The sequence below is a fragment of the Trematomus bernacchii genome, unplaced genomic scaffold, assembly GCF_902827165.1.
Source record: "Trematomus bernacchii unplaced genomic scaffold, fTreBer1.1, whole genome shotgun sequence".
Lineage (NCBI taxonomy): Eukaryota > Metazoa > Chordata > Actinopteri > Perciformes > Nototheniidae > Trematomus > Trematomus bernacchii.
In genome coordinates, this window is record NW_022987614.1 from 2,116,430 (window position 1) to 2,218,179 (window position 101,750).

The following is a 101,750-nucleotide window of genomic DNA, read 5'->3' on the forward strand; positions in this document are numbered from 1 at the left end:
TTCAGAAGCAGATATGTACTATTTTTCCTCCAGTACATTGATTTTACTTTGTGCATAAACACATGACATGATGATAGGGTATAAGGAAATACTTGACTACTAATCCACACAGTATGCAAATGTTGTCCAACTTGACCAAAGACTAAATGTTCTTACATGTATAAATAACTGGATTATATAATAACCATCATGTGTCTGTATTTGTGTATATGTACTGTAGTGTATGTAATGTTATGCAACTGTCTGTGTGTTTTATAATTTGTATATTTATGTTTTAGGACATCCTAGAGAATGAGATGCTACATCTCAACGGGCTATCCTTCGAAAAATAAATAAATAATAATAAAATACTTTGAAAAGATCCATTCTGCATATCGAGTGATATACCTGATGGTACTTTTGTACTACCATTGTGCAGAATGAGTATTTTTACTTAAACTATAAGTATATTTTGATGCTAATACTTTGTACTTTCCCTTAACCCTCCTGTTGTGTTCGGGTCAAATCTGACCGATTTACTACTTTCATCAATCATAACTTTTTTATGATATCCTTCACAGTAGACATTTGAACATATACAATTGCTGATCACCACTTTCATTGAATTTTGGATGATTTAGTCAACTTTGTAACACCCATGGTGTTCCCGGTCAAAAATGACCGCCATAAAGAAAAGGAATTAGTAACCATCCGGATCAGATACAACACACACACAAACATACACACACATACTCTAGATGTGTCCCCCCCACCTTTATGTGCCCATCCCCCCACATGGATCACACCTGGCACATACAAACACACACACACACCCACACACACAAACTCTCTCACACACACACACATACACTAGATGTGTTCCCCCCCCTTATGTGCCCAATCCCCCTACGTGAATCACACCTGGCACACACAAACACACACAGAACAATTTGATACATTTCCCGCTCTTATGTGCCCATCCCCCCACATGGATCACACCTGGCAAACGCAATATATGTTCAGTGTCTATTCTTTGCATATTTACTGCAGATACATGCTTTTATTTTGGAAATCTGACAGATACATGCTTTTATTTTGAAAATCTGACAGATACATGCTTTTATTTTGGAAATCTGTCAGATATATGCTTTTATTTTGGAAATCGGAAATTAATTCTGTCTTTTCCCCGCTCAGAGACCCAGGTCGTTGCACGCATCTCTGCTTGTCTAGCTGACATCTCTCAGTGGATGTCTGCTCACCACCTCAAGCTCAACCTTGACAAGACTGAGCTACTTTTCCTTCCGGGAAAAGATTGTCCCACTCTTGACCTAACAATCAACATCGGCACCTCTGTTGTTTCCCCAACTCAGACTGCAAGGAATCTGGGTGTGACCCTAGATAACAAACTGTCCTTCACTGCAAACATTTTTAGATTAGAAGATTAGAATCTTTAATGACCACACAGCCAGGCTGGTGGAATTTGTGTTCAGTGCAGAGTATTACAGCTTGTTCGATACAATTCAACAGACAATAAACAAACAATAAAAAGTACAACACACAGCACAGGGCAAAGACATACATCATGACATATATACATAAAGTTCAAGGTGTGGTGGATTGTGATTGTTCATTGGGGTTATTTAGAGTCCATTTAGTGTCCGTATTGCAAAGGGGAAGAAGCTGTTTTTGAAGCGGGTGGTTTTGGTGGACAGTGACCTGTAGCGCCTCCCTGAGGGCAGAAGTTCGAAGACATGGTGAGCTGGGTGGGAGGGGTCAGAAATGATTTTCTTTGCCCTTGTGACAGTTTGTTGGTGGTGAAGTGATTCGAGTGATGGAAGGGGACTGCAGGTGATTTTTGATGCTTTATAGATGATACATCGCTGCTACAACCCGCTGCTGCAGATACACTATTTACAACATCAGGAGGATACGTCCCCTCCTGACCCAGAAAGCGACACAACTTGGGATCAATAAAGTACTTCTTCTTATCTTACCCTCAGAGCCATCTTCATCTTCAGCGTGCAGCTCGAGCCGGAGTTCTTCAGGGGGAAACGCTGATTTAACGTCATTTCCTCGGCCTCCAGTAGGCAAAACACAAACTGAAAACACACGGAGGGGAAGTCATTAGGCTTGTTTGAGACGAGCTGCGGCTCGCCTCGAAAGTAGACGAGAATAGCCGATCGCAGCCGGGGGAGGTCTCAAAAAGCTCGCCTGAAGTCGGACAGCTCGGAGTCGGCTTCTTCCTCTTCTTCTTCTTCTCTCGGTTTTTTGGCGGATTGCAAACAACTTTAAGGTGCATACCACCACCTCCGGAGTCGGCTTGACTCGGTTTGCATTTATAAAGAATGCACAAATGTGTTTAATCGTTAATGTCAGATATGTACTAAGTAAATACATTTGTTACTGCTCAAGATTAGATTCAACTTTATTGTTATTGCACATATTACAGGTACTGAGACAACGAAATGCAGTTTAGCTTCTAACCAGGAGTGCAAAAAGCAGTAGTGAAAAATAATGTACACAATCTACAGAATAAAATATAGAATGAATTGAATGATGAATAAACAGTGAGGGGTATAAATACACTATACACAGTAGCCTAGCCTAGTATGAACAGTGTGTTGTATGAATATGCTAAGATATATAAAGTATCACAACGGTAAGCAGTGCAAGTATTGTATAAAAATATAGATATTAATTTAATGATGATAAACATTGTGGAACAATGATGAAAAATGTGAATGGAAGTGGCGACGTAAAACTGACACAAAACAACAACACACTTTTGCCGAGCCAATGGAGAGTTTCATCACCAGCACGGGGTAAAACCCACCAATGAGCGCTCAGCTCGAGATACCAGCAAGTCGTTTCCCATCAAGCATTTCGCTTCCGCAGCCCGTGGAGAGAAACTGCGCCGCCTCGCCGCGCCTCGCTCTCAAGTCTGCGGGCGTCTTTGTCCCGCGAGAATTCAACGTCTCATGTAGGCGAGCCTTCAGAGCAAGTCGGACAAAATGACTAACCATCATGCAACGCACTAGCAAGACGTTGATCGCAATTGCGCAGGTCTGCGTCGGTCTCGCTTGTCTCAAACAAGCCTATTGTTTTTGTTTTGAGTCTCTCGCCTTTACTGCGAATAAAGTTTAGACTAAAGTAGCAAAAGAAATATTTTAAAAAGACTCACAGAGAGAGGCTTTTTGGAGACAGTTTGCAGAATCAAACCATTAAATTATAGCAATGTTGATTAAATCTTTATGAATAAGTATAACAGTTTCCTGCTCTCTCTCGCTTTATATAAAGTGGGGTTTTAGATAATTTAATCTTTAATTTGGAAAGAGTTCGACATCTTCTTTCTTCACTGAATCGTCAAAATTAAGATCCAGAGTCTCTCCACAGACTGTCTCGCCTCTACTGCTTATATATTTAAGAAGCAAAGAAAATATAAAAAAAGACTAAGATTAGCCTCCGTACCTCGACCTCCAGCTCCTGGCTGCGGGGGTTATGGATCAGGAAGGTGAACGCCTCGTCCCACACCGGCTCATTGGTCTTATATCGGGTCTGAAGGATGAAACAACAGAGAGGAGGTAGAGGGGCATTTGGGTAAACTGGTCACAAAAATGTATAATATTTTTCTAGTTCTCTACCTGTGTTTTTAATTCTTGTTGTTATGCACCATGACACCAAGTCAAATTCCTCGTACGTGTAAACCTACCTGGTAATAAACCTGTTTCTGATTCTGATTCTGATTCTGATTAACTACTACAACTAATGGTGAGCTGACATATTGTACGTTTATCTAAACTAAAACTATTATTTAGAAACCAGATCATTCATTTCTCTAAGGTCCATGTCTTTTTATTCTGCTGCAACGCAAACATTTCCCAAAATTAGTATCAATAAAGTCCTTCTTATCTTATCGTATCTTTATCTCTGAATATTCTGTTGTGCAAATAGTCTTCAAGTGAAAGTCTTTTGACAATAAAAGCACCGTCCAATTACAATCACTGCACCAGTTTTTACATATCTATGAATATGTTGACATACATACAGTGTAGGTAAGTGGATTGTGTTTATATTTAAAGGTCACCTATTATGCTAAAATGTCCCTGCATGATGAAAAGTGTGTGAAATGAAAGCAATGAGCTGTTTCACAGGTGACTACCTCCCTCTAGTGGTACAGAACAATAAAGGGATGTTCTTACTCCAGGAAAACATCAGCTGATCATAAATCATGTCCACACAGGTTACAAAAATACACATTTAAATAGAATTTGAACAATATTTCACATTTATTCAACGCTCAATGCTCACTAAGGCTAATGGTGTTGCTTCTGTGTTAACCACCATGCACTCTGACATTACTGTGCATACTTTTCTACATTATATGCAAACCACCACCTGTTCATGTTTTTATGAACCACACTCTGTGATTATGGAGCTGTTTATATTGAATATGCAGCTTTTGTTATGATTGCATCATAGACTTTTATATGCAGTCTCTGTACTTTTTTTATTGAAAATTCGGTAAGGCGATTTCTCCAGAAAAACTCTCATCTTATATTCCTCTAATTCAGCCATTTGTGGGATAGATTACGGGGGGGGGGGGGTTTATGTAAATTGTAGTGGTTTATAAGAAGAGGTAAACCGTGCATAAAAAGGTGAAGTTTGTCTTAAAAGTAAAACATATCACTGATATAAAATAATCTCTTCATACTTAGGGTCAATTTGGTACAAACTCATGCTTAGCAGCCACACATTAGTCATATTTACAAGATACTAAGGTGAAATGTGAACAATTTAAGATGTAATTTGGATTTTAAAAGGGTAAAAGCACTCTGAATTTATTTTAAATAAACCTGGATTACCCTGGTAACATCAGCAGGAGAGGACTCTTTAAAGTAGAGACACTACATACTGATATACACATGAACATTAGCAGGAGAGGACTCTTTAAAGTAGAGACACTACATACTGATATACACCTGAACATCAGCAGGAGAGGACTCTTTAAAGTAGAGACACTACATACTGATATACACCTGAACATCAGCAGGAGAGGACTCTTTAAAGTAGAGACACTACATACTGATATACACTTGGACATCAGCAGGAGAGGACTCTTTAAAGTAGAGACACTACATACTGATATACACATTCATTTATTATCATTTTCTTAATCCTAAAAATAAATAAAAAATGCAAATATCTTGTTTCAGAAAAATAATTTTGAGATATTTTTCAAATTAAAAAAACAACACTGAGATTTTTTCCTCTTAGCTTTTTTATTAACAAGAAAAACCCAAACATTTTATTTTGTACAGACATGTAAATGTGGCGCTCATCTCACATCTTGAAAATAGAAACACAATTTATTACAAACTCAACCTGTTAGCTTTTCTTTTAATGTGTTTTATTTCCTTCTTCAAACTTTCCTTTATGCATTCAACACATTGAGACTTAGAAACACATTGAAGACATTTAGAATAAAATATCTACAATGAAAGAAGCTCTGGTGCTTTCTCTCTCTCATGCTTTACAAGAGAAACAACAACATACAAATAAATCAATATCAATATTCAACAAATATTTAGAGCAAAGTTTACATTTCCATGCAGAGAAATATGAGTTGAGGTTAACAGAAATCCTCCTGAGCAGTGACAGCCTCCATGGCTAAACAGACACAGGAAGGAGCGCCGCCTAAAGAAACTCCAACATCTACAGAACAACTCATGAGAAGATGTTCAATTGTTAACATAGGTTCAGGAGCATGGCCACGCCTAAAACTCCGCCTCGAACCACGGCCACCCCTATTTATATCCGGCAAAACTTCCGGCCACTGCTTGTCTCCATCCTTTCAACCCACCCTCCCTCTCCCTTCTACCCATACAGTTCCCCTTCCGACTCACACCGAGCGATACATCCATCCATCCCTTCTTCCCTCCCTCCCCTCAACATCCCTCCATCCCTCCATCCCTCATCCCTTCATCCCTCATCCCTACATCCCTACATCCCTCCATCCCTACATCCCTCATCCCTACATCCTCTGCCGACACACTTATATTTAAACATATTTATATACTGTGTATATTAACATTTTAATTCCAGGTATCGTCTGGAGGCCCGTAATCAGCCCACGCAGATCATGCCGGAGACGGAACCCCCACTCTGAGTCTCCCACTGCACGGACCACAGCTCGTCCTCCCAGAACATCCCTTCACCCCTCTCATATCATTCACATGTTACTTCAATAAACTTACAAACATCACACTGTTTTGGTTCCTGCTAGTGAGAAGATGTTAAAGCACATCCCATAATGTTTGATTGACAGCTGATCTCTGTGCAGTGAAGACATGAACAATCAGCTCTCAGCAACAATGATGGACACACAATGAGTTTAAGGAGTAGAAGAGTTCCTCAAATGACTTCAGGCTATTTCAGTTTACAAAACTCAGCTGTGGTTCCTTTACCATAAAGATAAAGTCCAGCATGTAGCGGCTGAGTGAATGTGGTCTGGACTCTGTGGAGGAGAGTCATGGTTTCAGAGATGCTGTAGAAGGACAGAATACCTGCTCTGTGATCCAGGTACACTCCTACTCTGGAGGACTGAGGACCTGAGACGGGAGTTTTGATAGTGTTGTAAAGAAATGAATAACTGTTTTGGTTATAAACTAACGCCCAGGATTTGTCATTGTATCCAAATAAACATTCTTCCCCCCCCCCTGCTCTGATGATATTCTTGTATGCGACTGCTACATGAACTCTTACCCCTCTCCACTCCACCTCCCAGTAACAACGTCCAGTCAGACTCTCTCTACTCAGGACCTGCTCATAACGAGTGAATCTGTCTGGATGACTAGAATAAGACTGATGTTGTCCCATGACTGTTGCTTTTCTGCTCCCCTCAGATAATACCAGCAGTGTGTTTGCTGTGTTTGGATCCAGAGTGATCTCCTGTGAATATTTTAAGAACCCAGCTCTGGTGGTGGGCTCTGCTGCTGACAGTAAAACATCCACTTCAGTCGGTGAGACGTTTGTCCATTCCTCTCTCAGGACGTCCTGTAGTTTGTCTCTGACTGCTGACAGGGCCGCCGTCACGTCCTCAAAGTAGCTCAGAGGACGGATGTTGATGCTGGATGAGTGTGTAGGTTCACTGAGGGCTGACAGTGAGGGGTAGCTGTGCAGAAACTGGTTGTGATCCTCTGTGTGAGACAGCAGCTTCAGCTCAGCGTCTCTCCTCTTCAGCTCAGCCATCTCCTGCTCCAGCTTCTCCTGAAGCTCTTTGACTCGACTCACTTCTCTCTTCTGCTGGGATCTGAGCTGCTGCTTCACATCAGAGCTTCTTTTCTCCATGAGACGGATCAGCTCAGTGAACATCTTCTCACTGTCCTCCACTGCTTTATCAGCAGAGCCATTGACGGCCTCCACCTCCTGCTGAAGCAGCTTTACCTCCTTCTCTCTGTCCTGGATTCTCTGCTGGATGTTTTGTTGACTCCCCTCCAGCTCTCTCTGCCTCTCAGTCCTCTCTGCTGCAGCTGACACCGTGTCGTGGCCTTTGTGTTCGTCCACAGAGCAGAGATAACAGATACACTGCTGATCAGTGCGGCAGAACAGCTTCATCACCTCGTCGTGACGAGAGCAGATGTTCTCCTGGAGCTTCTTGGAGGGCTCCACCAGCTTGTGTTTTTTAAACGTAGCTGCGTCATAATGAGGCTGGAGGTGTTTGTCACAATAAGAGGCCAAACACTGCATACAGGACTTACAGGCTCTCAGTTTTCTCCCAGTGCAGAAATCACAGGCCACATCTTCAGCTCCAGCATAGCAGTGATCAGCAGGAGCAGCTTGGAGTCCAGTCTTCTTCAGCTCCTCCACTAAATCTGCTAACATGGTGCTTTTCAGCAGGACAGGCCTCGGTTTGAAGATCTTTCTACACTGAGGGCAGCTGTGGATTAGCTCTCCATCCCAGTGGTGTTTGATACAGTCCATGCAGTAGCTGTGTCCACAGGGAATAGTGACCGGATCCTTCAGTAGATCCAGACAGATCGAACAAGAGAAGGTTTCCCGGTCCAGCTGAACTCCTCCATGTGCCATCTCACTTCTCAGTGATAGTTACGGACTGCAGACAGAAGGTAAAATATCCACTTTCTCTGAACAGAAACAATCTCTGACGGACGACAAATCTCCTCTCCTTCTGCTTTTGCTCACTCAATGCAGAGAATGAGGAAACAGCTTTCTCATTTAACATGTTGCTTGTTGCAACCTGTGAAGGGGAGGGAACATTCAAATACCTTGATAGGGTGTAGCTCACTGTGTTTGGGAGCAGGAAGCAAGGCGAACGGGTTTAACTCCATTCAACAAATATTTGTGTGACAGGCAGGGTGTGTTATCTGTCATTAACTTTACAATACATTACATTTCATTTAGCTGACGCTTTTATCCAAAGCGACTTACAATAAGTGCATTCGACCAAGAAGATACAAACTTGAAGAAAACAGGGTACCACTTTACAATGAGACTACCCTTATAAAGGATTCATAAAGGGTTTATACTTAGGTTATTAATTAGGTTGTAAACACTTTATTAATCATTAAGAACCATTTATAAACCAGTTCTAACATAGTTTTCATACATCAACACAGGCTCACTATTTGGCAAGATGACTAAGCCTTATATTGGCTACCTAGCTTACTTCGTCTTCTTCATCAGCCAGCATCCTTTGTATCTGTCGTTCACTGAGTTGATTCCCCCCCCATCCATCTTGATGTTTCTTGGCATCTCTGTATGACCATTTATTAATGAGTTACTAACATTTATAATTTTGTTAAGTTATATTAAAGGTGGGGTAGGTCATTTTGGAGAAACCAGCTCGAGTGCGCTATAGAGTTTGAAAATACACAGCCGGGAAAAATCTGCCACTTCCTTACAGAGCCCCTCCTCTAACACACGAACGCGCACATGACCAATGAGGGCACGAGATAAGTTTGTGCACAGATGGAAGGCTGACAGGCAGGTAGGCCATCCAGTTATTTTAGCAGGGCCGGCTCAAATGATTGGTCGTGCTTTTTACAGTACTACGGCTTCCACAGATGACATTTTTTATGGATCTTTTGTCAAAGCACTTGAGATATTCATTGCTATCGGGATGTTAAGAGCATTCCATGGAATATAACAAAAAGTGTATCTCGAGCCGGTTTCTCAAATGTACCTACCCCACCTTTAAGCCTTAAAGTTATGCATACATTAGGGCGTGGTCACATTGAACTTAGTGACAGGACTGTCCAGTGACTCCTGCTGTTAGCTTCCTGTCTCTCTGCTAGCAGCTCTGTTATGCTACAGGGGCTCAGCCTGCTCAACTCATCCGGGGAACATAACTTGAACTCGGCCGTGTTTGTTGGGCTGGTGACTTGTGGACTATTCTTCATGGTTATATTTGACTATTGTGACTCGCTCTGCGGTTAAAACATACGGTGCATGAATGCGGTTTTGCGGTGAGTGAAATTTGAGTACTTTATTTATCTGTTGCTTATGTTTTTAGTCAGCTAACGTTAATGAATGTTAAGGCTTGGGTTAGCACAGGGCTGGACTGGGACAGCAAATCGGCCCTGGCATTTAGACCCAGACCGGCCCAAATCCATAAAACAAACGAATAGTAGCGGTTCCTGACAAGAAGAATAACTCAGTATAATTTAAAAAAACGCTATTATTATCCTTTTTACGTACCAGGGGCAAACAAAACTAATACATACCACAAGTATGTGTAACTATCAATCATTAGAAATTAGACCTTCAAACCCTCTCACAAAGCGAACAGTGACCGAGCACTAATAGGGGGGTCTGGTGGGGTATGCCCCCCCCAGAAGATTTTTTTTTTAAATAACCCCTTAAATGATGACTTCTAGTGAATTTAGGGGGGGGGGACCCTATAGTGCCCTGCCTCCCCTTTCTATGACAACACAATAGAGATAGGACCAGATGAGTCTACAGGATGAGTCGACGTCATCTTTTTTATATACATTGACGCTTTCATTTAATTTTTCCATCCTTTTTTTTTAATCGCTGTAATTGTATTGCCTTTTTCATCTGTACACACGACACCTATTGCACGTCTGTCCGTCCTGGGAGAGGGATCCCTCTTCTGTTGCTCTCACAGAGGTTTCTTCCTACTTCCCACTGTTAATTGTGAGGTCTGTTTTGGGGAGTTTTTCCTTGAGCGCTGCAAGGGTCTAAGGACAGAGGATGTCGTACCTGTACACACTGTGAAGCCCTCTGAGACAAATTGTAATTTGTGATATTGGGCTATATAAATAAAATGTGATTGATTGACGCACGCAAGGGGCTATAGTGCAAGTCTTAGGCGGCTGGTTTCTCAGAACCTCACAGAGCACACAGAACTGAAGGAACACAGGCTTAACCAAAAATACTATCCACTGTCTTTATTTTTTTTCCTGAGAATAGGTTTGAAAGAGACAGATTTAAATTTACAAAGAGAGTTGAAGCAACATTTGACAGAAATCCCACATAAATTACAAAAGTACACAACTAGCAAGATATATATACTGTATATATATACTGTACACACAAAGTAACTTATATACTAGACTGAAATAACTAAAATGAATGCTTGTTGTGGAGAGGGGCACTTTGTCCAGCGTCCATTCCTCGGGGTAGGAGTTAGTGTGTGTGTGTGTGTCTGTCTGTCTGTCTGTCTGTCTGTCTGTCTGTCTGTCTGGCTGTGTGTCTGTTTGCATGTGTGAGTGTAGTTGGGGGGCTTTGGGAGAGTCAAAAAGGATGCAGGTGACCTCTTTGGTCCCTGATAGAGGTCCATACAAATAGGCATTGACATAACAATACCACACAGTTAATGGTCAAAGCTACATGTGTGCCTCAATTTTTTTTATCTATTTCTATATTATTCATTCTATATATTGTCAATCAAAACTACCACAAAAAGCTGACTATAAACATTTTTTTCAGGTCCCAAAAGACCACTTATACCTTATAAACACATAAGTAAATAAACTAAACAAAACAAGCTGCCAGCTGACAGTAATTGTTCATGAATGGTGGTTAACAAAATAATGACATTCTTTCAATGAGACAACGTATCAGAGTCCCATTAAGCTATATTTTAACTTGCCTAAAACCTAAAAAAGCCAGCTTACTAGCTTGTAGGCTAACGAATGTTTCTCTTATAATATTTGTCTTATTAGTGCTTCATCAAGGGGATATTAATGGTTCCAGAACTACAGAGTATCATAACCTTAATAATAATCTTTTCCTAATTTTCTTAGCTTCTACTTACCGCGAGTTCTCCTCCCTCTCCCCACTCGCGCTGATCTCTCTCCCTCTCATCATCTTCCTCACCACCAATATCGGCCACGGGTGCTGAAGATGGACCTGCACCTGTACTAAACATGTCGGTTATTTTGACACAAGCGGCAGCATCAGCACGAAGGGCCTGCTTTTTTCTTGAGGTCCAAAAGGTGGGATCAGTTTATTTGAAGAAAAATTGGTCCACACTTATACAGGGTTTCTACCTTCTCTCGTTACAACATGACAATCCTACAAAACATATCATGCTGTGGTCATGTTCTAATATGAAACCTCAATTCACAGTTTTACATTTATTACACTAAATTGTAACTTCAACTGCTCAATTCAGTTGTGACATTTAAAATCGTCCGACAGAATTTAGAGGCATCTCCTCATAAATGGCCGGTGATAATAAAAAGCACATTCAAACTTTCATTCAACAAATACATTCATTCCGCTCATTCCGCATTCGTATACTTCAACTAGTCCCGCATGAATTCGGAGGTCCTTTCCTCACAGGTGGCAGGGTACTAAACTTTCAACACACATCAACAATTCATTCCGCTCATTCAACAAAAAAATTCACTCCGCATTCAACAAAGAAATTCGAGAGATTTTTACCAAGTTTTAGAGAACCTTTACCGAGAGCAAAAACCCAGCTCTCCAGGGAGAGAGCTACCAGGGGACCCCCCCCCCCCCTCTCTCGAGTTTGCTCCCTCTCTGCCAGTGTCTTTATGCTCAAAAACAGGACAGAAAAACCTAAAGACACCTCCTCCATACCCATATTTGTGGAAACTGGAATTGGCCTCTGGTGTGCAGGACTTGCAAAATATTATTCTCGGCTATGGCACAAACACCTTTTTGGGGCCTCAGTCTTTCTCCAAAAAGTCAGGAGCCCCCTTCCTTGTGCACCGCTGTGAGGGAAGAAACTTTCTCTTCTCTCTTATCACTGACACCCACAAATCATAATAGGCCTCAATCTCAATTTAGAAAACCACTTGTGTTTTGTTTATACTGTAAATATAGAAAATCATAAAATATGAAGCATTTTCATTGTGGGGTTTATACAAGAATATAATTGATTATATTTGATTATAACTAACTTTCGTTTTAAGTATTCAACCTAATATGGAGATCTCAACAACAGAGGAAAGAGGAGGGGACTGATGGACAGAGCCCTGAGGGACCCAGATAATTGACAAGGGTCGGACTCGGACCCTCTCCAAGTTACCCTGTAGGTGCGGTCCTTGAGGTATGAGGTGAGGAGGGAAAGTGCAGAGCCTGAAACTCCAAGTTCTTGGAGAGTGCGAAGGAGGATCTGATGGTTCACCGTGTCGAATGCAGCAGACAGGTCCAAAAGGATGATGACAGAGGAGAGGGAGGCTGCTTTAGCCGTGTGCAGTTCCTCAGAGACAGCGAGGAGGGCAGTTTCTGTGGAGTGACCTGCCTTGAAACCAGACTGGTGCGGATCCAGAAGGTTGTTCTGATGGAGATAACAGGAGAGTTGTTTAAAGACAGCACGTTCAAGTGTTTTGGACAGGAATGGGAGGAGAGAGACAGGCCTGTAGTTTATAACATCAGACGGGTTGAGAGTGGGTTTCTTTAGGAGAGGGTTTACTCTTGCCTCCTTGAGACTGTTTGGACAGTGACCAGAAGTTAGAGAAGTGTTGATGAAATGGGTGAGAAACGGTACAATATTAGGAGCGATAGTCTGAAGGAGGTTTGAGGGGATAGGGTCCAGAGGACAGGTGGTAGGACGGGCAGAGGTAATGAGGTGGGAAAAGGAGGTTAGTGTGTGGGGACTGACGAGGCCGCCGAGATGTAAGAGGACAGAGAGAGTCCAGAGAGGATGAAAGAGTGGAGAGGAGAGTTTCTGTAGCAGGAGTTGGAACGAGTCAGAGGAAGGGAGGGCTGAGAGCACCGATGAGGTAAGAGCAGAGGGGGAGAGGGAACGAAGGTTACGGCGGACAGGTGCAGAATGAGAAGAGATTAGTTTGTTATGTTTGGAAAGGGGTAGAGAGAATGAAATGAAAAAGTGATCCGAGGTGTGGAGCAGGTTTACAGAGAGGTTAGAAGTAGTGCAGTTCCTTGAGAATATGAGATCAAGGACATTGCCAGCTTTATGAGTTGGTGGGGATGGAGACAGTGAGAAAGCAAAGGTGGTTAAAAGAGATGTTAGTTCAAATATCTTCCCTGTCTGGAGGTTGAAGTCTCCGAGAAGTACAGCGGGAGGGCCAGTTTCAGGGATGTGTGAGAGGAGATTATCTAATTCCTCCAAGAAGTCCCCCAAGGCGCCTGGTGGACGGTAACCCAACAATGGTTAATTGTATGGGATGGGTTACTGTGACGGCATGGAATTCAAAGGTGGAAGGAGTGAAGTTATGTAGCTTGAAGAGGGAAAAGCTCCATTTGGGAGAGAGCATGAGACCAGTGCCACCTCCTCTGCCAGTGGGTCTGGGTGTATGGGTGAAGGAATATGCTGTGGAGAGAGCTGCTGGTGTGGATGTGTTGGATGGAGTAATCCAGGTCTCAGTGAGACCAAGGAAATCCAGAGACTGCAGGGAAGCGTGGCCAGAAATGAAGTCAGCCTTAGGAACAGCTGACTGGCAGTTCCACAGGCCACCTGAAACTAGATGTTGGATCTCAGTGGAGCATGTGGGATAGACGAGAGCAGGCCGGTTACAACGATTAGGAGATGCACAGGGCCAGTAATAATTGCGAAAGGACACATGAACAGGAATGGAGAATATATACACATGTTTTAGCATGAGGGGCTGTTTTAGCATGAGGGGCTAAAAAACACCAGCGATACTTAGCTCAATCAAAGTAGGATTTGCCTCCCTCGTGACTCCTGCAGGACTCTATTGTCTTTGTCTGTCTGACGCTCCAGGAAAGTGCTGCCTAAAATGGACACCAGTCCTGATTGCTGAGTTGTCACAGCTGTGGGCCCACGCCCCTTTAATTAGTTAACTCTCTGCAGCTGATGGGCACCAGTTTTAATGTTCAAAAAGCTCTTTATTTTTCTCATACTGTGCTGCAGCACCTCTTTTCACCCTCTGTCTGAAACCAGAGCCCAGTCTGCTCTGATTGGTTAGCTGGCCGGCTCTGTTGTGATCGGTCAACCAGCTTAGAGATGTCCCGCCCCTTAGCCTATCACGTACAATGTGTGGGAGCGCTAGCCAATAGGAGTGCAATGATAAATACAGAAATGATGAGAAACACAGTGCTGTACAGCTCCATGCTGCTATAGCCAGCTAAAGCTCTTTATTTGTTTTTAAAAGACATTTAGGAGACATTGTGACACATGAGGAAAAACCGTTGAAGCATCTTCTTATTTCTTTATACACGTAAATATCTCTTAAGGCACAAGATAAATTAAGAAGACGGGGAACAACAAAACCGCCTTTCAGAGAAGCTCTCGCATCCAAAAGAGAAAACAGTTTGATCCTTTCAAAATAAAACAGGAACAAGGAAGAGAAATGGGTGACAGCTGCAAAATACACGTAATAAAACATTACATACATAACAGAGCGTTCATACATGTGCGTAAAATACTTTCTTGATGGCAAGAGAGTGTATTTGAAAAGAAAAGCGATATTATTTACTGTTTTAAATACAAACATTTATGTTGTAGTTTGATATAAATCCCTTTTGAGCAAGTGCTGTGAAATCAATGCAGTTTTTAAACATGATATGCGTGGTAACAAATATATGTACACCAAATAAAATAATAAGTAAACGTGAATTTCAACAATTTCAAGACCTAAAAATGACACGTATTATTGACACGTTAAGACTCATGTTGATTCATAAACAACATGTGGAAAACTTGATTATAGCGGAACTTATGACGATATAAACCCAGACTGAAATGGTGACTAACTAAAGAAAAAAGCACATTTTAGACCTTATTTCTCATTTTAGGAGATGTCAATTAATTGCAATTTTCTCAATTTTAAAAGCCGTTATTTTTGGGATTTATTTGTAATTATTTGATATTTCTCAGAAGAAAATTGGCGACAAACAACATAAAGAAAAGCACATTTTTTAGACCTTTATTCTAATTTTAGGAGATGTCGATTCATTTCATTTTTCTCAATTTTAAAAGTCGTTATTTGTGGATTTATTTGTAATTATTTGATATTTGTCAGAAGATTTTGTCGTCATCTTACTTATTTTCTTTATTTTTAAAGCCATTATTTTCAGTAAATAAAGCTTATTTTTCGCATATTTTTGACAAAGTTACAAAAAGGTGACATTTTTTTGTGTTGCAGATAATTTCTCTTAGTTTGGCTTAGTTTAAATGTCACTATTTGTACTTTTTTGTGTATTAAAAAGCTTTTTAAAATAAATAAAAAAGCAATCAGAAGTGTTTTTATTAAAGGTATAGGTAAGTTTGAGAAACCGGCTCGAGATACACTTTTTGTTATATTCCATGGAATGCTCTTAACATCCTGATAGCAATGAATATCAAAGTGCTTTGACAAAAAATCCATAAATAAATATCATCTGTGGAAGCCGTAGTACTGTAAAAAGCACGACCAATCATTTTAGCCGGCCCAGCTAAAATAACTGGATGGCCTACCTGCCTGTCAGCCTTCCATCTGTGCACAAACTTATCTCGTGCCCTCATTGGTCATGTGCACGTTTGTGTGTGTTGGAGGAGGGGCTCTATAAGGAAGTGGCAGATTTTTCCCGTCTGTGTATTTTCAAATTCTAGCGATCTCGAGCCGGTTTCTCAAACTTACCTACCCTACCTTTAATGTGAAAAGTGGTGCAAACATATATTTGTACTAGGAATATTTTTGGTGTAAATTTATAGTGTAAACTGTTAATGTGTACATTTTGTTAATATCATTTTTCCCCAATTGTATCAGTGTTTAAAGCCACTTTTATTAGATGTCTTCTATAATTTAAACATCACAAACACTGTCTTTATTCACTGGTTTATTCCTGTATTTTCAAAATAAAAGATTTTCAAATGAACAAAAAACTGGATATCTTTTATTGTGAAAAACCGACAGGAAGTGATGTTTTATTTAGGATAGCTACACATCAATCACATCACAAACACTGTCTTTATTTACTGGTTATTCCTGTATTTTCAAAATAAAAGACAAAATAAACTGGAGATATTTTATTGTGAAAAACCGACAGGAAGTGATGTTTTCTTGATGATACACATTAATCGGGGAACATGACAATACTATAAATGTGTATAAAATGTGTTTTTATACATAGTGGCTTTAGATAAATGAAGAAAATATGAGTGATAATTGCAATACTAGTATTTGGGGAAATACGGATAAATCTGTCTGTTTTCAACTTCTAACTTTCATATTTAACAGAAAAAATAGGTCTTTTCTCATAAAGGAAGGGAACACTACTCCATAAATATGTTATTTATATAATTGCAATACATGACTCTTTAATTTGGCATTTCTTTTATTATAAATACTCTTAATTTGAGATAAGAACTACTCGCTAAAACCGACTGATGATCCCAGATAGATACAAAATATATATTCAGCTTTAAAAACAATAACAATGGCCTTATTCTAGAATAACAACAGGTGTATTACCGGATACAAAAACTGTGGATTTAACACACCTTTTGTGTACTCAGTGGCGATTCTAGAGTCTGTGGGGGCCCCGGGCAAAAATTCACTGGGGGCCCCTTGAAACCAGCCATCAGTGGCGCCCCAACACACTCTTCCCCCCCCCCTCCCAACATTACAATGCCATGTCTTTTTATTCTGTTGCAACGCAAACATTTCCCAAAATTAGTATCAATAAAGTCCTTCTTATCTTATCGTATCTTTATCTCTGAATATTCTGTTGTGCAAATAGTCTTCAAGTGAAAGTCTTTTGACAATAAAAGCACCGTCCAATTACAATCATTGCACCAGTTTTTACATATCTATGAATATGTTGACATACATACAGTGTAGGTAAGTGGATTGTGTTTATATTTAAAGGTCACCTATTATGCTAAAATGTCCCTGCATGATGAAAAGTGTGTGAAATGAAAGCAATGAGCTGTTTCACAGGTGACTGCCTCCCTCTAGTGGTACAGAACAATAAAGGGATGTTCTTACTCCAGCAAAACATCAGCTGATCATAAATCATGTCCACACAGGTTACAAAAATACACATTTAAATACATTTCGAACAATATTTCACATTTATTCCACGCTCAATGCTCACTAAGGCTAATGGTGTTGCTTCTGTGTTAACCACCATGCACTCTGACATTACTGTGCATACTTTTCTACATTATATGCAAACCACCACCTGTTCATGTTTTTATGAACCACACTCTGTGATTATGGAGCTGTTTATATTGAATATGCAGCTTTTGTTATGATTGCATCATAGACTTTTATATGCAGTCTCTGTACTTTTTTTATTGCAAATTCTGTAAGGCGATTTCTCCAGAAAAACTCTCATTTTATATTCCTCTAATTCAGCAATTTGTGGGATAGATTACGGGGGGGGGGGGTTTATGTAAATTGTAGTGGTTTATAAGAAGAAGTAAACCGTGCATAAAAAGGTGAAGTTTGTCGCAAAAGTAAAACATATCACTGATATAAAATAATCTCTTCATACTTAGGGTCAATTTGGTACAAACTCATGCTTAGCAGCCACACATTAGTCATATTTACAAGATACTAAGGTGAAATGTGAACAATTTAAGATGTTATTTGGATTTTAAAAGGGTAAAAGCACTGGGAATGTATTTTAAATAAACCTGAATTACCCTGGTAACATCAGCAGGAGAGGACTCTTTAAAGTAGAGACACTACATACTGATATACACCTGAACATCAGCAGGAGAGGACTCTTTAAAGTAGAGACACTACATACTGATATACACCTGAACATCAGCAGGAGAGGACTCTTTAAAGTAGAGACACTACATACTGATATACACCTGAACATCAGCAGGAGAGGACTCTTTAAAGTAGAGACACTACATACTGATATACACCTGAACATCAGCAGGAGAGGACTCTTTAAAGTAGAGACACTACATACTAATATACACCTGAACATCAGCAGGAGAGGACTCTTTAAAGTAGAGACACTACATACTGATATACACCTGAACATCAGCAGGAGAGGACTCTTTAAAGTAGAGACACTACATACTAATATACACCTGAACATCAGCAAGAGAGGACTCTTTAAAGTAGAGACACTACATACTGATATACACATTCATTTATTATTATTTTCTTAATCCTAAAAATAAATAAAAAATGCAAATATCTTGTTTCAGAAAAATTATTTACCAATATTTTTTTCATTAAAAAAACAACACTGAGATTTTGTCCTCTTAGCTTTTTTATTAACAAGAAAAACACCAACATTTTATTTTGTACAGACATGTAAATGTGGCGCTCATCTCACATCTTGAAAATAGAAACACAATTTATTACAAACTCAACCTGTTAGCTTTTCTTTTAATGTGTTTTATTTCCTTCTTCAAACTTTCATTTATGCATTCAACACATTGAGACTTAGAAACACATTGAAGACATTTAGAATAAAATATCTACAATGAAAGAAGCTCTGGTGCTTTCTCTCTCTCATGCTTTACAAGAGAAACAACAACATACAAATAAATCAATAACGATATTCAACAAATATTTAGAGCAAAGTTTACATTTCCATGCAGAGAAATATGAGTTGAGGTTAACAGAAATCCTCCTGAGCAGTGACAGCCTCCATGGCTAAACAGACACAGGAAGGAGCGCCGCCTAAAGAAACTCCAACATCTACAGAACAACTCATGAGAAGATGTTAAAGCACATCCCATAATGTTTGATTGACAGCTGATCTCTGTGCAGTGAAGACATGAACAATCAGCTCTCAGCAACAATGATGGACACACAATGAGTTTAAGAAGTAGAAGAGTTCCTCAAATGACTTCAGGCTATTTCAGTTTACAAAACTCAGCTGTGTCTCCATGACCATCAAGATAAACTCCAGCATGTAGCGGCTGAGTGAATGTGGTCTGGACTCTGTGGAGGAGAGTCATGGTTTCAGAGACGCTGTAGAAGGACAGAATACCTGCTCTGTGATCCAGGTACACTCCTACTCTGGAGGACAGAGGACCTGAGACGGGAGTGAGGATACTGTTGTAACTAAATGAATATCTGTTTTGGTCACACTCTAAGGACAAGGATTTGTCATTGTATCCAAATACACGTTCAAGCCCACTCCCTGCTCTTCTGATATTCTTGTATGCGACTGCTACATGAACTCTTACCCCTCTCCACTCCACCTCCCAGTAACAACGTCCAGTCAGACTCTCTCTACTCAGGACCTGAGAATATACAGTGAATCTGTCTGGGTGACTAGAATAAGACTGATGTTGTTTCATGAATGTTGCTTTTCTGCTCCGCTCAGATAATAACAGCTCTGTGTATGTTGTGTTTGGATCCAGTGTGATTCCCTGTGAATATTGTAAGAACCCAGCTCTGGTGGTGGGCTCTGCAGCTGACACCGTGTCGTGGCCTTTGTGTTCCTCCACAGAGCAGAGATAACAGATACACTGCTGATCAGTGCGGCAGAACATCATCACCTCGTCGTGACGAGAGCAGATGTTCTCCTGGAGCTTCTTGGAGGGCTCCACCAGCTTGTGTTTTTTAAACGTAGCTGCGTCATAATGAGGCTGAAGGTGTTCGTCACAATAAGAGGCCAGACACTGCAGACAGGACTTACAGGCTCTCAGTTTCCTCCCAGTGCAGACATCACAGGCCACATCTTCAGCTCCAGCATAGCAGTGATCAGCAGGAGCAGCTTGGAGTCCAGTCTTCTTCAGCTCCTCCATTAAATCTGCTAACATGGTGCTTTTCAGCAGGAGAGGCCTCGGTTTGAAGATCTTTCTACACTGAGGGCAGCTGTGGCTTAGCTCTCCATCCCAGTGGTGTTTGATACAGTCCATGCAGTAGCTGTGTCCACAGGGAATAGTGACCGGATCCTTCAGTAGATCCAGACAGATCGAACAAGAGAAGGTTTCACGGTCCAGCTGAACTCCTCCATGTGCCATCTCACCTCTCAGTGATAGTTACGGACTGCAGACAGAAGGTAAAATATCCACTTTCTCTGAACAGAAACAATCTCTGACGGACGACAAATCTCCTCTCCTCCTGCTTTTGCTCACTCAATGCAGAGAATGAGGAAACAGCTTTCTCATTTAACCTGTTACTTGTTGCAACCTGAGAAGGGGAGGTGTTAGAAATTACACCTACAAGCTTTGTCATAGCAGCTGATACCCCCTCTGTCACTGTATGCAAAACCATCTCACCCTAAAAAAGCATCTGTTGATCACACATACATTTAAGATTCACTCAGAGAGATGATCTAATCAGAGAAACTAAGACAATGAGAAAGAGGAGGGAAGTTCCCTCCCTACGTCACCGCCCACCATCAATGAGGAGGGGTCACCACTGAGATATGTTTTATAAGTTTAAATATGCATGAGAGCAGGAAGAAGACGGATAGCTCATCAGGGTTTTATAGTGGCAACGTGGCAGAGGACTATTACCCTGTTCCAAAGTCCTTATAATAAGTTAGTGAGGCTACAAGGCAATCCCACTGAGGGAAAACAAAGTGTTGGGGGCTGTTTTGCTGACTTCTTTAACCCTTTGTTAACCCTTTCATGCACACTTCTTGCAAGTAACATAGTTGATGAAATAACACAGTTACCTGCACACAGCAGCAAGAACTTTGTCCAGTTCTTCATTCAGCGACTTTTTAATATACTAAAACACCATCTTTTACATTCATACAGCCATGAAAGTTGTTCTACATTACATATAATATAGCCTACTTGAATTCTTATCTGTGTTATCTGGGAGTGTGCAGGGTTTCTGTCAAGCATTGTAAGTCGTAAAACAGAGCTACTCTACCTCTATTATCAGCCCCAAACAGTACATTGTGCTATTGCATTTCTGTGTACTGTATTCTGTATTCCCTTACGGATAAGTAGTCTGCAATACAAATATGCCAAGTTGTAATATGAAATGTAGTGGGCCTAAAAACATCAGTGTCTAAACATGGGTCTGGTGTAATGAGAGCAGAGTGTGATACTTAAGGTGAAATATGAATTATTTAAGATGTAATTTGGACTTTTAATGGTTAAAAAAAAGGGACATTATTTTAAATAAACCTGAATTACCCTTAAATCTTTTATAAACACAATTAAGATTGTGTCATGAATGCATTTTTGCTGTGAGAGCAACATAAGTGATGAAGTCTAGCTGCCAAAAAAAAACAACACCTCAGAAATTAAATTGAGCATTTTTCTGATTTCTGAGATTTTATTTCAAAAGGTTAAAAATAAAGTAAACTGCAGCTGTTTTTCAAATGGAGGTTTCCTGCTGTTGTTTTTGTGCTCCTTTGGATTTTTGATATGAATATCAGGTGTATATCAGTATGTAGTGTCTCTACTTTAAAGAGTCCTCTCCTGCTGATGTTCAGGTGTATATCAGTATGTAGTGTCTCTACTTTAAAGAGTCCTCTCCTGCTGATGTTCAGGTGTATATCAGTATGTAGTGTCTCTACTTTAAAGAGTCCTCTCCTGCTGATGTTCAGGTGTATATCAGTATGTAGTGTCTCTACTTTAAAGAGTCCTCTCCTGCTGATGTTCAGGTGTATATCAGTATGTAGTGTCTCTACTTTAAAGAGTCCTCTCCTGCTGATGTTCAGGTGTATATCAGTATGTAGTGTCTCTACTTTAAAGAGTTCTCTCCTGCTGATGTTCAGGTGTATATCAGTATGTAGCGTCTCTACTTTAAAAAGTCCTCTCCTGCTGATGTTCAGGTGTATATCAGTATGTAGTGTCTCTACTTTAAAGAGTCCTCTCCTGCTGATGTTCAGGTGTATATCAGTATGTAGTGTCTCTACTTTAAAGAGTCCTCTCCTGCTGATGTTCAGGTGTATATCAGTATGTAGTGTCTCTACTTTAAAGAGTCCTCTCCTGCTGATGTTCAGGTGTATATCAGTATGTAGTGTCTCTACTTTAAAGAGTCCTCTCCTGCTGATGTTCAGGTGTATATCAGTATGTAGTGTCTCTACTTTAAAGAGTCCTCTCCTGCTGATGTTCAGGTGTATATCAGTATGTAGTGTCTCTACTTTAAAGAGTTCTCTCCTGCTGATGTTCAGGTGTATATCAGTATGTAGCGTCTCTACTTTAAAAAGTCCTCTCCTGCTGATGTTCAGGTGTATATCAGTATGTAGTGTCTCTACTTTAAAGAGTCCTCTCCTGCTGATGTTCAGGTGTATATCAGTATGTAGTGTCTCTACTTTAAAGAGTCCTCTCCTGCTGATGTTCAGGTGTATATCAGTATGTAGTGTCTCTACTGGGACATGTCTCCATGCTTTAATGATCAGTTGTGATTGGTCGACCGCTTAGAGATGTCCCGCCCCTTAGCCTATCACGTACAATGTGTTGGAGCGCTAGCCAATAGCAGTGCAATGATAAATACAGAAATGATGAGAAACACAGTGCTGTACAGCTCCATGCTGCTATAGCCAGCTAAAGCTCTTTATTTGTTTTTAAAAGACATTTAGGAGACATTGTGACACATGAGGAAAAACCGTTGAAGCATCTTCTTATTTTTTTATACACGTAAATATCTCTTAAGGCACAAGATAAATTAAGAAGACGGGGAACAACAAAACCGCCTTTCAGAGAAGCTCTCGCATCCAAAAGAGAAAACAGTTTGATCCTTTCAAAATAAAAAAGGAACAAGGAAGAGAAATGGGTGACAGCTGCAAAATACACGTAATAAAACATTACATACATAACAGAGCGTTCATACATGTGCGTAAAATACTTTCTTGATGGCAAGAGAGTGTATTTGAAAAGAAACGATATTATTTACTGTTTTAAATACTAACATTTATGTTGTAGTTTGATATAAATCCCTTTTGAGCAAGTGCTGTGAAATCAATGCAGTTTTTAAACATGATATGCGCGGTAACAAATATATGTACACCAAATAAAATAATAAGTAAACGTGAATTTCAACAATTTCAAGACCTAAAAATGACACGTATTATTGACACGTTAAGACTCATGTTGATTCATAAACATGTGGAAAACTTGATTATAGCGGAACTCTTGACGATATAAACCCAGACTGAAATGGTGACAAACTAAAGAAAAAAAAAAAAAAAAGCACATTTTTTTAGACCTTATTTCTAATTTTAGGAGATGTCAATTAATTCCAATTTTCTCAATTTTAAAAGTAGTTATTTGTGGATTTATTTGTAATTATTTGATATTTTTCAGAAGATTTTGTCGTCATCTTACTCCAATTTTCTTTATTTTTAAAGCCATTATTTGTCCATATTTATTGGCCAGTAAATAAAGCTTATCTTTCGCATATTTTTGACAATGTTACAAAAAGGGGACATTTTTTTGTGTTGCAGATAATTTCTCTTAGTTTGGGTACCAATGTGAATTTTTTTAATGTACTTTTTAAAAATAAAAAAGCAATCAGAAGTGTTTTTATTAATGTGAAAAGTGGTGCAAACATATATTTGTACTAGGAATATTTTTGGTGTAAATTTAAAGTGTAAACTGTTAATGTGTACATTTTGTTAATGTCTTTTTTTCCCAATTGTATCAGTTTTTCAAGCCACTTTTATTAGATTTCTTCTGTAATTTAAACATCACGAACACTGTCTTTATTCACTGGTTTATTCCTGTATTTTCAAAATAAAAGATATTCAAATAAACAAAAAACTGGATATCTTTTATTGTGAAAAACCGACAGGAAGTGATGTTTTCTTTAGGATAGCTACACATTAATCACATCACAAGCAGTGTCTTTATTCACTGATTTATTCCTGTATTTTCAAAATAAAAGACAAAAAACTGGAGATATCTTATTGTGAAAAGCCGACAGGAAGTGATGGTTTCTTTATGATACACATTAATCGGGGAACATGACAATACTATAAATGTGTATAAAATGTGTTTTTATACATAGTGGCTTTAGATAAATGAAGAAAATATGCGTGATAATTGCAATACTAATATTTGGGTTAATACGGATAAATCTGTCTGTTTTCAACTTCTAACTTTCATATTTAACAGAAAAAATAGGTCTTTTCTCATAAAGGAAGGGATCACTACTCCATAAATATGTTATTTATATAATTGCAATACATGACTCTCTAATTTGGCATTTTTTCAATTATAAATACTCTTAATTTGAGATAAGAACTACTCGCTAAAACCGACTGATGATCCCAGATAGATGCAAAATATATATTCAGCTTTAAAAACAATAACAATGGCCTTATTCTAGAATAACAACAGGTGTATTACCGGATACAAAAACTGTGGATTCAACACACCTTTTGTGTACTCAGTGGCGATTCTAGAGTCTGTGGGGGCCCTAGGCAAAAATTCACTGGGGGCCCCACGAAACCAGCCATCAGTGGCGCCCCAACACACTCTTCTCCCCCCCCCCCCCCCCAGAGCGGAGCAAGGCAACGAAACTTAAAATAAGAAGCAGCATTTTACGGCGCGCTATGCATGGGGCCGCCTTGAGGGGGTTTCCCGACATGTCCTTGCAGTAAATGAAAGGGTGTTTCATGTTGTGGACCTTCTTAATCTACCTTCTTTGGGGGCCCCCTTCTGGTCCGGGGCCCCAAGCCCTGCCTTGCCTCTTTGCAAGCGGCGCCCCTGTGTGTACTTATACTTATCTTTAAGATGTTTTAAACACATGTTATCAAAGTGGAATTAAACCAGAGGAAAGCAAACGAGGGAAGAGAATACAAAAAATGACTTCTCGTCTCTTTGGTGGCGTCTAGAATGTTTTCAAAGAAATCAAAGAAAACGACAAACAATCATTTGGCCTGAATCTCTCTCAAACACGGCGCCCTCTTTAGTCGAGCGTCATCGTTTATATATTTACAAACTTTTACATATTTTACCGCAAAAAAATAGATTGTCTTCATCTACAGCTGGTATATATATTCTCCTATAAATATGGAATATATTTTCCACAGCAGTACATAGTAGTATTGGTGATATATTGAATATTCTACATGTGGAATACTCCCTTTAAAGCCTGGCTCTTCTTAAAGGGGAGGTCTGCCTTGCGACTGATGTGGTTAAATGGATCAAAGCTGCTTCTTCTTTACTTTGTACACTTAGTAAAAATAATAGATGTCTCGTATCATTGTGGTGATAATGATGATGATGATGATGATGGTTGTGGTGATGATGATTGTGATGATGATGATGATGGTGATTGTGATGGTTGTTTCGCTCTATAGTTGTTGAGGTTTCGTCAGACCATCTTCACTCAGCTCATACCTGCAGGAGGAGAAAGAGAAGCTTTTATTTTGAAAATCGGACAGATCCACGCTTTTATTTTGGAAATCTGACAGATACATGCTTTTATTTTGGAAGTCTGACAGATACATGCTTTTATTTTGAAAATCTGACAGATCCATGCTTTTATTTTGGAAATCTGACAGATACATGCTTTTATTTTGGAAATCTGACAGATACATGCTTTTATTTTGGAAGTCTGACAGATACATGCTTTTATTTAGAAAATCTGACAGATCCATGCTTTTATTTTGGAAATCTGACAGATACATGCTTTTATTTTTATTCAAAGATTTCTTAACAACATACATGAAACTGAGCTGTTTGTTGGTCTTCATATTTGTATGATCAGAGTTATATAAATAATAAGTGAGATATCAATCACTCACCATTGTGTCCAACCCTTAGACGTGTCCTCGTACGTCAAATCCACCAGAACCTGAGGAGAAAAGACAACAGAGCTTATTTAAAAATGCTAAATCAAGTGTTTAAAAGACTGCAAACAGTTGAAATATGACATGAGCAGAATAATCTACCATCCTTGAAGATACTCTTGTAACACTATTTCAGGTAGATGAACACACTGGAATATTGTCAAAACTCAAGATTTAAATCCATAATCCTCAAACAAAGACTGCTTTATAGATAATTGGATTGATTTCAAGACATTTCTGTATTTAATGAAGTGTGTAGAATCTGTAGTGAGAGAGCGTACCTTTCCCAGAAGGCCTTTGTGTTTGGAGAGCAGTCCTCCTCCGTTCTTCACTGCGACGTCCAGAGTGCGTCTGTGGAGCTCCACGAGAGACACACTGAACTCATAGCTGAGGAGGAGAGGAAACATTACCAATCATCAGCTGCTAAAATACTACGTTTAAAAGCACAAGGCGCTTTCACACCGGAGTACTTTTCCCAGGAATAGTTCTGAAAAAAAAATTGCGAACCTTTTCACCCCTTTTTAGTCCCTGCTAGAGAGCAGGTACTTTCCTGGGGAGGAAAAGGTTCCAATTTCTGATTGGCTGGGCGAATTGCAAACCACGCCCCGTAAAACTCTGAAAAGTTTTTGTGAAGCCGCCATTTTATTTGCTCGCATTAGCATTATTAGCATTAGCATTAGCCCAGCGCACAAACGGAGAGAGACTAACTTATGGCAACACAAAAGAAAGCGGAGCGGTGGAGTGATGAGGAGGTGTCTGCGCTTCTGGCGATTTACTCGGAAGGCTTCAGTAGAAGCTGCTGGGAGTCCCAGCAGCTTCTACTGAAGCCTTCCCCAACTCCGGGGACTTCCGGCCGGGGACTTCGGGTGGCAGTATACGCCGTGAAGTTGTTTGCGGCCTGCCAGTAAACCCAAAGCAGAAGAAGAAGTGACGTCAGCGGCTCCCTCAGGGACTTATTCCGGTGTGAACACGATTTACTAGATAGTTCCAGGAAATAACAGTTCCGGGAACTATTCCTGGGAAAAGTACTTGGTGTGAAAACGCCTATAGTATTTATTTTCCTGCCACTCCAGACTATAAGGCAAGGCAAGTTTATTTATATAGCACTTTTCAACACAAGGCAATTCAAAGTGCTTTACAAAAATCAAAAACATTAAGAGCATAAAACACATTAGAAACATTAAAAAGCAAAGATAATTAAACATAAATAAAAGTTACAAAGTCTTCAGCCTGGATTTAAAAGTAGTCAGAGTTGCAGCGGACCTGCAGGTTTCTGGGAGTTTGTTCCAGATATCTGACAATATCCCTCACCAAATGCTCACTGTTAGGGAATAATTTGCTTAGTTGTTCAACCTTCGACCCAGTTCATCATGTTCTCTTTTCACATTCTCCTTTCCCACGGCATAGGTCTGCGGCCTTGGGTATTGCTGCTATCTCTCGTAAGGAGGGGCAGCTTGGGCGCATTGTTGTTGCCAGTCTATGACAGAGCACAAGCCGCCATGAGGTAGTTTACTGTTCAGGGACGTAGGTTCCCTGGCGCACATTCTTTCCTATGGACGAGAGCTCTAGTTAGATTCAGGGTCCATAATTGTTTAATCTCGCTGATGAAGAATGTTGATTATTACACTCCGAACTAGTTAAAACCTCGAGCTGCAGAAAGAGTTCTTCAGAATTGGTTTGGCAACCGCTGTGTCAACTCGTGACACACCACCTGTCTTGTCAATTCTCCGGCCGAAGCTCCAAATAAACCGTCAGTGTTTGCCATCAAAGCTCCAGCTCTCCTCGTGTCTCTTTGAGTCCTGACTCTCCATTGCTACAGAAGTTTCCCCCACCACACCCTCTGTGGGACTAATAAAGGGATTCTGATTCTGATTCTTGTCAATCAACAAATTAACTAAAGACAGCGTTTGGTGATATAATTTGCTCTCACCATCCCATCAAGTCACTGTTTTTTTATCTACAAATCTACAAAGTGTATTGTAAATATGTGGCTTGAAGGTTTCTGACAGTAAAATATGGGGGTAAAATGCCATTAGAGGAGGCCAAATGCAACGCTACCTTGTTAACAGACGACAACACCCCTTGTTGTTAAATACCAACCAACTACAGATGAAGCGTCTTATTTTGGACAGTTTAAAATGCGAGGGTCGTGATCGGTTCGTGCACGTTCCGTGATGGCCGGCCGGCCCCCAGTCTGACTTGATACCGCCCCCGTGATAAATAAATTTAATTATTGTGAAGCCAGCTGCAATGGATCATTGATCCACCAGGGGGTGCAGTGGGGTTCCACACTGGAGTCATGTGTGGAGTCTTGTACAGTATGTCTGGTACTAATGTATAGCGGATCTTTGTTAAGATCCATATGTCACGGATAGGATCATAGTCTGTGCTAAATAAGACATGTAATCATTTACAAAACATCACCATGTTGTTATTTAACAAAATAATGTTGTTTAGTCGAAAAAAAACGAACAGCAGCCGGCTCTCGATTTTTAATCCTAATTTAATCGTTTATGTTCGCCGAATTGACATGAAATCACTGACAAATATGAATATACTGTATTCAACTTCATTAAAATGTTATTAACGTGCCTAAACTCAGTAATTCACTAAAAATTACTGATCCCTCCGCGTCGCGGAGGGATCTTGATCCCTGGGTGTTCTTTTTCCCCATAATGACCAAGTCGCTGCAAATTATCCCGCTTATTACATGGCCACATTCTCAACAAAGTAACGACATGACTCCCAATATTAATTAAAATGCTTTTATGGATTTAGAAAATATTTTTATTGATTTAAAAAATAGTTGTATGTATTGATTTAAATTTACATGCATCCGCTAAGAAAAATAGTCCGTTGTTACCGATTTTTAAACAGTCAGAATGAAACGGCAGCTCTCAGCTGTGTGTGTACACTCCTAATGGCCCATCACAGCTCTCTCCCCCCCTGATCTTTCTTTTCCAACAGTTAAGTTAACTGTAGGTTACTCTGAGTGACAAGCTTACAGTTAGTGAAGTAACACTTTTTTTTGTGAGTCACGACCTCGCTGTTTCATTCTAACATAACGCTCCAAATATGACTGTTTCCACTCGGACTTCAATACAGCAACACCATTGTTTGGTTTCCATGGTAGCGTGTCTCTTTAGTAGCGTGCACTCCTTTCCTGTAAATTACAGGTCCAGCCAGGCAAAACAGTAATATGAAATATGAACGTTAGTTTTTAACTGAAATGATCAAATAAAGTCAAAATGTCACAGTGTTTACAAACATTGACCATACCGTTCACCAGCCCCCACCCCACTATGTTGAGTATAGCCTACTCTTTGTTTAAAACGAATTGGCCATCGGAATGTGTGTGTCCCAACCCCCCCCCTGTGATATCTCTTCTCCAGCAGTCTGTAGTTTGTGTTCGCAGATCATCACCCTTAGCTATTTCAATTACCTCTCAAACAACCTAAACTAGTTATAATGTTTATTTTAAATAAAGTATGTTTCTTCACATGTTAGGTCTATATTGAAGGTTCATTGAAAGTAAAGCTTACTTTGGTTCTTGTGCTCTAGTTCTTCAAGGAATCTTACTGAGAACGTTATGTTTCCTCTGACTGCTTATGCCAAAAGCAACGACAAATGATCTGTTTTAAATACCTTTTTAGACCGTAAACTTTAGAATGAAATGTAATACCGGTTAGTTTTTTGTGTTCATACTGACAGAAGAAGAAATAAATTAAGTATGAATGAGAATAAGACTTATGTAATGTATTGACATTTGATCAGTATAAATGTATTACTAACTTTATCCACTGTGGTACCGAAGCTTGGATCACCGCCAAAGACATGGCCGAGGGCAGCTGGCAGCTTTCAATATTTTTCATGTGCGATTCTAACGCTTTCAGAAAGTGAAACATACAGCATCATTTGAGAAAAATAAATCAAAATAAGCGTTATAAATGAACCCTGACTACTTGTGTTTAGGACTCACTGTATTTTGGTACTCTCTAGGTCTGTGGGCCAAATCCGTGTGTGTGTGTGTGTGTGTGTGTGTGTCTTTATGACTCAGAATATGAATAAATTGGGATTTGATATGGGGGGGGGGTTCTGTTAGAAGGTGCGACGGGGGAGGGGGGAGAGAGTTAGACGCTCGTGAATTGTCAACGGGGGGGGGCCTCTCTGCACGGAGGAGCCGCGGAGAAGTGAATCACAGTGATCTGCTATTTTAAAGTAAATTCAACACATATCGACCCTAAATATAGCATATATTAAGAACGAGAAAGTGTTAACATCGTTTTTTGTAAACATATGACCAAGGTGATGACATCAGAGCATCGTCCTATGGGCTTAGCCCCGGACAGGTACAACAGGTATTCACTCAGAGGGGGGTAGTTACCCATTTACATGTCAAAAAGCAACATACAGTAGGCGGGTGGGGGATGGTGAACGTTTACATTTCTCTACAGAATACATTTAATTTAAGGGGAGCAGTTACTGAGAAGTATATAATGAGAACTGCTACCAATGGTGGCCTATTTAGTTTATTAAGAAATACATATTTGTAGCTTTTTTTTTATCTGCAGTAGGAAATGCAGAGAGTAGCGACAGGGCTGGTCCAACCTGATCTGTAAAGTGATCTAACTAACTGCTATTCATTTTCTTGACGGGAAGTGCAGTGTAAATGGGGGGCTTATATGCATTTGAAAAGCAATATAAATCACACAGTTCATATACAATAGGCATTAAAAGCACCATCGATAACCATTGCCCTTCTCCTATTCAAACCAAAAGAGAAAATGCAGATATTACACTCTGAAAAGAAAGGGTAGACATATCTGTACTCTTAGTGTTTATTTGAAATCAGATGAAAACAAACTGTAACGGACCCATATTATTCATATTCCGAGTCATAAAGACTTTATTTAAAATAAACATTTATAACTAGTTTAGGTTGTTTGAGAGGTACAGCTACCATTCTTTAATTAGATGTTTGATAAGTGCAGATCACATAGTAAAACACGTATACAGATACATTATTTTGTATTTTTATTAAATTCGACAATGTCAATTTCACTTTCCACTATGTCCACCGTTGTTTTTCACAACCAATGGCAGAACTTTATTGAGGCCTGTAATTAGTCAACTACAGGTCTCTTGGGTCAGTCTTTTTCTTCCAAAAAGCTTGTGACAAGATGTTATTGCTCTTGGGGCATTAAAAACAAGATTTTAACTTTAGTTTTTTATATAATATCTGCATTTTCTATTGTGAAAAACTAAGTCTTAGTTATTTAATATATAGCGCCATCTCCTGGTTAAACCCTGAAATTGGAGAATAGTGGGAGGGCCTAACATTCCTGGATACTGGTCTTTGGCAGGTCTTAGGCAGGTAACTGGCTGGCAGTAGGCAGGAAGCTGTATGCTGGCGTCCAAAATAAGAGGCTCCATCTGTATGTGCAATATGTGTAATATATATATGCCGTTAATAACTGTGCAATATATACCTGGCTGCTAAATCCTCAGAACTGTTACAGGATGTGCATTTTGTAAATTATTCAACTTTTTTTACTGTTATTTTTTTTTATGCATGCTTCTTAGATAACATTACGCTGTCTTTGGCTCTTTTCTGCTGTAACAAATGTACATTTCCCCTCTGTGGGACTAATAAAGGGATTCTGATTCTGATTAATAACGACAGATTTCTCTGGTTTGACAATTGTTGGAAAGATGTGGGATAACTCCACACACTACATATCATAGATCTAGTTCTTTTTTGACATTTTAATGAAAATAAGTTGTCCAAAAAGGCCAGTGAAGGTGGGACTCACGTCTGGTCGTAAACGGGGTTGAGGGTCTTCTTGAAGGTGTGAGTTTTCCTCCTCCCTGACCTCCGTTTGTCGGGAAGCAGGTAGAGGCGGACGTACGGGTCCGAGCCGTGGTCCGTGAACGCTATCAGGTTTCTGAGGGAAGGGAAACAACAGAATATAATGTAAGACTTAAAAAACCCTCTCCTGATATATAGAGTCAGTAAAACTCCTGGTTCTGTGTTGTTCGTACCTGCAGCCGTGCACCACCACGATGAGTTTGTTCCTCTGGGAGGAGTGTCTGATAGTGAGCTGGATCTCACCCAGAGGGGAGTGACCAGGACCAGAACCACTGCAGAAAGAGAGAGAGAGAGAGGGTTAAACCATGGATGTAGAATAAGAACTGGATACAGCGAGGGAGGCGGGGTCTCGTTCTTTCCTATGAGAGCTGCTCATTGGCGCATGAGGACAAAATGGCCTGACATTCTCGAGAGCAAAACGTCACAAATTACCCATCATGCCTTGCTGTCAGAGCAGAAGTACCCGTATGTAGCTCATAGAGCGTAGTTGCGTTTTCCCGTAAGCCCCGCCCCCTGTCATTAAGCCCTGCCCACCTTCGGCTCAGTAGAATGAATGGAGAGAAAAAATAAATCTAGATTCAGCTTTTAGTGCATTTTACAACTTTAAGGACCGAATGATTCTAATAAGGGATGTAATAGTGTTCGTGCTGGGTAGTTTATTTTGTTTAAAAAAAATGATAAGCTGATTTACAGACTACTCTTTCCCGATGTTAGTCAATGGGGAAAAGTCTTTCTGGGCCGGGTGACGTCACGGACTGATACGGGAGTTGTAGTACCGCCGTTTGGCCACAACGAATCCGGGGCACTTCCCTGGGGCTTGGTACACACAAACTGAAAGATTGACAATAAAGTTGACTTGACTTGAGATAAATTGATATTTGATAGTTTGATAGTTACTTCTGCAGCTGCGCGAGTCTCTGCTGGAGCTCCTGAGTGGCGTAAGGGTTGGAGATATCAGAAGCGATGCTTGGAGTCAGCTCTTTTCCGCCCGCCAGATATTGCTGCGACCCGGAAATGGCGAGATTAGAGGAGCTCCTCCCACTCAGAGCTAAACCTCCTCCTCTTCCCCCCTGCCCCAAATCAGTGCTCCCTACAGAGCGGTTCGGATCGTTGGCTTCTTTCCTTCGATTCATGACGTCCTGCGCCGACACTGAGGCGGAGCGAGGGATATCGAAGGTGGAGGAGGGAGGAACGGGGGAGTCGGAGGAAGAGGCGGCAGGTTGAGGGTTTGTTTTCTTGTTCTTGTTGACCTGCACTGAAGAGGGGGAGGAGGGTTCGGAGGAAGAGGGAGGGGTTTTGTCCAAGCTCAGCACCTGAAATTAAAACAGAATCAGAATCAGTGTAGAATCTGTGTTATATAATAATGTGCAATGCCTTGTGCCAAACATTTCCCAAATTGGGATCAATAAAGTACTTCTTCTCTTATCTTACCCTCAGAGCCATCTTCATCTTCAGCGTGCAGCTCGGGCCGGAGTTCTTGAGGGGGAAACGTTCATTTAAGGTCATTTCCTCGGCCTCCAGAAGGCGAGTCAGCGGCACCGTCAAAACGCCCAACGTACACTCGTGTTTCTCGTCTTTAATCTGGAAACACACGGAGGGGAAGTCATTGTTTTTGTCTTGAGTGTGTCTCGCCTTTACTGCGAATAATGTTTAGACTAGAGCAGCAAAGAAAATATTCAAAAAGACCCACAGAGAGAGGCTTTTTGGAGACAGTTTGCAGAATCAAACCATTAAATGATAGCAATTTTGTTTAAATCTTTATGAATAATTGGTCAAAGTACAATAACGAGCAGTTTCTCTATATAAAGTGGGGGTTTTAGGTAATTTCATCTTTAATTTGGACAGAGTTCGACATCTTCATTCTTCACTGAATCGTCAAAATTAAGATCCAGAGTCTCTCCACAGACTGTCTCGCCTTTATTGCTTATATATTTTAGACTAAATTAGCAAGGAAAATATTTAAAAAGGCCCAAAGAGAGAGTCTTTTTTGAGACCGTTTGCAGAATTAAACCATTAAGTTATAGCAATTTTGATTAAATGTTGATGAATAAGTCAAACGTCAAAGTACAAAGTGGGGGTTATAGATAATTTAAAGGTCCCATGTCATGGCCATTTCTACTGATCATAATTCCATTGTTGAGGTCTACTAGAATAGATTTACATTGTTCAATGTTCCAAACTCACATTGGTTTCTCATACAGCATCTCTGTATAGTATGAACACTCTGTCCTACACGCCTTGTTGGAGCTCCTGCCCCCCCCCCCCCCTCCCTGTGAGCCCAGTGTGCTCTGATTGGTCAGCTCGCTGCTACAAGGAGCTGACAGTGGCTGCATCTCAGGTCGGTTAAATGGATTCCTTGCGTCCCTCACTTGCGTCGTTTCCCTGCGACTAGTCCCTCCCACCAGGGAAGCATGGAGAGACGCAAGGAAACCACGAGAAGCAGGGAAATTAGTTTTAAGAGCAATGGGACATCCTTTCCTCCGGAGCGTCACGTGAAGCGACGTCCGTTTGTGATGACGCCGCACAGTTGATCGTCTGACAGCAGCTCTGTCCCCGTTGTTTTCACAAACACCCCCGCCTCTGTTAGTACACATTTACTGACATAATCTGTTGTAGACCCAAATACATTAAATAAAATAAGAACTAATTCTCAAAAAATATAAACGTGGGGGGGGGGGGGGGGGGGGGGGGGATGCTGAGGGGGCATGCCACAGTTTTTGCCGCGCTGCATTTAATCTTTAATTTGGACAAAGTACGACATCTTCTTTCTTCACTGAATCGTCAAAATTAAGATCCAGAGTCTCTCCATAGACCAGGGGTACTCAAATCTTTTTATTAAAGGTCCACTTGTGAATTGTATACAAGGTCACTGGTCCGGATCAATGCCAGTAGAAATGGCACTGTTTGTCTGTAGCCGATGCCTTCAACCTCGGCAAAAAAGGCATTAGAAGCATTAAGAAAGTCAAGGTAAACTTGCGGTTAACTTGCGGTCATGGTAATGGAACACAGGGTTCGGTACGGATCGGGACCTTGGTCCGGAGTTTGAGAAGCCCTGCCATAGACTGTCTCGCCTTTACTGCTTATAAAGTTTAGACTACAGTAGCAAAGAAAATATTAAAAAAAGACTAAGATTAGCCTCCGTACCTCAACTTCCAGCTCCTGGCTGCGGGGGTTATGGATCAGGAAGGTGAACGCCTCCTCCCACACCGGCTCATTGGTCTTATATCGGGTCTGAAGGAGGAAACAACAGAGAGGAGTTAGAGGGACATTTGGGTAAACTGGTCACAAACTCCATTAAATACAAAATAATATGTTTTTTTGTATTTAATAAGATAGAACAAGTCTGAAAATGGCATTTTGTCCATTAAAATGTGTGAAGATTCAGCCAATTGCAAACGTATTGTACTGTTAGTTGCTCGCTAAATGTGCTAAGTTTAGCAGCTACAGTAGAGAATAGCTATCTTAGCATCGTTGGTGACATTATATTAAAACACATTAACAGACTTATTGCATGAAAATTGTCTCCTAAATTACCACAGCGTATTTCTAAGGGAAAGTGCGCTGATAAGATATGATGATTTGTGTTTTACTTACAGAGCTGAATTCACCACACGGTTAGCCTAGCTTAGCATAAAGACTCGAAACTAGCCTGAAACATACAGTATCAAGGCGAAACTAGCTTTCCAGTCTTTATGCTAAGCTAGGCTAACAACACCCTGACTATCTTTGTACTTAATGAACGGACACAAGAAAGTAAGTTAACAACTTAAATTCACACAATGTTACAGCATCTGCTAACTAAGAGGCAAAGTTACCCCCAATCCATTTATTCCTATGATGTATTTCAAGTATTACTTTAGATAAAACTTACATAACTCTGTTGCGTTTTGAAATGAGGAGGATACATAAGATTATTACATTACATTACATGTTACTTGTTAGACGCTTTTATCCAAAGCGACTTACATACTCAATTTGGGGTGAAGTGTCTCAGGGACACAACGACATGCTGACTGCAGTGGGGTTTGAACCTGTGCTCCCCTGATCCGAACACCAACGCACTAACCCACTGCGCCACACACCTCCCATTAAGGAGTATACTTCCTAAAATAACACCGTGTTTTGGTCTCACCTTGCTATCGTAGGACTTGTGTCCCACTCTGAACTGGACGAATGGATTTGGATCGCTGGTCACTTTTTTACCGGACTGCAGGAGAGGAAGAAAAACGTTTTACAAGCAAATAAATACACAAATATGAAGTCTTCAACTCTACAAGCTTTGGTAAAGATTGATCTCATATATAGCATATTCTTAACATAAAGAAATACAAGTAAACATCTGAAATTAAATCTAAAATTAAGTTGAATATGTATGTTTTTATATATTAAAGTGTAAAATACGTTTTGCCAACATGAGATGGCGCTAACTGTATGTTTAAAGCTTTCAAAATGTGGATTTTGAACTCATACAGTGTCATTTTGGGCTTTGGTATCTTATATGTTTACCAAGATACCAAACTACCCGGAGCTACTCTTCACATTTCAGTAAAACGTGAATCTTTTTAAGGAGAGGAGTTAGGAGGGAAAGTACATTGACATTAAATCAGTTTTTAACAAGATCAGAATCAGACGTATGAGTGTAAATGTAACTTTGGGAAACAATGTTGTTATTTACTACACACATTGTTAGACACAGTTTTAGTAAACAAACATGATTAGTGGAGTTCGTTAATGATTCCACAACAACAGTCAGTAAGTAGGTTCACTTCCTGTTAGGAACATCTCATTATATTATGATGTAATGAGCTTAGAAACATCACTCCCTGATATTTACAGAGCACTAATCTGTCCCAAAATCCTTACATTTGACTCCATTAAGAGTTTAGGATGTAAGGTGCTGTTAGCTCCTTAATTAGAGAGTTGAACTCACACTGTACATTTGGTATTTATATTCCATTTAATATTTCATTCCTTACACATTCGCTTTATATTTTGTTACTGTACATTTGTATTTCAACATGTATATTCTCTATTTTATTTCTATTTGTGACGTTTGCATTTTGGATTGATTACTTCTAGTCTTTTAATTTCTGTAATGTACAACGCCTTGGCTTTTTTAGGTAGGTAGGTAGGTAGGTAGGTAGGTAGGTAGGTAGGTAGGTAGGTAGGTAGGTAGGTAGGTAGGTAGGTAGGTAGGTAGGTAGGTAGGTAGGTAGGTAGGTAGGTAGGTAGGTAGGTAGGTAGGTAGGTAGGTAGGTAGGTAGGTAGAATTATGCTGCTGGAACCCAAAATCAGGATCAATAAAGTATTTTCATCTAAAGCAACAGACAGAGAATCAGCACTTTTGAAACAGGGCTGAAACAGAGGGGATTATGGGATGCTGCAATGATCAGTTTGGTGTTTCAGCCAATCAGAGACAGGCTCTGTATATATCTGAGACCTATAATATATTGATGAAAAACAGTATAATAGGGGACCTTTAAAGATAATAAACTGTGTTGCTCGGTGTCTCGTTGATACGGGAGTGCTTGTTTACCTTCAGAGCTTTACTGACCGAGGTCTTCCTCAGCCCCGACTGGTTGAACTCTAACGGATTGCGCTTTGATTTTCCCCAGGAGAGAGCACACACACACGGAAACACACACACCAGGAGGTTATTAGGGGAAAGAGGGGCATGCAGGGATGAGGATGAGGAGGAAGACACCAATGGGACAAAAAGAGAGACAACACAGATGATCACATGGTTAATTTCATTCCCCAATTAAAACCTGGACATGAGGAAAAACTAGAGTCCGACCAATACTGGATTTATCAGGCCGAAATTAATATATATATATATTTGTTTTAATATATATATATATATTTAAGGATACAATTCAAGATTTATTGCAAAGGAGGGGTTTTTCATTTAAATATAATTATATTTACGTTTTTTTTAAATCATGAACAAATTGAAATGTAATAATAAATGTATAATATTAAATAATAATACATAATAATAGTAATAAATAATATATAGTACAAAATAAAAATATAAAAATGAAATGTCTTATTATTTATATTATTTTAATTGTTGATTTTAATTATTATAGTTAAAAAAATCCACTAAAGTTTAAAATAAAATAAAAAAATGCCAGAAGAAATAAAACATTACAATTTAATTTGTCTTGAATTATGTTAATACAAACATATTTGCCATAAACCAAATTAAAGCATATTAGTTGGACTCTAGTTAAGACAGCATTAGATGAGAGTCATTGATTAACATGGAAAGAGATTGATGAATGAGGATCAGAGGAAAGAGACACCGGGTGACATTTATATGTGTATGTAGGCGGGAAATCCATTCATTTCAACGATAGTGTCAGATGGTTATCATCTCATCACAGGAACACACAGTGCAGTTTGAAATCAATGTATCTCAGAAAGGGTTAAAAATGCAAAATTAAACGTTCAAATCAAATGTATTTAAGAGGATATTGTTGTCATTTTTTAAATATTGGATTTCCCTCATTATCCCCAAGGTTAGCTTTGAAGTAACATGGATACATGTGAAGTTAGGGTTATTATAGGGTTAGATTTTAAAGTAAAACACAGACTTGTTGACAGGTAAACAGTAAAGGGACATATCATCAAAGCAGTGCTCATTAGAGACACCTAGTGGCAAACAGTGAGAACTACATCATGTGTTTCAGTGTTAAGGTCGTTTCTTGTCAACAGGTCTGTGCATTACTTTAAAATGAATGAAATAAAATAGCCACAGTTCTTCATGGAGGGGTTACAATGTGCTACTAAAGAGAATGGGTGTCTTCAGGGAGGATGGAGGGAAAGCAATCCAGAGAGAATTCAGCCTCCCTGCTCTCAGAGTCTCAAAGATAACAAGAAACTAATTTTCAAGAGAAACACAAAGGAATTGATGAAATCCTCTGCTTTATTGTATGCTATGCCTCTTAGGATGCACGCTTTTTCTTTGTATGTGACATCTCTAAGCGGTTGACCAATCACAACAGAGCCGGTCAGCTAACCAATCAGAGCAGAATGGGCTCTGGTTTCAGACAGAGGGTGAAAAGAGGTGCTGCAGCACAGGCAGTATGAGAAAAATAAAGAGCTTTTTGAACATTAAAGCATGGAGACATGTCCCAGTAGAGACACTACATACTGATATACACCTGAACATCAGCAGGAGAGGACTCTTTAAAGTAGAGACACTACATACTGATATACACCTGAACATCAGCAGGAGAGGACTCTTTAAAGTAGAGACACTACATACTGATATACACCTGAACATCAGCAGGAGAGGACTCTTTAAAGTAGAGACACTACATACTGATATACACCTGAACATCAGCAGGAGAGGACTCTTTAAAGTAGAGACACTACATACTGATATACACCTGAACATCAGCAGGAGAGGACTCTTTAAAGTAGAGACACTACATACTGATATACACCTGAACATCAGCAGGAGAGGACTCTTTAAAGTAGAGACACTACATACTGATATACACCTGAACATCAGCAGGAGAGGACTCTTTAAAGTAGAGACACTACATACTGATATACACCTGAACATCAGCAGGAGAGGACTCTTTAAAGTAGAGACACTCCATACTGATATACACCTGAACATCAGCAGGAGAGGACTCTTTAAAGTAGAGGCACTACATACTGATATACACCTGAACATCAGCAGGAGAGGACTCTTTAAAGTAGAGACACTACATACTGATATACACCTGAACATCAGCAGGAGAGGACTCTTTAAAGTAGAGACACTTCATACTGATATACATGAGCATAGTATGACCCCTTTAAGCTAGAAAACGGTTCATTAACTTATGTAATTACTCGCTTGGATCACGAGTAAACAAAACGAAAGTGTTCCTTAGAGTGTGTTGAACCCCCTCTAGGTCATGAGGTATTTTTTAAGCAATCTGTGGGTGATAAGTCTTTTTGACCAACTGCTGCTTAGCTAGCGCTGTATTTAGCATGATTAGCATGTTGCTTCCGCCCACCACTGCTATGGTTTTCAAACACGGGTTATTCCTAAAACAAATAATGAATAAAATGATTGAATGAATTCTCATGCACGAGTCGGGATTCATGCTCATCAGGCAAACACTCCAAACGATTTCTTTTTTTAACAAACGTAACAAAAAGGGTAGCATGACGTCGAGCAGATGTTATCTATCAGTGATCAAACCCACTCACAAATAACGTCCTATAGAGAGAAGCCGTGTTCTCGCAAAACACGAGGCCCGCCGCCCGCCTCTCTTTTAAGTATCCCGAACCCAAGTTCCCCTCGAAGACGCTCTTCAGAGATGAGGAAGAGGAAGAGGAGGAAGAAGAAGGGGCTGAAAAGAGGAAGGTAAGCCTGCACTACGGAGGTTAAAGCTAACAAATAAAAGGTATTTCAATCAGGAAATACTGCGTGATAGAATTGTGAACAGCTACAACTACTGCCAGATGAAATAATAATAATAATGTTTTATTTTAGGCAAATCCATTTCAAGAGGTTTATTTCAAATGTGGTTTTACGTTATAATAATATTTAATAAAAAAGACTACATTTTTTGACATAATGAGTATATATTTTTTACCGTTTTATACAATTTCTATTATTTTATTTAGGAAACAAATGTAGACTTACTTGACTGATAGAACTGCTGCACCAGTACTAGTTCATACATGAGTAAAATATTTAATGTATTATGTTATTTTATCAAACAGAAGAATATTTAGCATTGAAGCAAATATTGATTTTAGCATATTTAAAAAAATAAATAAACTTTCAAAAAAGTTCATAAGAACACACACTAATAATAACTTTGATTTGTAAAGATATCCGAATAAAGCACTATGACAACATGAATCACTATTATTTGGTAGGCTTTAGCTTATTCTATGGTATATTTGAGAGGAAATGGAGTGAAGAACAGAAAATAAGTTCAGAAAAGAAAATGAGTGAAAGACTGAAGTCAACAAGCTAAAACTGGATGTCAAAAACTCTTCATCTGTTCCCAACAATGTGTGTTTTTAAACTCCGGCAGCATCTCATGGTTGGGAAATTAGGAAATACTCATTAAGAGTATTCAACCACACAGCAACAAAGACAGCAACCTACAGCAATAATTAAAAAAAATGATGTAAAAATACATCAACAGTGTTACGGAGAGTCTCGTAAAAACTAAATAACACAAAATAAGCAGAGAAATCAACATGTTAAGTTAAAAAGTTCAGAAAGAGTCAGATTTATAACAGACAGGGCACAACAGTCCCTATATCTTAAAAACAAGTTGCTTTCCAAAACACAATCAACAACAAACCCCCTTTTTCTCTCCTTAGCCGCTTTCACACCAAGTACTTTGCGGTACTTAGTTCCCGGTACTTAGTCCCCCCAAACTCTTTAGTCCCTGTAACTGTCTAGCAGATCGCATTCTCACCGGAATAAGTTCCTGAGGGAGGATTACGCAAATGAAGCCGCTGACATCACTTCTTCTTCTTCTGCTTCTGCTTTGGGTTTACTGGCAGGCCGCAAACAACTTCACGGCGTATACTGCCACCCGAAGTCCCGGAGTCCCCCGGAGTTGGGGACTGGCTTCAGTAGAAGCTGCTGGGACTCCCAGCAGCTTCTACTGAAGCCTTCCGAGTAAATCGCCAGAAGCGCCGACACCTCCTCATCTCTCCACCGCTCCCATGTTTTCTTTTGTGTTGCCATAAGTTAGTCTCTCTCCGTTGGTGCGCGGGGCTAATGCTAATGCTAATAATGCTAATGCCAGCAAATAAAATGGCGGCTTCACAAAACTTTTTGGTGTTTTACGGGGCGTGGTTTGCAATTCGCCCAGCCAATCAGAAATTGTTAGTGTGGCCGACACACCCACGAACCATTTCCTCCCCAGGAAAGTACCCCCTCTCTAGCAGGAACTATCTGGGGGTGAAAAGGTTTGCGTGAACTAGGGACTAGTTCCAGATCTTTTTGGTGTGAAACCAAATCTCCCCCCCCTATCGGCCTAGTTCTTGGGAAAAGTACTCCGGTGTGAAAGCGCCTCTTGACTTGAGGGTTAAAACTGGAAATCATTAGCCCAGGTGCATGCTGGGAAGTTGGATCAGACTGACTTACCGGCAGATTTCTTGCTGAATCCAGGAAGACGACGAGCAACGCCGACGAGAGGCCGTCGTTCGCCTGATTGCGATCAGCTTTAATGCTCGTTAGCGCCTGAGAGGAAGAGGAAGAGACACTGGTTAGTTTTGGGGGTCAATTTCTCCTGCAAGGCCTCATTGGAAGAGCTTAAATGTCCATGTTTGTATTGTATGGAAAACACTGAATGTACTCTTCCTCTTCCTCTTCCTATGGAGATAGACATATGTTCAGAAAAAGTCAGAATCTTGAGAAAAAAAGTCAGGATTTTGAGATTTTTTGCAAAAAGTCAGAATTTTGAGAAACAAAGTCAGAATTTTGAGATTTTGAACAAAAGTCAGATTTTTGAGATTTTGAGAAAAAACGTCAGAATTCAAGTAAATTCTACTCGCTTATACTAATTGTGTTCGTTTTTCGTACCTGGTCCAGTTTCTCCGGTGAGGGCAGCAGAGATAACCACTCCAGTTTCAGGTGAATCTTCCCTGTCGCCACGTCTTCTATCACAAACCACTGCAGACACAGAAAAAAGGTCTTATTGTTAATATCAGAATACTTTTTATAGACAATGTCCACCCTCTTGCATTCAATTATATCTCATAAATAACAATATATGGATTTTAGAAGTGAAGGCGATTGTTTTTGCAATATTTTTACAGATCAAAATAACTGTTCTTGCTACTCTTCACCACAAATTATTTTAATGACACTTTTTAAAATGATGGTTATAACATTAAAGTCTGATAATCCCCTTTATCAGATGATGTTATATAAGAAGCCGACAATCTTTGGTCATCATACCTCGGTTATTGTTTGTTTTACCTTCTTTATTAAACATCATAAACGTGTCTTCACTACGGACGCTTTGTTGAATCGCAATGAGTCAAGTTTAGTCTCTCTAGCGTCTCAATTCATCGGGAGTGTCGTCACTATAATGCTGATTATGCATCATGGCTAACAGGAGGGAACAACTGAATTTAACTTGCAAAAATGCAACTTTTATCAACATAAAATGCAATACTAATGGGTTTTCCACACAAGGTTTGAGTGACAGGTAACCTCTTGTACGTGTAAAGAAAATAAATGACAGTAATGAGCGCAGAGGAGCAAATATTTCACTAAAAGTGTCCTATTTAAATTTGAGAGTAAAATCTGCAGATTACCTCGTCCACCTTCTGCTCCTTCTGCAGCTCGGCCACGTCGATCATCAGACTGAAAAACAAAACACACCGAACTTTCTATAAGTGCCGACTCATCACACACACATTACATGTTACTTGTTAGACGCTTTCATCCAAAGCGACTAACATACTCAGTACTGTGGACAATCCCCACAGGAGCAATTTGGGGTGAAGTGTCTCAGGGACACAACGACATGCTGACTGCAGTGGGGTTTGAACTTGCTATCCTCTAATTCGAAGATCTGCACCACACACACACACACACACACACACACACACACACACACACACACACACACACACACACACACACACACACACACACACACACACACACACACACACACCCACACACACAGCACACACACACACACGCACACACACACACACACACACACACTACACACACACACACAACACACACACACACACCACACACCACACACACACACACACACACACACACACACACCACACACACACACACACACACACAGTCACACACACCACACACACACACACACACAACACACACACACACACACACACACACACACACCCACACACACACACTACACACACACACACACACACACACACACACACACACACACACACACACACACACACACACACACACACACTAAACCCCAGTAAGAGTCGCTGTGAGGGAGCTTCAGGTTAATAGAGTGTGAAATCCTATTAGTGTGACAAATATGATTAGTATAAGACAAGAGAAAAACACAATGATACTCTAGAAACTATTATCATTATTATTTCCTCTCTGCTGCACACATTAGAGTCGTGTCAGCACTTTTAAATCTTGCCTTAATTCATGCAAAGTATTTAAATATCATAACGTTTTCAGAGACAGAATATATAAGGCTTGTGTTTTGAGTTTAACAAAGATCAGAGGTTGTAAAGAGAGAGAAACAGAGCAGGGGGAAAGAGAGGGGTTTCACTTTCCAATACGTTTTTTAATAAGTTTGAACATTTACCTCCCGAGGAAGTCGTCCTTATCCGTGTCTTCATCGAACAGCTCGAGCTCCAGCATGTTTGGTCCAGCGTGTTCGTACATCAAGGCCTGAAAATACAAATAAAACTCCATTTAAAACGGACAATTATGGACAATACTTAGGCTGTATAACCTGGATTGTTTCTGTAGATCCATAGGAATGATCTGGAGCATTAATAATGTCTTTATAAATATTAATACACATATTTATTATTTAGTCTTGTTCTCGAGTGAGGGAACAATGGAGCGTGAGATGGGCCGGAGAATCGGAGCAGCGGGAGCGGTACTGCAGTCGCTTTACCGCACCGTGGTGACGAAAAGAGAGCTGAGCCAGAAGGCAAAGCTCTCTGTCTACCGGGCCATTTTCCTTCCTACCCTCACCTAAGGTCATGAAGGATGGGTCATGACCCAAAGAACGAGATCGCGGATACAAGCGGCCGAGATGGGTTTCCTCCGCAGGGTGGCGGGCGTCTCCCTTAGGGATAAGGTGAGAAGTTCAGTCATCTGGGAGGGACTCGGAGTTGAACCGCTCCTCCTTCGCGTCAAAAGGAGCCAGTTGAGGTGGTTCGGGCACCTAGTAAGGATGCCACCTGGGCGCCTCTCTAGGGAGGTGTTCCAGGCACGTCCAGCTGGGAAGAGACCGAGGGGTAGACCTAGGACCAGGTGGAGGGATTATATCTCTTCGCTGGCCCAGGAGCGCCTTGGGACCCCCCAGTCAGAGCTGGTTGATGAGGGGAAAGGAACGTTTGGGGCTCTCTGCTGGAACTGATACCTCCAAGACCCGACCACGGATAAGCGGGAGAAGATGGATGGATGAATATTTATTATTGTTAAATACTGTCGTACAATGTGCTCTTTTTTACTTTCACTTCTTATGTTTATATACTGTAAATATATATTTATTTTCAATTTCATTTTTTCCTTGTATTCTATTTTAAAATTACAAAAAATGACCCAAAGATGAATAAAATACATATTTAAATCAAATACCTATTTATACCCAACACTACACAATAACTTAAGCATGTTATACCTGTCTTATTCCATTTCATATTGTTTTAATTAGTAATTTCTTGTCTTTTTGATGATAGTTTGCACTATGGCTTTTAATGTTTTAATTGCCTTGTGCTGTAAAAATAGACTCGTCTTGCCTCAACAATAAAGTATAACATCATTTCCCCCCCCCATTTTAACTCTAATAGAGCGGTGCAGGGGTGACGTATTTACCCGGAAGTAAGCTGCTGGTTCCCTCGACAAAAAAGCAACAGGATTTCTCCATAGGATTTTGGAAAATAGCTGGAAATAAGGTCTGTGGAAAACAAACCTGTTTGATAAATGCACGTTTTGTTCAGCCGGATAATCTCCACATGTCTACACTGCTTTTATAATGTTCGAATCATAAATCTAGTCGCCAGAAGCAAAATGCTAACGTTATGCTATAAACGAACAGGGTCCCACGACTTCAACGTCACGCCAACTTCAGATCCATATTCAAACATACAGATTCTAAATGGTACGAGTTGAAGCGTTTGTTTGAACAGTCTGCAGGAGGCAGGGACTTGCTTTCAAGCAGAACAGGGCAAACAAACTTAGAGGAGTGTTTACGTGTTCGGCGTAATGACGTACAACGGCCTCCACAACTTCTGTAGTCCTATTCAGCCACTTGGTAACAACCATCGTTTTTCAGACACGTCAACTCTTCAGAAATCACCAGTGGGGTCACTGCTGATGGATTTAATGTCGTAGAACAAAACGTGATCCGTCTCTTACATTTGTCTCAACCACAGACCTTATTTCCAGATATTTTCCTAAATCCTATGGAGAAATCTCATTGGCTGTGAGACGAGGGAACAGGAAGTGGTGAAATGCTGACTCACTTCCTGGTTTTAGGACGCGTCACTGCACCACTCTACAGTACGGATCCTCTGTCAGACTTTACCTCATACACTTCGTTCCACTTGGGGTTGACGGTCTCGTGGATGACTTTGCTTTGGAAGAGCTGCGTTCCCACCTTGATGACACCGTATGGGTCGGACTTCCCTTTGATCAGCCCGCCCAAAAACTTGTCTTTACCCAGCAGTTCCTGCGCCTCGATGAAGTGGATCCTCAGCACGCCCTGAGGATTAGAGAATCAAAAGCTTTATTGGCAATTGCACAATGGTTACAGAGGAGTTGTTGGCAATCCAAATCTGAAGTTCGAGGCGCCTCCAAATCAACAAGAATACTTCATATTAAAAGAACAGTGCAAGAAAATAGTGCAAGTGACACAATGGTAGTAGTAAAATGCAGGAATAAGTACACATTTTTTGTAATTTAGCAGTTTTTCTGCTTGCTTCTTGAGACAGGATGAGCAATTCACTCAAAAAATAGGAAGTTTGATACATTTGGTTTAGTTTATTTTGATTTTTTCGACCCATATGCGAACATTTAAATGTAAATACACAGAATACAGATAACAGAAGATGATATAAAACAACCAATTGTTTTGTGAAATAATTCTCTGCCAATTAACAGATTCATTAATTTACTTATTGTCTGAAAACTATGACACTGTAAAATGTCTGTTGTGAGTGTGTGTGTGTGTGTGTGTGTGTGTGTGAGAGTTTGTGTGTGTGAGTCAAACTTAAATGTGCCTAAATGTATTGATATTATGAGCATACGACTGTGTGTGAGTGAGTGAGTGTGAGTGTGAGTGTGAGTGTGAGTGAGTGAGTGAGTGTGAGTGAGTGAGTGAGTGTGTGAGTGAGTGAGTGAGTGAGTGAGTGAGTGAGTGAGTGAGTGTGAGTGAGTGAGTGTGAGTGTGAGTGAGTGAGTGAGTGAGTGTGTGAGTGAGTGAGTGAGTGAGTGAGTGAGTGAGTGAGTGAGTGAGTGAGTGAGTGAGTGAGTGAGTGAGTGAGTGAGTGAGTGAGTGAGTGAGTGAGTGAGTGTGAGTGAGTGAGTGTGAGTGTGAGTGAGTGTGAGTGAGTGAGTGTGAGTGAGTGTGTTACCTGGGGAATGGGGAAGCGGAGCTGGGCCAGCTGGGCCTCTCCCACCAGAGGAATGGTGATCCGGTTGGGAAGAACGAGGAAGCTGTAGATGACGTCCTGGATGATGTTATCACACAAACCACTGAGGGAGGAGGAGGAGGAGGAGGAGGAGGAGGAGGAGGAGGAGGAGGAGGAGGAGGAGGAGGAGGAGGAGCACAATTATAAAGAGTAACAAGATATTTAAAACAAAACAAAAATGATTAATTCAAAGTTCAAAGTACTTTTTCATAAAGGGCAGACATTGCTGTTTTTTTGGGACTCAAATATTGAGATTTCCAGTTTATTTTTTACATTTCAAAGAAGTGCATTTCTTTGGGTTCGAGACAGACAAGATATAAGATTAAGAAACCTAAATGTTCCAAAATGTTCTGATATTTTAAAGACAAAACGAAAGTTAATGACTTTTATCAAATGTATTTTCACTTCAAACCATGTTTTAAATCCACAGGTTTTGTGATGTTTTATACTTTCACTTGAAATACTGCAATATTTTGTGATTTTATTTAATGTGATTTTACTAACATGTGCTTGTCTCTCTGTTGTAACAATGTACAATTCCCCGTTGTGGATATAATAAAGAATATCTGTTTTCATATGTAAGTATGCATTGATGTTAACCCTAATTTCCTCTAGAGGGCAGCAGCATCGTGTATTAAAACACAGCTGCTCTGCCTCACTACTGTAATAAATCCCCCCTGAAAGAGCTGATCCTGGGTCTGTGTATCAGACTCTAAAGTTGATCTCAGTTAATTCCTGGTCTGCTGACTCACTAAACACATCAGGATTTCCTGCTGCATCAGAACGAAAAACGCAAATCCTCACTGAGGAAATAATGAGGGCTCTCACAGGAAGGGAGGGAGAGAGAGAGGAGGGTGGGGCAAGGGCAGGGCTTCAGCAGACAGACACACACACACACACACACACACACACACACACACACACACTGGTGATTTCACACAAACTCGTCAAACAAGGAAAGCTACATTTCACAGGGCGGAGTCTTTTGGAAACCGCAGTGTTTCTCTGCTGAAAACAAACAGTGAATCAGCAGGATACAGCAACAGGTCAACACAGAGGAAACCAGCTAGCAGTGTGTTAGCAGCACTCTGTGTTATTATAGGATGTCTCCTGTTGCATGTACAACAATATGGGGAAAAGTCAGGTTTAAAAAATACACACTGTTGTTATTAGCCGAGCTAGCTTCTTGGCTAAATAATTGGCAAAAGAGTGATGGATGATGATGTATTTTTGTAGGCCGACATGGAAGTTAGCATCTCCCTGACAAAAAGCTTGGGATTATTCCATTGGCTTTTGGAATATAGCAGAAAATAAGATCTGTTGCAAATGAATGATTCGATACTCAGCAGGATTATTTTAAAATCAATTCATGGTTTTAGAAGTAAAAAGCTAAAGGAACTACAGCACGGTCACATGACTTCACGTCACCACCGCTAAGCTAATGGTGGCTAAAGTTGGCCTATAAAGGAACTACAGCATGGTCACATGACTTCACGTCACCACCGCTAAGCTAAAGGTGGCTAATGTTGGGCTATAAAGGAACTACAGCATGGTCACATGACTTCACGTCACCACTGCTAAGCTAAAGGTGGCTAATGTTGGGCTATAAAGGAACTACATCACGGTCACATGACTTCATGTCACCACCGCTAAGCTAAAGGTGGCTAATGTTGGGCTATAAAGGAACTACAGCATGGTCACATGACTTCACGTCACCACCGCTAAGCTAAAGGTGGCTAATGTTGGGCTATAAAGGAACTACAGCATGGTCACATGACTTCACGTCACCACTGCTAAGCTAAAGGTGGCTAATGTTGGGCTATAAAGGAACTACAGCATGGTCACATGACTTCACGTCACCACTGCTAAGCTAAAGGTGGCTAATGTTGGGCTATAAAGGAACTCCATCACGGTCACATGACTTCATGTCACCACCGCTAAGCTAAAGGCGGCTAATGTTGGGCTATAAATGAACTACATCACGGTCACATGACTTCATGTCACCACCGCTAAGCTAAAGGTGGCTAATGTTGGGCTATAAATGAACTACAGCACGGTCACATGACTTCACGTCACCACCGCTAAGCTAAAGCCGGCTAATGTTGGGCTATAAAGGAACTACAGCACGGTCACATGACTTCATGTCACCACCGCTAAGCTAAAGGCGGCTAATGTTGGTCGTGATGACGTTTAGTCGTCTCATTTAGACACTTGATAGCAACCACCGTTTTTAAAATTCAGCAGTGGGGTATTTACTGATGTATTTGATGTCGTCTGGAATTGCATAATCTATCCAACATCACAACTCAGTCTGCGGCGGCTCCACTTTTATAATCACGTTACTATAAATAGTAAATACCGATACTTAGTGGGGAAATCCATTCTGTGATCCGCTGGTAAACGTAATATAATTTCAGCAGCAGTAAGAGAGTGGGTCCACTGGGAACGTCTCTTCAAAGCACCAGCTTTATTCTGTCAGGAAAGATTTTCTCTTCTACACGCTGCAAAAAATACTAAAGAGTGTGTGTGCACCTTTGTTCTTTACAACAAAGTAAACTGAGTAATTCAAGGTAAAATCAATGGATGCAGCGACCAGCAAATGACACACAGACATGCAAATGGTTATACACTTTCAAAAGGATGCACACACACACACCATGTATACATCACTTCAGGGGACATTACATTGACTTTCATGCATTTCCTGGAGACTTGTCCTAACCTTAACCATAACCAACACATGCCTAACCCTTAACCTTAACCTAACCCTAACCAAGTCTTCACCCTAAAATTAATGATTCCCCTTATGGGGACCTCCATTATGTCCCCATAAGGAAGGCGAGTCCCCACACGTGACTGTGTAAACAGATTTAGGTCCCCACAAGTATAGTAATACACACACACACACACACACACACCTGACACCAGGAATATCCAGCATGTTTGTGAGTCCCGACCAATTGATGTCCAGCAACTGAAAAAGAGAAGAAATATGATTAAGATTTTGATAATAGATGAAGAAAAAAGGAAAATAAGTAAATACATAAAGTGTTTAACATGTATATTACATGACCTCTCTCATTGTTAAACATATTAATGGAAATCACAATTACATAAACACACTTTTAGACTTTTGTTTTGACACCAGATGAGTCTTTAATGTGACGATCAAATAGGTTTATTAAGAAGTTGCAGAAAAATTATTCACAAATGTTTAAGGTTTCTGGTGACTATTTTTGAGATTTTTTTGTAGGAAAGAAACATCACATTTGCATATTTGAGGATTTGTATGAATCATTTCACTACCTATCAAATGGTGGATTTTCCCCTGATAGCAACTTAGGTTTTAAAGTATTCATAACACATTTAATGGCCTGTAATATTTTTGTTTGTGTGTGCAATATTCTGTTAAGTAAAATAGTTACATTTACAGTATTTCAATTATAAAACGTCAGGATTTAATATGGACAATTAATCTAATCGGATCAATCAGATAAAAAAAAGCTTAATATATTCCAACATAATTATAAGGAACTATTTTTAAATCTACTTCAATAAATAAATAAATACAACAACTCTCAGCTGCAGCAGAAACATTAAGAAAAGTGATTTTAAGTTTTAGCTTTTGAACTAAATCTCAATGATTTTTCTTCTACATATTCTCAGCTCCTCAGTGCCGGCACCATGACTCTGCAGATCCGACTGTAACTCAATCGACCCGTTAATCAATAGAGCTGATTGGGTTAGCTCTCAAACAAACAGGAAGTCTGTGCTGAGGTACTTTGTAAATGACATTGCATAAACAAATTAACAGCTATTAGATACAACAGTGGATAAGGAGAAGTCAAAATAAGAAAAGTGTTTCTTATCAAACGAAAGTTAGGTCTCCTTATATTACTTGAAATAGATGGAGGTGATATGGATTCCTTTTTTTAGCAACACACACTTTGCAGGAAAGTGGGAAAGACTTGCAGTAAGAAGACTGGAAAAAAACCAAATTGAAAAACCCAGTAAACACAGAAAACGTAACCTGTCTGTATAAAATAAGGTTCCAGATGTTGTTAAAGTAATATATCCTAACATTTCAGGAGAGAAATGTCAGAATTCTGCGATTTTCTGAAGAAAATTGGAATTATTTGTTTCTCAGAATTCTCATTTTAATCTCAAATCTCCAAAATAATCTTCACATAGTTTTTAAACTGACTAATAAAAAAGGTATTATAGTTGAATGTAATTTCTCCCATTGTTCCAGGTGTTGTAATCTTCATCACACCAACTGTAAGGTCCATATCACCAGACTCATGTTGGGAATCTTAAAATAACAGCAGGCACCATGAGAGGAGCGCGGGCCTCGTGCCAGCTGTCAGGGTTAGCATATATGTGAACTTAAGGTGGAATGGCACGCGTCTCTCTGTGTGTGTGTGTGTGTGTGTGTGTGTGTGTGTGTGTGTGTGTGTGTGTGTGTGTGTGTGTGTGTGTGTGTGTGTGTGTCTGTGTGTGTGTGTGTGTGTGTAAGGGTTAGGCATGTGTTGGTTATGGTTAGGGTTAGGATAAGTCTCCAGGAAATACATGTAAGTCAATGTAATGTCCCCTGAAGTGATGTAAACATGGTGTGTGTGTGTGTGTGTGTGTGTGTGTGTGTGTGTGTGTGTGTGTGTGTGTGTGTTACAGATTAAGAGTGACTGCAATGTTGAATGAAAAAGGGTTTTGAAAGAGGCTTAAATTGTGAAGTACTGGGAGCAGTTGTACAGCTGATGAGGAAAAGTGACGCATGAAACTGCAGAAATGAAGACAGCTTCCCAAAGATCCCTTCATTCAGATCCTTAGAAGTAAAAGTACTAGTACAACACTGTAGAAATACTCTATTAGAAGGAAGTACTGTGTTGCAAAAGGTATTTAGGTAAGTGGGATCATATGTACTTATAGTTTATGGAGTAAGAATACTCATTTATTAGACAAGTTATCAAAAATAAACAAAAACTTAAAATAATTTCAGAAGCTGACAATGTGAAATAAATGACAAAAAAACAAACTAAATTGCATCCAATAGTGTGCTGTTAGTTCATACATTATTTAGGGTACTTAAAAATGTGTTAATCCACATCAAAACATCCTGTTTTTTAGTGGTACAATATTTCCCTTCTTAGAATGGTAGTGTGTGTGTGTGTGTGTGTGTGTGTGTGTGTGTGTGTGTGTGTGTGTGTGTGTGTGTGTCTTTCTGTGGCCTAGTTAGCGCTCTAGATGTAGACCACGGTTACCCACAATGCCGTTCTGCCACGCTGGCACAGGAAGACAAAGAAAGCAGCGCGGGGGATTTCTCAGAACAACTCATATTGGAAAAAACGATGACTCAAAAATGTCACCTTAAATAATAATCTTCTTGTAGAGAAATAATAACCCTCTCTCTTTGTTAACGTGTGCTTTATCCTAAGACCTGTGCACAGACGTCTACTCGGGCCATATGCAAATGACAGATCAAAATATAGAATATGCTAATTTTCTGAGGAGAGGAAACTATTTCACATGTCTGTTTAAAGATCTTGATGGCACACACACACACACACACACACACACACACACACACACACACACACACACACACACACACACACACACACACACACACACACACACACACACACACACACACACACAACACACACACCACACACACACACACACACACACACACACACACACACACACACACACACACACACACACACACACACACACACGACACACACACACACACACACACACACACACATCACACACACACACACACACACACACACACACACACACACACACACACACACACACACACACACCACACACACACACAGCACACACACACACACACACACCACACACACACACACACACACACACACACACACACACACACACACACACACACACACACACACACACACACACGGGAACCGGTTAGGGCTGCAACATTCATTGAAATGGAATCAAAATGGCGATCTGGGCTAGTGCAATATTCAAATGTTTGTGAATTAACTGCATAGATATCCCAGTCTACAAATCGTATTCTACAGACTTTATAAAATATCTTTGTTCAATACAGATCCTCTTAAACAAGTGAGAATAATGATGCAAAAAATGACCATAAGGACCTAAGGACTGCAGATGGAAATGAGCTACTAGCTAAACATCTGGCATAATTCATGTCTTCTCTTTGCTGAGATTAATGTATCTGTATGCATGGTCCTTGTTGAAATAAATACATAATACATCAATCCCTCCAATGGCAAAACCAGTCAAGATAATAATCGCAAAGTAGTTTCGTGCATAACCGTGTAATCGTGCAGCCCTAGTGTTCCCGTATCAAAGGCTGCATCTGGAAGACGTGCAGAATCAGAGGAAGGAAGAGAGCAGTGAGCGAGGAATGCACTGATAAAGAAGACCAGAGAAAAGAGGTCAAAGATACTCACTGGTGCAACCATTTTTAACGTACATGAAAAGTTTGAAACTGTGTACTCTTCCCTAACTGATTCATCATTGTTAAGCTGAATTAGAACACAGATTTACTAAAGTCAACCATGATGACTAACATGTTTTTTTTGTTGTTTTAGTTTTTTGTGCTGTGGTTTCAACCATAGTCTTTTTTTACTACAGTGTTAAAATAGTTCTCTATCTGTGTTCTTTGATAAGTCAAATTCCTCGTACGTCTCAACCTACCTGGTAATAAACCTGTTTCTGATTCTGATATGTTTGTCTATCATTTTAAATGTTTTTGTACCATTAATCTTGTCTTATTCTGTAGGGGGGGGGGGGGGGGGGGGGGGTTAAAACAAAAAATGGACAACCTGCACACCTGTTTTTTTGTCTTTAAAGGTCACCTATCATGCTATTTTTAGGCAATAGCATAGGTCTCAGATATATACAAATATATTAAAAAACATGTCTATGAAGTGTTTTGCTCAAAACACCAAACAGATCACCCATTCTAGCCATGCCTCATATCCCTCTATTTCACTTCCTGTTTCAAAAGTGCTGATTTGGGGCATAAAGCTTTAAAAAAAAAAAAGGGGGGCTGAGCTCATGCGGGACCCGGCAGCTACTGTCTAAACTAAATACTGCGGTGATGAAACGCCATATCATGGATTATCAAGGATTGTTTCTGAAACAGTATGGAGCTCAAAGGCTTTCTCTCTTGCCGGTTATACCACAAGGTGAGTTCCTTTTTATTTCCTGCTTCTTCACACACATGCTCTCCAGTACAGGTTAGCTCTGAGTGTTAGCGATGCTAATGTAAACACCGACCATATTACGTCCAAAACAGTCGGGCATTGTTTCTGATAGCAACGTTTCTGATAGGGCCGTGGGTCCACATTTCAGATATTACGTCATATCGGACGCAAATCTGTATCAGCTCCGTTGTAGCCCCGTTTTTAGAGATTTGGGTACGGAGGAAAAGAGAGAGGGTTTTATTTTCTGATGCTGCGTGAGTTCCCAGGGACACATATTTATGTATAAAAGACATCACAAAGTGCATTTTGCATGATAGGTCCCCTTTAAGACTAAAAAGATACTCACTGGTTTCTTGAGGAAGAAGACGGACAGCGCTCCGATCAGAGGCATGTCTCCCAGCAGAGGCTCCATCACCACTCTCAGCGTCCCATGGAGCTGCAGAGGACATAATACAACACATTATGAATTAGTCAGTTAGTCCTTAGTGATGTTTAATATCTCACTGAAACGTATTTATGTTCATTGTCTTTTTAAAAAGTCCCATAACATATCATGTAAGGCCATTTATCATCTTTTTCTAAGCTGCTATTCCTTATGTATTACACACACACACACACACACACACACACACACACACACACACACACACACACACACACCACACACACACACACACACACACACACACACACATCACACACACACACACAACACACACACACACACACACCACACACACACACACACACACACACACACACACACACACACACACACACACACACACACACACACACACACACACACACACCACACACACACACACCACACACACACACACACACACACACACACACACACACACACACACCACAACACACACACACACACACACACACACACACACACACACACACACACACACCACACACACACACACACACACACACACACACACACACACACAACACACACACACACACACACACCCCCCCCCCCCTCTGTGGGAATAATAAAAGGTATTCTGATTCTGAAGTAACATCAGTGAATGTTTTCCACTTGAAGACGTCTCTGTCAGTGACTCAGAGCTCAGATATGCAGCCTGCCCGTCTGCAGCACCAAATTTGGTCGTAACTCACTGTGAGTAATCAAATACCAACATTAAGATCATCAAAATGGGCGCAGTGGAGAGATTTAAGATAGCCTTTCATTTTGTTTATACACACCAACCTCCTTCCTGAAGGTTTATAAATCATGGGCAGGAGATTGTGTGTGTCAGGATGCATTTTAACCCGAGGTAGAAGAAATTAGATTAGGAAAAGTAGTAATATTAAAATGTAAGAAAAATAAAATAAATGCATAAATAAAAACATAATAATAAATACTTTAAAATAATAAAATACATGAATAAATAGATAATAAAAATAAATACAATAAATTAAATTAATTAATATTAAGTAAATAGAGTAAAACAAATGTGAAGTAAAGGTATCATTAAATTGAACTTAGTACAATAAAAATAATAAAATGATGGACTTTGGAGATCGTTTCAGCGGCAGAAAATCTTAAATAAGGCAAGATAAATAAAATGTCTAAACAAAACGAGGGGAGTAAGTTCATATCTACTAATAAAAGCTATATATTTAACTACATGAGAAAGCTGATTTTCATATCCTGCTAAAATTAATATAAATTAAAGCTGCAAGCAGCGTTGAGCGGGTCTTCGACGCTCCGCAGGCTGTTGTCCGCACGTCGAGGTATCATGCAGGAGTTTTCCGGACTCGGCCGTTGGCAAACGTGGGAAGTTTCAGGCCGATCGGACAACGTAAATGGGAGTTACAGCAGTATCATACAGTAAACATTGTGTTTGATGGCGAGTGATCTACTGCCATGGCAACGGCATATGATGACATCCCAGAATTGGCGTAGAGCTGTTGAGGGGCGGACTAGTAGTCGTCATCTGAAGTCTGGTGCAGTTTGGAAGCTTTTCCATTGACTTAAGACAACATCGTGTTTTACGGCGAGTGATTCGTTGCCATGGAAACGGCATATGATGACATCCCATAATTGGCATAGTGCTGTTGAGGGCCGGACTAGTAGCCATGATCTGAAGTCTTGTGCCGTTTGGAAGCTTTTCCATTGAATTAAGACAACATCGTGTTTTACGGCGTGGGATGCGTTGCCATGGAAACGGCATACGGTGAGATCTCAAATTTCGCGTAGAGCTGTTGAGTCATGGACCAGTGATATAAAAGTGAAGATTGGGGGACGATGGGACCGTGTCGATTGGATTTACAGCGACATCGTGTTTTACGGCGAGTGATTCGTTGCCATGGAAACGGCATACGATGAGATCTCAGATTTCACGTAGAGCTGTTGAGGGCTGGACCATTAACTGTCATCTGAAGTCTGGTGCCGTTTGGAAGCTTTTCCATTGAATTAAGACAACATCGTGTTTTACGGCGTGGGATGTGTTGCCATGGAAACGGCATACGGTGAGATCTCAGATTTCACGTAGAGCTGTTGAGGCATGGACCGGTGATATAAAAGTGAAGATTGGGGGACGATGGGACCGTGTCCATTGGAGTTACAGCGACACCGTGTTTTATGGCGAGGGATTCGTTGCCATGGTAACGCCATATTAAGTAACATCAAATTTGACGTAGAGCTGTTCAGGGCCGCAGTGTTGACCATCATGTGAAGTTTGGTGGCGTTCTGAGTATGTCAGTTGGCGTTATGACATCATCGTGTTCCATGGCGAGGGATGGCCGAGCATCGAGCGAACGCGAACTTTGACGCCAAATCACGGCTACGCCGTGCGAAAGAAAAAGACTTCCGTGATAACTTTGAATTGCCCATGTCTCGAGACGCTACCCGACGAATTTCGAGTCGTACGGATAAAGTCCCTGGGAGAAGATAGATTTCGTGCGGAGGACGAAAAACGCGATAAATCGCGTTTTTCCGACGCCAAATTCAAAATGGCCGGCTTCCTGTACGTTATTTTATACCCCTCCAAGAGGCTTTTTGGTTTGTCTCCGCACCCTAGATATGCGTAGCGAGTTTCGTTCGTTTCGGTGAAAGTTAAAGTGGGGGGAGTTTACGTTAAAAACGGAAGTGGGCGTGGCCTACGCAATTTTTGACGCAAAGTTCCGGAACCAATTACACATCTGAAGTTGCACCACTTCTGACGCGCGTGCAACATTTGGTGAGTTTTCACATATATTGCGGGGGTCAAAGGTTTATCGGTCGCTGTGCGACCGATTTCAATAGGGTCTTCGCCGACCTAGGTCTCAGACCCTAATAAGTGAATGTTCTTCATTATATTCCACCATGGTTTTAACAGAAGGAGCAGTCCTGTTCTGGAGTAAGTGGCGTGAGAAAGTCTCAGAAAGTGACTCATCATTCAAGCTCAGCTCTAACTACTTATTTCTTCAGCAGTCTCTAAAAGCCGACACACTGCAGCTGTACAGTTTAAAAGCAAATATTGACTGCGCTGACTTTCTCTGATCTCTGAACAGCAAATATGGCCTGATGCAGCGGAGAGGATAACAGCTCCTTTATCAGGCCTGTGTCAACACATTATGTAAAAGTGTTTCTGCAGAAGGCAAGAGGTCACACAGGGGTCAAAGAAAATGAGAGCTGCTGTCGATGATAACATCTGTCTGAAAGAACTGATCAGATTTAGAGTTAAGAAGAGGGGATGATGAGCTTTCTAATGATATCTGTGTTGCTTTCCTTCTCAAATCATCAAGGAAAATATGTCACATACCTAGGGATGGGTACCGAGCCCCGGTATTAAACGGGCCCCGGGGCTGAATTATTAAAGACCGTGGTACCGTTAAGCCCCGACGTTATCGGTCTTTTTATCGGTACTGGAGACATTTAAAAAATATCTCATATGTATTATTGCTACATAAACATTATATTACATTATATATTATGATTATTTAGTATTTTCCATCTTTCCAATCCAGACGAGAGATCTCTCTCTCTCGTCTGTGTGCGAGGGGTCGGGGCAGTTTATACACACACAGCTGCTCTTTGAGCACCGGGAAAAGCGCTATATAAATAACATGTATTATATTACTACTTAGGGGTGCAACAACTAATCGACTTAATCGATTAAAATCGATGACCAAATTAGTTGCCAACTACTTCAGTCGGCGATTCGTTGGTGACGTCATCACGTGTGTTTTATGCGCCGTTAAGCTCCAACGTTATCAGTGTTTTTATCGGTACTGGAGACATTTAAAACATATATGTCATATGTATTATTGCTACAGAAACATTATATCGCAGTCTTAGTGTCGCCAACTAGTTTCTAACATGCGTCTATGAATATGATGTATTTTCGATCTCTCCAATCCAGACGAGAGATCTCTCTCTCTCCCCCGTCTGTGTGCGAGGGGGCGGGGCAGTTTACACACACGCGGCTGCTACATGCATGCAACACACACACACACACACACGAGATGGGAGAGAGAACGCGCTCCAAGGTGTGGTTAAACTTTGCCCGTCTCGATGTGGACAATGCTCGTTACCAAAAGAGGAATAAGAGTTGAGCATGTCAGGGCGGTAACACGAGCAATTTGTTTAAACATTTAGCAAAAGTGCACCACATCCAGACGGGGTTGATGATTAGAGGTAACTGAGTTATTTATTTTGTCAGCTATTCTGGCATCAGATTATTTAATACGATTTGTTAAAACATTGTTGTTTCTTTTGATGTGAAATATTATTTATTTAATTTAAATAAAAAGCAATGTTAGTTTTGTTCACAATTTGTTTAGTTAGTTTACCTTATTTTGTTCTCTAAAAGAACCGATACAAGTACCGTTAAAGGACCGGATCGATAAAAGTAGTAGTACCGTTAAAACCTTAATGATACCCATCCTTTCACATAACATGGTACATCACAGGCTACTGTACTTAGGAAAAGGACATCAGATTTTAATTTAAGTGGGGGATCCTGGGTTAACTCAAAAGCAGATTTTGAGTTGTACACACTGCTTAAAGAGGAGATTATGAGCGTTTTAATGATATCTGATTCTGAGTTGCTTTTTCTTCTCAAACCATCAAGGAAAATATGTCACATAACATGATGACTGTTACTGAGCCTTGATTATGAGGAAAAGGACATTTTACGTGGGGTAATCTGGGTTAATGAATGAATTTATTCAGGGTTTTTGTTTGTTTTAATGGCTGGATTGTTGTTATTTTAACTCTTGTATACAGCTGAAACGAGCTGTACAGTATCAGGCAACGTAGAATTGATAATTGGATAATTGTCTTTATCATTATATGGAAAACCAGTCTGAATGTCTGTCAATTTTTTGTACCTATTTATCCTCATAACTAAATATGCATGTGCAGTTCAAGTTTAAATGCATGCAAACTGAATTACTTTGAGTATTAATGTACTAGTTTTATTTATTCTATTGTATATATATATATATATACAATTATTCCACAAATTCAAATCTGACTACGGCTGCAACCAATACATATTTTCAATATCACGTAATCAGTTGATTGTTCCTCTGATTTATTGATTGTTCATTTAAAATAGTTTAAAAAAAAGTCAATTACAAGTGCAGGGATCCTAATTGTTGGTGCATGTGTTGCTTGTCTAACAAACAACAACCCTAAAGACAAAAATATTACATTTAAAATGATTAAAAACAGGAAAAGAGTGAATTATTTCTCTTATTTTGATGATCGTCTAATAGTTTGAACACTTGAAGTGACCTACCTCTTCTTAGTGAGACCATTTGTATTCTACGTCACCCTGGCTAACAAACCTACATCATGACATGGCATTGAGAATGTTAATAGCACTTCACATGATATATTCCCCGCTGCAGTCCTACCTGAATACTCTTGATTCCCGCTCTGCAGTAGTACTTCTTGATGTCCACGTCAATCTCTGTATTCCCCACAAAACTGGAAAGATTACAAATAGATTAAATGATGGTAATTGTGAAGTAAGGAAGAAGGAAATAGAAATGTGTTGTACATTCATGTCTTAAAGGTTTGCATTTGTTCTCGACAAACGGAAGCAGAGACAATTTAATTTTTAAATTAAAATGAGTGTTTTTCTACTGAAGAGGATTCAAACGGAGGAAAAATTCTCACCAAAAGTGAAGATTTATTTAGATTAAAGTGGGAATTATGACTATTTTCTCAGAAGAAATCACATGACCCTAATCCTCTTCCGTATTCATCTTTAACTTCAGTGTCAAAATACCCTAAGCAAAGACCAAAACCAAGGAAATATCTATACAAAGTTTCCTTTTTTCAACTAAAAAATTTCCTAAAACAGCTTAATTTTCAACAATTTGTCATTTGACAGGAGTAAAAAGTGCATTTGAGACAACATTGTATTTGCACTACTTTGCTGCTTGTAGCCACCGTTGTTATTTTTCTTATCATGGGGATTGCTGACAATTGGTAAAATATTGAATATCAGAAGCCTTATCGTTCACAAAATAAAATGTATTTGGGTTAAAGTGTGTGAGAGTGTGAGAGGTGAAGTGTGTGTACCTGATCTGCAGATCCATGATGATCTGCCTCTTGTCCACATTCTCTGTGTAAACCTTCACCCCGTTCACTCTCAGCGGCTGCAGAAACACAGATAAAAACGTCTCAAAGTGAGGAAATCTCAAAGAAAATACCGGTTTATTACCTCTAGTCTGAAATGTTTGAGTAAACAATGGTTTAGTATGTGGTTCAACCGAGAGGAACTTTAACATTTTGTTCTAAGACATCAAATACATCAGTAAATACCACACTAGTTCATTTAAAAACAGCGGTTGCTAACAAGAGTCTAAATGAGACGACTAAACGCCATCACGTCCAACATTAGCCGCCTTTAGCTTAGCGGTGGTGCTGTAGTTCCTTTATAGCCCAACATTAGCCACCTTTAGCTTAGCAGTGGTGACGTGAAGTCATGTAACCGTGCTGTAGTTCCTTTATAGCCCAACATTAGCCACCTTTAGCTTAGCAGTGGTGACGTGAAGTCATGTGACCGTGCTGTAGTTCCTTTGTAGCCCAACATTAGCCACCTTTAGCTTAGCGGTGGTGACGTGAAGTCATGTGACCGTGCTGTAGTTCCTTTATAGCCCAACATTAGCCACCTTTAGCTTAGCAGTGGTGACGTGAAGTCATGTGACCATGCTGTAGTTCCTTTACAGCCCAACATTAGCCGCCTTTAGCTTAGCGGTGGTGACGTGAAGTCATGTGACCATGCTGTAGTTCCTTTACAGCCCAACATTAGCCGCCTTTAGCTTAGCGGTGGTGACGTGAAGTCATGTGACCGTGCTGTAGTTCCTTTATAGCACAACATTTACTTCTTACGTCATAAAGTGGTGTTAATATCTAGAGATTATCTTGCTGAACAAAGCTCGTAAATATCATAAATGTGTGTTTGCCACAGAGATTATTTTCTGCAATAATCCAAAATCTAAAAGGACAAATCCCATTGACTTTTTGTAAAGGAAGCCCTTGAGATGCTAACAGCCTCTCTATTATATCGTGTCAGACTTTGTCTCAGTGTCACCTTGTCGCCCATGTCGATCTTGGTGAAGCAGAAGGAGCTGAGGTGAGGGTTTGCGGCCTGCACTGCCGGCTCGATGGTCTCTCTGAACAGCTTGTCTACAAACTGGGAGATGAACGGCCACATCTGCTTCACCGTCTGAAGAAGAAAGAGAGAGGAAGAAAGAATTAGACGGATAATTCACCTCTAAATCCAACATGGTGGATGCACAGCTGGAGCTAAGACATGTTGTAGATGTCACATTCTTGGTGTCATTGTCAGTGTTTATCAAACCATTTTTCAACACCATTTGTTTTTCTACACGCTTCATTTAGGGTCTGAGCAATATGGAGAATAATCACAATTTCAGATGAAACACCTCAATATCGATATTGTAAGGTTGAATATTGGGGCTTTCACAACATATTTGAGTAGAATTATGATAATTAATCACAAGTTATTTAAAGATATTAGCTTAGCAGATAAAGGCAAATAATAGAACAACTAAAACTGTCGGTTAAGTTTAGAAAATGAAAATCACTTTTTTTCAGTTTTATGTCACGATATTAATATGTTTTATTCATTTATTGCCCAGGCTTAACTTCAACCCAAGTAAGAATTCCTTTGTTTTCTTTTAAAGGGTTCCCATTATGCGTTTATTTCCCTTTCCTGTAGTGTGTTATGTGTAGGAGGCGTGTGGCGCAGTGGACTAGTGCGTTAGTGTTTGGATCAGGGGGTCACAGGTTCAAACCCCACTGCAGTCAGCATGTCGTTGAGACACTTCACCCCAAATTGCTCCTGTGGGGGATTGTCCACAGTATTGAGTATGTTAGTTGCTTTGGATAAAAGCGTCTAACAAGTGACATGTTCAAGGTTCTTTCTTATGTAATGTATGTTTTGGTGCATGTAAATGGTGTGCAAAGGCTAAAATCCCAAAGTATGTTGCAAATATAGGAATGGGGTTCGAATGAGAAACAGTAAATAGACAAGTCTGGACACATGTAGATGGACTTGTGGAATAGTAACCGATGTAAAATCACTACAAACTTTCTCACACACACACTATCTTTTGCAGGGAGAGTTTTATAGTAATATAATGGGAGTTAGTCATGTGTCTGTTACCGCAGCCATGGCCACATTTGATCTCAAAGACATCCTCTGCTGCTCAGTGACCTAGAAAAACTTTTGAGGAATTTTTACAGTCGAGACAACGGGAATGTGAGAGAGCAGGAATGTTCTCAGAGCCGATCGTCACCTGACTTGATGTCTTTGAGGAGTGGCTCTCAGCTGTTCAGGAAAAAAGGGACTGAATATCTGACTGAACACGAGCATTGTTCGTGGTTTTGTTTTGGTGCTTTAGTCCTGGAGGAAACCTTATTCCTTTAAATGTCAAATGTCTTCCCAAAAAAGGACAACTTGCAAATAAATTGTTATTAAATATAATTGTTATAACTTTGTTTATAGGGGTGTTGCAGTTAGGAGTATTAATAATATGTTTCTATAATACAAATATGATAATATTGTGTTGACTGTGTAATTCAGCATTAATATATAAATACTACAAAGTACACAACACTGTATTTATTGTCATTTAAATACTACATTGTCATTTTTATAAATATTTGTATTCGATTGTATTTGATTGAATATTGAACATATGTATTGTTATTTGTATGTAAATATTGTTCTTTTACGATATCTTTTATTAGACATTTTACCTTATTTTCTTATGTTTATATACATATATGTATTCCATTGTATTTTATTTCACATTCTTAGGTGAAATTCCCATGTTTTTATAAATATCTTTATCCCATTTCATTCTTAAATGGAGCAACTGTCAAGAAACCCAATTCACCCCGAGATAAACAAAGTATTCTGATTTAGATTGATTGTGTATTTGTTGTTTTATCACTTTCTATTGATCTTTTTGCCCACTTTTGTGCATGTATTGTGAGACTCTCTCTCCGCCAGCTACACACACATTTCGATTGTAATTCATTTGCAAAAAATAAGCCGATTTAACAAATTACCAGACTAATAATCAGGCTTTAAATCCCTCACGTTCAACTTCAGTAGATAAGCAGTAAGAAGGGAAGAGGAGTCCTCACCTCCACGCAGAAAAACACTTTGCTTAAGAGGAGCATACATATTTAATTATTGCCCCTTAAAATCAGACTCTCTGTGTTTGTAAACAACCGTAAACCTGAAGAGCACTTTGTCCGATTTGGATCATCAGCACCCATTAGCTTCTGACTGGAAGTGCACCTGGACATTTACACTAAGTGCTTCTTTATTACTCCCTTTCCTCTCAATTCTAATAGCTTTTTTAGCATAATGACATGCAGTATTTCTAAAGCATTGTACAAATAATGACATATAGAAATATAGCTTGAATAAAAACTGAATTAAAGTGTTTGTTTTACAAGAAACACAACCTTTTTTTGACCTTGAACTAAGTCATTCAAGTCACCCAGCCTCGTTTCCAAACCCCATTATGTGATAAAAGCGGAAAAGAACAACAGTTATCATATAGGTGACTTCTTGATTATTGTGCAGGATATAATATATATATATATATATATATATATATATATATATATATATATATATATATATAGATATATTACATATAGATATATTACATATAAAGTAAAGAGATATGGTGTAAATTGACCTGACACACTGTCCTGCTTTTCTTAATTTCCCACATTACGGTTTTACTCACTTTTACATTTTCAGTTTTAATGATGTCTCGATTCCTACTGCAGAATTTTTGAATAAATGGTTCCCAGACAGGTTTGAATTTAGGGCAATATGTGAGGAAGTGCAGCTCTCTCTCTTCGGGGAATGTTAGATCTGGTTCAGGGTCTAGCAGAGCTCCAGATTGAGAGCCTATTTATATACCTATGTGCTAGCTAACAGGCTAACAGGCTAACAGGGCCGAATGTAGAGCAAACCAGTGGGCGAGAGCAGAGAGAGAGAGTGAGAGTGTTTGTGTGTGTGTGCCGTGTGTGTGCCGTGTGTGTGTGTGTGTGTGTGTGTGTGTGTGTCTTTCTGTGGCCGAGTTAGCATATATGTGAACTTAAGGTGGAATGGCATGCGTGTTTTAAAACATATCACTGACATTATGAAGCGGACGTGTCTGTGAACAAGTACAGTGAGAGAGAAGCAGTGTGTGTGTGTGTGTGTGTGTGTGTGTGTGTGTGTGTGTGTGTGTGTGTGTGTGTACCTTATTCAGCCATTCCACTCTCTCCACATCTGGATAATGGACCTGGAAAAGAGACAGGAAGGAAAGAGTTAAAACTACGATTTAAATTCACACAGACGACATAATGTTTAGGTCAAATATTCTGTCGATTTCTTTCACATCTGTTTCCTGGTTTTCCCATTGATTCACGTCGGGCAGTAATGACAAGTTTAGGTGCTGCAGTGTTCAACACTGTGGGCTGTCTATGTTTAAACTGTGAAGGTTATTCAAGGTTGGATCAAGTGAAGCTGTGCCAGATGTGGCCGGCACCTGAACTAATTACAGACTAGTGCATCTGCTGCAGAGTGAAAACAGAGCAGATGAGTTGGAAAACACGAGTAAACGGAGGAAAGAGTGACTAACGGGTGCAATAAAACAAGCAGCTGCAGAGGAACAATGTCCTCTATTAGGTTTGAGACAATACTGGGGATATAACACTAAATATAAAGTATGAGGAAACAAATGAGACTGAGGAAGAACAACAATGTGTTTAAAAAATTGGCTTTTTTTACGTGACAAAGCAAGGAAACTGAGTCATTTCCGTGTTCCTGAAATGTATTAAAAGATGCGCATATTTAATGAGATTATGGCTAATTTGCATATTTAAACATGCGATTTCAGAAAACGTGTAATACAAAGAACAATTGTCTTAATGAAAGTAATTAACTGGAGACTTTTCTAGCTGATATCTTTAAGTTAAAAGAAATTCCCTATTCACCTATAGTGTCTCGCCTTAACAATGCCACGTAATTTTTTTTGCAGAGTGAAGTCATTCAAGGCAACATCCTACATCGAGTAAGAGTGTCAAATACTGTGATGGATCTGGCACAAATAGTATCACCTGTACTACCATGCGTTTCCCTTTTTTTAGTATTTTTACACAACGTTTTTTTAAGTGTATAATCATCTGTTATATTGGTGTTTTAAAAAGAGTTGGAAACGGTTTTATTCAGACACCTAATCTATCATTTAGATACAAAGAAAAGTGAAGAGAAGAAGAAGAATGGCATTTTTTAAGACTTTCATTTCCGTCATTAAATCATTATTGGTACACAACAACGTCACCGGGCTTGATTTGTTTATCTATTATTCCCCGTTGGTTAGCAACAGTGCTAACCCTACCTTTCTTTTTCCAATTAGTTTCCTGTTTAGTCCAGCTTGTTAGCGACATTTGTGTGCACCTGACACGAAAACAGGAACCGGTTAGTATTTAAATCTGCACACATGTTGATGCTAAGCTTCCCATATCTGTTTCCAATCATCACAAATTGTTTATAATATGATTGAACTGTTTCTCAGAGATATATGTATCCATTTCTGCCCGTACTTTTGAACACACAGCTATATTTCCATGCGATCTAATGGCCCGAGGATATCATATAACAAATGGGAATGCTGAGCGACGAAAGACATTTCCGGAAACACAGCCCCTCCCACACTTTAGGTTACACGTGTGTGTTTAAAAGAAGGACTCACACTCCAACTATGTCACAGCTGTTTGGAAATCCTATCCTCCCTTTGCAGACACACCCCCAAAAACAATGCATGTGTGTGTGAGAGAGAGAGAGGGGTGTGGACAGCATAGATAATTATGTTTAGAATTGCTGGAGTTGATTGTTTTAAACCGGCAAATGAAAGATGTTACAGCTATGCCGTGTCAATGCCTGTCGACTAAGAATCCAACTCAGCTTCCGACAACAAAAACAAACAGAAAACGTGCTCGATTAGCGTCTCTTCAAACTGCAGAAGGCGCCGAAAGGTGCAGAAACCGGAGAGCTTAGTGACGAGAGGGTTGCTCCGCGCTGACGTCTATATTTAGTTCTCAGGGAAAGCGAGAAAGAGATAAGAGAGGAATCGGTGGATGAAATCTGAGTCTATTGTGCTGAGGGTGCAAAGACATGACTAGATGTTAGATTAGGAGTCATTGTCGAGCCTTCAAAAGCGATTATTTCGATGACTTCAACTCTTCCCTGCGTACCTTTGCTGATACATCTCACTGACACCCTAATGTGGATTCATGTCTAAGCAGATTTCTTACCTTTTAACAGGCAGAAACTAAACTAAACTCATATCATCAATTGTTAAACTCAGCAGGGACTCATTATAAAAGAAATATGTTTGTTTTCAATTCATTGTAGAGTTCGCAAAAGCGATTCGATAACTGGACCTCCTCCCTGCATACCTTTGCTTTCATGTTATTGATGTGCTATTTTAGATGACGTTCAGGCACAGCTTTGCCAATTAAATGGTAGAAAAACAACAAAACTTAGCAGGCATTATAAAGTAATATCCATAATGTGGAAGAAGATCTTATTTACGCTGAGCCGAGTAAAAGTCATTCTTCTTTTAATAATGATTCACCATAGAATAAAGTATTTGTACATAAGTACTACATGTTTGTTTGTTTGTTTGTCCTTACACCATGTGAAGCCGCCTGGGGTCTCTTGAAAGGCAATATAAAAATGTAATCTATTATTATTATGAATATTATAGTATTTGAGTAAACTTTATTACTTCCCAACACTGTCGGAGAATGACAAATATTCCTCTTGCTGCAGAACGCTGAATGGTGAACAGCAGCGTTTCCGCCAGGGGGGCGTCTTGCCGTCATTTGACGCCCTGAACCCAAACCGAGGGCGTCCAAAAAAAAAAGAAATTCGAGAGAAGATCGAGTTTTTATCGCTTGAAATGACGAAAAGGAAAAAGGACAAGGACATCCCTCTGTTGGAGGGGCAAAGGAGTCTGGTGGGATTATTTTCGCCGCCAGCAAAGCGTGTTCCTGTGACGGAAAGTGCACTGCCGGCGAGCCTAAAAGAGCCGGAATTCCCATCACTAATACGTAAAGAGATAGTATCTATAACTTAAGGGACAGCTCAATTCAAAATTCCCCGGGAACACTGGTAAACAGCCCAAATGGGTTTTATTTTCTCCTAAGCTAGAGTATAACTGATATTAATTCAACCTTGTAACCAGGGACAGTTCATTATCTTCATACATCTAGTGTACCAAACATTTGATTTATCCTTTTGCATTATAAACATTAAATCCTTGGGTTTTTGAGTGTTGTCGTACACACTTGATTTGTGGGCGTGGTTAAATCTCAATTGGGTTGGAAAACAATAGACGCGGCCAGGTGGCATCCTTACCAGCTCTACTGGCTCCTTTCTACCCTCCTGGATGACTGTACTTCTTAACTTATCCCTAAGAGAGATGAGCCAGGGAAAGGAAACCCATATCGGCCCCTTGTATCCGTGATCTCGTTCTTTCTGTCATCATGACCCATCTTTCATGACCATATGTTAGGGTAGGAACGAAGTAGTTCAAGAATAAAGCAATATATTCAACATAGAACCCTCCTAAATCTTTCTAATTTGATTGTCTTTTCCTGGAACTAAAATGACTGCAGAACGAGGTGCTGTTGTGACATGCAGAGGAATAATGCAATCTTATTTTTTAAGCATTGACAACAGTCAATGTGGCTTGTCAGCGTAAAATACGAGCATACTCATTTACAGCAGGATTCTCTCCAAGAATTCTTGGCGAGAGAAAGGTCTCATCGATCATCGTGCAAACTGCTTATTCTGGTGGAATACATGGCCGGCATCTTGTTCCCTTATCAACCAGAAGTGCTTCTTTATAAGTGCTGAAAACAGAGTATCTTAAGCCAAATGTAAGCGTTTAAGACGCTCTAAATCAATATCCCCAAGATGGAAATGTTCTCCAGTTTTTACGCTTCAGGAAAATTAATACAGTTTCCATCAAGGCTGCAAAATCAGGGTTAGGGTTAGGGTCAAACATAGCTTTTTATTTGATATCTTACATCTTGCAGTAAACTGGGAAGACATTTACATTTGAGGTAGTGTCTCTTTCCAAACCTAAAAATAAAAGGTTTTCCTTAAAGATTTAAGATGAGGGAGACTGCTATGTTTTAAGTGACTTCTTCCTGTCCCTTCAGCCAGTTTCTGCTTTACAGGTAATAACATTTTACAATGCATTTACTAAAACATACAAAGCCTTTCAATAGGAAGGAGTGGAGAGAGAAAAACGAGTTGCTCCAGCTGTGAGTGCATGAAGTAGAAATGTCTTGTCTCTGAATCAGAACATTGGATTTCTATTTCAAACATTGAGTATAAGGAGTTACTTACATTTAAGGCAGTGTGGGGGGGATAACATGAATTTAAGCTAGAATATGCCTTTTCATCCTCATTTGTAGTGATCTGTACCAACAAATGTGGATTCAAACACCCCCACACTTTAACCTCAACAACTGTTTTAAATCCAATGTACTGGAAGCGAGTGTTTTAAGAGAAAAACCATTGAAAACATTCACAGACTGGAGGTGAAAGCAGGGCAGAGCAGCACGAGGCTTGTTCTGTTTCGAAAGTAGAAATGTCTTTGGAGGTTTTGGATCTATATCAGAACATTGGATGTTCTTTAAAACATTGAGTACAAGGAGTGACTTTAATTTAAGGCAGTTTGGGGGGGATAACATGGTTATTATATTCATTTAAAGTCAAGATTGTAGCTAAAATATGCCTTTTCATCCTTATTCGTAGTGTGAAAAGGGCAACGATCTGTACCCACAAACTTAGATTGAAACACCCCCACACTTTAACCTTAAGAACTGTTTTAAATCCAATGTGTTGGAGGCGAGTGTTTTAAGAGAAAAACCATTGAAAACATTCACAAACTGGAGGTGAAAGCAGGGCAGAGCAGCACAAGGCTTGTTCTGTTTCTCCACATTGTTTCCATTCTCCAGCGTGGAGCAGAGCCCAGCCCTTTGGCACATCAGAAGAAGAAACCCCACCCAGAACATGTCATCCGAGAGCAGAGAAAGAGAGGAGGAGGAGGAGGAGGAGGTGGAGAGGAACAGAAAGAGGCGTAGAGAGAGAATCAGAAACACTGCGGTGGTAGCTTTCCATGTCTGTCTATTCAAAGGCAGATGGAAAAGTCGGACTGGTTGCAACTACATTGTTTTTAAATGTGCCATCAAGGGAAGAGGGTTGGAGGAGTTTGACTGAACATTTCCAGCAACACCCACCTTTATATTCATAGTTACACACACCCACACTGACTCAAACACTGGCATACCTCATCTGAAGGGTGCCAAACAGTGTGACGTCACGTTGTGTCACGTGACTTGAATTTTGAATTGAGCCGTTCCCTTTATAGATACTATCTCTTTACGTATTAGTGATGGGAATTGCGGCTCTTTTTAGTGAGCCGGATCATTTGGCTCGGCTCACTAAGAAGAGCCGGCTCTTTCGGCTCCTAAACGGCTCTTTATGTTACCACAGTTTACCACGGAGCCTCAGTTTCGCCGCTACGAGGCTCCGGCGCTCGCAGTTCACGCGCGTGCTCCACTAGCACCCCCCGCCAAGGCTTGCCGGCAGTACACTTTCCGTCACAGGAACACGCTTTGCGGGCGGCGAAAATGATCCCAACAGACTCCTTTGCCCTTTGAGGGATGTCCTTGTCCTTTTTCCTTTTCCTCATTTCAAGTTATAAAAACTCTCGATCTTCTCTCGAATTATTTATTTTTTGTACGCCCTCGTCAAATGACGGCAAGACGCCCCCCTGGCGGAAACACTGCCACCAACACATGTTCGAATCCTACCAGGCATTTAGGAGATTACCATTGTTTCTATTGGCTCGTGAGCGATGCAAATCTAATAGCCACTTGGTGCTTATTTTGTGTCCTAGGATGGAGTGGATTTGCATAACAGCAGGGTTTCCCACACATAGACTGTACTTGGGCGGGCCGCCCAGGTATATTAACGGCCCGCCCAAGTAGTTTTTCGTTTTTTTTATATATTATTTATTTTTATTTTTTTTATTCGCCCGCGACCACGACGCCATCTGCGATCGATTAACTTGTAGACAATGATCGCTCGCTCTACGCCTCCTGTACCCACTCCCGGACTGGCCATCGGGAGGACCGGGGGGTTTCCCGATGGCCTGGCCTGTTAAGTGGTCTGCCTCACACAGGGTGACTGGCTGTCTACATGATGTGGCCTGCCTCACACAGGGTGACTGGCTGTCTACATGATGTGGCCTGCCGACATGGCCACTGTCATACAGATCATAAATCAAAGCCCTCGATTGGTCCCCTAGAGGATTTGAGGTCCACCCCTACTTAAAATCACATTGATAGGTTCCTAAATACATTTAACATTTTTTTTTAAATAGTAACCCATGTCCATATGTTTATTTGTGGGTAGTATATTTAAACTATAGGGCTATCACTATGGGCCCTGGCTGTACCTGTTCGCTCTGCCATGGCGTGAAGGGTCTGCTAACAAGCGACCAACAGAAAGGTTAATGTTAATGTTGATGTTGTTGCACGTCACAAAGACACGTCACCTCAACCCCCCCCCCCCCGCTACCAGCACCCCCCCAAGTATATTTCAGATCTGTGGGAAACACTGAACAGTGATGACTTCTGTTTGTTTTGGTTTCACCCGATTCACCTTTGCTCAACTTCTACTTAATCTGATGTAGTTAAAGGTACAGTAGGGTAGTTAAGTTTGAGAAACCGGCTCGAGATACACTTTTTGTTATATTCCATGGAATGCTCTTAACATCCCGATAGCAATGAATATCTTAAGTGCTTTGACAAAAATGTTCTCCGGTTGTGTATTTTCAAATTCTAGCGATCTCGAGCCGGTTTCTCAAACTTACCTACCCTACCTTTAAATGTGATAACACAATCAATCACAATCCAAAGGCGCTTAAACTACTTAAAAATCAATCATCTGAAAGTAAAAACCTGCTTGTTAACAGCTCTGATTAAGGTAAGGATACTAAACTAATACACAAGAGTCATGGAGTCTTAAAGCACTGGTGAAAAACCATTTCACATATAGTCAAAATATCTGTAAAAACTGTCTTAAAACATATGAAAATCCTCTTAATAAATGTCTCTTCACACTGGCCACACAAGTCCTTTGGGCTATTGAAACACATTCCTAAATTGCGCTGCTCAAATTTCAGCTCTTGTATTGTGTATACTTTAACAGGAATGTGGTTTTACTGTATGCCCTGTAGCCCCATATCTTATGTCATGCATTGCTAATTACATTAAGGCTGCAGCCACACAAGGACGATAACGGAAACGCACCGAAATCGTCTATCCATCTGATAGAGAACTGTAGCGGATACGACCGTTATCGTCCTCGTGTGGCTGCAGCCTAAGAGCTTTAAAGGTTGCACATGGGAGTCTGGCTCTGATTATCTTTTGCTCATTTCCTCACAAACATTATGATTTTCCAGCTCATATGGATCAAAGGATTAAAGAGCATTCGAGTGATCATGGATTATGGACAGAGACTAAAAAAAGCACATGAAAGTAATGTTGCATGATGAGAGCAAATGTGTGGGATGTTTGTTACGTGATGAAATGAGAGTGAAACATTTATTTGAAAAACAAAAACAAAAGCCTTTTTCTTGAAGTTGTTACTTTTTAAATTTTCAGCATTTATCCAGTTCTGAACTTTCTAAAGTTTATACTTTCATTTTGAATTCATAGTATCTAGCAGGCATAATTTAAAACCACATTATATTTATATTGTTACTGAAAGTAGGGCTGAACCTAATATGTATTTACTGTACATTACCAATTATTACACAATTACTCTATCTTGGCCAGGACTCAAAGACATTTTTAATCCTAATGAGAATTATTCTCCTGGTTAAAAAACTTGTGCTCCTATTGGCTAGCGCTCCAACACATTGTACGTGATACACCTGAACATCAGCAGGAGAGGACTCTTTAAAGTAGAGACACTACATACTGATATACACCTGAACATCAGCAGGAGAGGACTCTTTAAAGTAGAGACACTACATACTGATATACACCTGAACATCAGCAGGAGAGGACTCTTTAAAGTAGAGACACTACATACTGATATACACCTGAACATCAGCAGGAGAGGACTCTTTAAAGTAGAGATACTACATACTGATATACACCTGAACATCAGCAGGAGAGGACTCTTTAAAGTAGAGACACTACATACTGATATACACCTGAACATCAGCAGGAGAGGACTCTTTAAAGTAGAGACACTACATACTGATATACACCTGAACATCAGCAGGAGAGGACTCTTTAAAGTAGAGACACTACATACTGATATACACCTGAACATCAGCAGGAGAGGACTCTTTAAAGTAGAGACACTACATACTGATATACACCTGAACATCAGCAGGAGAGGACTCTTTAAAGTAGAGACACTACATACTGATATACACCTGAACATCAGCAGGAGAGGACTCTTTAAAGTAGAGACACTACATACTGATATACACCTGAACATCAGCAGGAGAGGACTCTTTAAAGTAGAGACACTACATACTGATATACACCTGAACATCAGCAGGAGAGGACTCTTTAAAGTAGAGACACTACATACTGATATACACCTGAACATCAGCAGGAGAGGACTCTTTAAAGTAGAGACACTACATACTGATATACACCTGAACATCAGCAGGAGAGGACTCTTTAAAGTAGAGACACTACATACTGATATACACCTGAACATCAGCAGGAGAGGACTCTTTAAAGTAGAGACACTACATACTGATATACACCTGAACATCAGCAGGAGAGGACTCTTTAAAGTAGAGACACTACATACTGATATACACCTGAACATTTGCATAATATGGCTCCTTTAAAGGTTGCCATGTTTCTCCGTGTGTCCAGTGATGTTTCTGACCCATGGTTGCCACAGTCCCTGTTTAGACTCTGCAATATAACTTTAAATACTTCTGAACACCAGCGGGGCCACAACAACCGAAATAAAGCCTTTATAGATGCTGCTTGTGTCTGACAGCAGCGATAAAACTGCACCATTACCTCAGGCATTCTCAGCCTGTTGACTCTGAGCTGCTACCCACACTGACTCATTCTCTGCATATTTCTTGAAAGAGCGAGAGAAGAAGAAGAAGAAGAAGTCTGGCTCTCCACCAAAAGTCCATAATTCAGGGATCATCAGAGTTGTTGACTTTACATGCAGAGTGAGTAGGTGGCTCTATTCAGCGTATTGCATTGTATTCATTGTGTGTGCAACTGGGGTGGAAATAAAGAGGTTTAAAAAGGACATTAAAATTCACTGAAACCCCTAAATAAATTAAGTTGTTGCTAGAGCCGCACGATTAATCAAAATGTTATCAAATTCGAATAGTGGGCTCGTGCAATATCTAAATTGAATTTGACTTATTCTCTGCATTTAAAAAGGTAATCTACAGAATCCTTGTTTGGTAAATATTCCCATTTTTCAACGATAATATGGATCAAAAAGTCGTTCACTCTAATATCGCAATTAGGGGAAAGTGGGAGATTGTTGTGAAAACAAAACCTTCCACAACTGGCTTGAATTTCATGACAGGAAAATAGAAATGTTGCATCTATTAGAAAACAAACAAAGAGAAAGATGGTAGAAACTAATTACCGCTTTACTTTTGTGCTTAAACTTTAACCAATCAAATTGTATTCATTTGGCAGAAACATTTGCAGCTGAATACTCGTGTAAAAAGTAAAATAATTCAAATATATATTGTATTTACTCATGAAAGTGTAGAGTGTTGTTGTACACACTCAGACTATGTTTTTAAGGCACTGTTTAAATGGGAGGCCGTAACGGAACCACGGAAACGGACCCCTCAAACGATAACAGGTCCCAAGGTGGATAGATCTGCGGACGGAGCGCTCTGGGGGGCCAAACGGCTCCGTGTGTACGTCCTATACGATCATTTCCTGATAACGATGAAGCCATAGCCTCCACCTCTCCCCACCTCTGCTGCTCACTGCTGTAGCATGGTCAGTAGCTACATATGTTAGTGCAACATCTACAGCTCCTCTACCACAACCATCAGCAACAAGTGGACATGGAGAACTACATGAACTACATGTTGCTAAATCCACCGCGGAGAATAAACAAAAGAGCAACCAGGCAACCAGGCAACCATGGCAACCATGCTCGGGGGGGTCTTCTTCGCTGCTTTTGGTGTATTTTGTGGCGGAAGTACGCCACTAACAGGCCCGGCATATGTACTACAGCGTCTCCAGCGGGTCGAGCGGTCTCGTGTGAAGGGACACGTTTATTGAGCCGTATCCGTGTGAACGGAATACTTTTTTGATATCGAATTTGGTTCGTTTGCTTTCCCGTGTAAATGGGGCCTAAATGTTTAACATTGGGCCCTGGAAATTACTAGATTTGTGGACTATTTTCTGTGATTTCATAGCCTTGATGACACAAAGCCTAAGGAGGTAACAATTACCTCACTCCATTGAAAATACCTCTTGGTATCGGGGCGTTAATCTTTACATAATCCTTAGAAATTACAATCAAAAGCTCTTTTGTTTAAGCAGATTACTAAAGTACGAACAGCCACTTTGGCAGGACATTAACCACAAATGAGAAATGCTTAGGGACCTTCAGTTTAAAAAACTTCAGGGCAGAACAGTTAGAGAAAGTGTTCTAGATTGGATGGAATTAGTCACATTAAATTAGGGAGTTGTTTGATTGATCACTTAATCATTCAATGGAAATGTTTTGTTGGAGATTAGGTTTTTAAATGCGAGAATTTCGAAGTATTGGACAAAAAAGTAACTTTAAGACTTCAACCTGCACATTGGGAAGTTGCGATTGGCAATTTGAAAGTATTTGTTCCTGATCCTCATTTTACCAACGAGTAATCTGTCAGTAACACAAACTGGCTCCTAACTACGATTATTTCACGCTGACTCAAGGTCTTCTATAAGCTTCTAATCATTGGGTTCTGAGGTCAGTGTGATAGAGGTATCTTATACTGTATTAAGGACAGACTGACAGTGTCTGAGTGTCTTTCAGGGGTCAAAGTTCACAGCTGATTGGTAATCAGTAAGACATGTTAATCCTTCAGACGTACTTTCACTCGCTTGTGTGTCAGTTTCCCTTTAATCAGGCAAAAACAATGAGCTGCCAATCACCATTGTTTGGTTTATACATTCAAACGTCATTAGTCCCGTTGATGTGGGTTAAAAAATGTTTGACTAAAAGATAAGCTAGCTGACTCCTAAAACAACAAAAAAGACAGCTGCTCTACCAACACTCTGTCTCTTCCTTATTCTACTTTGTAGACAAAAACATAGCTGATCGTTTTGTATTGGGCCCAGGCTTTAGATTGGTGCAGGAATGAGTCCTAAACCTAGAAATTAGTCAGCATTTAAGCACTTACAAGTTCCCTCTACTTGAAGTCAAGGGCTTTTTTTTGGTAAGATTACTTGAATAAGGTCTGTGGTTAATATAACGCCAATGTTTTTTTTTTTTTTTATTATATATATATATATATATATATATATATATATGTTATATATATATGTTATATATATATATGGTGTTCCAAGCGGGATTTGAACTCGCAATCAGCCCACCTCACTATCCATTAGACCACCAAAAATATATATATATATATATATATATATATATATATATATATATATATATATATATATATTTTTGGTGGTCTAATGGATAGTGAGGTGGGCTGATTGCGAGTTCAAATCCCGCTTGGAACACCACTACTAGTGTGCCCTTGAGTAAGGCCCTCAGTTACTCCAGGGAGAATGTCCCTGTAATTGGTCATTGTAAGTCACTTTGGAATAAGGCGTCTGCTAAATGCCTAAATTGTAAATTATATTTTTGGGAGAATAAACCCCACAGATCCTCAACTCCGGTGTGTCTCACTCATTAACAACGCAACACAGAGCAACAAGAACGTTCTCTGCTACAGTAGCCATGAACTCGCATGTATTTTCTTATTTGAGGGGGGGGGGGGGTGGATGCGTGGGCCACCCAAATAGGTTAAGGTAGGGCTGTGCAATTAATCGTATTTTAATCGCAATTACGATTTTGGCCTGCCACAATTACGAAAACAACATAATCGAAAAAAACGATTATTTTGCTTTGCTAGGTTGTGACAGTGCACTGCAACATATTTGATCAAATGTATTTGTATTTATCATATTTATATATGTTTAGTAGCTTGTTGAAGTGCACTCCAAAATATTTGTTGATCTTGTTTATTGGTATTTATTATTTTTATATTATTTATGTATCATTTATTTTTGTATTGGTTTTTCAGTTGAATTATACGTTCAGGGAAATCAACAGTTATAAGATACTGTTCAAATTATTATTTGTATTTAAAAGTTCAATAAATGGATGTTTTCAAAGTCAATGAATAATCGTATTTAATAATCGTGATATCAATTATTGACCAAAATAATCGTGATTATGATTTTTGCCATAATCGCACAGCCCTAGGTTAAGGGGCCTTTGGATTTTCTTGCCGGGGGGGAGGGGGGGGTGCGGTGCCCCCACAAATACAATCAAATTATGTGGGAAACACTGTAAGCAGAAGAGATTTAAATGTTTTGTTCTACGACATAAAAAAACAGCGATTGCTAACAAGTGTCTAAATGAGTCAACTAAACGTCATCAATCCCATCATTAGCCACCTTTAGCTTAGCGGTGGTGTTGTGAAGTCATGCGACCGTGCTGTAGTTCCTTTATAGCATAACGTTAGCTTTTTACTTCAGAAATCATAAAGTGGTGTTAATATTTGGAGATTATCCTGCTGAATAAAACGTGTAAGCATCATAAACGTTTTTTTTTTTACACAGAGCTTATATTCTGCAATTTTATCGAAAACCAATGGAAAAAACAAAGACTAAACGTCATCACGCCGAACATTATCCGCCTTAAGGTAAGCGGTGGTGATGTGTCATGTGACCGTGATGTAGTTTGTTTAAAGCCAAGTTTAGCATTTTACTTCTGGAGATTGCATTTACACTTCAACAATTACAAAGTGGTGTTAATATGTGGAGATTATCCTTCTGAGCAAAACATATCATTATCAGAAACATATATTCAAAAACCCAATGGAAAATCCCATTGTGTTTTAATGGAGGGAGCCCTTGTGTTATGGTCAGCCTACAAAAACACATCATCACTGCACCACTCTATTGCTGAGTTCTGTGTTTCTCAAGGTCTGTGTGATAATGGATGTGTTGATGGGATGCTTTGTGGCTGGGTTTGAGTCCCGCTGGCAGCCTGCCATCCACTCAGCCTCCCACAGTTTTTCCAGCATCATCAGCCATAAACTAAAATATGATGGCAGACTGGGAACCTCTTTATTACCGAGGCACTGTCTAAATCTCTCAAGTCACTGAAAGGGTCTGGTATGAAATGCTTCATAATTACATTTAAAAAATAGACCACATAAAATATGATGGTATAGATCAAGTGTGGGTTGCTGGTAATATTGATGTTCAACTACACATTTTGTTGACATCATTGTTGACACTATTAAATGAATATGGACCAACACCAGCAATACAAAAAAGGAAAACTCACAAGACTAACTGGGAAAGTAAGGTCACTTTAAAATGCTCCAATTCACTCAGCAGGAATGCTTTTAAAAAAGGTGCCACTATTACAAATAACAGATAATGGTACCAAGGTCAACATAATACTTGCATATAAATAAACTTGTTTTTAGAGTAGTAATAACAAAATCCATATACTTAATAGCGGCTTTATTATGTTGATTAAACTGTTCTATTAAATTAGCTAAAATGTGGTTTTGTAAAGGTAAACTACAATACAATATTAGGTTTCTATCATGCATGCAGAGATAGGTCGAGCACACAACTAATCAAAATGAAAACAATTTGTCCTGAATTCTGTGTTATCGTCTGGCCTTCACTAGAAAAAGGAAGATCAGAGATATGTCAGGTCAATTTGACTTTATGGCCCTACAGAATAACACCATTTGAAAACCCCTTAAGTGTGATGCGTATTTAATAAGGCTTGAAAATCATAAATGGAACCATTACTGAACTAAAGTCTTCTATCTATTGCCCTGCTCTAAAAAAAAAAGGCTTTGGGAAAAGCATTGTACTCTCAGCCAACACGGGCCGAAAGAGATAATTTGCAAAGTAAGCTCTGACAAGCAAATGTTACTGGCTCACTGTGACTCCTCTCCATTCCTTCTTGCACTTTGGGAACCAACATTTTTTGCAGGATAAGCTTGCACATGTTGAGACGGAGAATGGCAGCTATGTTGTAGCCGTGAAGCAAGTCGACCTCCTATTCCTTCACACAGCTTTCTAAATGTGTCACAGGGAACTACGCCAAGGGGGAAGAACACGGAAAGTGAAAATTAAGAACAGGTTTGATGGCTCTCCTGCTTTTACCAGTGCCAGCGTCGGGCACCCTGTCGGCTCAGAGGCCATGTGTTAATTATTCATTGAAAACTCCCAACACTTTCGGGTGCCTCTGACGATGGAAATGCTCAAAAACTGATTAGTTCATAGAACTGATGGGGAGCTTGTGTGCAAAATGGGTGACCTTTCCGGAGGCTATTAATGAGACCATCATTAAGGAGCAACCACATTTGATTTGTCCTGTAGATTCAAATGAAATCAGAGATGAATGAATACATTGATCCCTGATTGCAAACATATTGGTCTTTGTAGGTTAAACACCAGAAAATATTATCCAAAGACAAGAAATGAAGTTGGTAATTTATGGTTTCACATTGCTGGCCATTCGGGAGTAGCCAACTGCCAAAAACTGTTAATTATTCTCTATTTGTTGCAAGCTTAACTCCCCCAAAAACTGCTTTTTCACCAATAAAATGTTTGCAGCTGAGTGTTAGTCAACAACAAGTCTCATAAGTTGAAATAAGTCCAGCTAAATCGTCCAGTTTGAACACATCACACGCAAGAGTTTTGAAAGGCTAACCACAGACCCAAACAAGGAAATGACAAGGTACTTGTCTCGTCCTTTGATTTCTTTAAATGTGGAAACATACTCAAGAAATCTGTTTTTCTCAAACTAAGAAAGTAGGATAGTGCTATCCAAGGTTTTCCCTAAGAGAAAAATACATGTATATTTAATTTGAGTGAAGACTAACTAGTTTCATTTTGGTTGTGGCAGGTTATCCCTATCAGCCAGTTTTGCAGGCGAACACTCAATGTTGACATCCTAAAAGTCGTCATGCAGGGTGGAAGAACGCCCAAGAGAGGGGTGAAGCCTGAAACTCCTGTAACAACACTGGAAGACTTACCCATGGTGGTAGATCTGAAGTAGGCACACTCTGCTTCAATACTTTATCCTCATGGTCCAGGTACGCTAAGGCTCGGTTTATCCTGTAGTCCTTAGTGCCGTGGTTTTTCCTCCAATAGAACAACATGGCGAGTCCAATCAGAACCCAACTAAAGCTGAACTCAAAGTATCCCATGACGTAGATGGGGAAGATGATGGCGAAAGTCTTGACGAATGTAATCCACATTTGGGTGACATCAGTCAGAGAAGACTGAGGCCCATCGTCCAGGTCATCTGGGGACAGTGGCGGACCGATTTTGGAGCTTGTTGGGCTGCTGGGCGCTGCAATGGGTCCGTTCGCCTTGGCTCCTGGGGCCGAAGAACCCTCCATCCTGTTAGTCATTTCACCACTGGAACGACATTTTAAAAACAGGAAAAGTTATACAGTCTGCTAAACACCTGAGCTCTGCTAAGTGCCCCGATAAACATTCCTGTTTGTCATGCAATATACTTATCTATATAAATAGTTATCCACGCAATAAACCGTATTTAATTTTGTCTTAATTTACATTATTTTATTTCATATTCTGTTCTTGTACATATCATATTCTATTTACATGTATATAGACTTTTTGCACTACTTTTTATTTCGTATTTTAGTATTTTATTATATATGTTGCATTGTTGGAGGAGCTCAGGTCAGAATAATTTCATTGCCATTTCTACACTATAGCTTTGTGCATATGACAATAAAACCTTTGAATCTTGTAACAAACCTACAAAGTCGAAGCATCATTTGTAGACATTTATTGTTATGCATTCTTTTTTTATTGTATACCTCTTAATTATGTGTCCATATATCTGTATATATTAAATTGGGTGTTCAGGTGTGTATGTATGTGTATTGATTCTTATTATTTGGGACGGTAACAAACGCAATTGGATTTCTCTGTCTGTAGCACACACAGAGAAATTGACAATAAAGTTTTCTTTGACTTTTGGTCAGGATGCACAATATCTATCTCCAAAGGTCAGAAAATGACGACACAGTCATGCTGTAGTTATACCCTAAGGAATAAAACAACATTAAGCATGACAGAATAAAACAAGCCAACTGTTGAGGCTCATAAATGTACCATTGAGATTATGTGTCTTACTAACTGGTTATTTGATTAGTGCCAACACTGATGAGAAGTGTATGGACAGCACACCAGGGGGTGAATGTATAACATATTTCACTTCCTGTGAAACAAAGATGTTATAGGTTCCAAAAATACAATTTAACAGTATTTAAATGATTGGTATATTAAAAAGGCTACAATAGATATCGGGCCTAACCCAGATTGAGGCTCCATGTTACAGTAACTCCCCTTCAACAAGTAGCCTATGCAGTAAAAAGTTGACTACACAACACCCACATTAGAGCCGAATATTACCTAACGGCATTCAAATAATACTCTTTTAGTCTCCAAAACATTTCCAAATGGCATATTAATACATGTTATTCCACTGTCTACCTTCTTGTCTGGGAGGACGTCATACGAAACTCCATTGCAATATTAGCACATTTGTGTTACCTGTGGAAAATGTCAGCAGTAGCTACTTCAAAAGTGAGAACGTAATATATCATTCGTAATGTTACACAATCGTTTTTAATTCGGCATTAACGTAATACACCTACACAATTTCTTTTCTGTAATATTTTGACTTTTAAAAGTGCTTCAACCGCTGCCTCCGCAATCTTCTGCCATCAAAACACACTGCAACGTAAAGTGTACATTTGTTAACTAAAGTACATTTTTTACTGAAAGATATTGTGTTTCGCTAGATTAAATATATGCCGAATACAAGATCACATTCTACTTAATCTAAATTGTGTATACGTTTTTGCCTACAGTGCGTAGAATTACAAATAAAGCAATTGATCTCTTTATTCCCCATTCTTTTGAAGGGAGTCTTTCGTGACGTTCTCTCCGCAAAGTGACACGTATCGGGAGCTGCGTAAACCAAACACTAGCCGGAAAAAAACTACTTATTTATCAAACAACACACTCACCAGTATCGACATTCGTCCTTCCCTTTAAAAAATAAAGTAAAAAATCACTCCTCCTCTCAAGTCCACAGCATGCCGAGCAGCTTTAACTCAGATAACCCCGTCTTCCCCTTCAGCACATCTCGCTGTGAGGCGGACAGCCTGCAGGAAACTGTCATCGCGGGAAGAAGGTCAGCCTCAGACAGGGAGGGAGCTTCAAAACACAAACATAACGGCGGACCTGGGCGCCATCTTGTGGAGAGAAAATGGTGCTTCTTCTCCAACTGTCAAAGTTTCACAAATACGATATTTGAGCAGTCTTCGTAGTTGTAATGTCAATTTAGTCCACATTTGACGATATGTTGTTATACCTAGACCTAGATATATTCTTAAAATCTCTCCCAAAACACATCCAAGACCAAACTGTCCATATTCAAATAACAAATCCAAACTCTCCTTGTTTCAAAACATTTTATTTTTTAAATAGCCTAAATATAGTTAATATTAAGTCCAACAAGTGGTTTTATTGTAGGCCTAATAGTAGGATGTCCATAGTTTTTTTTATTTTTGTTGGTTTTCTTTTGGATCCGAACATCCGAACACACAAAGTTGTCTCAATGGTCTAACATTTTTATATTTTAACAAAAATAATAGGCCTACAAGGTCCCACAAATTGTAAACTGCATTTAAGGGGTCAGGTATCAGTAAATATGTTAATTTAGCTATATTTCGGGGTAATTGATCCTCTACTGCTTGTTCAGTTGCCTTGTTCCCACTCCCTATACAAATCATTAATTGTAGGACAATACCAATAATACAATTATTGGTAGGCCTATTGTCTTAAAAGTAGTCAAATTTAAATATATGAAATCTAAATTAAATGCTACAGGAATCAGCCCGTGCGATAGGCTACTACTAACCACGTAGGCCTACAGTCTTATTTAAACATGATGTTTCCCTGATTGATCTTTCTATATACTTATTTTTATATCTCAGATATGCAAAACTGTTATTTGTGGTGTGGTCAAAATATACAACTAGTGAGGCTTCAACTATTTTCCCATCACACTTTACCAATCCCCTTACACATGCCATCAGGGATACAAGCCTTTGACCTTTGACCATTTCATCCTATCTGTTGCCTGTAATGTGGGAGCTTACACTACTATTGACCTCATTAGTTTACAGTATAAATTAGACAGCCTACTCTAATTTTCTATGTAAAATTAAAAGATACCATCTTGAAGTGGACTGTAAATGAGGAGTTTTTGAGCAGAGTTTGCACAGAGCGTGATTACCCACTAGATGTCATGGTAGTGTTTGTATAGAGTATAAATCCACATCAAGACTATAAAATACATTCTGGAGAAAAGGGGGGAGTCTGCAGACACAGTTGAGTTGATATATTGTTTATTGAAAGAGACATTTGCATACCTTATTCATGTTGGAGTGCCGTTAAGGAGTATTCTAAGCACTACAAAAATAATCATTCAGTTACATGGATGAATTATCATAATTAATTAACTGGAAAGTAAATCTCCACATAGTATATTGTAAGAAACTCAACTCAACAAAAAGGATAATTAGTTACCAATTTAATTTTCTTTTCCAACTCGAAACTGAAATGTGAGCAATATTTAAAATAATAAAAACTTTTATTTTTATCTCGCAGTTGTTAAGCTGTTCACTACAGTGTATTTTTTCCAGGAGGTGAATACATTCAAATCAGAGCAAAACAATCATTTACTGTAGAAAGAAAAAAAAAACATGACAAGCAACAGAAAACCTTATAAGGGAAATGACTGGAACCAACAACGCCCTTCCTCTTTACAGAGCTCGAGACAGAGGGAAAAAAATGTTGTGTACTCCGATGCTTTAGCAAACCATTTTCTTGAAATGTTTACCAATACAGCCACTTTGAATTGAATTTAAATTCATTAGAAAATTTGAGGAAAAATAGATTTCCTTAAAGTTTATTTGAGTTATATATTGTATTGCAATGTGTACAATTGTAAACGTCTTATGTAAATATAAATATATTTATAAAATAAACGTATCTTTCACTTTTTATTTTTATATAATATGTAAAATATTTGTTATGTTTTATCTTTTTTTTTTTGCACCTTTTAAAAAAAAATTAAAAATATTTATTTGATTTATTTTTCTTGAATGAAGCAACTTTCGCAAACCCAATTTTCCCCTGGAATAAAAAATGTGCCAAAAATAAATCATAAATATCAAAAATACAAAATAAATAAGAATTGAGAAACTTAATGATAAGTTCTAGCCCTTATCTGGCTCAGGGTTTACTATGTTAAAGTTTTTTTTTAACACGTCACGCTGTTTAAATCCGGGTTTATACACAAGTCATAAAGTACTGGGACTGCTTTACGTTTTCTGTCTGCTCATATTAATGTCTTGTTGATACTTTCGCCCACAGCTGGTAGCTGCCAGGACAGAAACCATGTACTGAGATATGTGCATTTATAAAAAGAGAGGGGAGCATGTATTAATGTCCTGAGAGTTCCTACTGAATCATAAAGTTTCCACTCTCTCTGGCTCTTAAGTGACTTCAGCTGATAAACTGTGTGTTTCCCCAATGAACTTTACTAGATTTCAAAGAAAGACTTTCATAATCTAGTTGTAAATCTGAAAGACTCATTGAAGTGGATACATATTTCTTTTAGAGCGCCCTTTCTCACATCCGCGCAGTACAACAGTCATAGCTAGTTTCAGAATGACGCATTTGTCCTTTTAACGCTAAGTGCCAACATTGTGTAAGTATCATACTGTATTGTGCCCATGTATGTGCACATGGTAGTGTTGATGTTAAAATGAGATATGTTCAGGCAGTCAAAAAGACTGCCTGAACATATCTCATTTTAACATATTGCTAGCTTGAGCACCAGTAACCAAAAAAAACCTGGTCTAAAGCCAAGGGCGCCATATTTTCCTGCTATTTGAAGGGAACATTAACCAGATTAGGATGGGTTTATAATGCACATACACTCTTGCTACCAAAAAGTCTGCTTTAATCCATATTTGTTAGCATTTAGCCTTTGCACTTAACACTTTTTATGCTGCAAATGTCAAATGTGGAATACAAATAACGCAATTTAGGAACCACAAAAGCATAATGACAGAGGGAAAACATGAAATGATATGAATATATCAATATTTTCCTCCACCATATTATGAAATGAAAAAGCAAACTCATTACGACAAAAAATACGATATATTTGTTTATTATAAACCAATAAATGTACTTCCATGGCTTCCACATGAACTCTTTTGACACAACATTAAGGGGGCTTTAATATGAACTCCATTTAACATCACACACAATTCCATTTGCTTAATATGCAAACTAGAAACTATTTACACAAATTCATAAACGTCCAAAAATGGTTTTATCCTCTTTTAAAGAAAGAAAAGAATAGGCACAATAGCTGCGCATCACACCATTTTTTCTTCAAATGTCTAACCGAAAAGTGAAATAATTTCAAATGTATTTAGAGTTAGGGTTATGGGTTACTCAAGGTAACAGGGTTGTTGTGGGGTGAGTGAGTGTTTGGATCCAGACTTCACAGTTGGATTTAGACAAACAAACCCTGGCTCCCTGTTATCCCCCCCCCTCTCAGTGTATTGTGGGAAAACATCTAACACAGGGCTTCTGTTTGGCTCTGATAGTCCGCACAGAAATGATTTGGCGGGGATGAAAAGAGTACTGGATCGCTGCCGTCTGTAGTCTTTTGGTAATAAAGAAGTGGATAAACTGTGAACTGCAGGTGGTAAGCATCATGGGCCAATTAAAGAGGCCACATTCTGCTCATTTTCAGGTTCATATTTGTATTTAGTGCCTCTTCTGGGACATGTCTCCATGCTTTCATGTTCAAAAAGAGAAAGAAAATTCCATCTGGAGGGAACAAAGGGATCCTTTGCAGACCATTTACATGCACAGAAATCCATATGACACACTATAAAGGGAAAATCCCACAAAGCATAATAGGGCCTATTTAACAATGTCTTTTGTAAGATAAAAGAACAAGGCGTATTAATGATTAGGTAATGTTCAAAGCATTGAATGAAATATGTAAATGTGAAGAAACTTTATTAATTGTATAGTGATATTTTTAATAGTAGAAGTAAAGTTAAAAAAAAGTACAATATTACAGTAGAAAGTACAATATTTGCTTCCAAAATGTAGTATGGAAACAATATATAAAAATCGTACTTAAGTTTTATTAGGCTACTTGACTTAATATAGTCTACTTGCCCAAATAAAAAAGCCAAATAAGAAAAAAAAAAATACCATCTCTTCTCTATTCGTGCAGGATGTAGGCTTACAAGATACATGTAATTATTTCAGGGACAAAAAGGATAACAAACAAATAGCAACTATAAGTATTTTCCAAATATCTGTCGTTGTATCATAACAATCAAAATTCCATCGTAAACGAGAACAAATATGGTGGGGGGGGGATTCCGGAAGTGAAGGTAAATTAAGGTTTTATTTTGAAATACAGCACCGGAAGTCTCTGTGCTCATCGTTGGAGACTTGTCTGCAGGTCACTGATCTCTCTCTGCACGTTAACTCAGTGGAGGGAAACAGTGGGGATACACACCATCACTGGATTCTCATGCATTTTCATCCGTTTTTTCTGCACTTTCATGGAATTAAAACAGTATTCAGACCCTGTTGTCGGGATGGAGAAGTCTAAAGTGGATTTTAAATGAAGTCCGGACTCCTGGTTTTATTTATTACCTGCGTGAGGACCTGTGAGAGGATTCAACCTGAGGAGGAAACATGAAAAGTTTGCTTTTTCTCACCTTGTGTTTCTCCACCTTTCTGCTCATGGTGAGTCTTTTATCTACTTACTTACAGGGATGTTTTAATGCAAACGATTTCATATCAAACACAAATTATGCTGACTATTAATTTGTGGTTTCTAGCATTAAAATGTAAATCACAAATACTAATTTCAATTGCACACCTGGATGACAAAAATGAAAGATACATGTCGAGATTTGACATTGTTATTGTCATTACTAATGGTGAAATATCACATTTATATTGCTCATAACATTATATTATTACCTTATATGGACATGTGTGTGGAGTTGTCCTACTTTAGGGTCGTTTATTTTCTGATGTCTTAGTGTAAGCTTGATTTAATGATTATGTCATGTGAAAAAAAAAATCCCCAAATCTTATTGCATTTGAAGTCCTATAAGATAGGTTTGTGATTTGGTTTTTATTATGTATTTATTTATTTGTTTTTAGACCAGACAACAAATCCTAACTTGTCAGCTTTGCCTTTTTTTATTATCTTTCAGACCACACCTGAATTCTCAATGTCACTTTGGCTTTTTATTTATATTTTAGAATTACAATATATATATTTTGTACTATTATCTGACATTTTAAAGACGTAACTATGAATCATTAATTTTTTTTAAATCATAAACTCCAGCCTTAGTCAAAAGATAACCAATTTACTGTCATACAAAACCCACCATATATTTACATTTGAGAAAATGCAATGGCCTACATCATAATGAAAAGTGTTAGCAATTATTTATTCTGTGGATTAATCAATGATGGACTGGTTGTTTCATCTCTAATCAGTTGAAGTGTGAAGTTTGATTATGATTGTTAATACTGCAAGTGCAATCATTCACAGACTTCCGGCTTTTTATAGGAAATCCTAGAATCTATATGTTAAAAATGGAAATTACCAAGTACATTTCTTGATAGCTAGTTCGTTCTATATCTCTCTAGGTAAAATGTCATTTGTTTTGCATCAATCTTGATACAGGGTACTTATTATATGTTATAGTTTGGATTCCTAAAGCTTTTAGTCTACCATCCCATCATTCAAGGGTGGTTCTCACTATAAGTAGCCTAATGTTTTCTTTTTGGACGGACACTATAATTTACGTTTTTTTACTATGTTCAATCTGAATTTACTTAAAAATTAAAAAATTCTATATTGATTCTGACTTTTCTACATCCAACTCACAGGTTTATCATTGCTTTGAGAAAAAAGATTATTAATGTACCCCTTTTAGAAGTGAAGATAATATAGTCATTTGTTCTGGGAATGTAATTTTCGAGCCTGAGACTTGAAAACTGAGACTTGAAAAACAGGCTCAGGGCTCAACTGGTTAAGTGAATAGACATAGACATAGACAACATTTTCCCTATTCCAGCTTCGAAAAATGTGAGGTTGTGTTGCCTCTTTCCCTCCTATTAGATCATAAACTAAATATATTTGTGATTTGAAATGACGGAAAGCAAACTGTACACTTCTTCTTGGGCTCTGAAAACCACTTTTTACCAACATATTATAGAACATACTGATGAAATATACACTCCAGAATAATTAGCAGATGAATCCGTAATGAAATTGTTTGTTTCTGTAGGGATTAAACATCAGGGCAGTTGATGTTGTCCTAAAACATTTCTTGTGTCAGTAATGAAGATAATTAGTGGGAATAATCTCGCTGCCGTCTGTTAATGTTTAGCCGTCTTCAGGCTGTTATCCCAGTGCTGATCCTCCTCGGGATAAACACTGCCCTCTTCCCAGAATCCTCCTCTGACTGAAAGCAGACCGGGCTGTCAAAATGTTCACATCACCCAAAACAAATGTGAGGGTTTAAGGATCTCACTGATGCCACCTAATGTACTGTACACTCAAAAACCTTTTACAAAAACCCTCAACGCTCTTTCCCGCTTTTATACTCGAGGATGAATTTTGTGTGTCCGACATGATTTACTTAAAGGACACCTATCATGCTATATCTAAATGATATATTGTAGGGCCATACCTATATAAGGTATATTTATACGTTTCTGTTTTCAAAATACCAAACAGATCATGCATTTTAGCCATGCCTCATTTCGCTCTATGTGCTGTTTGCTGTCTACGGGTCTGATTCTGTGAGACCATGCCCCCCTGCAGGAGAGGGGAGCCGTGCTCTGATCAAGTCAAGAGGGTGAAAAAAAAAGATCTCCGTCCTCCGTGTTTTATTATATTATTATAGGCCTATAGAGTCGTTATTCATTTGTTTTAAAGCTCAATAAATAACAAAGAAGACCTTTGACCGGCACTTTTCTAATTTTGTCCGGAAGATTTAAACTTTAACGGACATCTTGACCGGCGAAAGAAACTGAAACTGAAACTCTGCCGCATGGTCCCCTCGTTCCTTGGAAGAGGCGGAGAGGTGGGTGTTTGTCATCTGCTGGTGGACTAACCGGAGAGAATTACAGTGCTTGCCTCGACGGGGAGGGATTGCATTGAATTAAAGCAGCGGGAGCAAACGCTTGCCTCGGGGAGGGAGAAAAAGAGCCACAGCGGAGAATAAACAGAAGGGTAACCATGGTAACTATGGGCGGGAAGTCTTCTTCGCTGCTTTTGTGGCAGACTACAGCGCCACTTACAGGCCTGGCATATGTACTACAGCGTCTCCAGCGCTTTCGAGCGGCAATGGCCGGCCGTGGCCCAACCCCACATTCCCCTGATAGGTGGAGAGTTGGCCCAATAGCCGTAGCGCCACTTTACTGACGTCAGTAAAGTGTTCAAATCTGGATCAGTTTTTACCAGATCCGTTGCAGCCCCTTTTTTAGAGATTTGGGTATGGAGGAAAATAGAGAGGGTTGTGTTTTCTGACACTTGGTGAGTTCCCTGGAACACCGGGGACACATATTCATGTATAAAAGACGTACAAAAGTGCATTTTGCATGATAGGTCCCCTTTAATTTGAAGAAGAAATTAGGTACTGTTAAGAACAGAGATTACATTACATTTAGCTGATGCTTTTACTCAAAGCAACTTGCGATAAGTGCAATAAACAATAAATATAGAAACTCAGAGAAATGCAAATGTATTCGCTTGAAATAAACCAAACCATTGTTAGTGCTGGGGAATTAGTTTCTAATGGGCTAAATTCTCTAAGTGCTATTTTTTATTTTTTATTTCATACAACTGATGTCAACCAAAGAACACATAAAAACCTTTTTCTGAGCACAGATTGTACCAAACTCCTACTCTATACTCTACTAAACTCTTCTTTAAAGAGTCCTCTCCTGCTGATGTTCAGGTGTATATCAGTATGTAGTGTCTCTACTTTAAAGAGTCCTCTCCTGCTGATGTTCAGGTGTATATCAGTATGTAGCGTCTCTACTTTAAAGAGTCCTCTCCTACTGATGTTCAGGTGTATATCAGCATTTAGTGTCTCTACTTTAAAGAGTCCTCTCCTGCTGATGTCCAGGTGTATATCCGTATGTAGTGACTCTACTTTAAAGAGTCCTCTCCTGCTGATGTTCAGGTGTATATCAGTATGTAGTGTCTCTACTTTAAAGAGTCCTCTCCTGCTGATGTTCAGGTGTATATCAGTATGTAGTGTCTCTACTTTAAAGAGTCCTCTCCTGCTGATGTTCAGGTGTGTATCAGTATGTAGTGTCTCTGCTTTAAAGAGTCCTCTCCTGCTGATGTTCCGGTGTATATCAGTATTTAGTGTCTCTACTTTAAAGAGTCCTCTCCTGCTGATGTTCAGGTGTATATCAGTATGTAGTGTCTCTACTTTAAAGAGTCCTCTCCTGCTGATGTTCAGGTGTGTATCAGTATGTAGTGTCTCTGCTTTAAAGAGTCCTCTCCTGCTGATGTTCAGGTGTATATCAGTATGTAGTGTCTCTACTTTAAAGAGTCCTCTCCTGCTGATGTTCAGGTGTATATCAGTATGTAGTGTCTCTACTTTAAAGAGTCCTCTCCTGCTGATGTTCAGGTGTAAATCAGTATGTAGTGTCTCTACTTTAAAGAGTCCTCGCACAGATATGTTTCAGGTTTGGGATTTTTTAAATGTATTTCATTTAGACCAAACAAGCATTCTTAATATGACAGCCTGTGTTTTTTTTGTTATTATTATTATTATATGTCTTTTAGTCTTGTCTGACATTTGTAACTACATATCATCAATGAAGATAATCATCAACTTCAGCTTAGTCTAAATATATTTGATTCACTACCACATGAAAGCACAACATGTTCCCCTGTGAGCATCGAAAATATTTCAGTATGATTGTTTAGAAACAATTGTTTAATTGATTAAGTGTTTAGTGTTTTCCGACTAATTCTTTTAATTGATTCATCAATCCTGGACTAATTGTTCAGCTCTAATCAGTTGAAGTCTAATTGAAGTCTGATTATTGTTATTTTTGGAGGTGTAATCAGTCTCAGATCTGTGGCTATTTGTACATAACTCTACTATAGCTGCAAAAATATGGATAAATCAATTGGATATTTAACCAGCAGCTATTTTATGTCTGATTCGTTGTATTTAACCAATTATTTCCAATTGGAAAGCCAAATATTCCCCCAGTTCCAGCTTCTCAAATCCGAGGTTTTGCTGCTTTTTTCATTCCTATGTCATAATAGACTTAATATTGTTGGGCTTTAGGCAGAACATCTTCCTTGGGCTCTGAAAAACGTTATTGCCCGGGTAGTGAGCATGAGCAGAATAGGAGTAATCCCAGGACAGAAAACCATCATTATAAACGGATTTAAACATATATAAAGAAGCAACTCAAATAGCCCCGCACTAACTAAAGAAAATCCATGTAAGAAGACATCAAAGCCCATTGGAATTAGAGACTTAATGAGAAAAGAAACCAAAGAAACTCACGGGCCTACGCTCTATCTCTCAATGGAAATAAAGGAAAGTTACTCGTTAGTTTACCCTGTGTCTAATTCCTTTCAAAGCCTGCGCTCTCATATCAAAGATAGATGCAATACATCGACCTCAGTAATTGCACATGGGATAAAATGACCTTTTTCTTTACCAGTGGTATTATGTACTGTTGCCCTGAGGGGAGCAAACCAAACTGAGCTATATCATTAATGATTTACAGGGTTTCTATTTATTACAGTCAAGTGCCCATAGCAGACAGAGATATTGAACACAAGGATGCTCTCTATCTGGCTGACATTCACTTTTATAAAACATCAAGACTTACTGCAAGCCCCCTTCAGACTTGTTATTGGAAACACTCTGACTATCATACTTACATTAATAGTTTCAATGTGAATACTTCCTTTAGTACACTGCTATATCGTACCAAGTGAATACACAACACACAACACAAACTAAATGGCATATAGATAGATAGATAGATAGATAGATAGATAGATAGATAGTACTTTATTGATCCCAAATTGGGAAATTGTTGTTGTTACAGCAGCATAAAAGGCATTTTACAATAAAACAAAACTACAAAATATACAAGAATAGAAAGAAAAATAAAATAAAATATAAAATATAAAATATACATGTCGAAATAGAAAATATATATGCAGATATTATATATATATATATATATATATACAAATATATATATATATTCAAAATATATGGAATATGGAGTATAAATATTGAACAGATTATAGAGTAAAATGTACAACGTGGTTTTATTCCAAGAGAAACTATGGAGCAGAGAGTTCTCTTCCAGCCAGAGGTGAGTTATTGCAGTGGGCAGGAATGTTTTCCAGTATCTGTCCTTGTGACAGGGGAGCTGCAGCAGTCTGTTGGAGAAGGAGCTGCAGCAGTCTGTTGGAGAAGGAGCTGCAGCAGTCTGTTGGAGAAGGAGCTGCAGCAGTCTGTTGGAGAAGGAGCTGCAGCAGTCTGTAGGAGAAGGAGCTGCAGCAGTCTGTTGGAGAAGGAGCTGCAGCAGTCTGTTGGAGAAGGAGCTGCAGCAGTCTGTTGGAGAAGGAGCTGCAGCAGTCTGTTGGAGAAGGAGCTGCAGCAGTCTGTTGGAGAAGGAGCTCCACTGACTGTCCAGCTGCAGGTGGAGAGGATGGGTGGGGTTATCCATGATGGACAACAGCCTGTTCAGTGTCCTCCTCTCCACCACAGCTTCAAAGGGGTCCAGCTTGATGCCGATGACTGACCCAGCTTTCCTGATCAGTTTATTGATCCTGCTGGTGTCACCGGTTCTGATGCTGCCCCCCCCAGCAGACCGCAGCAAAGAAGAGTGCACTAGCCACCACAGACTGATAGAAGATCTCCAGCATCTTGCTGCATACGTTGAAGGATCTCAGCTTCCTCATATAACAATTTACACACTTATGCAGTTGCGTAAAATGTGTCCGTGTAGTAGTGTCTCAAACGGCCGCATATAAAATCAACCACGGTGTGTTTTTGACTCTAGTATAGTGGTATGTTACCTAAATAGTGAACAAAATCCACAGGTGTAACTTGTCTTTGAATACTGTTGTGTTCACCGGAGGAACCTTAACTGCTAATCTTCTAATTACATTAACGTTGCCTGTTGCCATTATTTTTATTATTACGTAGCAAAGATGGCGGTGTTTGAGTGTGAGAGGTGTCCAGCTTTCCAAACTTTGATGTTATGACTGCAGCATCCAAGAAATCATTTTTCCATATTTCGCATTATAATGCACAAACAGCAAATGTAAATACAGGAGTACACAAATAGAGACACAACGTTAGTCTTCATCTAGGTGACTTCACAGGTTTTTAAAAAGTGGTTAAAATGTCTGCAAATGAGGTAATTCAAAGTGTATTTAAAGTGTTTGCCCAGCGCTGATTTGCATCAAGTTGACCTTACACCACAGTTTAAGCTTTGAAACCTGAGAAAACATTATGAAAGACATTATTATTATTTTAAAGGACGTGTCATCAGCATATTTTAATTGCTTGACATTGCATTCATTCCATTGGAGTACAAATAATATATATGAATTGAACCTTTGGAAAAGAAACTAAAGGAAAACAAACTTTTATTGAAAATGAGCTTTGATTGTTTTGGAAAATAATGGATTTGGATGCTTGAAATAAATGGCAAACCAATGTGTGTGTTGGGTGAAGATGTGCTCCTTACTGCCTGCAGTTGTCGTCCTTTAGTTCGCTGATTGGACCAGATTTCCAGCTGTCAGCTCAGTCCGTTCTAATTGGTTGTCTTTGTAGTCTAAATCCTTGTAACAAGCGTGTGAGATTGAGTCTAGTTTCTTTCTGAGAGGCATGATTAAAACGGCACACAGCGCTGTAATGAGGGGGAACGGTCAGATTTGACACCTCTCCAGCCAGTGATGAACATGTTTTGATGGAAAGGTCAAAACATTCTCATGAGAGAGGAAGAGGTCTGTCTCTGGGTGGTCGGAAACATACAATTTGTGTCATCGCTCAAGAATTCACATGACAAAATGTCTAATAGACAAAAATGATGAAGTGATGACATTTTATATCCAGAAGGTCAAAGATAAACATTCACTCTGACATTTAAATGCTCTGCTGAAACACTTTTCTGACCGCAATTCAACCCCATCACAGCTGGAGTGATTGTGACATCCTTAACATTTGACAGGATATTGAATTGGTGTCTCTTATCTTGGATCCCCACCATGACACAAATAGAAAATGTTCGTGAAGCATCCACGTTTTAGAATTTGTAGGTTTTTTGCAGCAACATCCATATTTGAAGCATTGCCTACTGTTACTACTGACTACAACTTTGCACCTTGTGACAAAGCTTTCTGCCCATTCTCTGTATTCCTCACTGTAAATGTTTCACTGGACTAGGGCTGCTCAATTAATCGTATTTTAATCGCAATTACGATTTTGGCTTGCAACGATTATGAAAACAACATAATCTAAATAAAACAATTTTTTTCAACAAACATTTTTTTTAATTGGTTTTTCAGTTGAATTATACTTAGGCCCCGCTCACACGAGGCCGTTTGCGTTTATGCACAGTATACGTATTCAAAAAAAGTCTTCCGTTCACATGCATTTGTTTCATTTAACGTGTCTGTTCAAACGAGGCCGCTGGAAACTCTGTAGTACATATGCTGGGACTGTAAGTGGCGCTGTACTTCCACACGAGACCGCTCGAAAGCTGTAGTACATATGGCGGGACTGTAAGTGGCGCTGTAACTTCCGCCACAAAATACACCAAAAGCAGCGAGTATAAGATCCCCCCCGGATGTGTGTGAGGCACAAACAAAACAAACAAACGAAGATGGCTGTTATTCGCGCAAGAAAGGAGCTATTTTCGTGGACCGACGACAATGTGGAACTTCTTTTAAATGCAACATTAGAATATAAGACGACAAAAATACAGGATAATGTAGACTGGGAGTCCTGCAAGCCTAAATATACGGAGATAGGCGACTTATTTCAGGCGCAATATCCGAGGACCACGACTGAGAAAGATTTCCCTCACGAGAAGAACACAATTTCACAGGGCCAGCTTACAGCGAAGCTAAAACAATTTACAATTTAATGCAAGCACCTCCATATACTAACAACAGTGGATATGGACACTTCCAGGTGCCCTCATACCCACCCCGAAGGCCACACACGGCCACACCAAGATTAAACCCCTCTGTACCACACACGAACCCTGACACCCCACAGCAACAATCTCCTCCGTATTCATTCAGGCGGTCACTGGATGAGGAGGAGCAGTAAAGCAGTGAGCAAAGGAAGTCTGGACATTTTTTTATTTTTAACTCCACCAGACTTTGTACAAATGGAGAATCCCTTTTTTTTAAGCCTTTCTTTTTTTAGCTAGCAAAGGTGTTTTTTTTCCTTTTACTGTGTACACATTTATAAATAATGTTATTAATAAAAACTTTATTAAAATAAAAGAACAGTCTTGTCTTTCATGTAAGGGTCAATGTACTCCGCAAGCACTCTCCTCACTCTCTTTCCTTCTCCCTCATTACAGTCAGTGAGATATCTATATCAGTGTGTGGGAGGCTGTAAGTCCTTTTCACCTTGTAAACCTAATTTTGACTAAATACACCACATTTATGAAAAGTAACCCCCCCTAGTGTCAAATATCTGAACTGTGATATGTCACATTGGGCTTTAATGGTAAAGCCCAAACTATTGTTAGGCATATATTATAGGTCTCAGATATATAAAAAACATGTCTATGAAGTGTTTTGCTCAAAATACAAAAAACATTACCCATTATAGCCTCATTCCCTTCTATTTCATCTCTGGAATCAATATGATCAGTATTATGCATTTCACAAAGAAAGTTTGCATTATGATTTTTATGAATTGTATAAATTCAACTTTGATTCAACATTTGCTTATATTACTTTTACTGAAAACCCTCAAATATTTGTTAAAATACTATTTAGAGAAGGGAAGGTAACACAATCTTAACAGGTTAATATAATAGTTTTTTACTACAGTGTATGTACTATGTTTCGCTAGTGGCCAATACAGTCTGAAAATACCATATCAAAATGTACGGTTCTTTTACTATATGTGTAAATAAGATATGGTACAAAATATATATGGACAACCTGACTCGGTAGAATGGGCCATATAACTTCATTCATGAGGATGATGACATTTGTTGCACATTAAGTTCAAAGAAAGTCTGGAAGTGGTTGCAGCCAATTTTATTTTTAGTTTCACACTTTGGACATTGGAGAATCACATAGTTATTTGCTTAGTTTCACATATGTGACATGCATTAAAAAGTACTAAAAAAAGTTAGGATATAATACAAAAAATCCTGTAACAGTCCTCAGATTTAGCAGCCAGGTATATGAATATTGTACAGCAGCCTGTCGCTGAAGGAGCTGCACAGTGAGGACAGGGAATGTAACAAAGAATGTTTATCACATCTTAATAAACACCTTTAAAAAAATGTACAGTCTGTCTTTGATGTAGTTGACCTAAGGGTCAATGTACGCCGTAAGCACTCTCCTCACTCTCTTTCCCTCCCCCTCATTACAGTCAGTGAGATAGCCATTGCACTGTGTGGGAGGCTGTAGTCCTTTTCAGCTTGCATTGTTCCCAACACAGACTGATCATCCACAGCGTCCTTACTGGCCTCACACAAATTGTGGAGGACAAAGCAGGAATAAATCACATGGGGCAGGTCATCCATGTTTATGTCCATAGGCCTTCTAAGAGCAGCAAATCTGGCCTTGAGGCGACCAAAAGCACACTCAATGACCATACGTGCACTACACAAAGTTAGCCCAAAGTACTGTTCCTGAGCTGTGGAGCCACCGGATGCATATTCCTTCATCAGGTACGGCAGCAGCGGGTAGGCAGGATCACCAAGAAGATAAATTGGTATGGCCTCCTCTTCGTCCACAATCTGTTTTTTCAGGGCAGGGATCTTTCCAGTTTTTAAGTACATGTTTAGCTTGGAATTAGCAAAGACCCGTGCATCATGCACACTCCCAGGCCACTTTACCACGACATCCATGAATCGGTACCTGTAATCACAGACAGCCTGTACATTAAAGGAATATTTTCCTTTCCTGTTGATGTAACTAGTGGAGTCGTTAGATGGCTGCTTGATTTCGATGTGGGTTCCGTCCACTGCTCCTAAACATTGTGGCATGCGATGTGCACAATGGAACCCCTCAACCAGATCCGCGGTCTCGGGCTCAGTAAAAGGCAGCTTGATGTATTTTGGACCCAGGTGGATGGTGATCGCTCTGCATGTCTCCCTAATAATGAGGGACAAAGACGGGCGGGAAACTCCGAAGGCGTTAGCAGTCTTCCGTAGCCTTCCCTCGTCGCTCAGGTAATAAAGTACCGCAGCAACCCTTTTCAGTGTATCAATTGGCGCCCTCATGTTTGTTGTTTTCTTCTCGATATATGGGTGCAGTTCTTCAGTCAGGGCAACGACAGAGGCTTTGGACATGCGGAAGTTCTCCCTCCATTCATCGTCCACGACAACGCCATTGACAAAATTGTCCCACCAACTGCTAGTTCTGCCCGGTCTTACCCAAAACTTTCTCCTGGTCGCCCTTCTGGTTGTTCTCCGCGGTGGATTTAGCCACATGTCGTATATGTGGTTCTCCATGTCCACTAGTTGCTTGTGGTTTTCGTAGAAGCACCGTAGTTGTAGCACTAACATATGAATCATGGTCAGTAGCGTCTGGAGCACAACAGCAACCCTGTGATCCGCCATTGTTGTTGTTGTAGAAACAAATCAGCAATGAGGCGGGGGTGAGGGGGAGAGGTGGGAAGAGGTGAGGAGAGGCGGGGCTGTCGTTATTTTTTCAGGAAATATTCGTATAGAGGCGATCACACGGACTCGGTTGACCCCCCAGAGCGTTTCGTTTGCAAATCTATCCACCTTGGGACCCGTTATCGTTTGTGTGTTCAGTTTCTATCGGCCTCGTGTAAATAATAGGGCTATACGCACGCGAAACTATGCAGATACAAGCAGTTTTCTCCTCGTGTAAACGGCGCCTTAAAGTTCAGGGTAATCAACTGTTAAAAACATACTGTTCATATTTTTTTTCTCCAATAAATGGATGTTTTCAAAGTAAATGGATAATCGTTTTTAATAATCGTGATATCAATTATTGACCCAAATAATCGAGATTACACGCAGCCCTACACTGGACTCATATACTGTATGTTACTAAAGGAATTATAAAACAGCCCAAATCTTTTTATTTAAGACTGTATGTCAGAGGTCGATCTATTCGCCAAAAACTCATTGGTTTGAGTTGTTCAGTATTGAAGCCTTGGGTTTTGTTGAATATCGCCTTCTTGTTTTTTTGGAACAAGCACTATCAAGAAAGGGAGTAAAACCATAGCTGAACAAGACATTTTTATGCGAACAATATGTTAGAATTAACTTTATAGGAAGTGAGAACACACTCGAAAAATGTCCAATTTATAAGATAAACTCGACAGGGAAAATACTCTAATGGCCTATAAATCACAAGGAAGCCCCCGCCTTAAATCATTGTTTGTTGTATAATTGTGTTGTTGAGCCACGGTGCTTTTTAAAAACTCCCAAAATGGCTATAGACAAAAGTGATTGTAGCTCATTTTGTCAAGATAGAAATGTTATAAGTGGTGTAAATATGTATGTAAGATCATCTGGTAATCTACAAATACATGAGTAAGGATTTCAATGCAATCCCTAGTGTGTTCAGGATGACTTTAACAGTACTATTCAATTAATTAGTTACCTGTTGGTCCATTTGACTTAATGTCAACAGTTCCTTGTTCATTTGTAACAAGACAATGTTAACAAGAACCAGATTAGAACTAAAAGAACAACTTGGAATAACTTTCTCCAGGGTCTGGACTTAATTAACAACATGTGAAAGATAACTGAAACTATAGAAACGAGAATTATCCGTTAAGGTGTTTGTGTCATTGGGTTGTTTGTTACCTTTTGTCTAAACCCCAGAATCTGTTGTGGTATTGAATCATAAAGAGCGCCCACACGGAAAACTGGCAGGGCTGATAGAGATGAGAGCAGGTATTTCCACCTCCAGAGGGAATAACAAGAAGCTTTGGTTTACATAAAATCTACACACCTACACTATAATGCTGGCGGTGAAGTCAGGCAACAATTTTGTCAAACTAGAGGAATAGATGTTAGCGTTGTCGTTAAAATGCGGCTTCTTTGACAAGAAACGACAAAAAGGGAAAGAGATCTTAAGCACGAGTGAAATACTCCTGTAAGCTTACATTTATCAAAATAGATACATCATTTATGTAACCAACTTTTTTTTCGCTACTACTCTCCCCAATTTATAGGCTTTTAAATGATGATGTCTGCCCAAACACAACTGATGTCTAAACAGCAGTCTTACATCTTCTCTTGCTACAACAAATCTACATTTGTAGAATAGGATGGACAGTATTTCTTGTGGCAGCAGTTTGACACCACAACTACAAAGCACAAGGTTGTTACCAGATACATTGGTAGGTACATTTATTAATTGATGCTATTGTGAACACGGTCACATGACGTCACGTCACCACCGCTAAGCTAAAGGCGGCTAATGTTGGGCTATAAAGGAACTACAGCACGGTCACATGACTTCACGTCACCACCGCTAAGCTAAAGGCGGCTAATGTTGGGCTATAAAGGAACTACAGCACGGTCACATGACTTCACGTCACCACCGCTAAGCTAAAGGCGGCTAATGTTGGGCTATAAAGGAACTACAGCACGGTCACATGACTTTACGTCACCACCGCTAAGCTAAAGGTGGCTAATGTTGGGCGTGATGACGTTTAGTCGTCTCATTTAGTCTGTTAACTACAGACCTTATTTTAACAACCAAAAACACATTCAGAAAACCATTGACTTCAAGGTGAGGAAACTGGAAGTAACACATTTTTGGGGACTCATTCCTGCACCTTTCTATTCAGGTACCTTTATACGGAGCCCCCTAGGGTCAGTTGGTTCGGCAACACAGAAACCACAACAATGGAGCGGTTCATCAATTTTTACTTTGAGCTTGGCCTAAAATATAAAGATATAAACATCAGTGCTTGGCAATAGGCACAGGTTTATAATACATAATCTGAGCTGAGTTATTGACAGATTGGAATTTCGCGGATCAATAACTCATGAACATAACGTTGTAAAAATACAAACAACATGACTTTACAATCATAGCAAAGTAGACAACGAGCTACAGAGTCGTTTTTATCAGAACAGTTCGATACGCGCCGTCATCCGTCCCTAAGCACTCCTCTCTCCTCCAGCTGCAGATTGTGACCAATTCTTGATGTGTAGCTCGGATGACGGCGCGTATCGAACTGTTCTGATAAAAACGACTCTGTAGCTCGTTTTCTACCTTGCTATGATTGTAAAGTCATGTTGTTTGTATTTTTACAACGTTATGTTCATGAGTTATTGATCCGCGAAATTCCAATCTGTCAATAACTCAGCTCAGATTATGCTTTGCGACGTGCATGTCCCCACGCTCTGAGTATTCTCTTGAAGTGTCTTTCACTTATGTGAAACCTGTGCCTATTGCCAAGCACTGATGTTATATCTTTATATTTTAGGCCAAGCTCAAAGTAAAAATCGATGAACTGCTCCATTGTTGTGGTTTCTGTGTTGCTGAACTGACCCGGAAGTACATTGAGCGAAATGAAAAGTTGTGCGAGATCTCGCAAAGGGGTTGTGCGAGATCTCGCAAAGGGGTTTTGCGAGATCTGGCAAAACTTTTTTTTTTTTTTCTTCTCCATGTCCCCTAGGGGGCTCCGTACCTTTACAAGCTAATCCACACATGACTTAAATAAAATAATTGAATCAATTTAATCTCAGATATACTAAACCTAAACATCAATCTGTATAAAGCTACACAAAAATGTACTGTACTCTTCTTGTTTTCTCTTCCGAGCATTTTATTGAGAAAACATGACATTTTTCCGCACTGAGAATCCAACAACAGAAGTTTCCCATATATTTTGTATGTTAGTGAGAGAATGGATTTCTTTTT

The 101,750-nt window shown here is 39.5% G+C and overlaps 3 protein-coding genes across 4 annotated transcripts in view; 1 reads left to right on the plus strand and 2 right to left on the minus strand.

Annotated features, from left to right (window-relative positions):
• Positions 1–5,592: 5,592 nt before the first annotated feature.
• On the minus strand, positions 5,593–8,167 carry LOC117483762 (tripartite motif-containing protein 16-like). Its single transcript, XM_034132112.1, has 2 exons — positions 6,272–8,167; positions 5,593–5,715 (listed from the first exon to the last, which is right to left on the minus strand). Exon 1 carries the CDS (start codon positions 8,062–8,064, stop codon positions 6,406–6,408), a length of 1,659 nt encoding a protein of 552 aa, XP_033988003.1. The 5' UTR covers positions 8,065–8,167; the 3' UTR covers positions 5,593–5,715; positions 6,272–6,405.
• Positions 8,168–24,890: 16,723 nt separating this feature from the next.
• On the minus strand, positions 24,891–82,647 carry LOC117483756 (extended synaptotagmin-2-like). 2 transcript variants are annotated; one of them, XM_034132105.1, is made up of 24 exons: positions 82,504–82,647; positions 80,470–80,857; positions 65,323–65,364; positions 62,115–62,249; positions 61,100–61,176; positions 60,427–60,499; positions 54,902–54,991; positions 50,251–50,306; positions 47,276–47,396; positions 46,228–46,404; positions 44,272–44,357; positions 43,256–43,304; positions 42,516–42,605; positions 42,078–42,173; positions 37,491–37,553; positions 36,087–36,161; positions 35,099–35,185; positions 33,386–33,535; positions 32,852–33,267; positions 32,128–32,226; positions 31,899–32,030; positions 26,367–26,472; positions 26,041–26,090; positions 24,891–25,633 (listed from the first exon to the last, which is right to left on the minus strand). In XM_034132105.1, exons 2-24 carry the CDS (start codon positions 80,848–80,850, stop codon positions 25,588–25,590), a joined length of 2,697 nt encoding a protein of 898 aa, XP_033987996.1. In that variant the 5' UTR covers positions 80,851–80,857; positions 82,504–82,647; the 3' UTR covers positions 24,891–25,587. The 2 variants fall into 2 exon arrangements, with proteins under 2 accessions (XP_033987996.1, XP_033987997.1); XM_034132106.1 differs by lacking the exon at positions 37,491–37,553.
• Positions 82,648–87,266: 4,619 nt separating this feature from the next.
• Positions 87,267–101,750, plus strand: part of LOC117483780 (vasoactive intestinal polypeptide receptor 2-like) — a 58,803-nt gene continuing 44,319 nt past the window's right edge. The window contains exon 1 of the mRNA XM_034132130.1: positions 87,267–87,337. Coding sequence (XP_033988021.1) covers positions 87,287–87,337 — 51 coding nt within the window. The 5' untranslated portion in view covers positions 87,267–87,286. The remainder of the gene's footprint in view (positions 87,338–101,750) is intronic.

Excerpts from the sequence above, each read along its gene's own strand:
- LOC117483762 (XM_034132112.1), bottom strand. The coding sequence starts at position 8,064 with ATGGCACATGGAGGAGTTCAGCTGGACCGGGAAACCTTCTCTTGTTCG.
- LOC117483756 (XM_034132105.1), bottom strand. The coding sequence starts at position 80,850 with ATGACTAACAGGATGGAGGGTTCTTCGGCCCCAGGAGCCAAGGCGAAC. Across the intron at positions 47,397-50,250 it reads CTGGATATTCCTGGTGTCAG|TGGTTTGTGTGATAACATCA; the intron begins GTGTGTGTGTGT and ends CTCCTCCCTCAG. Across the intron at positions 36,162-37,490 it reads CGGTCAGTAAAGCTCTGAAG|TCCGGTAAAAAAGTGACCAG; the intron begins GTAAACAAGCAC and ends CCTCTCCTGCAG.